Here is a 102810-nt window from a genome sequence, read left to right as displayed (position 1 = left end):
AAGAAAAAGAAAAAGAAAAAGAAAAAGAAAAAGAAAAAGAAAAAGAAGAAAAAGGCAAGGGTCTGAGTGGAAGAAACACAGCTTTTGGTTCATTCCCTGACTTTTTTTTTTCACTCCTTTCCTATATTTCAGCAAAGAAAAGGCTGGATTATATGTTTCTGGGTTGAAGCTCATTTTATGTGAGTGCTTGAAGGAATTCATGGAGGTGTGGAATCAGGAGCTCTGCTTCTTGCCTTACTCTAACCTTGGGAGCAGCAAGTGGAGGTGGTAGTGAAACGATGGGTGGTTGGTAGTGCACAGAGGAGGGGTTCTCACGTCTCTGTTGCATTTGGCCACAATATTAAGCAAGAGGGAGACAAAAAAAAAAAAAAGGAACAATGGGCTCAGATGTGGTCCACAATTGAAATGTTTTAGTGGAGAGGTGCAAGAGAGATTGAGGAGAACTTGGAGAGTAAGAGAGAAAAGGGTGCGTGTGACTGCCAGCCAGAGAGACTTACTAAAACTTGCTTTTGAAATATGGGTGTTCTCCTCACCATTAAATGGTAACCATAATAGCCGTAATCCTTGACTTTTTTTCTTTTTTTTGGTCTCAATAAGTAAAGGCATGGCCAGATGGTGCCCAATGGCCAGAAGGGGAGACAGATGGTGCTGTTGCAGTTTCATTTTATAGCACAGATGTAGCCAGAGATGTGTTCCAGCCTAGGACACAGCCCACAGAGAAGTGTCCATGGTCCCACTGGCCCACTGCCGAAATGAGAGGATTGGCCCTGGTTACCACCACCCAGCTCTGCCTCTCCCCTGGGAACTTTATTCCTGCTTTTTAAAATATGATTAAGAATTGCTGTTTCCTGTCTATCCTCCAACGTGGTTCCAGCTTGTTTCTCCAAGGTTTCCTGCAATTTCCCACTTACCCCAAGAATTCTCCCTCCTGTTACCCTGCATGGGGCACGTTTCCCAGCCACCTTCTTCCATACCATGCTACAGCTGTTCCTGAACTACAAACTACAAGTAGATTTAAACACCACAGGGATCAGCTTCTCTCTCCTTTTTTTCGTAACTAAGCAATTTCACTAGCTTTCATCCATTCTGGGTTTACACCACTACATCAGGATCAGCTTCTGGACGGACCAAAGGCACAGAAGATACCAGCTCCTCATCAGGTTTGCAAAAGGTTGCATTAGAAGTGCATTAAATGCATTAATGCAATTTCTTTTTGCCCTAGTGAGAGGAACAGGTGTCACAGAGCAGAATTTGGACCTTAGGACACCCATGGGCTGTGCTCTGCTCCTTCTCAGCTCCTTTTTGCAGTGTAGAAGGGTTCCGGTTCCTTGCACTCTACCAGCAAGTTGTGTGACCAAGCCCACGTTGTCTAATCACTAATTTCAGCAGCTGCAGGGAGCTCAGGGCTTTCAGCATCATCTTGAGATCTCTTTCCGCTACAGCTGTCCTTTGCATTCAGCACTGGGATGCTGCGAGTCTGTAGGGCTACAAATAATGTTCCCGTGCAGCTGAACGTTGGTGTCCCCTCTGCCTGTTTCTCTCCTGCAGGTCTCGGGGCGGAAATCGCAGCACCTCATTCCATTTTGTGTGACGCCGCTGTAAATCGAGGGGACCTCCTGGTGCTTCGGTGGAGCTACCTCACATTGACGTGGGTGTGATGAGGTGCTAAGGGGGTGCAAGAAAAGGGTGGAGTAAGGTACAGCTGGTGGGCTAGAGCTTGCGGTGAAGCACATGAGAAGTGGTTGTACTGAACCTTAGGGGCTAACACTCAATGAAAGCAACATGTGGTCGGAACGAGGCCATATCCTAATATTAATATGTTAACTCAGAATCTCAGCCTCCTGGATCCCCTGTTTGTAAGGTGCTTGGGGTGCAGGACTTTTTTCTTTGTTTTGCCTTTGTGCAGAAGCTGGCATTGAATATTGCTGGGCCCTGGCTGAAGTCCTCTGGCAATTCAGTGGTGATAAGTTGACACACACAGGCAGTAAAACACCAGTGGTGACTTGGGGAATCTGGGTCCTGTTGTCTACCCTGCTCTGGGCTTTTCTCATGAGGCAGGGATTTATTTAAAGAAGCTTAAGCACACAAAAAGGAACCAGCTAAAGCCATCCTCACCACTCACTGCCCCTTGTGGAGAAGACATTGAAGAATGGGGGATGAATGAAGGGTGCTCTGACAAAGGACAAGTTGTCTTATTTTAAAATAGAGGTCTAACATTTCCTGATCACCTCTGAAGGGGCTCAGCCCTCCCCTTTGACTAAAGGAAACTTAAGAAAATTAGCTCAGTAGTGGATTTTTATGCCGTGCCCCTATCAGCAAATTAGAGAGTCCCAAAGCACCAGTGCTGGAACATCACTATCCACTCTGTTAAATACTTCATGTAGACCATGGCATGTTTTTTGCTTGGCCAACCAGCACGGACCCAGGCAATTCCTGTGCATAATTTGGGAGTTAACACTGACTGGGGACATTCCCAAAAGGCAATATATGTGTATCACTCTGATATTGAGATTAATATTATAGTTATGGACAGATTGTGGCAGTTTGGCCAGGGAAAGGGCCTGCTAGCATTTAGAAAACTAATGGAGACATAATCCCAGGTGCCTAAATTTAGGTAGGATAAATAGCACCCTACTTTTTTTTTCTGTGATCCTATGGTTGATGCTCAGACTTCTCTTACCAGTTCCACCAAATGGGCATTCCCCAGTGATGCAAAGAGGGCTGTGCATAAATTAGAAGGTAGTGGTGGTGTCTGTGGCCTCCGGTTCCCCATATTACCAATACTGATGATAATAAAGAGCGGTGGTTAATTGTTTCTGTTCTTGACCCAAGCATGGTGCCTGGTTCAGTGCTAAATGCTGCAGCCCTGGGCTGTACAAGGCTGTATTGTACTGGGTTGTATTGCACTGTCCACCTTGAACAAAGGCTGACCTAAGCCTCTCTGACACTTGCATGTCACTGTGATGTTGATAACACACATTTATGGTCTCCTCCTCGTTGCTGAGAAATGTGTGTAAAGCTGCACCTTATTTGTTGCACGGGTTCCCCTGTAACATTGCACAATGATGTAGCCTCCACTTCTGTGTATGAACTGATATTTGTGAAAGGTTGGTGGGGTAGTCAGCCACTTTGCACGGCGATAATCCATTCCCATTCATCCTACAGGATCCTGAAGGATTTGCATGCCCAGATCGGCTGAGGTGTACATAGCTAACTCTTGGTCTCATTCCCCTAGCACCTTTCCTGTGATGTGATTCGTTCGTGGACATCAAGCTTGAAGAAAGTCTAGGAGATGTGCCTCCGGGTGAGACGAGTGGCATCAGGGTCCTACATCCCCCTGTAATTAAAATCATTCAGACATTTCCCACCAAAGAGCATCAAGGGAATGGTCTGCTTAATCACCATATCAGTTTATGGAAATCTTTTCTCAGTTCCCCACTGGGCTTAGCTGTGCTTTTGCCATGTCTTGCTGTGGATCTTCCTTACTAGCCTAACATTTTCGTGCCAATAACTTCATCTCCCAGGGCTCAGCCTATTACTACAGACATTTCTCCCAAAAGACACCACTCCCCAAGTCATTTGTGTCACCCTGGGGGAAACTAACAGCAGCATGTGTTCGCCAGCTCTTTAGGATTTTGCAGAAAATAACCGATGCTAAATAATTAAGCTTCCAGTTCTCTCAAGGGAGGAATTGTCATTTATGTTCTGCAGACAGGCCAGCTCAGTAAGGATAAGGGGCTTGGAAAAGGCTATGTAATGGTTTGGTGGCAAAAGCAAGACTGTAATTATTGAGTCCTAACTCACTCCTTTAATTAATTAACATCTGCCATTAACATAAATCAGACTTCAGGGGTAGGAAACAAATCCCATTTCCCATCAGCCTCCAAACTTACGTAACACTCACACCCGATTTTTAGAAATAATCTCTAATTTTGTAGGTGATATTCCATGGTTATCTGAAAGATACAGGCAAAATCAGCAATAAACAATTGAACAGTTGTTCTTTCAGTTTAGATTTTCATAACTTTTTCTTTGTCAAAAAGGTACCTTTCTGAAAAGAAAGTATTATCTCATGAAATCTTATTTGTGTGGAAAACATCTATGCTACAGTTTTGTTTTGTTTAATTGAAAATAGTAATCTGTTTAGTAATAGTAATCTATCAATCTTGCATTCTTATTGAAAAATCTCATACTTTTAGGCAATAAAAAAAAATGCACCTGATTATAGTTAATGTTAAAGCAGAGAGCTCTCTGTTTTCAGCCTATTTTTAAAATGTGGAATTAAAACGCTTAAATACAGTGAAGCAAAAGACATCTTTCAACTCTGAATATTGCAAAATGATAGTAAGGTGGAAATTTGTGAATTTCCTTACAAAGCTGGTTGTTGTTGCCTCCAGTTACCACCTTCCAGACTGGAAAGGGATTGTGTGAGGGAAACCCAATCTCAGCCCACCTCTGGTGCTGCGATAACATGTTTTGAATCACGGTTGGGCTTTACGGTTAGGAATATTATTATTTTTTAATTTCCTCTCACCACACCTCTCAAATATTTCCCATTCAGATAACATGTGGTAGGAACACTCTCCAATATTAGAAGATGATCCCACCAGAAACATTGGGTGGGGTATGATCATTTGATTTCAATCAGTTTGTGAGATAGCTGTCCCAGCAACATCTTTGTGTCCGTTGCCTTTAATAGAGTCTTCTTCCTAGGCCAATGACTGTCCACTTTTCAGACAGTAGAGATGAGGTGCAGCTCACCTACCTTTAGGTGTCTCCATTGAGACCAAATGCCATTCCCAAGCTTGGGGAGACAAATAACATACCTGATCTTTCCTTCCTCCCTCTCAAGAAGCCGCAATCCTTTAATCCTGTAGCACCTTTCAGTGCAGAAAGCATTCCCAGTTTACAGGCTGAGAAGCAACGATAAGAGAGATGCTATGATTTGCCCAGAATTCCGCATCACACAGATGTTGTGCTCAAAGGAGCTCACCTCAAAGCTCGTCCTGCAGACCAGGCACTGCTAACGAGGACATCTGTGTGTGTGCTGTGTCCATATCCTCAGAGGGAAGAAGTATTATAAGTGTCTGAATTGGATGAATATCACTGAAATTATCTGAGCTTCAGCCCTCTGGGGCTTCCTCCATACCCTCAGATGGGATTGAAACTGGTCAAAAGACTTTCATGTAATGGAGTAGGGAGCAATAGACTTGGGTAAACAGTGTGAATGCAAAAGTCATATTTCCATGATATTTATTGTTTTATCTCTTTTTAAAGGCTAAGAGTGTTTATGAATCCAGAAAAGTTAAGAGTTGGACATTTTATATTTCCTTTATGTTCTCTTTAAACTACTAAAACTAAATAGGCCTCCAAACTGATAGAAACTGATTATTAGTATGAAACCTAACCAAGAAAATCTTCACTGCAGCTAACAAAAAGAAATAAGTATCGTGCATGAAAAAACGAAATTTGATTTTCTATTTTCTATGAATGGTGTGTGGGAGCATGGGTATTGCTATGAAAAATACTATTTTTTGAAATATATGCATAGCTTCTTTAAACAAAAACAAACAATTTCACACTGGCAGATTAGTCATCACTTTTTCTTTTCCTTTATGTATGCAGGTCATTAAAGAGAAAAGTGAAAAAGTTGCGTAAATTGCCTTTTTTTTTAAAAAAAAAAAATTGTTTAGGAGAAAATAAGCTAAACCTAGGATTTTCTTCAAGTTCCTTCTATGTTTTTCCTCAGAAGGATGTTTTCTGCAAGGAAATCATCAATGGAAAATGTTTGACCAGCTGTACTCTTATCTTTAGATCTGGAAACACATGCAATACATGGAAATCCCCACCTCACTTGAAGTTTCAAGGGGGTGACTGGATTTTGTGCTCATACTTCTTTCAATATGAGTAAGTGTTTCAGCATTTGCTTTTGTTTGCTATCCATCCACTCCAGTCCAAAGAAAAATATATGAGAATTTCCCCCTTTTCCATTACAGCGCATGATCACTGTGCAGGGATCTGTGATGCCTGCGCCTGTTGGTTTTTTTTTTTTTTTTGCAGTCCCCTGAACAAGGCCCCCCTCTTGGCTCCCTCTTTCATCTTCAGGGAATTTTAATCTGGAAATTAGCTTCCAGCTTGCAGGAAATAGCAGAGACCTTCTGGATATATCTCGATATGGAATGGCCACCAGATCTCAGTCGTTTGCACTGTTGTTAACACAGCCCTCGGCTTGGCTTTGGCCTGAGCCCACTGGCACGGACCCAAATGGTCCCCAGCCTTGGGCCAGGAGTTAGCATGAGCCAAGAGCCATTCCTGGTAGGTTGTTTAGATGCAACCACTTCGCTATGGAGAGATTTTAGCTCTAGGAACTTGATAAATCAGGCCACTTGGCCACCAAGGCTGAGCATGGGCCTTGGTCCTGGTTAGTCTGCCTGTAAACAATTAGTTTGTTCATCACAGAGTGGTTTACGTTCCCCGAGATTAAAAACAAGTGCGTCTTTGTACTGGAGAGGAAAGTATCAGAAAGGCATTGTCCTTTGGGTGAATGTTGTCCCATCGAAATGCTTGCCCAACTGCTTTACTTGTCTAAATCCTCTAGGGAGAGGTAACTAGGTTATGCCGGAGGGTCCTTGAACAAGACCTGGTTTAACAGTTCCATGGAAACAGCAGCCTCCCATCCTCTCTCCAGCTCAGGTAGGAATTGCAGGAAATAAAATAATAATAATAAAGGAAAGGAGGAGGTTAAGTTACTTTTTCCAACTGAACATCAGCTCAGCCCATCAAGGTCCTGAGTAACCTGCTATAGCTGGCCCTGTTTTGAGCAGGGGAAGTACCAAAATAGTGTGTGTTGATAGCTGCAGGACTCTTACAGGCTCGTTTAGGTTTGCATTGTGCACCTTTGGGGACATAGCTAAAGTCCCTAAATTGGTATTTTTGCTGATTAGTCTCCCTCAGGAGTCCCTGAAAAGCTGGCCACTTCTGGAGAACTATTAAAATCTCAAAGCAGGAAGACCACCGTGGGAAGAGCCTCTTCACTGGGCTCAGGACCTCTGGAGCCATTATAATCTCTTTCCAGGTCTAATAATCTCCCAGGTCATCCAGGTCTTCTGGGATGAAATCTCAGCCTGCGAGCCAAAGCCGAGGCTGCTCAAACTGAGCATCTTGTGCAATCACTTACTCAACACACGCACTTCCAATTGCTCCACCTCCACCCGGTCTGGCTGTGCCATGGAAGAGCGGTGGCAGCAGAGCCACACCAGGCCTGGGGGTCTCTGTCCCATATCTGCTCCCCCTGGGAGGTGGCATAGATATTGAGGTTGAAAAGCACCATCAGCACATTGCTGCCCTGCTGGACACTGACACCTGAAAATGCACCAACTTGCTGCTTCTGCAGAAGATAGGGTGGAGAAGAACAACATCGGTAAAGTTTACAAAACATTGGAAAATCCAGGAAAGGAATTAAATAAAGAATTAAACCCCTGTGTACTCAGAGGATGGAGATGACTCTATTCCTCTAGCCACCATTTCACTGTCTGACCCTTCTACCTTGTCATTTTTCACCTATGAAACTGAGGTGGAGGATGAAATATAGCTGTTGATATACAATGAGACTTTCTGATGTACAGAAATCTTTTTTTCCATACAAAGCTATGGAGAATTTCCTCAATGTCTTTTTTTTTTTTTTTAATGTTTTTTTCACCAAGTTTTGACAGTGGAAATTAGTCTAAGGGTGGCTCTTCCAGTTCTTGATTAGTCTACCTCCTGCCTGTGTCCCATGAAGGGTCAGCTGTGCAAAATCCAGTTGTTCTTCCAGGAGAACAGTGCTCTCAGTAGGAGTGGATGTAGAAATCTGTAAGATCTGGCTTTTCTTCATACAGTCTGGACTCGATTCCCACTACAGGTTTCATTTCATACCACAGCCATGAAGTGTTGATAACACTTTGGAAAAAAAAAATCACATGCATAAATAAATAAATAAGTAAAAGAACACCCCCAAAAACAGACTTACACACACATACAGATGCTACAGACCTGCTTTGGCTTGCATTACAGGTTCTCAGCCCAGGAGCAAATCACTTGGGAAATTTAATTAAACTTTAATGAGGCACTTTGATTGTTGGGCCGTACGCCTAGTGAAATTAATGTACAATGAAGGGGAGTCTCGTCATGCTGCTGGCAATAGCTGGCAAGTTCAGGTAGAGCAGAGCATGTCATTCTAAATCACCTTTTGAACTCGGGAGAGCAGCAGGGAAGAACAACCAGGAAGCTCTGGTGGGTCATTTAGCTACAGAAGATCCTTTGCATATCAGTCCCATGCATTGAAGGAGCTCCCTCAGGGTGGCCTTCAGGGCTTTTGGGGAGGTTGGGGAAGGGAGGGCAGGCAGTGGTGGTGCTCTGGTGGTGGTGCTCTGGGTTGTGGGCTTCCTTCTCTTCCTTCCGTTTAGCAGGCAGCAGGCTGAGTCAGAGGGAGCTCTGACTTGGGGGATCCTGGGGGAGATGGGTGGTAAGCAGGCACCTCCATGGGTTCTCCACATGCTACTTCAATTCACAGCTACCCACCAGCCAGAGAAAGGCACTTTTTAGTTGCTAGTGGAGCTGTAGCTCCTGTTTCGAGTGAAGGGCCTATTCAAGCTCTGCCAGACACTGGGGGAAGGTTGGTTTGTAATGTAGTGCTTGAAGAGGGACATTTGATCTCATGAGAACTTTGCAGCCAGGCCCCACTTCCTTCTGCCTCAAAGCTAGGCCTCCATCTTCGAAAAGATCTATTATAGATCCTCTCCTGCCCCATATGGGATCACCAGATATTTCTTTTTTGGGCCCCTCGCTACACGAAGGACATGGAGGTGCTCGAGCGAGTCCAGAGAAGGGCTACGAAGCTGGTGAGGGGCCTGGAGAACAAGGCTTACAAGGAGCAGCTGAGGGAGCTGGGACTGTTCAGCCTGGAGAAGAGGAGGCTCAGGGGTGACCTTATTGCACTCTACAGGTACCTGAAGGGAGGCTGTAGCGAGGTGGGGGTTGGTCTGTTCTCCCACGTGCCTGGTGACAGGACGAGGGGGAATGGGCTAAAGTTGCGCCAGGGGAGGTTTAGGTTGGATATCAGGAAGAACTTCTTTACTGAACGGGTTGTTAGTCACTGGAATAGGCTGCCCAGGGAAGTGGTTGAGTCACCATCCCTGGAGGTCTTTAAAAGACGTTTAGATGTAGAGCTTAGGGATATGGTTTAGTGGAGGACTTGTTAGTGTTAGGTCAGAGGTTGGACTCGGTGATCTTGGAGGTCTCTTCCAACCTAGACTATTCTGTGATTCTGTGATTCTGTGATTCTTCTGACCAACGATTCTGTGATCACCCAACCTTGGCTTACGGGGTCTTGAAGGGTCTGGGACACTGTGTGCTCACAATTATTACACAAGACTCTTTGTGGAAAGAATCCCTTTTTGAAAGTGATAGCCCTCTGCAGGCATCCAGAAGGGTGGGTCCCACGTGCTGTGAGAGAAAAGAGTTGCAAGTTTTACAGAGGCAAATCACAGGATAGTGCAAGTTGGGAGTTACAACTTCTAATCTCCACGTTTCGTGCCCCCTGCTCACAGCAAGGCCAATTAGAGCAAGTTACTCAGGACCTTGATGAACTGAGCTTTGAATATCTCCAGGGACAGGAGATACCTTGGCTGCTCTGGGACCTTGTCCCCAGGGTTAATTACTTTCAGAATTTCTCTTGCTGCAACTTGTTTCCCTTATATTTTGTTCATTTTCTGACAATGTCTCACAGCCTCTCATTAGGTAGCTGGAAGCAGCAGTAAGATCTTCCCTGAGCCTTGTCTTCAGCCTGAGCAAACCCAGCTCTCAGCCTCTCTCTTCATACGTGTGCTTCTAGAGGATTACTAGGAAAGGGAATTCCCTGCTTGGACTTCATTCAGTTTGTAAGCAAGAAGCAACTTTAAAAGGTGAGGCCCCAACCTTCCTGCATTTCTGTTCTTTTTCTTTTTTCTTTTTTTTTTTCCCCCTGTATTTCATTTGGAGGCCCTTATGAAAGAGATAATCACCATCAAGGTAGGTAATATCCATGAGCTCTACCAAGCTGTTATCCACACTACCTGGAGCTGAGACTCCAGAAGAAGACACTAGCCTTGAAGCCACCTGTTTCAAGGCAGTTCTAGAGATCCCAGTCCAGAAATACAATCCTGTTCTGTGTCTGCTCAGAGGTGCTGATGGGAAAGACATTTTCAGCTCTGGGCCTCACTTCTAGGATCCATCACCAATGTAGGGAAGGGTAAAAATTAAGATGTCACCTTAATCAAGGTGACCAAACTGTAATGAATGCTCTGCAGCCCCAGCGTGTCTTTATGTGCATGTTATCATGGATAAATCCTCCGCAGTGCCAAGACAAGGTCTTCTACCTCCTCTGGTCCATGCAAACGAAGTGAAGCAGGGACGATGAAATGAACCGAGCACATCCCTAAAATTGGTGCTTGACTCAAAGCACAGCATAAGATCTTGAAATCTAACGGAGTGAGAAGAGAAAGTGATGTCTATACATGCCAAGTGATTGTGTACTGTGTTCTTGGAGGCCACCTAGCCAACAGCAGTGTTTCTTGGCCTTTCTGTAACACCATCCACCCACTGTCTTACTAAACCAAGCCATCAGAGCACTGGTGTGGTATGGCTGGAGGGATGAATCATTTTGTGTTCTACATCAGTCTTTCAGCAAGACCTGTCCTGCTCTTCTCAGCAGCTAGAGACAAGCCCAATTCTCTGTTCTCTGTCATACACCAGGACCCTGCTGTGCAGGGTGCTGGATGAACACAGAACCAAAAGTACATGCCCAACCTTAATTTCTCCACCTGGTTCCAGATTGCTCCACTGGATGGACCAGACATGTGCAGTGCAGGAAAAAGCTGCTTGTTGACTGGGAACGCAAGAAGGTATGAAGAGAATGAGGTAGGGGTGCTGGATAGGCATAGATGTCCTTCCTCAATGTTCAGATGGACACAGGTTGACCTGTGGAATCAGGTATGTCTCCACCTCGGCTGTTCGGACTGTCCATCAGGGCTGCTAGGGCACAGCAGGTCTTTTTTTCCAGATGCTCAGCTTGTGACCAGAGGCTACGGTGCAGATGGACTCACTTGGTGGTGCAGGTGAGGGCTGGGTGGCCCAGCAGAATTTTATCAGTGGTCATCCACCATCCCAAACTGAGGAGAAATTCCTTCCTATCTCCAACACCTTGCCTCTCTGGAGTCCAGGGAAAAGGCTGAGCTTGTAAAGAACCAGGATATTGGCAGGATAAGCATCAGGAAGACCCAAATCCTCTGCTTTTGCAACAGGGCACAAAGACTAAAGAGAAAATAATGCCCAGAGCTGGGTATTGGGTGGTGAGAGGATAAATCCATCACCCACTCATCACCAGGGGGCTGTGATCTAGGTTTGGCCATTAATTGATGCCTCTGTTGAGGTGTTCGAGCTGGGAGCACTGCTACCTTGCAGTCTCACAGTGGAGACAGCTGGGCATGCCTGCAAAGTAAATCCCACCTTAAATCACTGATCAGACTTGCCCAAATCTGTGCAATCACTGGGGAGGGACCTGGCAGGCTCAGGTAAATGTTAAACACTGAGCGGATGCCTCCAAATCTGCCTGAGAGCTGAAAAAGGCATGGGTCCAAGGGAAAAAAAAATAAGTTCACGTGTGATCCTGCAATGTGATCGTGCAGTTAGCGCTTCTCACTGCATGATCACATCACAGGGTCCCCTGGAACTCCGGGTCTCCTGCAACGCCTGGACCCTGGAGGGAGCCAAGAGTTTGCACAAACACGCTTGGGTGCAGCATTGGCTAATAGAGGAGATGTTACACACTTCTTCCATCGTGGCCTGCGTGGGGAAGGGAAGCAGGTACGTTTTCTAAGGTTGTGAAGAACCCAACAGACAAATCCACCCAAATCCCAGAGTGTAACATTACCCAAGGGCCTCAGTTTGTATCTATGCTCATAAATGAATAGGAGGGTTGGGATGAGGGGCATGCACCCTTCTGCAATGACCCTCTAATTAGCAGTTGCAGCATGCTCCTATTGTGTGATTTTGGCACACGTCAAGTAGCCCTGACACAACCAATGCCCAGGTGAGGTGAGCGAAAGCTGGGGGCCATTCTCAGCAGGCTGTTTGGGTGCTGTCATCATCCTTCAGAGGCTGAGAGAGTTCAGTGGGAAGGATGAGCTTGCTGGGCTGTCTGACCTGTTTATTTTCCTGCACAGCTTCATCCATCCAGGGCCATCAGGGCCTCTGGAGAGACCATGCCACCAGGGTCGAATCACAGAATCATTAAGGTTGGAAAAGACCTCCAGGATCACCTGGTCCAACCATCCCCCTACCACTAATGTCACCCGCTAAACCATGTCCCTAAGCACCACATCCAAGGTTGTCACCTCTCCTGAGCCAGCTCTGAAGGGAACTTGTGAGATGTTTGCTCTGCTGAAGCCTTCACCAGTTTGTGGTGGCAGCTGTGGAAAGGGAGGCCAGGAGATGCTGCCTTCCCCATGCCACGGTCAATCTGACCCTGATCATTTCATCTCCGCCTTGGGCCACTTAACCCTGTCCTGTCTCTTTTCTGCCAACAGTCCCTTCTGTAAGGTCTGTCATCCTGGCCCTGTCCAGCAGATCCTGGTGTCACTCCTGCCCTTTCCCAGCCTAGCACCCCCTCCAAAAGGTGCCTTCCACTATCCCACCCCTTTTCTCCTCCATCTTCTGGTTCCTCATCCAACATCCATCCTTCCAGCCGTGCTCTTTCCCTTCCCAGCCCTACCCCTCATTGCCAGACCATGGTTGCTCACACCCACCCCTTCCTTCGCTGCTTTCTCCAGCCTCTTTCACTATTTAATCCTGCTCCTTTCCCTGGCACCCGAGCTCCTCGTGTCCCATCACTCCCATACCCACCCAGCATCTCGTGGTGTCTCCTCCACCCAGTTTATCCCTGCATAATGAGAGTTTCAAGCTGTTGAAGCTCAGTAACACACAAGTCTCCCTCTGCAGCACCTGCCCACAACACTTGAGTGCATTCCTAAAGTGAATAATGACCAAATCAACTCTCAGCACTCTTGGGGTAGACTGGTACCCATAGAAGAAGATTGAAGCTCTTCAGGCTGGAAAAAAGGTGGCTAGAGGAGCGGGATATGATATATGGTAACAAAATCAAGTATGGCCCAGAGAAAGTTGATAGGGAATAACGCGACTGGGGAAATAAGGCTCCAAACGGGCCTGGCTTGATTAAAGCCAGCAGAAGGAGGTGGTTCTTCTCAAGGAGTGGGAATATGATGGGTACTAAAATTTTAAACCCACAAACAAGCAAATATATGGAGAAAAATCTCACTGAGGGCAAGACAGAACTCACAAAGCCCCAAGCTGCAGGTGGTCTGAAGTGGGAGAGTTGCTGGGGCAGATCATTCCACTTGCCTTGTTCTTACACGTGTCTTCAGACGTGAGATCCTTAACCCCATTGGAACCTAAATCTTGGGCTGCACCAGCCTTGGGTCTGGTTTATATTTATAATTATATCTATATATCATATCTTTGTAAATGAGAGGGGTAGAATTGGGAATCCGGACCTCTGGACCAGAACTGATGGCGCTCCTGGTTTCAGAAACAAATGAGACCTCAGATCTTTGCTGATCAGGGGGAGTTTGAGAGGTAACAACCTTTGTGGTGTCATCTGATGCCCAGGACAAGAAGTCTGTTCTCGACAGCAAAGCCTCAAATAGCTGGTGACGGTTCAGGGGTGCCTAGAAACTTGTTTTAAACAAGGTTTTTTTTTGTGTGCCCCCATGGATTTTGGCCAAGGGGCTAACAGGCGTCATGTAGACTTCATGTGACTCTTCACACACCAAAGAAGCAAATCCAGCTCTTCTCACACAAGCTTCAGAAAAGGAAAAAATAAAAATAAAAGGAAAAAAAAAAATGCTTCTCAAAGCTTGAAGATAAGGTAGCAGCAAGGGCAAGGGATTTTGGTGCTCAAGCAGCAGAACCCCAGGCTATGGGGGCAGACCCCAGGTCTCCCGGCCGGGCAGTGGGAGTGGGATCTGCCATCCCCTTGGTGCCTCCCAGGTCCCTGGGATGCCAGGAGAGAGCAGCAGGATCTGGATCATGACTCAGCCCCCACGTGAGCGGGTTTCCTTCCTGCACGGCCAGCCCCAGCTTCTGATGTTTTGTTCACTGAGAAGCTCTGGGGGCCAGGAGCTGCGAGCGGCGCGGGAGCTCGTGGAAATCAAAGGGAAAGAACAACATCTTGGGCTTGCTGGAGCCCTCCTCGCCGCCCCGCTGGGACGCGTGGGCTTCCCAAGCTGCGAGGAGGAGGAAGGGAAGGGCCGTCCCCTTCTCCGCTTTCTTCTCAGGGCATCCTCGGCGCCTCTCTCTGGTCACAGGGTGGGAAATGGGACCTCAGCAGTCCCTTGTGTATTGAAATGGGAGTAAATGGGTGGGGAGGCGCTTTGGTTCTCACAAACCATGCTGGACAGGAGACTGCCAGATTTTTATCTGTTATCACACTTTTTTCTCCATCGATGCCAAAGGCAAAACTCTCAATCAGAAGTGGCTCGTGCTAGCAAAAATAAATAAATAAATATATGATTGAATAATAATAATAATAATAATAAACAACCTACAGACTCTCTGGTATTGCCCAGATTCAACTGGCCCTGGGACCCCCGCCTGGGTTGGTCCCCCTGGTCTAAACCCTCCCTGGTGTTTCTGCTCCCCAGCCGTGGGGCAGGACTGGGATGACTTCACAGTGAATGGTTGTGGTTGGGAGCTGGGGATCTTTCCTCTCCTGGTTTCTCGACTACTGTAAGTCCAGTGCAGGTGTCTCTGTGTCCCAGCTTGTGCCCAGAGATGACCCTAAAAACATATAGGAAGTGCAGAGGTTTTGGCTTGGTGGTGCCAGCAGGGTTGTAGATCCTACAGCCCAAGCTGTATCTGAAAGAGGAGGATCTGGCCATTTTACTTATTTCTTGCAAAAAGATGGCAATCTGTTCCTGGGAAAAGATTCCTTTTTGTTCCATTCCCTCTGTACCCACTGCACAACTTCTCCCTCCCCCTTGATGAGCTGGGCCTTGCTGTGCTCACAGACCCATCTCTTCCACCTCCTGTTCGCCTTCCAGGTCTGGATGGCAGAGATGGACAGGAGCCAAGCCGGGGCCTTCAGCCCTGGAAACTGGTGCTGGTGGCCTCAGGTCCAGCCTAAAAAGGGGCTCTCCAAGACACTGGGCAAGCTGAGCACATCCCTGCTGGTTCTGGGTCTTCTCCAGATGGGCAACATAAGGACAGGGGAAGGAAGCACACTATGTTTGGCCAAGCAGGTTGATGTGGAAGCTCCTCTGGACTGATGCTGAGGAGGGCTGTGGTTGAACATTAATCTCTCAAGAGGTTGTGGAGCTTCCTTCTCAGAGATCTCCCAAAGCCACCTGGACGTGGCTGAACACCCTTCTCAGGGTGGCCCTGCTGGGGCAGAGGGGAGACCAAAGGGACCCAGAGGTCCCTTGCAACCCCACCACGCTGTCATTCTGTGGGTCGAGCTGGCACTGTCCAGCCCCAGACCAATCTCCCCAGCTCCCCCTGCCTCTGCCCTGGCAGCCGAGCCCTGATGGGTCTCACCAGCCCTCCTGCCCTTCTCCCCTGCGCCTTCGCCCCCTGTTTTCCCATTCCCGGTGTTTATCCTCCTGCACGTAGCCCTCGGGGAGCCGTCGGATTGCACGGAGGGAGAAGTTATTTTTCCTTGACATAAACAGCCAGGCCTTTCCTCGGCCCCTTCGCTTGAAACGTGGAGGTAGGACCTGGACTCATAACATCCGGCAGGAGGGGCTGGCCTTATCTGCCAGGAAACACTCAGCTCCGGATACATCCTCCCTGCTCCCGGCACCCGAAGCAGCTCCCATTGGCAGTGGAGGGCAGGAAACCACTCAGCAGCTTGTCTCATTCCCTCCTCTGGAGGAACGGGAGGGAGAGCCTGATCCTGCCCTCCCTACTCCAGGAGGAGCCGCGGCTCCCTGCGGGGTGCGGAGGCAGGGTAGGGGGCAAAGAGGTGGGGGGGTGAATGCAATTAGTCAGGAGCAGATGGAGGTTGATGGGGAAAAAGGGGAATTGGGGGGAGTGGGAGCTGTTGGGTGGTTGTGGGTGGCCTTAGTGAGGTCTCCCTCCCTGCCTCAGTTTCCCTCCCCAACTTCTTGCCCTCTGCTTTGAGGGCGATGGAAGGAAAAACAGCACCTTGCATCAAATTTGGTAGCAGCACCAGGAGCCCCCATGCGAGGCAGGGACCCCTTGAGCACAAAGACTTGGTCCGGTTCAGGCTCGTGGCATGAGGCATCTCGTGTCACAAGGCCAGGCAGAAAAAGGGTGGGAGGGAAGGAAGCCTTAGCTCCATTTTATGGACAGGGAAACTGAGTCACGGAGCCCTGTCACCAGGCCCTACCCCTGCCCTGTGTCACAGGGACCAGCCACCCGCGCCACGCAGCTTAAACAGACAAACCCTCTTCCAAAATTTTCCACCGTGAGAGGAGCCACCAGCACCTGCTCGAGGGGCACAAAGGACATCTCCCCGGCCCTGCCGTGACACACACCGCAGCTCCTGGCCAGCCCCGATCCGTGCTATCCGGGAAGGTGACTTCATCCCCCGACACACAGCCACCGAGGGTCAAGGGCTGGCTGGGGACAGGGGCTGGACTCGTGCTCTGGCCACTTCTTGGCAAGGAGAGGGCCTTGCCTTGGCCCAGCCTCGTCAGCCTTGAGCTGCAGCCTGGCCTGAGGTCATTTCATCCCTTCCTGCAGCTCTGATTTGATTTTTCCTGCTGCTTCCCAGCCTGGAGAAAGCGGGCCGCAAACCACAGGACTCTGGTGTGCACAGGGACGGAGTGTAAACGTGCCCAGGAGTGATGGAGAAGGAGCCCTGCTTGGCATGCAGACCCCCGCAGTGCCTCTAAACCACCACGGCCTTCACTCCTCTGCAGGAACATTCAATTTTGAGCCAAAAAAAAAAAAAAAAAAAAAAAAAAAAAAAAAAAAAGGTCCCTTTCCACCTTTCTGGCTGCTCTGCGTGCCTTGGAGAGTGTTTAATCCTGGTAAGGTGCTATGGGGTGGGAGCAAAACCCTATAGCATGGCATTCACCAGCCTGCCGGGGTAGGGGCTGCCAGCTCGGCTCCTGAATTTATTTCACCTCCTCTGGTGTGTGCCGGGAGGGGGACGGCGGCTGCTGCCGGTGCTGGGCGTGTGCCCGGATCCTGCTGGCGAGCCCCGGCTCCCAGGGAGCCGCACCTCGCCTTGGCTGCGCTTCCCAAAACCCTCAGGGGGCCCCCGGCTCCCGGCCCGGGCCTGCAGCTGCTCCTGACGTGCCGAGCGCGGGGTGACATGCTCCCAACGCTCCTCACGTGGCTTTGGGCTGGGCAAGCGGGGACAGGATCTGCTGGCAGGAGACAGCAGGCTGGGGTGCCCAGAGAAAGGCCTTTTCCCCGGGGAACCGCGCTCCGGCCGCCGCCGCTGCTAGCTCGGGGTATGAGCTTTGCTTCTGGCAAGGCCGAGTTTGTGAGAAGGGAGGAAGGGAGGAGGCTCGGGGGGGTTTTTTAGTCAGTCCCGTGGTTGTGTGGGGCATGGGGACAAGGAGCAGGAGCAGCCAATGTCCTAAAGAGAAGCTCCCATTTTACACCACGTCCCCGGCTGCCTCTGAAGAAAGGACCCTCTGCAAGCGCCCTGTGGTGGGTGCGCCCTCCTATGAGACCTCACACGGAAGGAAGCAGCCCCTGGGCTCACTGGTTGAAAGGCAGACCCAAGTTTGGCCATACTCTGCTATAAAACAGTTGTGAAGGTGATGCTGGGGGGCTGTGAGCACCCTTTGGCCCTGGGGCCCCACTTCTGCTCCTGGCATTGTCCTGCACCAGTCACTTAATGTCACAGGGAGAGGCCAAAAAGGCTCACGGGACCTGCAGTTCTCCCTCCTGTCCTATCTGGCTGATTCACAAAACACCCTGGAAGAGGGTTTTTCACCAGCAGCAAACTTAGTGACCTCGTGCCATGCCAGTGCAAGAGTCACCGCAGTCTGTGGTGCCACCAGGACCCCCCAGGTCATTCTTGTCATAGCAGGAGTTTGGATGCCCAAGCAATGGGCAAGGGAGGAGACAGGGTTATCTCCATGAGGACACGAGTTGGAACAAAGGAGGACCTAAGCATCAGTAGGTGATATTCAAAGCCCCTTCCTACCAAAACCAGAGGTTGGGGGGACCTCTGGAGACCCCTTCCAGCCAACTCTCATAGGCAGTCGTCACAACGGGCATTGGGAAACTCACTCCTCCACCACCAGTGCCACCACCAAAAAAAAAAAGCAGAGCCTCACCTAACCTCACCCTCTGTAGGACCCGGCGTTAAAAGGCTGTACCCACTCAAGCGGGGTCGAGGCATGGGGATGGCGTGCTGTCCCGCAGCCACGCCGCGAGAAGTGAAGGTACGCATGAGTCACACCTCAGGTTGGCTTGTTGGAAAACGATCCACTCCTTGTAAAGATAACCACAGATCTTTTTTATTAAAAAAAAAAAAAAAAATGGAAGTAGAAAAGTTTGGCTGAAAATACCAAAAACAACAACAACAAATTAAAATAATAGCACTCGCACAGGAAATGTTTCTCCTTTGAAAACTTTGTCAATAGCTACAGCAATTTAAATCATAAAACAATCATCGTATAAAAACATTTATTTAAATTAAATATTTTATGCAAACTCATATCTACACTCATTCAAAATGCATAGAGTCACACAAAAAAGATGGAATGTATTAGCTTAAAAACTTGTGAAGTTGTGTTTTTTAAGTATTATTTGCAATTATTATTAATACACGTTTGGGACTGAAACCAGAAAATCATAGCCACGCTACTAACTAATCATTACCAAGTGCCATACAGTAAACACTAAGATTAATCATGTCATATAACTGATTTAAAATAAAGCTTCATCTTTATGAAAAGAAAGAGAACTCGAGCAATACAAAATCCAAGGGGAGGAATAATGGAAGGAATAAATCAATGTACAGCTTTATTACAGGCAATAATACGCTGGAGTTAGAGGAGGCATTGGGCACTGCGGCTCGGAACATTAAGCGTTCGCCTTCAAAGGATGTTTGATAAAAACGTGTCTGCTACATCATCACCTCTTTGCCAAAGTGCTCATCCGAAGACGTTTTCCTGGCCCGGCGGGGAGCGGAGCCCCCGCTGCTCCCGTTTTGGGAGCGCTTTTGCCGGGAGGCCAAGGGGGAGCCGTGCGGGTGTTGGCACCGGCTGGATCCTGCCCCGCAATCCCGATCTCATACGTGGAGGTTGCGCCCTGAGCTGGCAGCATCCCCACTGCCCCATCCTCTGGGACGTCCCCAGGGGTGAAGACACCACTTGGGAAAAAGTGACGCATCTGGGGATGGGGATGGGGCAGGTTTAACCCTGCTGGTGCACCCGGGATGATTGGGGTGGCCACAGCACCACCAACATCGAGTGCGGGGACATGGGGCAGCACTGCTCACCTGGGCTCAAAGCCCAGGGCAGGCACACGGGGCACGGCACACACACAGATCCTGCGTCCATTTACCAAAATCTTCTTTTTTTTCCCCAGCCTTCCTTGCCTGCTCCCCTCTTCCAAGGGGTTTCGTCCATCGCGGGATACCACCACCCTCCCAACTCCAAAGCAGAGCTGAGGGTGCCCCAAAATGGGATGCAGCCTCCCCGTGCTCCCGGGAGCATCTCTGCTTCGGAAGAGGGGCTTTGGCAGCAGGAACTCCCCCTGGCCATTTCGGAGCAGGGCACCCAATGCTTTGCACCTGGTGGTGAGCTGACGACCGAAATCCTCTACCTAAGCCCCCGAGGAGACTCCACGGCCCTCGCGGTTCGGACTCGGACGCCCTGAGGGGAGGCGAGCGACGTCCCTGGGGGACCAACACCTCGTAATACTGTCGGGTCCTTCCTCGGCCAGTCCAGGTGGCCGTGGGTCTAGGAGACGCTGTAGTTGTTGTAGTAGGTGGCCGTGGCATCAGCAAGGACAGAGATGAGGCTGGTCTCCGCCGTGTGGGAGCCACCGGCCGCCGAGGCCGCCGGGACATGTCCGTTGGCCAAAGCCCCAGCATGGTGCTCGCCGTGACCAGGGGTGTTGAGATACTGGTCGAATTCGTTGCGGTCCATCTCCCCCAGGAGCTCGGCTTGGCTCAGCTGGTCCAAGGTGTCAAAGCCATGGTGGTCGGGCGGCGGGGAGAGCTGGCCCAGGTGGGCGTGGAGGCCGGGGGGCTGCAGCGGGGGGAAGGCGGCCGTGTAGTAGCTGCTAGGAGGAAGAGGAGGGCAGCCAGAGGCCGAGGGCATCATGCAGGTGGCCGGCTGCGGCATGGGGCTGAGCGGATGGTGGTTGCACGGGAGGGAGCTGCCCGCGTACTCCGTGGAGAAGGGGGCTCCGCCGGCGAGGTGGGAGCGGTGATGCTCGTCGGGGCACGGCGAGGAGAAGAAGCTCTGCTCGGGGTCTATGGCGTCCAACGGAGACATCTCGGGAGGGGTGGGCAGCCCGTAGGGGTACGTGTCCACGCTGGTGCCGCTGCTGCTGCCCGGGGGATCCCGGTAGCCCCGGATGGGTGGCAGCCCTGGGCGAGGGGGGTACTCACCCGGCCCCTCTTTCTCGCCCCCGGCCCGGCCGCAGGTCCGCTTCTCGGGCACGGCGTTTTGGTCCCGTGCCAGGCTGCCCAGCAAAAACCCGGGGTCCACCCGCTTGCAGATCCTCTTGACCTGCTTCTTCCGTCGGGGCCGGTACTTGTAGTTGGGGTAATCTTGCATGTGCTTGACCCGCAGCCGCTCGGCCTCCTCCACGTAGGGTCGCTTCTGCGAGAGGCTCAGCGCCTTCCAGGACTTGCCTGTAAACGGAGAACAAAAATCCCCTTAGCGCCCGTGGCCGCCGTCCTCGGGGCACCCGACCCAAGGGCGGGTCGGGGCTCCCATTTCCCGAGAAAATGGGGGACTCATCCTGCAAGCTCCACAGGAGGAGGAGACGGCAACGGGAGGGCTTTGAAGCCAGGTTGCCGCTTTTCTCCCCCCCATCCCGAGTCCCCAGACAGGGTCAGGCCGTGCTGAGGGTGTGCCGAGCCCCACAGCAAACAAACCAGGGCAGATAAACTCCCCCGGCACCAGGGTCGGATCCTGCAATGCCTCCCTGGGACGCAGAGCCCGGTGAAAAGGCGGCGAGGAAGCGCTGCCGAGCGGGGCCGTGGCCGTGCCCGGCTGGGCAGGGGGTCAGGACGCGGTGCCCCTGGATGTGTCCCTGTCCCGGTGGCCCCGGGCACGGTGACCTCTCCGCTCCCTGCTCGCGGCACTGCCACTCCAGAGCCGAGCAGAGCTGTCCCCAGCACAGGGAGCAGGGGGTCACGGACATCCCGCGGTGGGGACATCCCTTCCTCGGGGGTAGGGGGAGAAATTCGGATCCGCATCAGAGCGCTCGGTGCCTTCCCATCGCCAAAGCGAGAGCAGAACTGACAGCGGCAGGAGGAGATGCTGCCTGGAAAACCAGCGAGGAGAAAACCCCAAGCCACCAAAGAAAACACCGCAGAACTGCCCAGGGAAACACAAACTTTGGGTAAGAGGCTGGATGGCAGAGTGTGTTGCAATTCTTTTCTCAGGGCTGTCTGGGGCCGGGTTATTTCTATTCTTCGCCCTCGGTCTCGCACAAGAGATTTAGAAAAGGAGGAAACAGTGGATGGGGAGTGGGAAAAAAAGAAAAATATGCAAAATGGGCTGCGATCCCTGAAAAGACCCAGCAGAAAACACTCCCCTGGCGATGTCAGGGTGGCCAGCAAGTTTGGGGGACGAAGCGGGACAGGCCTGGAAAATCTGGGGGTCCCTCCGTGCACTGCGCCCAGGGCTCCCACACGCTGCCAGCCTGGGGGTGTCGCATCCCCAGGGGCAGCAGGGAGCACACCTGGGAGGCTTTGCACCCTAGGGTGCTGCACCCAGGAGGGCTTTGCACCCCATGGGGGGTTCAGGTGGGTGCCCACCCTTTGGGCACAGGACCCCGGGCAGGCTCTGCACCCCGTGCCCTGCAGGGTGCCCGCCTGGCACCCCCCCGGTGGGTGCCCACCCGAGCTTCCCCCCTCGCCCCCCGCACCCCGGGGCTCCTCACCGAGCATCTTGCTGAGCTCCGCGTTGTGCAGGTCGGGGTTTTGCACCGCCAGCCTCTTCCTCTCGTCCTTCGCCCACACCATGAAGGCGTTCATGGGGCGGCGGATGCGGCTCTCGGCGCTCTTCTCCCCCGGGGGGCAACGGCTCGGGGGCGGCCCCGCTTGCAGCCCCTCCGCAGCCTCCCCCTCCAGCCTCTCCGGCCAGGGGTAGGTGCTCAGCAGCGTAGCCATGGCCCGGCCCCCCCCCCGGCCTTCCCCAGCCTCCTTCTTCCTCCTCCTCCTCCTCCTCCACCAGATGCTCTCTCCGCGCTGCCCTCGGGGTCCCCGCGCAGTCCCAGCCTCCCGCCCGGCTTCCCCCCCGGTATTTATGAGCTCCTTGGAAAAAAAAAAAAAAAAAAAATTAAATAAATAATAAAATAAAACCCTCCTCCAATGACACCGAAGGGACTGGCTGCTGCTGCTCCTCCTTGTTTGCAAACTCCCGGCCGGGAGAAGAAAACTTCTCCCCACCCTCTGCCCTGCGCTCCAACCCCCCGGGGGGAGAGAGGAGAAGGGGGCAGAGCCCCCGAAGCCCCCTCCCCTCCCGCTTCCCCCTCCCCTTTTTGGTAACAGCTTTATTAATATTTATTTATTTGTATGGGGACGGATTGGAGCTGGCTTGCTGGAGGAGCGAGCGCAGCCGGAGGGGGAGCGGGGAAGGGCTCCTGGAAGTGGTCCTGTCCCCAGAACTCAAGGCTGGTGGATTCAAATTCATCCCTACACCCCCCAAAACAAATAAATAAATAAATCAAGGCTGGAGGGAGAGCAGGGCGAGGGGGGGGTGCGGGAACCGAGATTTCTTTTTCTTTTTCTTTTTCTTTTTTTTTTTTTTGGAGAGGGGAAAGGAAAAAGGAAAAGGAAAAAGGAAAAGAAAAAAGGAAAATAGCCCCAAAAGGAGGGTTCCCGCAGGGGTGCAAAAGTTGGGTTGAACCCCTCCAAGCCCCCTCCCCAGGTCTGGGCAAGCTGCAGGGCACCCGTTTGCAAGGGGAATTTGGGGCGTGGGTTCTGCCACGGCGTCCCCTTTTTCCACCCTGCCCCCCTGCTCCAAGCAGAACCCTGTGCCTTGGTGCTCCGTCCGGGTTTTCACCCGGTTACCCCAAAATCCCGGGTCAGAAAGGGAGGAAATGGGGATCTGGCGGGCGTGCGGTGGGTGCTTGGCCAGTATGGGGGGGTCCTGAGCTGGGGAGAGATTTGGGCACGGCCCCGAGGGGCTGCAGCATCCCCATCGGTCCCTACAGCTCATCCCTGGGACACGAGGAGGTGTAGGGCCACCACGATGCTTCGGGGCCTAATTCCTGCTGTGTTTTATGGAGCAAAGCCACCCCAGCCCGGCCAGGCTGGAAGCATCGCCATCACGATGACATTTGTCATATTTCCAAAGAACGAACCCTAAATCCTGGTTTGGTGCAGGAAAATCACCCTCCCCCCGGCTAGGACCAAGGATGTGCAGGGAGGGCAACGGGACCGAACGTCCCCAGCCCGATCCCCTTGCCCAGCTCAGCCCTGCGCCGCGCCCCGAGGAATATATTTAGCCGCTGGATTTCTTTATGATTCTGACCCCCTGACATGGGCTCTGCTTCCACTGATTGTGGATTTCCTCTCGGCGCTGCCAGCAAAAGCCAGGGGGCCAGCCTGCGAACGCGGCTCCTCGGTCTGCCCCCGTGCTTCTTGGGGGGAAAAAACCCAGCGTGGATCCGAGGCCGGGGTGTTTGTGCAGGTCGGCAGCGCTCGCCCACGTGCCTGGGTGTTCCTATTGCCTCTCGTCGGGTCGCAAGCGCCAGCTCTGCGGGGTCGGGATCCGCCTGGGTTTCCTGCTTGGAGCGGGATCGTGGAGGTGGGAGCAGCGGCCGCCCCGTCCGAGCTTTCCCCCCCCCCCCCCAGCCCGTACGAAAACCTCGCGGAAACAACACGGTTTTCCAAAGGAACTGATTAAATCTATTAAGCTATTTACAAGTGGGCTCGATCAGAGACGCGTTATCTGGGACTACAACAGGAAGGCAACTTCTCTTAAAATCTAAAAGGCGCAGGAGATTTCCTGACCTGGGGACAGATTTATAAACCCTTTGCACACACGCGCGCGTGGAGGCCGGCACACAGCGTCTTGCCTTTCATCTGCGCTCCGGGGCCACGCAGGATTTGGGGCCAGGCTGTGCCAGCCCCGCGGTGCACAGCGGGTTCAGAGAGCTGGGGTGAGGCAGGACAGCGGGTGCCAAGCCCTCCATCCTGCTCCCAGCAGCTCTCCTGGGAGCATTTTGCAGAGGGGAGTTGCTGCAGAGGTCGAAGACCTTCTTCCCTCCTCCCTCTTATTTTCCCCGTTGGGTTTTCCGCAGGGATCTGCAGCTCCCGGTGCCCAGGACAGCCGCAGGGCCGGGGCCCTGCTCCTCTCCCCAGCCTTGGAAGGAGGCAGAGCGCAGCCAAACCCTCCAACCTCCTGCAAAACCAAAGGCAGAAAATCCCTAATATCCTTTCTTTTTTTTTGAGGCTTCATCCTTTTTTTTTTCAGGCTTCCCTTTAGCAGGAGTCAAAGTGCGTGAAACCGAGTTGCAAGTGTTTGTTTTGAATATCCTACACCACCTGGTGTTATTTTTAAACCCCTGGGATGCGCGGGGCCCGGGGATAAATATTCTTATAAAAATACCACCTCTGCGCTCGAGGCCCTGGAGGCCAGGAGATTTTTTCGGAGCAGCGCTACGAAATATCCCTCGGGGGGTTGGAAGGAAAGGAAACTGACTCCTCTGGAGCCCGTTTCCACGGCCGTGCCTCCATCCCGCGCCGCGCGTCCAAGGGGCGTTTGGCAGGACTGGGAAGAAAGGAAAGGGCTGGGAGAGGACACGGCGCCGGGGGAGACCCGTGGCCACCTCCTGCCTCTGCCGTAGAGGCCCGGAGGCTCTGGGAGCGAGCAGCTCACCTGGATTCCCTGGTCCCGGCTGCTCCCCTGGCATCGTGGGGGCAGCATCGCCCGGTTTCCCCCAGGGATTGCAGGGACAAAGTCACGGCGTGTTTTGGAAACCCTGCTGTGGGGTCACGGGGCAAAGTTCTGCAAACTCCTTCCCGTCTGCATCTTCTCTCCCCTGCTGGAAGGAGACGGCACCTTCCTAGAGGCCCCCGCGCCACATTTTGGGTGCAAACAGTAATAAATATGTATTTTTTCCCCCTTTCTCCTTTGGCACCTGGCATTCTGATCGCATTAGTAAGATGGGTTTCTGTTCTGCACCCTCCTTAAAATGCTGGTTAAACCTGTCCCGTAGGGAGCTCGGCGTTACATAAAGGCAGCCGGGGCCATGTGAAAATGCCACCTTTCTAATTGCGACCGTATCAGGGTAATTAGCAGCAGGCTGGAAAGCTCACCTCTACTTTTTTTCTGCTTACCTTCCCGGTTCTGGCACAGCGCTTACCTGTATCTGGGGCACGGGAAGGAGCAGAGCTCTCGCAGGGCTTTGAGAGCAGGGAAATTACGGCTGAAAGCCACGAGCTAAAATAGAGCGAGCAGACAAAGGGTGGAAAGCAAGCTTTGTTCTCCCCATTTCACGGATGGGGAACGGTGGCTGCAACTCCCGTGGGGTCACACGGAAAACCCGTGCCCCAGCGTGGCTTTCGAAAACCCATCCCCGCTCCTTAAAAAACTCTCCCCTTTTCCCCAAGTGACCCCCTCGCCTCAGATTAAAACGTGGGACAAAGCGCAAATCCTAAATTAGTTCCGTATTTGCGTGGTCCTTAATTATTGATGGGACTCCCCTCTCCCAAGGGCAGCGTCTCGGGTTCCTGCACGGCTCCCGGCTGCTTTGCCCCAGGGACGGCTCCGGGCATCAGCTCTTTGCTGGGAGGCGAAGCCGGAGCTTTGCCCTCGTCCATCCCGCAGTGAAAAACGCAGAGAAAAACGCTCACGGCTTCAGCACGCTCGCGGGCACGGTGCTGAGTATTTCTGCTCCTGCTATTTTTAAAATCCAGCTTGAGCAGTTAGAAAAAGAAACGTGTTTTAGTTGGTGAAAAGGGACCAGCAGAATTTCTTTCTCGCGCCGTAAAAATTTATAAGAATGGATTAATTAATTAAAGGAAAAAAAAACAACTTTCGAGTGACTCAGAAGCAGAATTTAAGTTCTGACTTGCTGAGAAATTGAGTTTCAGTTTGGCATTGGAACAACTTTCCCACGGCAGCAACCACGAAGTTGCTTTTTTTCCCTCTTTTCAAGCCTTATTTACCAGTCTCCCATCACTAAAACTTTGCGTATAGAGGGAATTTTGCTTATCCCTGCACGGGACAGGTACGGAGACGCCTCCCTTGCTTGTTTTCCGAGTGCTTTGTGAGCTCTGACCCCTCCTTGGGGTTGCTCGGCCGATAGCACGGCAAGGATTGGATTTAGAGCAAACCACACGCTGCCAGGGGCAGGGAAGGAAAGAAGGCAGGGAAGAAACGAAGGCAGGGACCGCTCCAGATGCTTGCAATCCTCTCGCCGTTCGAGGACCCACCGCTGCAAGATCTTTTTTGGGCCGGGCGCGATGCTGCGCAGCCTTTCCCATAGACTTTGTGCGGTTTTCCTCTCTTCTTGCAGCTTCCTTCCTCCTCTCAGCGCTGGCAGGTTTGGAGATTTCGTGACGTAAATTGTGCCTTTTGAAGGTGGATGCTGTAAGAACTCCAGCCTTGTGTGTTTAAACAGGAGAAAATTGGTTAATTACAAGCGGTGCATTCTGCTAATTTGCTTTGCCAAGAGCTGATTATTTGAAAGAAGTCAGCACCAGAGCTTTTGCTTAAAGGAAAACTCCACGAATTTAACAAGATGCCGAGCTGGAGGGGTCCCCGAGTGCATTTCTTATATTATTATTATCAATATTTGTGATATTTATGTATCACAAAGAGGCTGCGTCTCGGATAGGCTCTAGCAGCTGAAATTCCTACAGACGTTAGGAGGTTCTGAGCTCTTCATCGTTGCCTTGAAACTTGTACTTAACAAAGGTGAGCATCTCTACGGCTGCTCCCAGACTTGCGACTGCAGATCATTTAGCTTGGGATGGCTTCCCACCAACAATTAATTTCAGGGCTCGAAGCGAAGAATTACACCGTACCTGCAAGGAGTGGAAGTAACTCCGGATAAACCATCACTTTCTTCTATGTCCCTGGCGAGCTGGGATTACCCAAACTGGAAACAATTCAGTAGCTATGCTGTAAGCAGGCCGGCGACTTTCATTTTGCTCAGTTTCTGGGTGATTTCCCTTGGAGGTACGCTAAATCTGTGCTGCAATACGTGGGTACGATGGACAAATACGCAACAAAAGACGCTGCTATTCAAAAGTATTATTTTCACGGAACTAAACCAAATGATCCCTCTGTGCTTACATTCTGCTCCTTTCACCATCCGAGTAATGCTGGAATTCTTCTGCTTTCTAAAAAGGCCTTCTTGCCAAACCCGAGCGGGGTTAAAACGGGACTCACAACCCGCTACAAACAAAAAAATAATAAGTTAATTGCTTCGAAATATGTTGCCGTGCCTGTCACCCACTTCACAAGGCAGTATCTGGTCAGAAGAGCTTCTAGTTGCAAACTACAGAGCTGGCCGATCACTACCATACAAAGAAGTGCAGCTGAATCATTTATTTTTGTCAAATCCTAGTGCATCACAAAACAGTCGCTTCCTACAACCCAAGTTCTGCCCGTGCCATTTCTCTCTGAGCTTGAGGGACATGAAATAAAATCCCCCATTCCCCAGGAAAAAGTGAAATTCCCACTTATTGTACAAATAGAGCATCTCCTATTCCGAGCTCGTATTTCAATCTGAGCCAGATTTAAATCTTACATCTACTGTGCTTATTACCAGTGGTAACACCACACGTTTAAAGATTTATTCCTTTTTCTTTTGTTGTGTGTTCTTGCTGTAACTAACACTGGAATCTGGCCAAACGCTTTCCATAAGATCCAGCGCGCAGAACCTCGTGTAAGATGAATACAGCGAACAAGCCCAGCTGTATTTGGCAAAGGAAACCCTGTTCCTTTACTCGCACCTTTTCAAGTTAAAATCCCCAGGAGATTGTAAAGTTCAGCTGCTTAACAGTTAAAAAATACAGCATGGGAAACATTCAGGGCCTCGACTGACAGATGAAAATTTAGGAAGCGGTAAGCAAGAAACTGGGAGAGCTGCTTTAAAACTTAGGATGCTTCGTAGTGGAACATGAAAATTAATTTGCTGTCTTCTCCCATTGAGAAGTTGTCTTTTCTTTATGTCAAGCGTGGAGTTTGCTCACAACTAGAGCAAGCTCGTGGTGTTTAAGTGATCCGTCGCCTAAGGAAGGCAGCTGGGAACAAGCCCAGCCACAGCAGCATCACCATGGCAAATATTTGCAAAGAGCTGGAAAGCAAATGCTCTAAGGGTTAAAGTGAAAACGACGCCAGTGGGAAGCACGGGAGAAAGGCATCTTGTTCTCCCCTGCCATAGTGTAGAAGTGCAGCGATTTTCCTGCAATGAATGGGTGCGTCCTCGGGGCAAGAAAGCCCTTAAGATAGATCTTAAGATATCCTGGCACTGCAAAGCAAGGCACCTTAGGAGGTGAGAAGTCCAGCTGAGCTGCAACTGAGACACCTGAAGCTGTGTGGGCTGTGGATTGTAGGCTAAACTTCTCCTGCTGGACAATGAAGGCAGCTTAAGGAATCTTTTCGTATTACATCTGCCTCTTGACAATGTTTTTCGAGCCATGTTCAGCAACTCGGCTGGGCTCAACCACAAACGTAGCCATTTATCCAGCAGAGCAGACCAATGGGATGGTTTAGATTTACTCTGATGAAACGCAGGCAGGCCCAAAAGACAGATGAGCAGCTAATGAATTTAAATTCTGCTCGGCTACCCTGGATGATGCCACGATAACTGGCTTTCAGGGCTGTGCCGTCAATTTGCTGTGGCCAAGGCAATATCAGGACCAGACACAAGGACAGGGAATGCTTCTTCCCATTTCACCACTTCGCTTCCAAGCTCACCCATCTCCTCCGACAGCTTTTTGCTGAGTGAGATGAAGGTGCCAAAACCCAGCCTGAGTTTAACCTCTCCTCCACAACGGCTTGTGGCGGTGCTGAGTCCCAGCGTTACTTATTTCCAGGTTTACAAGGAGAAACAGCCTCTGATTTGGTTACGAAGCGCAAGGTTTATGTGTGTAAATGGCAAAACTAATGCAGAGGAGTAGCTATGCTCTTAAAATCTATTTGGTCTCCCAGTTTCATAGAAAACCTTGCTTCTCCAGCTTTTTGAATGCTAGGTGCATCACCAACCGTACCATGAACGCTGCCTGGGTACCAAAGATTTAGCTATGGCTAAGAAAGGCACAGCTCCTACACCTCTGTTGCAAAGTTACAATTACTTGACCATAGTTAACTACTGGCCAGGGAACACGGAGTTATTTTATTTCATTCTTCAGTACTGACAATCAGGGGTCATCTTTTAATTAAAGACTAAGCATTCTGGGAAAAAACAAATGTTCATTTTATACGTAAATGGAGAGCAATGAAAAAATTACATACGACTTTGCAAAAAATCAATGAAAAGAAATACATACAGCTTTGCAAACCCCCTCCTGTTTCCAGAAGCAATCACAAGTGAAAACAATGGTGGCTTTAATAATAAAGGCAGCAATAGGATGACTTTTTTTGGTTTTCATCTCCCCGAACTGAGAAAACGCAGCCAGTGTGAACCAGCAGATAGCAATTTACTGGCTTTCACAGTCCTGACCACTGTGGTTAAAACCAGCCCTGATTCTGCTTGCTGTTATGGGTTGTGAGTGGAGTCACACCGGGGTGAACGTGGGCTGAAGGTGTAGGCTCCGCTGTGTTAAAGCACAGCTCCTGCACAGCCCCTAAGGTGAAGCGCAAGTAGATGTGCAAGCCTTGGCCCTGTAGCTGGATACCTTTTCAGCATGGCACCGAAGCTCGTGTTGGCCTGTCACCACGTTCTCAGCCCCCTTGTAAGAGCTCTATTTAAATACAATCTGTGGTTTCAGTTGGATGAGGAGCTCAAGTGTACTCAAGGCTGAATTACTGTCTGATGTTTGGCTGGCGTTTGCGTAGGCTTCTCATCCAATGTGACAAAGTTCAAACCACCTCAAAGTCCCAGCTTGACTCTTAAATGGTTAAAGCGACTTGCAGTGCTTCTTTTTCTTTCTCTGCGTTCCTTCAGTATCATCACCTGCCTCCTCTTTTTGCTTTTTGTGCTTCTTCTTATGGCGTTTCTTTTGCTTTGTCTCCGAGTCCTCTGTGCAGAGCTCTTCCCCATCAGATATTTCCGTGTAAACTTCTCCACTGCCCATATTTTCATCATTACTAACGCTTTCCTCTTCGTGCTCCTCTTTATGCTTCCTTTTCTTTTTCCCTGAGTGACATTCTTTTAAAGGAGCATCCAGTTCATTTCCATTCAAGCTACTCATCTTAGACTTTTTTGCTTTTGGTTTCTCACAATGTCCTGTACCCTCTGCCTCATCGCTCTTCTGCTGCTTCTTTTTCTTCTTGGCTTTGGTTTTCAATTCTTCTGAAAGCTCCAAGGCTTCTTCTGTGGCCGGGCAGCAATCATCTGACTTTGTTTCCGTTTCTTTCCGGGATCCCTTCAATTTTGCCATGCGCTTGGCAAAATATTCCTGCACAGTGAGACCGCTCTTCACTGTATTGGGACCGTCTGCAGGCTCAGACAGCCAGGGGTCTCTCTGCTTCTCCTCCTGAGACTCGGGATCGGTGGCGTCCTCCTGCAGCGGAACAAGGAGAAGCAGGAGAGTCAGAAATAATGGCTTTAAACAAAATTATTTCTCTGCTTTAAAAATTAACCATAAGAAGTACAGACTTCAGCAGAAGTGAGGCTGTCCTTAATGCAAAAGATCACATAGGTTTCGGGAGAGGAGGCGGCGGCACGGAAGGCAAAAAGAGAATCAAGTACAGTAACTTAGAGCAGGGACGGGGGACGATTCTCTGTTGGTTTGAGTTTCTCCCTGTTTACCTGCTCCTGTGCAACTCATGCAGATTATGTGTATTGCTATCGTCCTCGGCGTGTTACACTCACTTTGCAAAGGCACAAGTCTCTACAGGATATAAACCAACATGAAAAATAGCACGGTATGATCTATTAGCCTGTGGCAGAAAGGAAATCCCATGCCTGGAATACCTCTACAGCGAAGTGCAACAACTTGGGCTACACGGAGCAACCCAGCATTGAAGCATCCCTTCCACCTTATCTGATCTTTAGAAATGTTTGTTTCATTGCTGCTTTACTGTCATCGTGTCCTAGACGATGTGATTTGAACATGTTCCATTTGATCGCGCGTTATCAGATGGCAAAAACAACATCACAGGTTAGATCTTACAAGGCTTCTGCATACACAAACTAAAGAGCTGCCGAACTCCAGCTGCAGGTGAGTGTCTATAAAAAGAGCCGAGTGGCAGTAAATATAAAACAAAAGGCAAACTGCACTCCTTGAGCTGGATGTTATGCATGGCATGAAGAGGATGGACTCTGGAAAAGCAACAAATCCAACAAGATGAAAAAAAAAAAAATCATTTGCTAAATTATCCGTGACTTGCAAAATAAACATGCCCAAAGAGCAGCTGAAATTCGGACTTGTTTATGTGGATAGCGAAGCACTCGAAAATAACCCTTTGTGGCACATCCTTTGACTTGGCAGAAGTCACTAACGACTTCTGGAAACGTCCTAAATCTTATTTTATTTTGTTTTAAAGGCTGGTGCGAACTGTAGGAACCTAAGCACACCCCCTTAGATGGGAAAAGCTGAGCAGGTAGGAATCACGCAGAGTCCTTACCGACATCGGGTGCACGAGATGCTTCTGAAATAAGGTTATCGGCAGCTACTACGGGCAAACGAGGCACGTACGCCAGCTACGGGGCTGTTCTTCCATTCATAAACGCACACGGATAAGAGCACCCACTCTGCCCACGGATCTTGTACGTGGACAAGGTGCTCTTTAGGGCATCATTAAAGCTGCTAGCTGAAGCGGGATTCATTAGGGTTTGTAGGTTTCGCAGGTCTGACTCCTTATACAGCAGTAACCTTTCCTCACAGGAGCAGGAATGCAAAGCTTTGTGTCGTTAGCGATGCAGCACGAGTGGCGATTTCCTCATCCATGGGCTTTCAAACGAGCTAGCCCAGTGGAACGAAAGCAACGCTACACTTGAGATGCCAGCGATGTTTGTGGGGGCACTTAGCAAAATTAGGTACTTTTCTGGCAGGAATACCTTTGTGGCCTGCCTCGAGTAAGTTCAGGAAGTAACAGAAATTATGCGATTTCTGTCGAAGACGTCCTCAAAGAGACGGTTAACGTGGGGAAAAGGCACACCTACCCACACACGGCTACAGATCCAACGTACACTCAAAAGGGGAGCTGCAGCAGAAGTTTGACAAGACACAACCCTCAGAATAAATGGACTGAGCCATGTTTGCAGTCGCTTTCTTATGAAAAAGCTCCGCGTCCCAACTGGAGCAAGCGGCACTGGTGTGGATCAAAAAATAGATGCCCTGCTAAAGCAACGTTAGTTGAACGGGTCACTTTCTTTTCCTCCTGCCAGCAGGAGGATTTTGACACCTTGTATTGCAAAATGACAAACAGTCTCCCAGGTTTTCTGCCGCAGATGCCAGCCAGAACGGTTTCCCTCCCCACCCCAATATGTAAAACACACTCGCGACCAGAACACCAATTATCCTCTGGCCAACCAGGAAAGGATTTTCTCATTCCCTTGGTGACTCTGAGTCCTGACAACTTAATTACTGTAATTGAAGGCAAATATTACTTGAACTCTACACATTTCTTTTTATAAAATACATTAGGCATTAAAAAAATGTTCCTTTGGTTAAGCTGAGGAGTTCAGAAGGTATGCACGATCCCAGAAAATAAGAACCTTGCTCAGAAACTCCTTTATTGATAAGAATTTTAATAACCACGGGCCACTGAACACAGAACTAACAGGGCATGGAGACAAGCAAGGAGGTGCCAACTCCAGAAAACCTCTCGGTTTAGGAGAAGCTTATGTAAAGCCATAAATCACCTGCAAGGGCTGTTACATGCCAGCAGCGTTCCCCCTCCCGTGATGTACCTGTCCAAGTAGCCATGGGAACACCACTGAACTCTAAACATGTTTTTTTTTCTCTACCCTCTCAACAGGCGAGTTGCAGTTTATGCAGTTCCAAAAATAAGACACGCGTACGTAAGTGAGCCCCGTGTTTCCGCAACCTCCAAAAAGCAATGAATTATGCAGGACCAAAGACAAAGAACCATTCCTGCTCCGTTCCTGATGAGCAGGTAAAAGAGCAATCCTGCTCTACCTGGTGGGAGGCCAGAAGATCGGGCTTTGGAGGAGATGTCTTCGACCACATCGCGAGTTCCGAACGAAATCAGGCTGAGAAGATGAAGTTAAAAGAAGACTGGGGAATTCGAGTCTGTAGGGAACTGGTAGGATGGTCCCAAGCAGGAGAAAAGCACTGCTTAAAGCAGAGTTAAGTGTGGAGTGATTAAGAGGAAACAATAGGAAAATTCAAGGAGAGGCTGGGAAGTGCACAGGAAAAGATGAGGGTCAATTATAGCCAGAAGTCCCCAGTAAACATCATCTGTTTATGCGATCGCTTGAATGTATGGAAAAATAAAGCACTAAGTACTCACGGGTTGTTTTTTTTCTGTTCCTGTACGCTTTCTTCACTTTTACACACAATGCTGATTTAATCATTAAGTCAGCACACCGAACGTATAGAGTGAAATCCCGGTTCCCTTAATTCCTGCAGGATCAGGATTGCATCTCTGTGGCACTGTACTCTCAGAGCATCTTTCCCACCTAGCTACTGAAAAAATATGTGATTACGGCCTATGATATGCAAAAACAGATTCACATTCAAACATGAAGAAGGTTTGGCAACAGTAGAAGCCCAAAGTAGAACGGTATCTTGGCACCTCATGAAACGAATGAGTTCAAAACCCATACTGGAGATTTAAGACCTTAGGTTGAAGAATTAAACTCCAAAAATCAACGAACGCATCCGCACGTTACTCTAGGAGGAAAAGCAAGATGCAACAGATCAGCAAAAAGGAAGGGTGCTATACATAAGCAACAGAAGTAGGTTGTCGTGTGGATTAATTCAATCAAATTTCCTCCTCTTCACCGCAGTTGTTTCTTTCCTAGCACTTAAAGCTTAAAATAGAGGAATCAAAAAAAAAAAATCTACTATACAGTCTAATATCTGCCACGTATGAACTACAATTACTTAAGCCAAGTAATTTCACATTGCTTCCTCGTTTGCAAATGAGGGAGTACCACTTCACAAGTCATTTTGTTAGCACAAATTGACAAAATGACACGAAAGGAGAAGTACGGAAGAACGGAGCGTAGAGGCAGAATAAAGCTAAAATGTAATTTAAGCAGATTCTCACTTAAATTGCAGAAAATAGGCTCGATGAAGTAAGTACAGGCTAAACCTCTAGCCTGAGCTGCAAGGCAATCACACGACCATCCTTGGCTTTAAAATGCAAGCTCACCTTTGTGGAGTCGGAGTGAATCGCAGCGATGAGTTACTTGCTCATTAAGAAACCGTAACAACACGATTACTATAATCCAGCCCTATTCCTGCTGCTCCACTGTAGGAGCCCCGTGCAGGATACAAAACCTGACAGGAAGAGCTGAGGGCGTCCCTGTATCTTTCCAACGCAGGGCTAGAGAGCAGCAGAGCAGATTATTACCGAGGAATCACTCTGGAGTTCTGCAGACGTTAAGGATGACAGAGGCTCGCTGCAAGGAGCTGACAACAGTAAGTATAAGCATAAACATTTGGATTGGGATCAAACGGGCAAGAGAGTCAACGAAGATTCGTAGCATGATGAGTTTAAGCAGGATTAAACTAAATACATGCATAAGGAAGACCACGTACCATCGGTTCTCAAGTCAATTCTGGCGTAAGAATGGGCTCTGCCACTTTCAGTTCACCTGACTGAGCTCGGTACACTGCAGTCAGCATCTTACGAAGAGCTAACGACGACGTATTTCTAATATAAAAAGGGCTGCTGCCAAGAGAAAAGGGAGAATTTTCCCTGTGCCTGTGACGAAGAGGACGAGAGGCAGCAGGTGTAAACTGCCGACGTAAAACTTTGCCAGAAGGACAAATCCATCAGTGTCTACACGAAGCCCCAACCACTGGGAGTCTCAACCAATGCAACAAACCCCCTGCAACTGTCAGGAAAGCATTAGGTGGACAGGAAACTGGGGTGTCTGTACTCAAGAAGCATCTTACAGCCCTCTCATGTATTAAAAAGAAAGAAAAGAAAAGCAAAAGAGATGCAGTTTGACTTCCTGGTAATGAAAGATGGTTTTAGTGAAAGAGATAGCAAAAAAAAAAAAAAAGGAATATTAAATTCAGAAAGAAGAAATGTTAAAAATTCTGGTGCCCAATCAATTCCTTCTTTCGCTGACCCTGGTTTTCCAGTCACCAGGACACCTCCCACAGCCACACTGAGTTTTAATTGCACTACTTTTTATCCTGAGTGCCAAGAGAGAGCAAGGAATCCACCTGTAGGAAACAAAATGGAAATCCCAAATCTCTAACACCTAGCCAGGCTGCAGAGACCATGACAGCCACTTCTCAATGGACAAGAGCCAATTACTACCCATAAAAACTTTCCCGTTCAAGCCCATTAAAATAAATTCGGTGCTGGAATACGTTGAAAAACCCAACTGCAAGATCGCAGCTGATTTAACTACTGTACTACTCAAACCATCAGCCCTGCCTCTTACCCAGGAAGGACGAGGAGAGAGGCTGGGAAGTAACTAACGGAAAAGGGACAAGGAAAAAAAAAAAAAAAAAACTATTAAAAAAATCGGTTTTCCCTGGGGAATTACGAGGAACTGTGTTCGCTACACCTGCCTCCATCTGCAGCTACAAAGGAAAGAGCGGGCGGACTGCTTCGCTACGACTAAAAAAAGGCAAGGGATTTTATTGTAGTAAATCTCTGCTCCGAATGATTCGGGGTTATTCATAGAATCCTTGATTGGAAGTGACCTCTGGAGGTCCTTACCCAGCCTCCAGCGTGGAGCAGGACTACGGCCAGCACGAGATCAGGTCAGCTGGGTCTTTTCTGGCTGAGTCATGAAAACCTGCGAGGACAGAGGCTCCGCATCCTAGCGGGGACGTTTTACTACCATCTAACAGCAATCGTTACTTTCTGCCCTACAAATCCACAGGTGCTTGCTTTTCGAGTACATTTGCATCGTATCTGCTGACTCCATTTTTTTATTTTGGGTTTAAATTCAGCGGAAACGGCATCCAACTTCTCCCAGGCTGCCTTGTAATTCCCCTTTACATTTTTGCCAAAAGCTCATCCCGTATCTCAGCAAGTGGTCGATTTCGGCGTTCCCATTTATTTTTATAATTCACCCATTACTGTTGCTGGAGTAGAAAGCTGCTATCTCGCTCGCTGAATGCAGTCTCTAGGCATCCAAAATACCCTTTGCTTGCCACACAGCAGTCCTACTGCCGTACGACGCGCTGGATCCCAGCCTGTTTCCATCAATGAACCAGGAGCCGAGCAATAAGCTCCAACACTCGGCCGGGTTTTGCCTTCAGCCTGAAGACAGCAGCGTAGCAGGAAGCAACGGGGTTGCAAAAAGTGCAAGGGATTCGATTTTGGCCAGAGACTTGATTACAACGATAGCCATGGGGATTCATTGCAGCTGTCATTATCAGGTCCCGGTCAGTCCTACGGCACCAGCACTCGCAACACGGGCGGTCACACCACCTGTATTTCCAATGGCGGCTTGGGAACCCCGATACCGTGTTGCACAGAGCTCACAAACTTCCTCCTACTGTTCTCACACTTTTCAGGGGGGGGAAAAAAAAAAAGCACGTTTTAGCAAACAAATGCGGTGAGTAAAATCCTTGATCAGAAGGCAGCCCGTAACAGGCTACGGGAGAACAAGAGGTAACGCACGAGAGGTGTGGAAGACTGAAGGCACACAGGGAAAGAGTTAAAAGAAAAAAAAAAATCACACCGCAGAGAAGAAAAATCCTTTTTATATCTTGAAAGAGAGACACTTAGATATCCTTGTGACATCTCATTTCGCTCTAGCTACACTGCTGAGGCCAGCAAAACCTCTCTTCCTTTCCATTTCCTTGCAAATTACATCTGTGGGTTAGACTGAATGTAAACAAAACCAAAGGAAGAGATTTCCCTTAGGATCTCTCTACTGGCACGGTACAAAGATACAAACAGAGTGACTTCATCTTCCCAGAAGCATCTAAATCAATTCTAACCGTTCTGTTCTCACCTTGAATAACAGAGGAAGTATGGTCCGGCAAAGCGAGCACAGGACTGGGAAGGTCACGTTTCCCAAGTTCTCTTCCCAGCTACAAAACAGAGCTGGTGGGAAACCCCTGGAGAAGTTATTCTCCCCAGCTATGGCACAGGCTATCAAAAAAAAAGGGCAAAACATGCCTTATCAGCTCTACGAAACTTGCAGCAGAGCTACAAGTTTCGTTAAGTGTTTATAAAGTACTTTGAGATCCTTGAGAGAAGCATCCCAGATGTGCAAGGCACTACGCAAGCGCTGGAAGTGCTTTTCCACTCACCTGACGGTGTTTTGCAGCTGTGGCACTTAACAGGGAACAAACACAGCACAGTTTTTGTCTCTCCTGCAATATAACCACGTACAAGCAAATCACTGAGAGACTTTCAGATGTAGTATTTTAAAGGAGTGGGCAGCGTCACAACCGAAACAGGGCTGGGCTTTTCATCCCGTAGCCACACGCTAAAAGCCAATGCCTTCAGATGTCCAGGACAGTCATTCCAGTAGTGTAAGCAGTATCCAGGTAGCAGTGGTGTTGTAAAACACACTCAGAAATAACCAAAGCCTCCTTCACGTGGTCGTTTCACTTCTGTCACGTCATTCCCTAGGCAGTCTTCATTAGACCTTTGTAATATGTGGCACAGGCAGCTGCTGTTAATCCTTTCTGATCAGGACTCAAAGACCAGACTCTTCTTGATTATTGACCTGAGGATTCCTTCCTACCCCACACAGATACAGAAGGATAGGAACAGATCAGAGAAGTAACAAGTGGGCTTGGCCAGCCACATTGTGAATACAAACAAAGGTATTAGCAAGGAGTACGGAGATCTGAAATGCAGAGATAAGGCACTGAGTGAAAGGACACCACAAAAACCATTGGAGATGCCCAGAGAGAAAGCAGTCCTGGTAGCAGCTCTAAGAGAAAGCAAAACGAACATCACGGTTTGGCTTCTGGCAAAGGACACTCTGCATTCTGAAATCTGAAGGGAACACCTACCCGTGTAAAACCTCACTTTATCTCTTTTCTAATAATAAATGTAGGAAGTAATGTTTGTGTATAAATACTCTTTCTACAAGCATTCAAAACAGATGCAGCCTGAACAGCCAAACCTTCAATCCTTCCACCCTCCCATTAGAAAATGCTTCTCAAAAGGAACACGCTCTTAAAACTTTTCCGCTGCTTTGCTTTGAAAGGGTGATACGCTGGACAGCTGATCCCCAGATCAAAATCCAGCTTGCTCCGTGCAAGGGCACAGATATTTCCTGTTTTTCAGCACAAGCAGTGGCAGAGGAGCTGCTGAGAAATACCTCCTTGTGTCACTTTTAGTCACTTATTTGTTAAGCGTGCCTTCGTCAGGACCGGGTTCCTTTCCTTGAAGCAGGTGTGAAGTATTTGCAGCACAGGAAAATGAATCAGAACGTGACAATTTCGAGCAGCGCAGACCATAAATACCAGCAAAGAAGACAAACAGCAAGAATAAGAGCTCAAATCTGAAATACAACCCCACGGATGCGCACGTGCCTTTTTCTTCTCTCCCGTCTCTAAGGGTTTGAAGAAAAGAGTTTGTGTGAGGAATGGGTTTTGTTCTTCCAAGGAGTATCACTCGTGCTGTGTTGCTACAGTTCATACGGACCTTGTTCTTGCTTTCAAGGATTCACACGGTACAGCTCTGTGTTCCACCTCCTCAAGCCACATGCAATCTCCCTGAAGTCTTCTTCCATAAATTTTGGCATTTTTTCTTCACTGCTGCCTTTAGTTTTGGTGCTTCCTTGCGGATCGATTCCAGTTAGCACCCATCCTTCACCCCACACTGTAACCCAACTCATCCACAGCATCCTCCCTAAAGCTGCTCCCTCCTCAGACGCAGCCAGACGTGTTGGACTAACCCCACTGCCCGTGTCCTACCTTACCCTCTTGCTATCTGCTAGGTCTAACATCCTGCCCTTGTTCTGTCCATCATTTTACTGGAGGCTCTCCGGGGAAGCAATTAGCCCACATGTGAGCGCTGTGTAACCCAATTAACAAATAACAACTCCGGAGAAATGTAGGCCAAAAAAGCAAAGTTATCAGAGCAGCATTTCTGCCGAGACTTGTATTGTTCTGCAAGCGCCTGCAACGTTGGCTTCCAAGTTCCTGGAGGCACGCGTTATACCCCGAGCAGCAGAAAAGCAAAGGTGAAGAGAGTGCTTTAAAGAAGACGGATGGTGTTCCGAGTCTATTTGGATTTAGGGGCTTTGCTATTTTTACCAAATTTGCTAATATTACCATTAATAAGCATTTACACAGCAGATCACCACCAATAAGGTTTGGAATTGGAAGTGAAAAGCTTGTAATTTAGATCTGAATTGGCTTTGGCAACAGGAGTACCAAAGGAAGGAAGGACGGAATGACTGTACCCATGAGCAAGACGCAACACAGACTTCATGCGTGACATCATTCGGGGTGGAAAAAAAGCTCGAGGAGGCAAGGACAGAACCTTTGCTCTTGGGTGTTCATTCAAACGCTCCACAGCAGATCGTAGGGAATGGCAGCAGCTGGGGGGAAGCCCTCTTATTTCTCAAAGAAGCAAAATATTTCCGATGACCATACTCTGAAATGCTCATTTTGGTTCCAGCAATAGCTGAATTTCTTGAAATACCTCATTAAGATGGTCCCTACTGAGAGCAGGCCAGTGAACAGCCAGATAATTTCAGCCACAAAGCAGGTGGAAAACTTGTCACGAAGCAGTTGACGCTCCTTTACGGGTAATCCACGGGGACCGCAAGTGCCAGCAGGACCTGCCCAGCCTCGGAGCCTGAGCAAGATGGAGCACGTATGCTGTGACCTGTAACAAAGACAATGGCTTGTCGTGGTCAGTTTGTGAAATCTGCAGTTTTGGGCAGAACTCTGGCTCCATCAACCTACAGAACAACTCACGTTTTAACCTAGGTAAGCAAGCTGTTAAGGAGAGAACAGCTTAGATCAGCATGTACAGTACCTACATTACCACAGCCTACTGCAATGGCAAAGAAAATCCTCACTATCCAAGCAAAGAAGACAAGGACTGGGCTTCAAAACTGACAGACAGCCCTATGACGTTGAGATAATCTGCACCCTCATGGGCATGGTCTTAGCTTTTCTGCTGCAGGAGCTCATAGAGCTCAGATCTTCCAAGCTTTAGAGGTGCAAATATTTAGCTGGTTTTTGTTTCACATCTGTATCTATGCAGACTGCTCTTGGGTTTACATCACCTTCCTCCGCTGGGAGTAGAAAGCCTCACTGTCCACCTTCCAATCCTTCTTCAGACTTCGCTTCCTTTGGCTTGCTTTCTGTGGCTGACCTTTGTGCTTCAGCTCTGCTTTTCCTGCCTGCCTTCAGCTTCTGCACCTTGCGAGCCATAGCCTTCATTTCATTTCACACCCTTCTTTGCTGGTTCCCTTCATCCTCACCTTCTTTTTCCTTTCGGTGATCCTTCCTTCTAAAGCTCACGCAGGTCAAAATTATAAAGCCACACATCTTTCATTACGCTAAGTATTAGCTTCATGGTGCTGCATAAAGATTTAGTGGTAATGTTAAAAATGACAAAGAGAAAATCCCTGTGTCTGTAATTCCAAATAGATTTCCTCGGATTTTCTTATTAACACTTTATGTAATGCCCTAAGGGAAGCAAAGTGCTCTGCGGTTGCCCAGTGAACCACACAAAACACAGAACCTATGCCTCAAGGGACCTGCAGGTTAAAGCTCTGAGTGGGTACAAAACAATACAAATAATTATCAGGCAGGCGATCCCGCAGGGAGCGTGCATGTTCCAAGCTGGAACGTCTCCTGGCACGGGAGCTCTGAAAAAGGGAATGGGAATGGGATGCTTATCGCAGCTTAATAACACACTGCTCCAGGAATAAGCAGCAAAATGAAGAGATCTGGGAGGAAACATCCCATTAAAGGAGAAATCAATTTGCTTCCAGTGTCTCACTTGTTCCCAATATTCTGCTGCTGGTAAGAGAAGATATAAAGGCAAACAGCACAAGCCCCAACTCCAGTGCCTCAGCCACGTCCTAAGAAGCTGGTAAGAAGGATGTGGCATCGGTTGGGGTCTCAAATCCTTAATGGAAGACTTGGACTAACTCACCTGGATATCCTAAGAAAGCCCAGGAATTACTGTTTGCTTGATGTTGAGTATTGAAAGGGTGCAGAAAAAGGAGGAGAAAAGACCCCAGCGCTGAGTGGCCTAGCATTGAGCAAGAGCAGCAGCTTTACAAGATTTAATTTTCCCCAATTAGACTCTCTAACAATCCGCCCATAAAAGCTGCTTTCTGCTTTGGATTTACTTCCTTGCAGTCAATCATCCTCCTGCTCTCTCCTTTCATTACATGAGCCCTCTGCTAATCCCTTCTGCTACCTGCAGAAGCTGGGTGGTCCCCCCCATCCCGAGCAGAGCTCCACCAACAAGTCAGCCAGCCTGGAAGCTCAGCGGTGACTCAGCAATGCCAGCTCACTTTTCTTTCTTCCCTTCATTACCCGGCGCTTAACGCCGTAAGAAAAGCTGGGAGGCGGAGCCACCGAGGCTTTAAAGCCGTCGTTCCAAGCCCAGACGAAGGTCACGGCTGCCCCAGGATCCACGCCGCGTGGAATGCTCGCAGTTAACTCTCGGCGAAGCAACTTGGCTTCCTGTGGCTTTGTGTCTTGTGGCTGGATGGCCCCGTATCTAACGGAGCGCAAGTCGTGATCGAAGCCGTTCCTGTGGTTACGACACTCGTAACGGCTTCCCCTCCGCGTGGATTCTCTGATGTCTAATAATACAGCCGAGCCCAGCTGGGAAAACAATTTGCCTTTCCTCTTCACGCAACCATTTATTTTCACAAAGAGTAGGGACACAACATTTGGAAGGCCGCTGTCCCCACGGTTTCTCGAGCATATCTCATCTCCTTCGCGAGGACGTGACTTGTGCTAAAAGGTAGGTGTCGACTTAACGTGCGAGTGGGGCTGAAATGAGAACTAGGAAAACAACACCAACAGCAAAACCCACCAACGGAGACCATTTAAAAGTAAGTGGCTGATGTTGTGCTGAGGCAGATGAGAAGTGGTCAGTATTCTGCCACCCCTGCTGCAGAAGTAAGCACCTTCACAAAGGAGGCAACAATACACAAATAGGAGTGGTGAGGGTAAGATGCAGGTGGCAACCGTAACACGACCATTTTTGCAGCAATCAACACCTCTTGGAGGGAAAAAAAAATCCATGCGAAGTCATAGGTGGGAAGGAGCCAAGACATGGCTAAAAAGGAGCCACCGTTCAACTATTTTGCTGGATCCGAACATCGCAAAGGAACTGACATCCATGTTCCAACCTGTTATCAACCGCAGTGCGCTGTAGGGATTAACAGCTAACATCGCAGCACTCTCCCTCTTGAAATCCCGTGTCAGGCCAGGGTCTTCCAATTTCTCAGCTTTTATATCCACGCGCTTGCAACACCGGACCAACTTGGTTTGTTCCTAATGGAAGCGGTGATTCACTTCCTTTCCAGGAGCTACGCCGTAAAACGTTGACTAGAGCGCAAGCCGCCCCCCCAGATTTAAGGCTGAGAGAAAGAGAAAACAAAGTGAGGTGTAAAAGAAGATGGGAGTCGAGGGGAAAATCAACGCAGAGAATTCACCAGGAGGTAGAGGTTTTATCAAAGCGATTGGGTCATTAGGCAGCAAATTTGACTGTGCATTAACGCTGTACAGTAGTGGCTTTCGTTAGGGAGTTCTTCAGGGCAGACCCCTTTGTCTTCATACCTGTAAAACACCAATTCATATCTCGGGCAGACCACAAACAAAACAACATTAAAACAAAGCAGCGAAACAGAACCATTTACACCTGTTACACCTGGAGTCACTAGGACAGATTCAAGTCTCCGGAGAGAGACCATCTTCTCTCCTCTCATCCATATACTCGGCTCACATCTACAGTAGTTAAAAAGTACAAACTTTGATTTATACGCTTGCTTCGGTTCAGGAGGAGTTCACCATAGGATGCTGCCCTGGGAATCCTTGTTACACCTCTTGTGCCTGTGTCTGCAAACTGGTTTTAAACCAGTAATGGTGTCACTACAGCAGCAGAGCTCTCTGCATGCTGCAAAGCCCCCTCCAGACCCTTTTCAACGTTGCACAACCCAGCCCCATCGGACCTCTGCTTTTCCAACGTGACACTGAGGGTGCCTGCTGTGCATCCTCAGAAGGGATACGGGCATGTCTGGGAGATTAGAGACCGCTGGAATGGTACTGGAGGGCTATGTAGGAGGAGGGAGCCAGATCTGGCTCAGTCTTGGCTCAATCTTGTAGGACTGGAAAGGGTCCCTGGCACAAGCTATCTCCAGAAGTGTGCAAGGAGCTTGGCCTGGAGAGAAACAGCTTGTTCACACCAAAGCAGAGCTTGGGATGGAATTTGTGCATGTGGGTGACTGGTCAGCAGGACCTAGGAGGGCAGAGGAGGACCAAGTTATATTAGTAACCCAGTAACTCAACCGAAATTAAGACAAAACCACAGCGAGTTTTCCTTTTCCAACCTGCCCTACCCAATATGGCATCTTCCTGCACCCCGCACACCACTTTCTAAACCGGAAAAGTCTCTTAATATTGCTTCAGCTCCCTAAAATACGTTGAGGAAAGGCCAGACAGCAAAAATCTGCTGGTTTTGGGCCACGGCAGTGGTAAAAACGCCCCGCTATGGATTCAGTCTAAGCCTTCCCCTGGCCACATCGAACTTGTTCTGAGCAGAAAGCTGGTAATTTAGGCTCATGACTGAAAAAAAGCTGAAAGTTTGCCAGCCACATCTCTGTCTGGCATGCCAGAAGTTATAAAAACACTAAGTAAGACTACCAGGAGGAAGGTCTGATTTGGGGTTTATGAGAGAAACCTTCATGTAAAGGGGTGGAAGAAAACAGCAGACTTATCTCTTACGTTCTATCCCCCATGATAAAGAAATAAAGATCTTAAATAACAACGATAAAGATGCGGTTTAAGAGTTGGAAGCCTTCCTGTGTTTAGTCAAAGACACAGATTGTGCAGTCGGTGGGGTTTTCCTAAGACAGGCACGCATTTGTCATCCCTCCAGAACGGCACAAGCAGAGCTGATCCCACCTACAGAAGTGATGGATTTGATGAGTCCTTAAGGTCCCTTACAAGCTTAGCTCCTGTGAAAAGAAACCTAACACACAGAAAGCCAGAAGAGAGGAATTGATGACTGCATCCTACGAGTGAGTAACGGTTCCAGACCACCACGCATCTTCTCCTTCGAAGATGGTGGCCAACAGCCTGGAAACAGACCAGGGCGAGATTCAGGGATCTCACGAAAGAGTTAAAACGTTCAGGCAGGTAATATCCGCGCTCTGAAAGAATTTGGCCACCAGAGCTACTTCCCTGCAACAGTTACAAGCGGCTGCTGCCAATGCTAACATCAGAAGGCAGATACTGACAGGTTTTTTTTGCCCAGTCAGATGCCTCTCCTGACACTCATTTAGACAAGCCAGTACAAACACGCTGAAAAGGACATTTCCTATAGCAACGGCTTCTCAAGTAACTAAGGAATTTACCGACAGTCATGAAATCTCTGGCAGGCGGCTGGAAGACAGTGGGGTTAGCTTCCCAAATGTCCCGGGGCACGGAAAAGCTGATGCGACTCACGTAACAACGGTTCCTACGGTGCTGCTGAAGCCCGGGGTAGCTTGCGAGATGAATGACGGCCTCCCTGAGCCCTGCAACACGCAACAGGAGTTAGCGAAACCTGTACCGGTGGCCAAGCGATGTGGAGGAAGGGTGATAAATCACAGCTGCGAGTCAGGCTCCTCGTGAGAGGACATATTTCTGCTGAACCAACAGCTACTTGATTTTTTTGCTTCGGACCGGAGAGCCAAGGGCAGGTTTCCTTACACAAGGATTATGGACGAGTTACCAAAACTCGAAGCGAAAAAAAAAAAACAGCGTCCCTCCTACGGGAAAGCCTCAAAATGCTTTATCAGTGTTGGGTTTAAAGAGGACCAAACTGCCGTGGATGAGGGAAACTTGCACAGAAGTAACGAAGGTCCCAGCAGCGAAGGTCGGGTACAGTCACTGCCCAAATTTCTGGCTTGCATTTTCTGCCCCAGTTTACACCTCACCACCTAAGCGGACGCCGCGTAACTCTGTGCTAGAGCAGAAGGTGAAACTGATTCATGGAGAGGAAGCTGATCTAATTTTGCACAGTCCAGGGGAAGGGTGAGCTGTGCACAAGGTGCGGTACGCTCTCCCTTGCAGACGGAGCACTGGGTGTGGAGATCCCAGACCAGCTCGCGGTTTTCCTGTATGAAGGAAAGGGGATGTGGGTATAAGCCTGGAGCTGAGCCCGCAGAGCCAGCTGCTCCGCTTTTCACATCGGCCTCGGCACCCCCGATATCAAAACGGTCAGGATTGGCACCTTTGGTCCATCGCTAGTTCGAAGGCAGAAGGGAAAGCGTAGTCTCGACGAATTTAATCTGGTCTCAGATTTGCTGTGCTTCAGAAGACTTTGCAATCAGTTGTGCTTTTGTCTTTAAAGCAGAGCTGAAAATCATACGAATCCTGGAGAGCCGGTATCAATACAAGACAGATAAGTACATGGAAAGGTTCCAAGATGATTTTTTTTAAATACCAGGAGAGAAGGCCTGGACAGGTAGCTGACAGTCTGCTAGAGATGACAGATTAGCCTACTCTGCAGGGTACAATTTGCATCTGATTCATGGGGACTGGAAGAGAACTAGAAGGTTGAGATTTTAATGAGATTAATCATACTACTCTAGGGATCCCATTCATCCTGCCACTGAAGGGTCCTAGAGCCACTTTGTACTATCTGAACTGCATTTAGGAAGTTATCTGGGGTGTGCTGGGACAGAAACATGGATGATTGGAGGGAGGGAAGAGATAAAAGCTTGCTGGTTTTCCAATCAAGCCAGCCTGTATCAAAGTTATGTGACCACGAGCTGAGATTAAGGAATGCAGCAAACCTCAAATTCCAGCCTGAAGCTGAAAAGCTTTGAGATTTAATGCTCTCACATCTGCCAGGAGTGACTTTAAAAAAAAAAAATCAAAAATCAATCAATGCGGAGGAACCGTTCTGCATCCTGAAACAAAGGGAAAGGGTGAGATCATGCCTATTCCTTCAGCCTTGGTCAGGTCTCAGAGTTAACATATGAAACAGACGAGGAGCCCTGCTCTTAGCAAGGCCTGCCAGTGTCGGAGCAATAAATAAGCGTTCAAATAATAAGGCAGCACCCGTCGGCTGATGTGGCAGCGCGCTGCACTGCTGTCAGACCTGGGCAAACTGCAGGAGTCCCGTGGGTAATTGAAGACCTGGCGCCGCGCTTACCTGAAGGTAGACTTCAGAGCACAGCCACCGTGCTGGCTTGCCAGGCAGGCAGTTCATTAGCAAAGAAATACCGTGCGCTTCCAAACGTCTCTCTCACTGTGATCTTCTGTGTTGAACTTGGCATCATCACGGAGTGCCCGGACTGTTCTGTCAGCGGGGACACCAAGGCCCAGGGAGCAGCGAAGCGGTTTGCCCCCAAGTCGGAGAGCATCAATATTTGATGTAGGACTCCTGGGTTTTGTTCCTGGGTTTCCAGCCCCGGGTTTTGGCCACCGATATGTATTTCCCAGAAAAAGAGCTAAAAGCTGGGACTTCTTGTGCCTAGCTTCGTGGAGAAAATGAGGAACGAAACCTAACTACTAAGCCTAGCAGAAGGAAGCTGGTCTAACCCATTCCTAGCTGCGCGAGTGTTTTTCCATGCATCACTTACTCATCTAGGCACAGCACGGACCCTGGCTGAGATCCTGAGATCCACTCATGCCAAAGCTTGGGCAGTCCTGGTGGAAGGTTCTCTTTGCTCCAGTTCACATCCCCTTTTACTCGGACCCTTCATTTCTAGGTCAAATAAAGACAATACATAAAAGAAAACTTGTGATGTATAACCCCACTCTCTGCCCAAGTAACCCCTTCTTTGAGGACAATTTTTTGCCTGACCTTGGTTCCAAATTTGACAGCACAACCCTGGATTTTGTAACACCGGTAGAACAATCAGTGAAATGCATTTTTTTTTTTACTTATTTCACCTCCTGGTCTAAACAAACAATCAGGAGTCATGCTGAATTTATGCCCCTTGAAAAAAAAACACAAAACAGCACAATGTCTACAGAGTTGTCTATTGACCTAGCAGTTATCAGAATGTATTTTTTTTTTTTCTTTTCTGGCACAAAAGCAGCTTTCTAAACAGCCAGTGACCCACTTTCACCTAGCTGGCCTCTGAAGTTGAGAGAAGATTCATACGCTCTAGACGTTAGAGGCTCTGTTTGAAGTCACTGCTGTCAGGAGATGGTCAGTTTACGTCTCCTGTCCTAGGACAGGAAAAGGATGCACTCTCAGCTCCATGTGTTGCACTGAGATAAGCACAAAGATTTCTGGCCTATGCCCTTATCAGCTTTTCCTGCTACTCTCCAGAACAGACACCACCAAGACTGGCAGTAAAAATTAAACTTAAGGGGGAAAAAAAAAAAAAAAAAAAAAAAAGCCTCAAGTATTTCTCATAATCGCTTGTAATACAAAAGGTTGAAGTTTGGGGGAAAAAAATTCACGATAGGATTTTTGGGAGCACGAAAGACTACTTGTAATTTTCTGTATCCTCGATATAAACTGATCTCTTCCTTCGACACACCCCGGATGCCGTACGTTTTCAAACATCTCCGTGGTTAAATAGCAGTCTGTATTAAATTAAAGACAGAAATATTCCCCTCGCGAGCAAAACCAATTAGAAGGCAGAAGGACACGCATATGGAAATTACGGTGGTATATTAACATTCTTCTTCCACGGTTTCCTTTGCATTTCATTCCCTCTTCACTGCTCCTTCCTTCTCTTTATGTTTCTTCCGTCATTCCCCCCCCAAGATTCTTTGTGCACAGATGAGACAGGCTCCCAGGACCTCAGTTTATCTCCGATCTCTCCATCGCCTGCCCACATAAGATTTCATTTACGGGCGCCTCAGTCTCCACCCTGTATAAAACCGGAGTTACGCCTTGTTAAAACACTGCCATCCGCGAGCGAGAGGGACTCCACAGCACAGCAGCACGTCGATCTCATAAAAGGGACTTTACAAATTAACTTGTTTCCTTCTAATCTTGCAGAAGAAAACAGTTGGGGTTCCCAAATTCTCTTAGTAAATCCTCTTTGGAGACCACCTCGGTGGGCGAGCAGCACTGCCACGATCACACGCCCATGCATATACGTGGACGTTGTATTTTTGACATCTACTGGCACAGTTTGATCATCCAGGGACAGGCTTTAAGCTCTTCCCCAGCCCTCAATATGAATCAGTATTACAATATGACTGCTGGCCAGCTATTATTGCCCTTCTGAAGCACCAAAAGCCAATCCAGCCTTGCCCACAGTAAGAAATAAAGCTAGGAGGAGCATGTTCATTTCATAAGTGTAAACAATTTCCTCCAGGACAAGGTATTTTGGGTCAAGTTTAAAGGAACAGCCCAGTCTCATTTTGAAAAGCACATGAGATCTTCAGACAACAGCTTTCCAGGTGACTACAGACCTACCTACCGACTCAGAAAACCATCCTGAGATACAAAATGAACACCAGGTGCTGAAGCTACAATCCAAGTTTTGCTTCTCTAGTGTAAGCAGCACCTTCCTGCTAGATTAAAAATAAAGCTCCTAAAATTTAGGTTTAAAATTAAGATGCTCCTGATACATTTTACTCTTACACCTGACTTAATTTCCTTATTTAAGAGAACATAAGAAGAAGATTTCCCTACATCCGTGGAGTATCAAAACTTGGTTACTTTTATTGCTATTGAGTAAAATTTTCAGCAGGATGATGTAGATATTGTAACGTTTCTCTCAGTCACTTTAAATCCTCTATAATAATAAAAAAAAACTTAACTTGCTCTAATGCCCTGTAACAACACGAAAATACGGAAGTCTGTACATAAAAACAAAATAACTGTTTTATTAAAAGGTTTAGTGGAAAGAAAATCTTGCTTGATTTTTTTTTAGCACCTTCATTGCTGTAGTTCGCTTCGAGAAGGAGTAAGGGGACGTTCAGAGGAGGAACACGTCCCTACAATCAAATGTTAGGAACTTCATGAGCAAGGCACCTCACGTGCAGCCTTGTGTCCACAGACATGGAAGCTCAGAGGCTGAAATGATCACTGGGTGAGACAAGAAGTCCAGTTAACAGCATCAAAAATGTCAATTATCTCTTGAGAACCCAACTGGAACGAAACGATGATTTTAAGACCCTAATCACACGAATCAGCAGCATTATGTACAGCGCTCTGGATAATCCAGCGTGTGTATGTGCCTGTGTCCGGGTGTGTTTATCCTTAGATATCAGACAGAACAGGAAAGGAAGAGCTGAAACACTTGTCCAGAAAATGCTCAAAAAGAAAACACAGCCGGGCCAAATTTAGAAGCTTTACTTTGCTGTAATATCAAAGGCAGAATCGGCTGTGAAAGCAACCGGCTCTCAAGAATGGCAAAATAAACTCAGGCAAGTCTCGGGAGGAAAGCACTGATCAGAGACTGGATATTGTTGACTGCTGCTGTTTTGGTTAAGCGAGGTCCTTTTTGACGCTACTAAGATAGGCTTGTCAAAGAACAACAAAAACGGAAAGAGAAAATAAAGAAGAAAAGCCAGACCACGGCCATTTCGGGGGGAATCTGTTTGGCAAAGCCTGGCTTTGAGCTGGAGTCTGAAGAAACAAAACTCAGAATGAACTTAACAACCTTCCTAAAGTATCTTTTTTTTTTTCTTCCTCCTTTGGAAAAATAGTGTGGGGCCTTTTGCAGATTTCAATAATCTGATCGGCGACTTGGTTTTTGATCAAAGCAGAAGTCTAAACAGCCTGAAAAAGATTTTTTGATGAAAGAAGGAAAAAAAAAAAGGCATTTCGTGCTCAATTCAGAAGGAAGTTTCCCTCGCAGAAACAAGGCTGTTTGAATTTGTTCAAAAGCTTCCGTCAAATGAAATGAGCCAGAAGTCACACGTTTTAATTACTTCTGTCTTTAACAGGCATCATTTACATCAAGCTATAGCCACTACCTGCACACGATACTGATGTACCAAAATCGGTTTGAAACTGACTTTTTACATGGTGTAAATTAATTTCCTTACATTGTGCAGAAGAGGATTCACCTGAGAGCCCGAAAAACATCCAGATCTCTTCTCCTACAGCAACCGTAATCACAACCTTAAGCTCAGGAACAGCACTGAGATAGGAGCACAGCATCCACCCATCTCTGCCCCCCAAAAAAGAGAAGAAAATGCTGAACTTGGTCAGCATCCTGCCTTCAAATTGCTGTTACTTCACCTGGGGAAGTCTACCTTGAGGATTCAGTGAAAGCAATAAAGCATGTCAACACGATCTGTAGCATCCGATGGATGAAAACTGGCTGCAGAATTCACCCTCCCAGTGCCAACCTCCCGTTGTCTCGATATTCAGGAGCTGAAGTGATGTCAAGCAATTTCCTGGGCTCAAAGTAATGCCAGCAGACAGACACTCTGACGCCAAGAGAGGATGATGGCGAGATAGTGCGGCCCTCTCATTTTCATAAGAACTCGAGGGAACTGCTCCCGTATCTTCTGCAGAATTAATCAAGATAAGTTAATGTGTGATAACATGCAACTGAAGCGCTCTGAAAGGAAGAAAACCCGAGCGGCTTCTGGCTCTCCAGGATTAACCCGAGCAGCTCTCCAAGAAACACAAAGCTCTCCTCTCTGCCCTGATCCACCCCCAAAACTGAGTTCATTCTGTAGAGTTTGTGAAACGTTGAGGATGGAAACATAAGGATGGAAATGTAAGTCAAAGAAACCCAAGGTGATGGATTAACTTCTTTAATACAAAAGCACTGACACGACACTGATGCTGCTGCAGCCTAGCACAAAGGCTTTCACCTAACCTGTAAATACTTCTCCCTCTGTTATGCTTAAAATACCCCACGGTACTAATCCATAAATGGTTTTTGCACGCGCAAACAAGGACGTTTTGAGATGTTTCAGAGAGGTCTAAATTACATTTTGTGGCTACATTCCCACCGCGAGCCGTTTTACGTTAAAACCAAGAGCCAGGAACTGTGGGAACATCTGACTTCTGGGGAAGGTAAGAAACTGGAGAAGGGTTTTTTTTTGTCAAGAACGTCAGTTGCTAGCACGTAAACTGGAGTTATCAGGAGACGACCACCTCTGAGTGCAGACATGTTCTCCCTAAAACCCAAGCTGTTCCTTCCCGACAGCCTTCCCTTTTGTATAATATTCTTTTTCCATCTTCTAAACGCTCTTTTAATAAAAACAGAATGAAAACTCAACTTCTACCTCCTGCGTAACCAAGAAGTTAGTGCTCTAGCTTGTAAGACTCCGGAGGGGGGGCTATGGGATTGCAAAACCCCCATACCCAATCCGTTCACACTCAGCTGATGGGGACAAGTCACTGCAGGCAGGCAGAGCCAGGCGAGAACCAATTCCCCCCGGCAGTCAGTACCTAATTAAAAAGCTAACTGAAAAGAGTAAAAGGAGGGTTTTGTACGATCATCTGGTTTTGCTTACTTCAATATAAACTACTTCGGTACCTCTCTCGTAAGCCTGCAGGATGTTTCCCTCTGAGGGGCTGCGGTCCTTTGATTAAGAGCCGGAGAAGCACGGCTTTCCCCAGCGTAACACAGCAATTAACACAGTTCTCAACCAGCTATCAGCGTCTAAAGACTCCCGCGTCTGTGCAGCTTTATTCATCGCAAATGAGGCGCTCTGCAGATTCAAGAAGTCTTCTAGCCACATGACAGCAACTAACACACCGGGAATCACATGCTAGCAAGGAAATATCTGCAGCAAGCGCTTTGAAGTGTTCACAGGGAATTCCCAATGAGCGCAATGAATTAGATCTAATTAATAAACCATGCTAGCAAGACACGGACTGTCGGTGTATTCGTGCTCACCATCACTTCTAGGCACACACAGGCACCAACGTGGCGATAGGCAAGCACCAGGCAGGTGCACGTTACACACAAGGGCATCACTTATAAAGAGTGAGATGGCCAAGGCGTCTAAAAATATCGCCTAGTATTTTTACAGAAAACTCGATCTGAATGGAAAGCTTTCGTGCTCCCTTTTCTCACCTGCACCATTCACAAGGTGACATAGATAAGAAGCATCCCCGATGGCATGGATTAATAGAGGAACTTCAGAGGATGAGTTTCTACCCAGGTATTTATATCATCTCCCACTGCGAGTGAGCTGACAAGAAGCTGTAACCCAAAAAAAGAATGCATCAAAAATGAAATTGTATAGAAAAAAATCCAAATTTGTCTGTTTGCTACGGACAAATTTTGACAGACGTGCTGGCTATGGAAGAGCTGTCTAAACAAAAGGTGATGTGACCAGCACGTTGTCCTCTCTCACAAAACAATAACTTCTCAGGGTGCAGTGATGAACAGGACCACCAGAAATAATGCGTATTTCTGTCCAGGAATATACAAAAGGATGAAAAATATTCGTATGCATAACTCATTAAACTCTAAACAGTCACAGAAGTCTACGGGAGCTGCCGAGATTACTACAATCCAGATCCACAAGGATATTTAGGTGTCTAACTTTCAGCACCTTTGTGCTTTTGCATACCGATACCATTTGAGCTGCACAATTGTGTGTTATGCTTTGAAGAGGACCTCCCCTCATGCAGCGAGTAGGGCAGACCTCTCCAGAGATGAGTCAGAGGTTTTGCACTCCAGGAGGCAGCGTTCTGCAGGACCCCACCTCGCCTAGTGCAAAACACACGGAGCCAAACAGACAAGAGTTTTGTGGTTAAATAAAATGAGAAATTCAACATTACTTTGGCCTTGGCCGTAGAGCACACTGAGATGAAGTCAAACCCTTCATTTCTGTTTCTCTTTTTTTAAGTGCCTGTCAAAAACCACAATCTGAAAAACACTCAGAGCTTTTCTTTCGTCAAGAGCAGCAGCGCTGTGAATACACGCAGCTTTGCCGTGTGGAGCAACACAGACAAAAAAAAGAAGCCGAGGTTCCAGGTGTCTCAAGCTGCACACCTAAGACCAGTAGACATCCGGACTGCTTCAGACGAAATGGGGCACCCAAATTCTGATACGTGGGAATTTCCTAAAACGAGCCAAGGCTTTGCATGCTACTGTGCTTCCAGCTTCACAGCATGGACAACCGGAGGCCAGTGACTAGGTCAGAACCCCGTTTTTTATTCGTTGTTTGTTTTTTTTCTAAGTTTACCAATGATAAATACACTTTTTGAGCTTAATTGCCCGTCAAAAGGCTGGGATTATACTCTCTCCATCTCACAGCAACATTATGAGGACTGGGACAACTGAGGGTGAAATTCTCCGTGGTCAGACTCCTTCAGATCATCCCTTATCTTCAGGATATAGCAAACTATCTTCTAAAATTAGCTCCTGTCTTCCCCAGACCATAGAAGACATGCTGAGAAGAAAGGATTTAGAGGCTACAGTAGCAAACAATGTAGAAATCTAGCATAAATATTCATAATTGTCTTCTGAGCAGTGTTTGAATAGTATGTAGTAAATAAAGGCCCAGGCCACACCCTCAGTGAAAACAAAATACTGAATAGCTGTTCATTATCGGAGTGCTATTTCCAGCGAAATGAACAGTACATAATTATGTAAATAACAATTATGATTGTCTAAATAATCTCAGTGCAGAACTGGAAGGAGTCAAGTTGCGTGATCAATCTCAGATTCAGCGTTTTGTACTTTATCAGCACTTACACTACTATTCAAACCAGGTCCAGCATGATACATTCTGTACTGAGAACGGATATAATATCAGAAAAAGGACGAAATAAACATGAAAATCGTGACCGTGTATTACATAAAGGTCTCTAGGAGACCCACTCCAAGCCACTTCAACCCACACAGGCCACGGGCACAGCCAGCTCGTGTCCACGCTCCGCAGCCAGCCCGTACTCCTTCTGCAATGACACGCGCTCCCAACTTTCTGTCGGTACAGGTATGAAACGTGTTCGACATCCTGAACGTTCCTCGTGGGATATCCACACGTGGATGTAGTGAAAAAGCAGATGTAGTGACAAGACAACCTGATGAAACGTGTGAGCTTTTTAAAGACATCAGAGAATCTTAAAAAAAAAAAAAAAAAGAGCGACATCCTATTCCCAGCAAATAATTTTAGAATTCACTGCTTACCAGACCAGGAAGTAATCATGAGTAGAATTGAAACTCCAACGTATACTTTATTAAAAGCTAACTCAAATGTTTGACTCTCTTTGCTGTAAAGCTTACTTGCCAAACACAGAAGCGAGGTGTGCTCTGTTAATACTAAGACAAACAATGTGGATTGCACTAAAATTTAGGAAGTCGCCATATATAAGTTAAAGCAGTATTGGTTTCTACAAGTAAATATTCCACATCATTTGCCTTATGAATGGATTCTCTTTGATGAATGCCCCTTCATGATGCTTCTGAAGAAAACGAAGTTTTTAATTGTACCACTTCCAGCTCAGAATGGACAAAACTCCACGTCTCTTTAAATAAAGCCAGCTATTCCTCTAGGCGATGACATTACCTCTGAACCATCCCAGCCGGGTGCTGAAATCAACGTTGCAGGGCTTGCAAAACAGAAAGCCGCTTCCCACTCAGACGGTTAAAACCTGCCCGTAGCCTGGAGTTCCTGTTGGACTCCTCAGAGAGGACTGGATGCTCCAGCAGTTTTGGCAACGCGCTTCCCCATTTTGACTGGGTTAGCGGAACGAGGTTAGCCCACATTCCTGCTAGCCACCTTGGGCCGTGCTGATCTTGCGTAAGCTCACGTACAAGGGCAGCAGTGTATATCCACGGCTGAAGGCAGCCCACCATGGAAAAGCACCTGCAGTGGAGGGAGCAGCTCAGAGAACAAACCAGCAAAGACTGGCAGCCCACTGATGAGAGAGCTCAAGGTCGCTGGCTTGATATTCAGCTCGCCTTAGCCCCTGAAATATTTTAAGGATGATTTCCATTCGTGACAGCTAGTTTCTGCTGCATCAGAGAAACTCCCGGCTGCTAGAAGGAAGCTCGTGTGTGCCACGAGGTCTTTGCTGCAGTAAGGTTCTGGTGTTGGAATCTGTCCATCCAGCAAAACTCAACCGGCTACAACTGTAAGGAAACTATTTGCACCTTTTTCAAACAGCTCAGTAGTTTGTTTGCACATCGCCAGATAAAACAGGTAAAGCAGAAGAATAAGTTATCTGTCTTCATTTAAAGAGAAACAAAAATTAAAACTGTATGAAAATGCTTTAAAAGGGTTAAGAAATGGTTTTAAACAACAACTAGGGGAAGTTCTGCAAGTTTCAGAAGTTGATCTGCCCTCCAACTGGAGAACAGGTGCCTGGGAGGTATGAAACCTAGCACTGTCTTGAACAGAAAGTTAACTACTATACTAGGATAAAATATAACAAACCCTACTAACGCTTTCGAACAGGGAGCAGCATGGCTTTGTGCTTCTCTACTGTGAGAGACGATCAAGCATGCTGGCTCCTTTCTTGCTGGATATAGGGTAGGGGTCGAGTATACAGCTCTATACATCACAAACCTTTCTCTCTAGCAATTTTCAGAAATAATAGGGGGGAGAAACTTTGATTCCAATTAAAGCTTTCAAAAAAAGTCTTTCAAAACGTTTTTCTTGGTGTACAAGCCACAGTCTGGTGTTAAGGGCTCTGCATCAGTTTCACATTAACGTTCTCTCAAAAACTTGCTGCTCAGGACAGCCTCGGGAAGCCCAGGTCATTAAAAACAGCACGCCTCCGATTCTGTGAGCGGAGATGAGCAGCAAACACATTAGAGGGATATTCAAGAGTTAACAGGTAGTGCTCTATGCATCACAGCTTCACTGTTTCAGCAAATCTCCAGCAACACCTAATTAACAAATCTCTGATGAGCTGTTTCTTCGAGAGCTCAACCTCGGTGCTCCGTGCAGATCCAGTTTTAACGTGCCAGCCCTGCAGCTCCGACAATCCCTGCTGTCCCTCGGTGAGGGAATACCACGGTTCTTCTGGCCAGCTCTAAGTGCTCATTCACGGCCCCCCCCCCGCCCAAAGAAAATGTTTATTTACTAAACTTGGGAGCATTTGGTACAAAGCAAAAAGCAGCAAGCTACATCAAAGCCTCCCTATTATCACTCCCTAGTGAACTGTGAAAATATAAATTCAAAGCTGACAAGCTAGTTAGATTTTTAACTAAAATCCTGAGCGCAATTAACTTGAACCGTGCCACTCTGCTACTGTACTTCTGGCACCAACTTTGAGAAGTGGCCCAAATTCTTCTGAGGAACAGAAAGACCATTTATCTACCACATTTATTCAGGGCAAACCTCCCTCGTGTCAGGCAGGGAATGTAGCGTTGCTGATGGTGACTGGCAGTGATAAAGGAGGCGGTGTAATTTTCAAACGCGTAGCGTGCCCCGCTTTCCCAAATGTTATAGGAAAGTCAATAATATGCCCTCCTAAATAACGAGCGGGTACCAATTCTGAGACAGACACAGTGGGAAAAGGTGCCTATAAATTTCTGGGCGTATAAAGCTACTGCTTTGAGAAGTCTCCCTGCTCGGATCGCTGACATAAATGCATTTTTATTGTAAAAGTTGGTTAAGGAAAGTGACTTAGAAAGGGAAAGAAAGATCATCTGTGTACAGCAATGCTATGTCACTGTATGTAAACGAATGGCATTTATTTACAGAACAATTTGTATTCACGTGCTCCCTCCCAAGGTTCCTCGAAGTCCTATCCACGTTCTGCACACTGATCCGTTTTGGCAGTACCAAAAATCTGTAAGATAGAGACTGGCACCACCGTAATGCATTACCTAAGCATACGTCCAGAAATGAAAACAGAAAATATCCCGTATGCATTTGCAATATATATATATAAAGCAAGAGCCGTACCCAGAGCACACTCTGTTCAAAATATTTATCCTTCACGGAGGCCAAAATCATCATATTCAATGGAGAGAGGTGACCCTCAAACGCACAGGTCAGACCGTGAGTGGGTTAAATGACCCTTCGCCGGCGCTCTTCTCTTCCCCTGCTTCTTAGATGCTACATCACCAAGTTTAACCTCTCAGCTAGGATTAATCTCCCTCTACTTTAGGCCTCCAGCTTAACTCCGAAACAATTGGAGAACATTGTCTTGACTCCATCATTATCGGCAAATCTCCACAGCAACAAGATAACCTGAAGGACACAAGGAAGCTAAGTGGATACCTCTTGTATGACACCCTGAAGATGATTGTGTGTCAAGACCCTTAAGTGTTATTAAACGCCACGGCTCTCCCTTGAGAGCCATCTCATGCTTTCTTTCAAGGACTTCAGAGCCACGAAGACCGAATTCTTCCACCAGCCTGACAATACAGGTTCCAGAGAAACCGGTTACTAATTAGGACAAAAGAGTTTTGCAGCTGCAGTTCAAAACTCTGAGCCATAAAAAAGGAAAGCTTCTTGAAAAACTAGGTACAAGAAGTACTTTTGAGATGTCACAGCAGAGTCCTAACACTTCGCTGCCTGACATCGGCTCTAGATATTTTTTACCAAGCTTCCAACCCTGCAAGCTCCCGTGGAATACTACTGGTTTCCATCCTTTCGGCCATCCTTCCCTTACACGCTTCCACACAAATTTTCACCTTTTTCAGGTGAAAGGCCTTGTCCCACAGCAGCCGCCTGGCTCAGTGCTAGTCCAAGAGCTTTCAGTGAACGCCGGCAAACCTTGCTGCAACAGGCGAAGATGTCAGCAGATCCAACCGCCTGCATGTCTCTTTGCTGAAGGTTACTGTCATCCCCACACAGCAAAAGCAGCACCAGAGAACATCTGCCTGCGAATTAGTCACTCTAGAGCAAAGCCACCACGCCGACACGTTAAGCCACGAAGTCATGCCGTATAACTCGAATGGCGGAGGCACATGCACGCGATTTTCCTTCAGCTGACTCTGCAGCAGGGAATATCACTGAGAACAGAAATCTCGTACAACCCCGCAGATCTACCTAAGCCCTTCTGTCCTCAGGTAGAGAATGTGTTGTTCTAATTCTGACAAGGAAAGGAAGACGCTTCAAAATTAAGCGAACTTTAAATCTAGATTGTGATTTGAGCAATATCTGCATCAGCCCTGCGAGGCTTCTGTGCTGTATGCTTTAGTGCTAAGCGTGTCGAGGTGACAGACTTCTGAGGTACAAACGACCTCTGGGACCAGCCAGGCTCTACAAACCTTGTTGTGAGTTCTGCCATCCAGGTACGGCTCCGATGGTTAAAGCAGAGGGGGCAGCAGCAGCAGCACCACCACGCTGGAAGAGTCCCAGAAAGCAAGCACAAGCCAGGACCGGGCACGAAGCCCTTTATTGTTATCAGTGTTTTTGTAAAGTCAGTTGCCAGGAGTGACAAACCTCTGTTTTCTAGTGGCAAGTGTTAAAAATCAGAACACCCAGACTCCTGTTGCTAAAGAGCAGGGGCTATGCCGATGGGCGTCTCTTGGAGACACCCATTTCCCTACGACAACGGAGGAAAAAGGAACAGGCCATATTTTGTGCCGTTGGATGCGATCCATCGCAGTTGCTACACACAGCATTCCTTTGCCATTTGGTAACCGAGAAACACAAGGCTTATTAAAAAAAAGAAGAGAAAAAAACACCCCGCAGTGCTCTGGTTGGCGAGCGCTGGTCAGAGGAGGTCTGCTGTAATGAATGGATGTCAGGGAATCAGCAGCCCAAATGATGCATTAAGTACTAGCTGTCAAAACAAGGGCTGCTACTTCACTTTACCAGAAGCAACCATTTATACAAACACTCCGGCAGGTAGATACTTCTTCACTTCGTGCTTGACCCCAGCTTTCCGAGATCCACAGCCCTGCAGGGTTACATACCCTCGCCCTCAGATCTCAGCAACTTGGTGGCTCCGGAGCACGCTCTCCCCTCCCATCCTGATTTTATGTAAACAGCCTTCTATTTGCAAGGATTTCAGAAAAGCTGGAGACAGTCACGCTTCAGGAATCTCTGAAAGTTTAATTAAGTTACAGGGTCCTAAAACCACAGTATCGCTTTTCTAGGTGTTCTGGCTGTAGAGTTCAAAAGGTGAATAGGTAAAGCACATGCAGTACGCTTCCAACAGCTCTGCTAGCTCTCCAGAAATAGCCAGCAGGAAAAAAAGAGCATGCACGATGCACTTTCCACTTAAACATTCTCACTTTTATCTGAATATTTCAATGTGTTTTGTAAAAAACTACATACTTAAGACGAATTGGACTAATACCACCTACGTGGTGCGTGTGAATCATCCCTGGATTTTAGGGATTTGAAACTGGGATGCACAGAAGTGACTTGACTCCAGGCTGTGTAGCGTGTCAGTGGTGAAAGCAAACCAAAGAGCCCTGATACGAGCTCGCTGTGCCTCACCTGAGTCACATTCCTGGGATCCACTGCGGGGTGATGTCCTCTACAGACAAATCACGCACTCCAATCCGTCTTGGCATAAAAAATGCCAAGGGGCTAGGAGAGAGGAGTTTAAAAGCAGCAACTAATAGAAGGCTTAACAAGGCATGAGTTAAAACGGGGACACCTTGCCTTCCAACTTGTTCGTGTGCAAGTTACAACAAAAAGCTTCCTCTTCCAGCCACTTGCTGACGTCTGAGATTACACAATTTTCTCTCATCACCTCAAAGGTTGGCCCAGCATTCTCCCTGCTTTTAAGATGAAATGTAAATGAATGTCGAAGCTTTCAGCATCAGCACAGTCACAGATAGAAAGGGGCTGAAATCAGGTCACTGACCAACACCAAATCGCTCCCCGCTGGAAGTTCATTTTCCAGTTCAGGAGGACAAACGTTTTTAGGTAGAAACAAACCTGAGGACTGCATAACCTGACCCACTGTGTGTTTCATTATATCGCCGCCCCAGATTCAGCACCAGAAGGTTTATATAAGGAGACTACTACGGTGGTCTTCATGGAACAATTTGAGATTTGAACTGAACCGTTACTGGACAGATCGGGAACATACTTAGCAAACTCTGTAACCCTCTGGACTAAATGTGTTGTTTACTACGGACCCAGTTCCAGGATGAGCTGAGCCAGGCAAGTACATAAAGATTTGAAACCCTCAGATGGTTTCAGAATTGTTGAAGAAATAGCTTTCGCTTGAATGTGACAAGCGGCGGCAGACAGACTTAACAGCCTCTGATATGCCAGACATCAAAACAGAATTCAGGAAGTTGTCTTTGCTGCTTTCAGTGACACGTTTCATATCAAATTTCGTTTCAATGTTAGTAGTTGCAGAGAAATTCTACACCTAACGTTATCCAGGACTTTGTAGTTATTTCGATGAGAAACAGGTAAAGCTAGGGAGTGTTCCAGACACCTTGGTGAGTTTGGTACAGACTACGGTGCCTTTCTGAACGTCATGAAGAGTTAAAGGAGTAGAGGGGAGGAACAACAAAAACTCCTCCTTAATTAAGTGGTGGCATCGCCATCCCTGGAGGTATTTATGTGGAGATGGCACTATGGGACATGGTTTAGTGATGTGACTTAGCAGGTCAGGTTGATGGTTGGTCTTGATCATCTTGAAGGTCTTCTTATGTATCTCTTATGGCCCCTCCAGTATCCCTGGTCTAATTGTACCTGGTCTTGAGCTTAAAGCTCAGTGTAAGGGCTACCAAACAAGGTGTTTGTGCTTACATTCGCCTCATTTGAGAGCTCCTCACCAAAAATAGCCTTGGTGAACCTGCATCCTGAGGCACACGAGGATTTTCTACCAGCAGGTTAAAGCTTATCTACGCAGAACTTTCTGGAGGTCCACCGCAGACTGTGCAGCAAGCTTCCACAGAAACTGATTATCATAGCCAGCATCTTCCATCTGCTCCAAAGCCAGAGCACACTTCAACTTGTCTTCACTAATACCCACTGGGTTCACATTACTGAGAGTCTGCCAAATCAAAATACTTGAGTGCACAACCAATTTCCCCCAGGGAGAGACAGAACAAACCAGGCACAACAGACAGATGTCAGATCACCTAATCCAGTGCAGGGAAGAAGAGTTCAGACACTGTCACGTGCACAACGACTTCAGAATCTGTACAGTCGAGAACTCAAACGCTTCCCAGCTGAGCAAAACTCAGGTTTGCTTCAACTCCTCTCATTTTTTCTGCTTACTTCAGCTTGCTTCCTTGTTCTCTCCTCTTAACAAGATCTGATTTAGCAGTCAAAGTTGGACAACGTTCATCCTTACATGCTTCCTAGGAAGCATTCTGTAACAAAACACAGCAAGCCATCATCCTCAAGACAGTGGTAACCAACATTTTAAAGACGATGTTAAAGTAAACAGAACGTGGATGGTATCTAGTAACCCAGTGCACGATCTCTAATCATACTCCTACTCTTTTTTTTAACTGGGGGCTACATGCAGCCCTTAGCAGATGGTCAAATGAGTGCCATTAGCCCGCAGGTCACATTTGCATTTATATACGGCATCCACAGAATTATTCAAAAGGGCATTGATGATAGCTTGAAGAGTAAGGCCGTAGATGTAGGGAAAAGACACAGACAAGGGATTTCTTCACCTCGTCGTATCTTTGACAAAACTCAAGCCCAAATTAGGTTCAAATTGCCAAACTTTTAAAATATGTCAGGTGGCTGAAAGGAGGTCTAAAACGAGGGAGTATCTCATACACTCTTAAATATACCCTGATGGGAAAGTTAAATATCAAGACATACTCTAACCGTAGATATTTATCCTGACTGGAAAGCAAAAAAAAAAAAGCAAATGTTCACAGCTGAAGATGGAATAATTCATTAGGGAAGTCAAAATACTGGATTGGAAGTGGAAAAGCTTGTTTCTTTGATTTTATGCACATTCTCAAGTCAAATCATTTATTTGGCTCCAGCTTCTGCTTTACTCGATCCACCTAAACCACCTCGCAGTTCCACAATCAGTTTGATGACCCTAAGTCAGAAGATACCCTTGCAGAAAGGTTAGACGCTCTTTACAACTAAAATTAGCAGCAATAAGACCACGCTGTGAACATCCAACCCTTCTGTACGCCGTTTGAGTGGATCCGGCCACCTTCCTGGAGGATAATAAAATATATTCCCTGACTTCTGAGAGAGAATTCACACTGCTGTTTTCTTCTCATTTCCACAGTAGCGTTATTCCTATAAGAGACCAAACCCCAAACGCCACTGCAAGACCATCACCTTGGCTCTCTGCCACACCAGCAGAAGGAAGGAGCAGCCAGCACACTCTTGCACGAGTACACGAGGGAAAGCTGGGCAGGTAGCAGCCTGTGAGATCAACTCGCTGTCAAGAACTTGCCCACCTGGCTTTAAAATCAACAGGAAGCCACCTGCTTAGTTCATGGTTCCATATACAAATCCTGTTGCGATAGGATCAAAAAAAGTGTACTTTTTCTTGTTTTGAACTATTGCACTGGAATTTTATTTATTTAAAGAAAACGCTTTGATCAGACAAATATTTTTAAAAGGAAAAACAAAACAAAGTCATCCTATAAAAGCGGAGGCCCATGACAAGGACTGTTGGGAAGGAAGGGATTACTCATGGTGAAAATAAAGGTAACTTCACTCTCCACGTATCCTTAGGTAGCAGTGCACTCCTTTCTCACAATATACACACTGGTTAAAAAAAAAATAAGCACAATTGGGATTTGTTCTGTGCACCCAGTTGAGCAGCTAGACCTTTTCTAACATTTTTATACTTCCTTTTACAGTTACACTGCTTTAACACCACTTACACACCCCATGCATAAGAGTGGCTCCAGTTCTGTTTTCTGCTATTTCAGTCGAAGCTGGATTCTTCTGCTCTTCCACCCCCTCAAAATAACTCAGTGAAGAATGCCACCAGGGAACCACTTCCAGAATAAAATGCTGTATGGTATACAGAAGACTAAATTCAGCATATAGATGGTGAAAGCCTGTACTGTCTGTCTGTTACCAGCAGACTTCTCCATGAATTTCCCCTGTTATTTCCCCAGACCTGCTTACGGATGTGAGCTTGGTTCACGTAGTGCCTGAGGACTTGGTATCGCCCACTGAACACTCTCTGTATATTTAAATGACAAAAAGCTATCAGCCATGATGAAAGATCTACTTAATTCCAATGCAAAAGCCATAACGATGATTTTTTTCTTCTTTAAACCTGAGGGGGAATTTTTATTGTTGTTGTTTTGGGTGTTGGGGCTTTTTTGTGCTGTTTTTTCTTTCTTTTATTTTATTTTTTAAATTATTCACAGAAACAGAACTACATTTTTAACACAAGTTCTGTTTGGGCTTTTCTTCTTGAAAACGTTCACTACCTAAAAACTCCCACAATGCAAAAAGCAAGGGCAGCAAAAATACACTTCCAAAAATGCAGTGCAGCTTTCACACAAACTGTAGTTAAAAAATGACTAAGTTTTCTTGATATATGAATTTGTGGGTAAACCATTTATCAATGACCTGTTTACCTGTGCAGCAGAGTCCCTCAAGCCGAGGGCCATGTCATTCCCCTTTGACTGATTAATTAGCCAATCAAGGGATATTTTTCACTGTGAGGCATGATGGTTTATTCCAGCTAATGCATGGTCTCTAATGGTAGCACATTAAAGCCAACTCGGCTGTTTAAGCCTATCGAAGTGACCAAAAGGGAAGGAAAGAAGATAAATCAAAAGAGCTCCCCCCACTTTTGCTTCAGTTCCTAACAACCCCCCCAAGGAACTAACGCTAGAGGCAAGGCTCTTCTCCAATGAAGAGGGAAGAAAAAGCATCATTTCTTCCAGGCCAGGAGATGTCTCTTCCTCTCCATTTCTTTGCTGATATTTAAACTATAATTTATCCTCAGCTGATTAACAAGGTGCTTATAGGCAAACATCAGTATTTTGTTCTTGTGTGTTGTTTTTTTTTTGAAAACACTACTCTGACACCACGCTGAGGAAAGTAATTTTTACCAGTGCTCCTGGAACAATCTCATCTGCATGGAGAAGTATAAAAAGTATCATAGAATCACAGAATGGTTTGGACTGGAAGGGACCTTAAAGATGTTTGAACCCCCTGCCATGGGCACAACCCCTGCCGCCAGCCCATGTTGCCCCCAGCCCCATCCAGCCTGGCCTTGGGCACTGCCAGGGATGGGGCACCCACAGCTCCTTGGGGCAGCCTGCACCAGGGCCTCCCCGCCCTCATACTGAACAATTTCTCCCTAATGTCTGATCTTACCCTCTCCTCTTTGATTTTAAAGCCGCACCCTTGTCCTGTCCCTCCCCCTACAGAGTCCCTCCCCAGCTCTCCTGCAGCCCCTCAGGCCCAGGCAGGCCGCTGGGAGGTCTCCCCGGAGCCTTCTCCTCCCCAGGCCCAACACCCCCAGCTCCCTCAGCCTGGCTCCAGAGCAGAGGGGCTCCAGCCTCTGCTCATCCTCGGGGCCTCCTCTGGGCCCGCTCCAGCAGCTCCACGTCCTCCTGGTGCTGGGCCCAGGGCTGAACACAATTCTCCAGCCAATATGGCCCAAATTAACATCTTGAGCCTAATTCAATGTTGTTTTGAGTCATTATGTCTAGCATTACCAGTTACCAACCCAGAGCAACAGTTTTCTAGACCTCCTTTACGCTACACTGTGCTGCCAGATGAAGATTTGCTCTATCTGTACCACCTGAGTATACTGAGGATATATTTAGCTCTTCAGCTGTATTGCCATGCTGTCCTCCATCTGAGTCTACACCACTAAGCTGTACTGCTTGTGCCTCAAGCATGGGCAAAGGCCTTCTACAATGGTAATTTTAATAAATTTTATTCAAGTGGTCAGAAACAAAGAAGAAGCAGGTGAACACACAAACCTAATGGTATTGATTCTCTAATATTTATGCTGCAGAACACACTGAGCTCTCCCCGAAGTCAATGGGAAGTAACCCACTGTAAGCTGACTCTTACCATTTCCTAGATCATGTGCTTAAAAAACAGTAATGAGTAAGCCAAACTGGTCAAAGTAGCACTGAGCTAGAGGCTCACAAACGTTTTCTCATCAGAAGCAGGCTGCTGGGGATACCAAATACATAAAAGCACCATCAGGTTGCGCAGACTTCACCACCAGGTCACCAATTTCTTCTCATAAACCATCATTAAAAGAAAACCTTCGAAAGAACCGGATAGGTCAAGAGGGTTGGGCTGTGACCATATGCTTACAAGAATATAGCTTTTTCACTGAAACAGAATATATTCAGCACATAACTTTTTAGGAGCACCTCACTATTAGATGCCTTCTTTGATCAGTACAGAAAGAGCTGCGCATCTTCATCATCTTTAGAGCAAGCAAACGCTTCTGTTTAGGCTCTTGTGCCTCATCACTACAAAGGGAGCCTGGAGAAGATGCCCAGATCTTCTGGAAAGTTAGGTAACAAAGGGTGGGGTTTAGCCCCTATGTCTTTCTTTCCCTTCATTCCTGATAAAGTATTATTTTTTACTCTTTCTAATGCCAACAAAACACATTACATCTGTGCTGAAATGGTGAGGTCACATATAGGAATAAGCACCATGAAGTTCTAACTTTTAATCCCAAATCTGGCAAACTCTGTAGCCTGTTGATAACGGCACCTAGGCACAAGACGCGAAGTACCTCTAAAATACTATTATTTTTTCTGCTAACACTTGTGTAATCAAAATAAAGGAAAGATGTGAAAGTATCTTAGTGTATTCCTACTGTCTTTCTCTGGAGCCCACTGACAGCAACTACATTTTTACTGTGGTTTCTTAAGGAAGTGAAGTTTCCACATTTGTTCTGCCCAGATACTTGTGTACATCATGTGCTCCTGTCTCTCCAGCAACTTTTCAATCCAACCCAACAGAAGCTCAGAGATTTCGAAGACATTAAGACTCTAAAATATTTAATGAAAACAGGACAGAGAAGGCGAACAGATCAGCATGCACACGGACAGGGCTTTCAGCATGAGCTCATCTCCTTCAGACCACAGAATCCAAGCACAACACAACCACAGGAAATCAAGCTTCAATACTGGAGCTGCTCAAAGACGTTGTTGGGAGATGTTTTACTTAAAATCAATTCACCTTTCCCCATTCCAATGGGTCTAGAAGTGTTAAACTCATTTTTTTTTTCTTGGCATCACTTACTAAGGAGCTGGGATTTCCCTTAGGGGACTCTTCCACTGCCCCGCTGACATCACTATGAGGAAGCCTGCAGAAGAGTAAGCTTGTGTCTTCCTTTTTCTAATTGAAGGTTTTTCACCCCCACCACCATTCTTGGCTTTTGCCTACCCTGATTACTATCCCTTCCCTTCCTCTGTTCCTCCCTCCCCTGCCCCCTAGATATTTATAGGCAGAGGGGTCATCTTTTTCTGCCTCTTTACTAAGATGAACGTATCCAGTTCCTCCACTCTCTCCTTCTAGGACATGCCCTCTAACCCTGTCGCCCATTTTACTAAATCCTTTTGGACTCTCTCCAGGTTTTTGATGTCCTCTTTCTGTTCTGCTTCTGAGTCCTAAATACCTCATGCTAGCAGAAGTCTCCAAAGCAGAACAGTGAAAAGTCTAAGTTAATTTTTAACTAACTTTTCTGCTGTTTTTTGTTCCCCTTAACTGCTAAATAGAGGCTTTTGTTGCAAGTAAGAAAACACAAGAAACTAAAGTCACTTGCCTACAAGTCAGTTGTCAAACCCAAAAAATAGTATCTCAAGTGGTATTTTGCAGAGAAAGTTGAGGTGTAGGGAATTGTATCAGCTTACCCATAGCTTCAGTGAGCCAGTGACAGAGCCAGACTTTAATGGATTTTCAGTTATGTCCCTTAAGATTAGCCAACAAGTTTTTCTGATAAGTGCTGGGAAATGTAAGTCAGTTGAGGAAGTTCTGCAAAATGTGTCAGAAGACAATTTCCTGATTTAAAAAAAAAAAAAGTGAAAAAGCAACAGGGCGGATAGTTACATTTCTAATGACTAACAAGGAAGAAATCACCATGAACTCAAGACTTTCAGGCTACTTGGATTAGGCAGTTTAAGGGAACTTACGCAGGTTTACATCCAAGTTACAAAAATTTGGAGGAAGCAGATTACTCATCAAACAGCCTGAGACGTGGAAGTGAGATGGATGCAAAACATTCAGTTTTGTATGCATCTTAAACAGAGTTATTACAAATTGCGCCAGCAAATCAGAACTACTCCCCCAGCCCCCAAAGCGAAATCAGTGCCAGAATCATGTTGTTCAGCAACCAAGCTGGGACTGTCTGTAACTCATTCCCAAATCCTCAGGCTCGCTCAGGAGTATTTTCTCCAGTGATAAGGCTTCATCAGGAAACACAGCTGGATGGAGGAAGGAAATTCTGAGAAGCAAAAAAAAATAGTGGGGGTTCCAGGAAGTTCAACCAGATAGGAACTAATGGAATTTGTTTTTCTGTCTCCCCAGCTCCCAGTGTTCCTAAGCAAGTGAGAAAATTAGAGGGAAAGTGGGGGGCAAAAAAAAAAAAAAAGAGGTCTGGCAGATCTTACCCTGCAAAACAGGTCCTCATCGCACGTCTCCAGAGAGCATCATAATTACAATTCAATATTTTCGATCACTTACTCTCCCTGGGAAAAACTGCAGACGTTTCCAATTTAATTCCACTCTGAAGCCCAGCCATTGTTTTCTTCCCTCCGTTTTTTATTTTTATTAAAAAAAAGTCCCTGTGTAGTTTATTAAGGAGTTTTTAGTTGGACACATGATTTATCAACATTTTTTTTTAAACTGTCTTTATGTTTAACATTTTGGAGAATTACAGGTTGCAAGTGCCTGAGATTAGCAACACATCCCAACACCATCAAAACCACAGAACCAGTATCCTGGTTTTATCCCTTCTAGAGAAGCTCCTTTCAACCCTTAGGGGCAAACAGCATTTCCTTCCATATCCGTGGCAATTCCACTCTTTTGCAATCTTTACAATCCTCTAGCCAACTCCCCTGTTACTTTGATAATGCAGATAACCCAAATTTCAACATCCCCACTTGCTGCAGCAGTGTCAGCGTGACACAGGAGAGATCCATTAGCCAGATCGACTCACAGGCTACTGAGACAGTTACAAAGCGAGTCCGAAGATGAGCCGTCCAGTTACACTACCACAGATCAAACTAGCACAAAACGTCTTCTGCCAAAGACTTGCAGGCCAAGATCATAAAATGACTGCTAGCAAGCATACTAGAAAAGACTGAACATGACCAATTGGAACAGCATCTCTTTGAGATTGATTTGCCGAGAAACCTTTTATCACAGCAGCAGTTCAGGGGGGATGTATTATTGACCAGCGCTTCAGAAGAGCCAGGATTATTTTGGGGGGGGTCAGAGTCCTGAGCATATCACTGAGCCTTGAGTCCTTGCACTGGATTCCTCTTGGCTGTAAGCACAGACGGAGTTTCCTGGGTTCCTCCCACCCCCTTTTCCCATTTTTAAGGAACAAATTGGTGTAACACCGGCCAGCCAACCAGCCAGACCTGGTACCACAGTGCTGATGATTATCAGTGTAATACCGCTGCCAGGATCTACAGCACTGTAGGCCACTGGTAGATACAGAAATGCACTGGGTACAACACCTCTTCGGAATAAGAGAAACTCTGCGACTCTTACAGATGAAAAGCTTTGTGATGATGCCATCAAACAATGGCATACATCCTGAAACCTTTCCATAACTTTCAGCGTCCCTAATGCCTACAGATCTGCAAATGCTCACCCAGCTGAATCCGCTCATAGTATAAGAATTTCATTTTTCCAAGATGTTCCCATCTCTCACCCCTCAACTGATGCAGGTTTGAATCGGAGGTTTTAAGGGAGGGAGATGGTCAAAACCTAGTTCAAAAAAGTCTCAAGTAACTTGTTGAAGCTGACCCCACAACTCTGATCTAGAGACCTCCAGAGGTCCGCTCCAAGTTCAGTAACTCTGTGATTCTGTGAAAAGCAACTCCTGCATTCCGTGACTTTACACCAAAGATGGTCCTGAGCCTGGACCAAAACAGCTGGAAGTTAGGGAACCAGAACTATGCTGAATGTCTGTCAGAAGGTCAGGAGTAGAATGACAGCTCTGTTGAAAGCTGAGGACAAGTCATTCATTCCAGATCAAATTTGGAAAGAATGCTTTTCTAACTGGATCTCTGAGAAAAAAAAATCTAATACCTCAGAAAAAGCCTTAAAGATAGGTCTTTAAGCTACAGGACCGATTTCTGTATATCATCTCAGTTGCAAATGCAACTCAGAACATGCGATTTGATTTATTTGGGGGTTGAAGTTAGATGATCTTTAAGGTCCTTTTCCTACCTGAGCCATTCTATTATTGACAATAGCAGCAGTTCTAGCACCTAGGTAGGTATGGAAGCTGTCCTTACCTACTCTGAACAAGAACTGCAGTGTACAGGTGTTATTAGTGGCTGCAGGAGCTGCAGTTAAAAGGAATCAGGGCCTACCACAGCCTGAAGGCACACCCCAGGGCTCTGATGGACAGCAGGGTTCTTTCTACGTCATCTCTACGCGGAGCAGACAGGAACAACTTGCTTCCAGAAGAATGACAGCACTTCCCTGCTGCTGTAGCACTCTCCCTGCCACGTTCGGGCAATGCCCAGAGCCTAGAGATTCAAAAACAGAAAGCAAACACACAAAGGGAACGGTACTGCAAATCCTCATGTGGCAGTTCCATTTATGCCACCTTAACGACCAGCTCTGGAACATGATGCAAAGGGTAGAGAGAGTTCATGGGTGCAACGAAATGAAATTGTTCAGAGCTGGAGTGCCTGAGCAATGCATTTTTTGTTCTGTGCAAACTCCACAATCTCTGACCCATGAAGGAGGAAAAAAAAAAAAAAAAAGACAGTTGTGCTGCCTCTGGCTTTCTCCCCCTGTGGCTGCTTAGCAGCAGACAGTAGCCAGAAGACAACAATGCAGCTCCAAATTATATTACCTCCTGCCTATATCTGCATGTGGAAATCTGGCCCATGAACAGGGAACAGTCTGTAGCTTTTTGCCAGAACCTTGAACTAGCTTAGTGTTCAGCAAGGGTAAAGAGGAAACATGCACAACAGCAGCCATCAGCCAGCCACTGCACTGGTTGAGGAATGAGCACAAACTGACGTACCCTTCACAAGCAGCCACAAGCACGTATGATGTCCAGTGCCTCTCAAAAGAGGGAATGTTCTGTAGGATAAAGCCCCAGAAGAAACAGCAGCATCACTTTCCAAACTTATTTTAATTTCCAAAGATATGGAAAGTGCAGAGAAAACAAGACCAACTACTCAGAAAAACCCACAGGTGGGTAACATCTACTGCTTTAGTCACAGCACCGTCTCCTGAGGATTTGCGCCAAACCCCAGCTTTTGTTTTATTGACCTGACTGCAATGGATCTATGGCATATTTACCTGAACAGTAGTGGTGTTAATCAATGGGTTCTGATGGTGCACGTTTACCTCCAGCATCTGAGATCTCCACCAATTGAGATCTCTAACCTGAAGTCCTGAAATGCTTCTATCAAGAGAGTAGTTCAGTTCAGATTGGTTCTATTGTTGCTGGCTGCCTCTTCCCAAGCTCTCACTTTTCAAACCAAGCCACAGGACTCATAACAAAGGTTCACACTGTTATCCACGGTGGCAGACAAGACAGGACAGTTCTTGCTTTGCTTATGTCTCTTCCAGCTTCCTCATTTAATTAGCTGTGACGGTATTTTTGTAGTTTATGGAGTACCCACAAAACATTTTTTCTGACCAGCAACTCTAAAACCTACAGCACATTTTCTGAAATCAGAACACTACACAGGATAACAGCAAGACCAAATCCTTCAAATATATCCAAGACACCCACCCAAATATTTTGTATTTCATACTAGGAGGTCTTTCCAGTGAAGAATGAGGATTCTTCACTGGAAATCACAATTTCTTCTTCACAACGCCCCTTGTCACTCCGCCTACACTTTACACAACTACAAACATTTTTGCTGCTGCCCAGGATCTCTTAGCGCACTGGTCCCCCATTCCTCTTCTTCCACATTTCACAGTGGCTAACAGTGAAGTTACAAAACAATTTTCAAGAGCACTGCACAACAAGCAAGGTGCCAAATACATACAGGGTATTTCAGAAACTTCCATTCAAATTTTTCAGGTCCCATCTTTCCCTTTAGCTGCAAGAGGCTTCAGAGACCTCTGAATCAACAGTGCCATCCGTGCAGCATGTTTATTTGTGTTTGTCCAGATGTTATCTTTTCCAAAGAATGCTTCTGGATACATTAGTCATGTCCCAGTGTAAGCATGTTTCTCATATACTGATATAGCTGGTCTGTTCTCCGCAAAATGGAAAATGCTAATAAATAGTACAGAAAATGCTAGTAGAAACATTGATCTCATTACACAAAGATTGGGAAAGTCTGCTCGCTATTTGTCGTTGCTCGAAGATGAGCAAACCTTTGCAGCTGCTCATCCTTTCCCAGTTCTCGTGAAAATAAAGCAGCTTGCTGAGATTGCCCGGTTACTGCTGAATGTCAAGTTTTACTTCAGATGTTTACAGAACTTTCAGATGAAGGCAAGTTCATCTACTTTGCAACGTGTAAGTAGTGTAACGTCGAAGTAATGAGGATTCCTAAGCAATTCCAAAGGAGTTACATCACAGCGGTTCATACAGATGTTAAATACACTCTAACAGTTCAGAGAACAGCACTCTACCTGCAACCTCTACGTAAAAATAGGCAGAAGACCCCTTGCTTTTGACAAACATGGTAATCTAATTAGCAGCAAGACATTTAAATAGGCCTTTATCATAAGCAAAAACAAGCAAGGAAATGAAAGAATGGTGAAGCCTCGTTTACCTGCATCTTCGTAGCCTTCTGTCGCTTCCCAAATATGCAGGACAGATCATCTTCACTGCGCGAAGAGAGATCCTTACCTGGAAGGAGTAAGGAGAGGAAAATAAAACACAAGCTTCACATTTCGTGATAAACCGTAACCCACAGAGATGGAGAAGTTATTTTTGGAGGCGCACAAATCAGGAGCAGTATGTTACAGACCCTACATCAACGCTGCCCACAGCTACTGCATACAGTAGGAAATGTGTGGGTGGGGGAAGGCTGGTGAGGAGGCAACCGTAGCCTACGTCCCTGTACGTCCACATGGCAACAACTTGTTCCCCCCCATCTGACACTGTAATTCGCATAGCAAGACGAGGGAAACAGCCCGTTCTACTTACTTGAAAGGGGAAGAAGAGGTGTATCCTCCTGCAGACAAGAAAAGTTCAAAGAGAACATGCACATCTTGGGACTCTCATGAGAGTTCTCCATCTCTGACAGAGTTAGGGACTTAGATCTCCTCCATATAGTAGAAACAATCTTTACTCAGTGGGTGCTTTTCTTTGACTCATGAAACTGCTTGTGAAAAGCAAAGCCTCTGCAACACACTGGATTATCCCAACATAAAAACAATTCCAAGGGCAAAGCAAAGAGTTTCAGTAGGACCTCAGTAAAGAGGAAAGAAAGGATGTGATGTGATACTCTGAGATGCCAGCAAACATTTGGCCGAGCTCAGAAGCCTTTATATTCAGTTGTCCACTGCTTGTCTCGAGAGAATTCTTCAAGAAAAAGTTAGAAGAAGCTGAAGAAACAAAAATTAGTCCAGACAGGCCAACTGACAGCACCCCAGGAGGCTGCTTGGCTCTTAGCTTACTGCGCTTGATAGTCAGACTCCAAAGTCACTGACCTCAAAACAAAATCTGACTATTCCACCTCATTCTTTTTCTCAGGATCTTTTAACTGCCTGCAGAGTGTAAGGAGACGCGTCACCACAGAGCATTTTACATCACTGTCAATCTCATACTGATAGAAATTTCCCAGATTCAAGTGTGATGGCCAAGACCATGAGCGGTGCCTGTGTTCCTCCAGCAGTGAGGCTACAAAACAGCCTCAGGAACGGAAGCTGTGTTTTGTACCGTTGCTGCTCCCTTCTCCCGCTTTTGTGTGAGCTTGTCTTGTTTAGTCTGAAAGGAAGCAGGATCGGACTTCAACAACAAGGGCCACAACAACATTAGCCTTTTTCAAATAACTTCTCTTTCCCCGAAAAGGAGGAATTTCCCTGGTTTAGACCGCAGAGGGTACAGTCCAAGAGGGGCCTACCTTAGAAAAGCACTGCAGCCAAACAAATAAAGGATATTGCTAACACAAAAGCTTCGCTCTGTATTTTAAGTGCTCAGAAGATGCTTTACCCCCTCCATATTTAGTAAAAAATAAATAAAAACAAAAATAAATCCTCTTTGCTACTACCTCAAGTAGGCCATGGTCTCTGTACTTGAAGTCCTGAACCACTTTAATTGTTTAATGTCATTAAGTGGCAGGGTCATGTTAACACACTTGACTTCTAGGTCGAGTTACTTCATCAAAAGACCCAACCCCCAATATCAGAATTTGGCCTCCCTTCAGAAGCCAATTACCTCTGTTTTCGCAGAAGCATTTGTTATCCAACAACATTACACCGAGCTTGAAGTTTAATAAATTAACCAGCAGTGGAAACTGATCCCATCCCTCTACTCAACCACATTCACACCCGCCATGTGCACAGGGTTGCGTGAAAAGGGAGCACTACCAAGACAGAAACAGAGCAAGGGATTAACAATGGCCTAGAGCAGAAAGCAGGTTTGGCTGAAACAATGCCACCACTCCAGCTGAAAAAGAAGTTACCCAACCCCACAAGTCCTTATAGATTTTCTGGCCACCCATCGCTGTCCGAATTGACCCAATAAAGCATCCAGGAGATGTAAGAGGGCTTTCCTCTTCCTGCATCATTTAATCTCATTGCTTATCTTATCCACGTGATCCCTTGGCAGGGTTACTGGAGATTGCAGAGGATAGCACAGTACAGATAACGGAGTTACTTGGCCATCACCTTTGCCTCCCTCTCTAGCTCTTTTCCCACTCACATCGATGAGAATATTCCTTGTTCTTTAGTCAGCTGATGGTTCCTGCAGACAGGAATTGATTTATTCAATGATAACAGCCCAAAGCCGTCTCGAGTTGTCCAAAATAATGAGAAATAGTGTATTATAGCTTTAAGCAGGTTGCTACAAAGGGTATTTCTAAACCAAGACTGTACTTGTCATATATAGACGACAGAAAGTAACAGATCACCTTGACATATGCTTTACTAATCTTGGCTAGAGCTTATGAACCAGAAACAATTCCTCTTACCTTTTGCAAACTTCATATAATGGACACGTTTCTTGGAGGATTTGGATTTTTCCTCAAGACTAAACGTCGTCTTCTGATTAGTCACTGAGGACTCTAAAAAATAAAAATACAGGTTCCAACCCTGTCAGAGAAACACTAACAACCAAATTCAAACACTGTATTTAACTTTCTCTTTCAAAACCAAGTTGTAACAGCATAGCACTGAAGGAAGCGTGGCAACTTTCCTCTGAGACATGTTACAGCATGATTCTTTTTTGCCACATCCCCTTCCCATTTCCAATCTAGTGTAATTTAAAAAAGGCAGATGCAAGCACTGCAGGTCAAAGGCAAAGTCTAATTTAACCTGGACGGACAGAAAGGGAGAGAAGAAAAAGATAACACAACAGACAGGTTTTCCAACTCTAACACTACTTGAAGTGCCTCCACCTGTGCACAGTGGTATCTCTGTGTAAGGGAATTAAACAGGCAGACCTTTTTCCTCCCTGAGGCCAGCTAGAGGTGCCACATCTGTATTATTTAGTTCTTCTACCTTTCAGTTGAAGGGCTGCTTCTTAGCTACCCGCTGGGAATGGTCTCTGGAGTTGGCTAAGTCCCACTTGCATTCAGGAGTTGTTTGAGAGGCTGTTAGCTTGTGCAGGTCAGAAGCACGTGAGGGATTATCTATCTATTTAACAGTAAAGACAACAAGTTTTTGTGCTATGGCAGGTTCCTTTACTGGTACAGACACACTCTTTGCATCCACAGAACCTGCTAATTTACAATACATTCTTGGAAGGAAGTAACCTGCAGTCCTGAAATAACTACTTTACGGTCCTGTCCCAAAGAGAAGTAGGCACGACAGGATTCTGTGCTGCATAACTACAGAAAAGGCTACGTAGGGTGAAATGTTTCTTTCTTTTTCCTGCCAGCAGCAACTGGGATAGGTAGGGAAATCAACCCATACCCTGCAGGCCAAGTTGAGTCACCTTTTTCATTCAATCCCACCCTGAAAGCTGTGCAGACCAGGTTTTTCTGACATTGGTATTACAGCACTTCATGAGTAGTGCCACCTGATGATAGTCATTGATCTAAAAAAAAAAAGAGATCTACAGCCTGCAGTGGGAGAGTTTACTACCAGAAAGCAGCCTCAGATCTACTCTTGATATTGCATGTAAAACTTAGATGAGAAAAGGACTAGAAAATCCAGTTTTAGACAAGATTTTGCAGTGAACTTGAAAATCCTCAGTAGAAGGGCTTATGGGGAAAGCAAGCATGACAATTAAAATACCCTGACCACAGCTGCAGCACTCTGAGCCTGCTCTCTTATCCACTTGTGCTGAATTTTACACAGGAAAGGATCTCTACAAGGCTTCCTCCTGCACTTCAGTCTTACAGCGAAAGGGGCAGCAGCACCGCCTTGTGTCTACAAGAAGGAACTTCACTGAGCTTAGAAACGTGCTGGCAGTGGCAACATAGAAGTTGGAACATCTGTCTGTCTTTTGCTGTGCTTTTTAAAGCAATTTAGTCATAAATAAGTTGGGGAATTTCTAGAGCAGATCTTATGCAGATAAATATTCCAAAGCACGTGACAGGCACAGCCAGTGTGTTTTACCCCGTTTTACAGAGGAAAGGGACACAGTCCTCATCACTCAGCATCCCAGCAAAAAAGCCAAGAATCGAAACTTCTCACCAGGTGCTCAGCTAGAAAAATACAAGAAAGCTAAATCTATCTAGATGAAGGGTATTTGAATGTTGGCATACAAACCGACACAGGGCCCTTCCTTCCCAATCTCTAATTGCAATCCAGCTCTGGCAACTACACCAGTTATTTAAGAACAATGAAGGTTTTCAGCTGACTTTTAATGCAATTTGAAACTGGATGATGGCCAACAAAGTAACATTTGATCCTGCAGCACAGCTGCAAGCAGAATTATCTGGATGAGTTTTGCCAGCTTAAACAATTGCCAAAGAAACAAGTTTCAGAGCAATGCTTACAGTCTGCAAATCACCCAACGTGATTCCGACCGGGACTTTTCAACTTGCATCCGAATTTGTGCTCAGTGACTGAAATCTCTTGTCCAAGCTGCCAAAAAGACCAAGGAAAGATAACTGAGTAAACCAGGGAGAAATATGGTTTTATGGGACGCTTTGTATCCGTAGAGATGACCTACAGGATAGAGTACAGCTTTAGGAACAAGACAGCCTTGCTCAATGAACCTGCCTCTGTGCTGACTCATCGTGTCCTTGGGCAAATCATTTCAGCTCTCCGCTCATCAGTTCGCAGGTTTCCCACCAGTTACACCTAAATCTCCTTATGGCTCAAGTTGGAACTTGGGTAGGATTTAGATATAAAGGTAGACAGGAATTTTTGGAATTTCCCTTCACTACGCTATTCTACCTCTTGAGCACTTCCACTACAGCAGCTAGCACTGTGCAGCCTCAGACCACGATTATGTCTCCAATGCACCACAGTAACTTACACAGAAATTAAAATAACTGTTTTTAAAGCACTGGGTTCAAAATTTTAATCGCAGTTATTTAGGATTAGAAAACAAGTTTGAGACTTCATTTTAACTGATCTTCCTCCTCCTCCTTCTACCTTTCCTCTTCCTGATGATCCTGTGCGCATAAGTGTTAAGAACAAATTAAGTAAGAGTGGCTAAATTCATTATGCTGGCAATTCCGACACCAGCAGCATATGGACAAGTTGTTGTGCCCAAACAGAAGCCCTTGGTTTAACAACACTCCACAGGGTTGTTTAGACGTACGATGAGAGTTTGAGATGTATCAGTCCAAAGGAGAGATGGTAAGCCAGCCGAAATTCCTTCTGTAAGCTCACACCTGCCAGCCTAAAAAAAGCTTTTCAAAAAAATGCACAAAGCTTCTCAAAACCAATAAACTTTATAAATAGCCCCTTCGGGGGAGCTGTGTAGTTACCCCACTTGTGTGCTCTATGTCAGGTCTACAAAAATCACATTATCCTACACTCAGAACAGAGATGCATAAGTCTGAGTCAAAAGCCAAGGAGCAGCTCTTTGAGGACAGGAAAAGTTGGTATTTAAGAAACCGCCAGAGCATGGAAACCAGATGTGATAAGGAATAGGAAGCCAAACGCACTGCAGTGGCGGATGCCTGTGTTCTGAGCTTTCATACTGGCTCTGGATACTTTAAAAAGAAACAAGCACGGCTGTTGTACATCCCAGCAAAAGGTCTCCCGTGTCTTGGATGAAACTCCCAAGTTCAAAATTTAGAAGTCTGGTTTCTCCAGTAAAAAGCCTTTAATAGAGGTTAAACTGATCCACTGAGATCTACTCATCCAGGCAAAATTAAGCATGGTCATGGAGGGCAACACGCCCTTCAGCTCTCAGCGATTTTGGGGGAGAAAAAGGGGGAGCTGCTGACCTCAGCAAGGATACACTACTAGCAGCCCAGAGGATTGGGCCTCAACTAGCCTTGTAAGACAGAGTATGGAAACTCTGCTAAGCTTCCAGCATCTGATTGAGCAATGCATGAACCTACCTGTTTCACCCTGTCCGTGGCAATCGTTCAGTTCAGCCAGAAGCTGGTTGAAGTCATCCTGATGAGCAATCCAGTTGTCCTGTAAATATCACCCACGTGAATACGAGGCAACAGTTTTCAGACCTAACAGAGGCTTTGCTAAAACAGGTTTTAAACTCTGCTCTCCAAGAAGCGACTTAATTGCATATACTCAATCCTTCTTGGTGGGAGGGACCAAGAAAGCTCCACAGGTGGCAATACTAACAACAGCATACTACAATCCAAAGTGCAGAACCGATAAGGGTTGTGTTTGTGAGCCTTTAAAGATTACTGAGCTTCCGTTGGCTCTGCACATCCCAGTCTGCATAAGACGTTTTCAAAAGTAGGCAGAAAATACTAGTGTGATTTTCCAGCAATGAAGGTATTTAAGTTGTTGATTCTGGGAGAAATATCTTTAGAAGCACATTCAGCTCTCCCTGTGTACCCAAACTCCAGTGAGGAAGGTGACTGCATCAGGAAGATGGAAAGAAAGCATAAAGCTAAGCTGGGTAGAAGACAGAGAATAAGCAAATATTTCACTGATTCAGAAGCAAAAACTCTCTGAACAGCCTAACAATTCACTGTAACCTTTCCAAGCAAGTACTTACTCCCAGAATACCCAGAGGGTAACTACGCTCCAGCTCAACAGTCTCTGCAGGGATATTCACAAAGGTACATGCTACCACCAGGTGTGATAACAGATTTCAGTAAGGCCCCATTATAAAAGCCGACAAGGGAGCCACATCTCCTTACCTGGGTCTAGCACTCACCTCGTGATTGATGGATGCTCCTAACCCCAGCATGTTGTTTTTCACATGAACCTTGATGTGTTCTGTATTTCCTTGCTCCTGAGCACCAAGACCCTAATGAGGATTTAAGGGTAAAAAAAATGTAAGGGCTTTCCAGCAGTGACAAAGCAACCTGAGCCGTTGTACTGGAAGACGTTTTGCAATGAAATACAGCAAGAAACCACAAGTTACTATTTGCTAGCCTGCAACTGAATTCATTCACAGGCATTAGCACACACGAGATATTAAGTATTTTTAATTTACTACTTAAGCCTCCAGCAAAATACCACAAACACTAAAATAACAACAACATTAAATAGTCGGGTGATTAATCTGAAAGCCACCTGACATTCCTAGGCAAGTCCAAAGTGTTTACAATTTTCAAACAAGACACTACATAGGAAGAACATGCCTCTTATCAAAACCACCTCCCTCGTGGCAAAGGCAGCTGCAAAAATGCCGAGAGAGATGCCCCACAGAGCTTACAAAGCAGAACAGATTTATATTAGGGGGAGGGGGGGAGAGGAGGTGGAAGGATCAGACTGGAGCTAGCAGGTCATTAAGAACTTTTTCCATCTCATTCACACTCATGATCTGGTGAAAATACCAGGGCAAACATATGTTGGGTTTGTCTAGCCTAAGAAAACAGAAGCATTCAAATCCAGGAAGACATCTTTAAGCCCAGTGTTATCTTGATTGCACAACCAGGGAAAAAAGAAACGTTTGGAATTGAGTGTTATTCCTGAGATCTACCTGCTTTTCTGCCCCTACCCTGTCACCAGTAACAAATCACCATAATAAATGTGTATAAATAAATATAAATATAATAAATATGTATGTGTGTCTCATGGAGTAGTAGAAAGAGGCCCCACAGACAGAGCCTGTGCATATCCAGTACGTGAGGAAATGACCGTCCTTGAACACAGCTGCTCCTATCGCAGACCCAGTAGGGATTTTTGGTCAGTGGGGTGGCAAATTTACCCTGAAACTTGTGCTAACCAAGAAGTCTGGAAACAAGCAGGACATCCTGCCATGACCTAGTTCCTGCACAACTGATATCGGGACTAGTGTAAGCAGCTTAATTTCAGAGCACAGATGGGCTGCTGCCCATTAACTTGACCAAGCTATGCTTGCATGTGTCAGAGTTTGTGGCAGAACAGGGAGATAAATCCCTCTAGTACAGCTCTAAGTGTTGTAGAGAAAGATCTAGTAACAAAGAAAGGAAACTTACTGTGAAGACGACGAGAGGGAACCCTCAGAAAAAATTAAAGCACCACGAGGGCCTTCCTTCCACACCCTCACACAAAGGGTTGGTAACAGCAAAGCATTATCTACGTTCAGAGGAGCTGGCAGCCTGAAATACGATCAGCGCTTTTTCTGCTCTGCTTTACGTACCTATTTTCAGTCTCACAAAACAGCCGTGTATACAACTTCACATAGCAAGACGGTACCCAGCCCCACACTTTGAACAGTTTGGTCTAAAGCCCAGCGAAACCAATCCCAGGTCTTTGACTTCAGCAGCCTTTCCATCAGGGATCGCTGCTTATCGTCGGTGAAATTAAAGACAGAAGCCAGATTTCTACGTGCTAATCAATCCAAGGGTAGGCTTATTTATCACACCAAGTTGTGATCCATTCACAGAATTAAGAACAGCCCTAATTTTGTTAATTTAAAAGGAAACGGAGGAGATCTAGGAGAAAAACTAAATATATATCACCAGGCAGGGTGGGTTGCGTGTGCTTGTTTCACTAACCATGCTGATGTGCAGGCCCAAATCTCAGCTCCTTTGTGGAAGTTTGCTTTCAGTTGGCAGCAGAAGTGTCTGCAGCTGTCTGCACTGACCTAGAAATTATTCATAGCACCAGCAACCTGTCACCCCACTGCACAGGTACGTGCTGGCGTTGGGGAGGAATGCAACTCCCATAATGCTGCATTTTGGCCATTCGGGGAACAGATCAGAAGTAACCTTTAAAAACGGGTGAAAGATTAAACTCCAGGTCTTGCAGTTTCTTTCAACAGCACAAACAGCCAGGTTGAGAACCGAGTGCATGAAAGCAACTTAAAGCCTTCTGTAAATGTCACCTGATTTAATGATCCAGCTCCTGCCCTGACTTGTGAACACTACCTCGTCAAAGAGGGTAGAAAAACTAGAGAGGAACAAGAGAGGAACAAGCTGGAAAGTAAATTATTAAGAAATTATAGAAGTCTAACATTGCTCAAATTCTCTGTAGGCTTTGCAAACTTAAAGGAATAAATCAAACAATGAGAACATGGCTGTTTTAAATGCTGCGACCAAGAATCCCCCAGCAGTCTTCCAACCACATCTCTAACCCCCCTTTTTGTTTTTGGTGAAAGCATTTTTAGTTCAGGAAGAACTGAGACACCACCCTTCATCTAGACAACTCTCCTTTAGGCCATACCTTTCCTTTGGACCAGCCCATCTTTTCCAGCATCTTCTGTCCAAATTTAGTTTCATCTTTACTCCAGGCACTGTTTCGTGGATCCACAGACCACTTCTGCTTTCTACGGGCTAGAGAAGAAAGGAAAAAAATCAGACAGGCTCTATTTACACTCCCACAGTATTCCAAGTATCTAATCAAGTCAAGAAAAGCCCCTCATTCCAGAAAAACACACCCAGATCAATCACATTTGCGGGGCTTAATCCTATTAAATGTGATATTGGAATAAAAAAATCCTATGAAAACTTTTAGGACAAAGAATGCCAAAGGAAAACAGCCATGGAAGTTGTCATCCCTAAGGATGGGCTGCAATCCAGGGAAGCTGTTCAGGATCACCATTTAAGTGCACAGGCTTAAATTCCATCTTTATTCCAACTTTTTTTTTTTACATCTGGCTTCAACATAAAGTGTATGGGGGATGAGATTTTAGTGCTGGAAGCCAGCACTGGACAAATGGCCACTGGCCACGCTTCCTCTTACCCAGTAGTTTGAAGGTTTGCTTTCTTAATGAAAACCAAGTCAAAAATCAAACGTAAGTGACCAGAGGAACTGAACCGCACAACACAAACCAGAGGGATTTCAGCTCTTGGATCTGCCGCAAAGTGGCTTGTTTGGAAAAAGTCACCGGATGTGACTGCAGGTGTCAGAGATCCAAGGGAGACCCGGGGCTCTTTTGTCCTACGTAAACCATGACAGAAACCGCAGTCCCCCAGGCCCACATGCGTGAGTTTGTCTCCATCAGCAGGAACAGCTTCTTTGAAACCGAGGAAGAAAAGTTAGCGCCGTTACCCAGCCCCTTTAAGCGCGCACCTAAACACACGCAGGAAGAGAACCTAAATAAACAAGACAAAGAATGGGAGGCAGGAAGATTACAGACTTCATTAACCACCATGGGAAACAGCGGATCAAAACTGACCGGTTAACCCAAGGCCACAGAAAGTCAGCGAGGAGCCAAGTCCACCGAGGCGCTTTCATAATCAGGAAGTCATCTCTCCCGAAAACGCAACGCTTCGGATTTGGGCCAGAGGGAGAGAATATTACGGGCACGTTCAGTCCATTTTCTGCCCGGTCTTGGTTCTTTTTTAAAGAATTGACGCCGTCAGAGCACAAGATGATGGTTGTTTTTTGTTTGAATGGGCTTCTGAGCCTTTGAAGCTCAAAAGAAGTGCTGCAGCTCCACAAAAAAACTAACATAAAAATTCATAAAAGCCCAAACAGTCCATAAAAAGAGGTTTTATGGTACGTTAAATGGTTTAGTGCTGTAAGAGGAATCCGAAAGAACTCGTTTAGTTCACTTCTCTACACAAAACTAACCACCTCTTTCCACCAGGCAGAAATATTCCCTACAAGCCCTGTTTGTGCTGCTACCAGAAGCTGGGAAAACGCTAGCATGGACTGTGATTTTATACAGGCGCCAGCAAATTCCGGTTCCCTCCTGAATTCCCTAGGGATTTGGGACAGTTAGCATGCTTTGCCATGTTCCTTCACCCAAGATGCACAGGACCTTTAAGGACTCAAGCTTCCAGGAGTTTATAGAGATGAATGACTTCTAAATTAAGGCATCAAGCTGGCAGCAAAAACCAAGTCCTTCAAAAGCTGGGAAAGTTGCTGCTGTCTTCCATAGCTGGCAGTGAAACATTAAGGACAGAGAGCGCAACATAAAGGCCACTAAAAGAAGCAGTTGAGAAGAGAAAATAATGCCGCCAATGCCTTTTTTTTTTTAGATCTAGCTCTAACAGTATGCTGCTATATATTTTCAGCATGCTCACCTTCTGTTACACTGTCCGTAGTTTCCCAGGTGATGGCTTTGCAAATCCCAAGAAATGAAATTCATCGCAACTCTTGTGGCTGTAAAGCCACCGTGTGTATTTAAGGATTTGTCTAGACGGCAGAGGTAATCCATGTCAAACGAACGTGGGAGTTTAAGTTAACTTCCAAAGCGAATTGTTTGATGTAGTCCAACTAATCCACTTTAAAAGCTGATGCCTAGTAACTCTCCCAAGTACCTCCCTGTGCAGAAGCCCTCAGATGTTTTACTCCCAGGAGGACCCCGCTAACAAAACCCAAGGGCACCTCCTATGGAGATTGCTCAAGTTGAAACGTTACGAGGCCTTCCTTTTCCCAGCAGCTTGACCCCAAGTATTTCAAATCTCTTAATTAATTAATTACTCCTCACACTTGTGCCAGGTTAACACGCTCCTTTTCATATAGGGGAAGCTAACCGTAGGGAAGTAAAGGAAGATGCTTCCACCTCTCAGGAAGTATTTCAGAAAACCAAGAACAACTTCACGCCACACAGCAGCCATTCAATCACATCAGAAGTGTCTGTTCACCAGTTTTGAAAGAGCAAGGAAGGAATCAACCTGGTATCTTCCAGCTCAAATAAAAAATAAAGCTCAGAAGGCAACACTGATGTCCTGGGCTGCTCTCATAAGGAGAAACTAACGCAAGTCTGGGTGAGCAGCACCATCCAGTGGAGAAATGGGACATTTCTTTAGATGCTTCAGATACCCCGCTCTGTGGGAAGAGATCAGCTCCTAAACCCTTCAACCAGGGCTATCGCGATGCCCTAAGCCTTAACCATCACTTCTGAACGTCCCCACCTAAGCCACTGCTGTGTGCCCCCAGATGGTGTTAACACAGGAAATAACAAACAGGTAAAATTTTCTCCAATGAGCTGGAAAAAAAGATACCGCCCGCAGAAGGGATTTTATTTTGAATCCAAGCCACAAAACTCAGCAGCAGGTACTTGTGATTTTCCAAACCTGCAGCACTAAGAGAGACAATCACAGTTTATTAAAAGTCCCAGTCAAAAGTAAGTGGAAAACCAAAAGTTAACTTGTCTGCCACTTGGGCAACGGCTACATTTTTTGAGTTCAAACTACTCAATAACAGAACAGTCGAGTCTATCCATTCCTGGTGTGGCTCACAGCATCCCAGAGGCTACACAGACCTCTCAAAATCGCCTCCTTCAACCCCCCGCTCAAGCAGGCTGCCTCAGACAGCATCCAGGTGGGGTTTCAATACCTCTTGCGTTCAAACTTCTCAGTGTTTGCCCACCTGGGAATTCCCGGTGTTTCAGTTTGTGCCCACCGCTCCTGGTCCTGCCACTGGTACCACCAAGAAGTTATTTCAAGGCCCTGTGATGCATTCCTTTCCCAGCTGTAGTAAAACCAATTAACTCGACTCTCTTTTAGGATGAAAATTAACAACAATGGCCGAGCTTGATCCAGCACTGGAAACAAAACTCGCATCTCTGTAACACAGCGTTGTAACTGTAACTTCAGCTGAAGGTGAGGAACAAAAACAACCCTGCAAAGGTGGAGTCTCAGCAAACAGATTTATTTTTTTTTTTTTTGGAGCAACTGATTTCATATTTCCATTATATTACTGAAATGGGAGCGTCCCAGTAAAATTCTGAAAAATGGGACCAACAAAGCTTACATCTAAAGTAATCTGAAAATTACCTATGTAAGCACAGCTTCATTTCCATCAATTCACACCTGTATTTTCCAGTGGGAAACAGATTCTTTTAAATTAGGCACTGTACTGAAATCCATCTTTCCCACAGCTGAGCAAGTTTATTAGACCTCGTGCTCTTATATTAAGGGTGTCCTGACACCACGAAGCTTACTTGAGCCACATAAGGACATTAACAACCATCATACGTGAACCCTGTCCCATAAAAATCTGCAGCTGGAAGTTTATTCTTTTAATTTGCATACAGTTTCAATTTGCTAGAAAAGACTACTTTGCAGAGATGCACCTTGAACTCAGAAGTGAGGAGAGCAACAAGTAGCAGTTTCTGGGAAAAAAAAAAATCATTCACACTTTGGCCAGTCCCAGGAGCGTCGTTTCTTGCACTGATAAGCTTTACCCAAAGAAGAGTTAGCAATTGGGTTATTCTTGGGAGACTTTTAATGATTTTTTTTTTTTAGAAATTCTTTCAGTTTTCTTGGGGCTGCTCGGCCTGGAGCAGAGGAGGCTCCGGGGGAGCTCCCCCATGGCCGTCAGTACCCGCAGGGAGGTGCAGAGAGGCCGGAGCCGGGCTCTGCTCAGCGGTGCCCAGGGCCAGGCCCAGAGGCCCCGGGCCCAGCCTGGAGCCCCGGCGGCTCCCCCTGCCCCTCAGGCAGCACTGCTGGGCTGGGCGGGTGCCTGAACACTGGCACAGGCTGCCCCGAGAGGGGCCGGGGGCTGCTCCTGGGAGAGCTCCCTGAGCCCTGGGCCGTGGGGCTGGGCACCCTGCTGGGGGAGGGCTCAAGTTTTCAAATGCCTTTGAGATAAGGGTGAAGATATTTCTGATAGCAATATAAGAAAAATGTTAAAAACATATAGCAAATATATAATAAAATGGAAAGTCTTCAGAAACACTTCATTTAGCAAGACCCTTCTGTAAAAAGACAACTGCTTGCCCTACCCCTGAATGTCTTCTTAGTCTTCCTCTTTCTTCCCCCGAATTTTCTCTTTTTTCCCTCTTTCTCCCCCAGAGCTTTCTTACTTTTTCCGTTCTTCCTCTGAACTTTCTCCCACTCTTTCCTCCCAAGCTCTCCCTCAGCTCCCCAGCCTCTCCTCTCCCCACACGCTTCCCCCAGCCCTTCTCACCCCTCTCCCCGCCCCAATTTCACCCCCGCAGCTCCCAGCAAACCTCCCCGGGGCTGGAAGCCCCTCAGCAGCCGAGCCCCGGCCCCGCCGCTCCCCGAGGAGCTACCACTGAGGGGAACCCAAACCCAGACAACCCCCAGAGCCCGGCAAAGGGGCACACCGATGCCTTAGGAGCCGGTAGGGCCGCACTAGCGGCCACCTCCCGCCCTATAAGGGGACAACGCCGCCCCTTCAGCCCCCCGGAGCCGCACTCACGCTCTGCCAGCATCGCCATCTTGGGGTCCTTCCTCCCGCTCCCGCCGCGGGGCCTTCCGAGCTCACGGGCAGCGAGCGGGGCGCCCTGAGGGAACGCCTGATGAAAAAGCTGAAATTGAGGCGAACCCAGCTGTTTTCTCACAATAAATTTAATTTTTAAACCCGCTGAAATACTTTAAAGATATTAAGTTAATTTATGAGCTCTCTACGGACTATTTTTCCATGGTTTATTGTGGGTATCGGGCAGGCGTTTGTAGAGACAGCCGCAAAATTCGCAGGGAGGGGAGGGGGCAGCAGCGGTGGCTGCCGCCTCAGGGAGCACCTCAGGGAGCCCCTCAGGGGGCGCCGCCGCCATTTTGTGCCCCCCCTCACCCGGCTGCGCCGGGCTTGTGACGGGCTCTGTAGGGGCTGTGAGGAGCGAGGCGTGGGGCTGTCCCCGCGGTGAATAAACGGCTCCAAACCTTCCAGTGCTGTGTCCGTGCCTGTGTCTGTGTTGTGGGTGGGGAGAGGGGTGAAGTGGTGGTGTCACCGGCCCTGGGGGTGTTCAAGGAGAGGTTGGACGTGGTGCTTGGGGACGTGGTTAGTGGGTGACATCGGTGGTAGGGGGGTGGTTGGGCCAGGTGGTCTTGGAGGGCTTTTCCAGTCTTAATGATTCTATGAATCTATGAAATTGCTCTGTTACTGCCGTGCTCCCCCAGAGGCTTGCCAAGGGGGCACTGTCTACCCAGTCAGTCCTGGAAGCATCAAGAGAAAAAGCCCAGCATCTTCATATGGGCGAAGTCTTGCGTTAATACAGAATCCCAGAATGGCCGAGCTTGGAAGAGACCTCTGAAGATCATCTGGTCCAACCCCCCTGTCCAGCAGGTTCACCCCAAACACATTGCACAGGATGGCATCCCGGCAGGTTTTGAGTATCTCCAGAGAAAGAGATTTCACAGCTTCTCTGGGCAGCCTGTCCCAGTGCTCTGTCACCCTCACAGTAAAGAAGTGCCCCTTCATATTCAGGCAGAACCTCCCGTGTTTCAGTTAGTGCCCATTGCTTCTCATCCTCTCACTGGGCACAACTGAAAGACCGGTTCCATCCTCTTGACACCCTTCCCTCAGATATTTATACAAAATGATGAGGTTCAATACAGGTCAGCTGAGTTTGCACTTTTTATTCAAGGAATTGTAGATCTGGAAGGGATCTTGAGATGCCTTGCGCACCCTTCTCTGCCCGTCTGCTTGCAATAAACCTGAACTTGATGTGGGTGTGTCACAAACAGCTCTTGGTGCACCTAAATGTACCCGACAGTAGTGACTTGATGCCTCCTCTGGCAAGCTACACATTTATTCTCCTTTTCTAAATATCCTACAATATTTAAAGACACCGTGATTAACCCGAATCTTCTGAGCTATAATATAAGCTCAGTGCTGCTCGTCTTTCCCTAAATGTGGAAAACAAACAAACAAACAAAACAACAAAAACAACAAACTCTCCAACAAACTAGTATTTGAAGACTGAGAACTTACCTTGCTTAGCTTTGCTTGCTGAACCAAATCACCCCTATTTAGCAATCTTTTCCTGCAGGTCATGTTTTAGTCCTCTGGCCATTCGTGTTTTCTGTTTTTTAGCCACTTTTTGGATGTTTCTTGTCTTATTTGAAGCATAGCAGCCAAAAGAAGGACATGTGAAGCTACTGAATTCTTCAGAGCACTTAGCTGAAACTGTAGGCTGCTTCCTCTTTCTTTGGCTACATTTTGTACTGTTTTTTTCCCCCCTCCAATCTCTGTATCCCTTTCAGGGCTGTGCAACATTAGGGGCTATATTCTGTGTCCATGCAGTGGATTAATCCTGTATTTTACCCTCACTGCATCAATTCTTAAGACTGTGTTTCCATTTTGTTGTGCTGTTCTGAATTGTAGGCCTATGCTTGAGTGTCTCCGTTATCTCTTTCTCAGCTTGGAGTTACCTGCAAGTGTCATAAATGTACTCTGTAATTTAATCAGGTCATTAACGAGAGTATTGAGTCCTACCAGGCTCAATAGTCCTAGCAGACTGCCCACAACTCTCTTTCTTCATCCATCCTTCCCTTTGGATGATGACTGGATCACAGCTCCCCTAGTTCAGCTTTTCAAACTGCTTTGCTTCTATGCTTTTTCATTTAGACTGCATTGCCCTCTTTGCTTATGAGAACATTGTGCAAGACAGTTTCTGAAGACTTTATAAACAAAATAGATACGATAACAGTGTATTTTCCTCTATTTGTTAAACCCATTCTTCTGTCAGTCAGCAGTCAGGATGATATGATGGAGCTTGTTCTTAGCAAATCTATAAATTTACAGAGAGCTTTTTGATTCACCCCCCCCCCCCCCCCCCCCAATAGTTTGTATTCAGTTTCTATTAAATTAATTGCTCTGACTGCCCCAGTTCCTCCTTTAAAATAGGGCATTAAGTTAGTCCTTTCATAGTCTTCTAGGCCTATACCTAACCTTCAGAAATTCTCACACCACATGCTCTCACCAGACTATTTTTGCCATTTCTCTAAGTAATTTCCAGTCATGCTCATCAGGCTTGACTGACGGGAAAACAAATATTTTCCAGTCCTTCATTACCTGGGACAGAGATCTTTTGCATCTCATGTAAATTAAGTTAGCCACTTGATTGCATCTAATCCATTTAGTGAGACTGAGTGAAGAATCACCCTCATTTCCTCTTTGCTGTGCAGTGGATCAGCCTTGCTTTTGGTCTTTCTCTTATGCCCGCTGCATTAAAATTATGCAGCTGCTGGTTATATCTCATTCAGTGCCTTGACTTTTCTCATTTTGTCTCTTATTGCTCCCATATATATATACTTTTGGTAAGTTGGCCTTAGATCTTGTATCCTGGCTTACAGGTGGGTGTTATGTACTGACGAGCTTCTTAGTGTTAGCTTAAGGAATAACTCTTTTTAATTCATAAACCAGGCTCCTGAGAGTCTGGCTGGTCATTTTGAGTTTGCTGAGTTCTACTTGAAATCTGTTAATCGTATTTGGCTCCTCTACTCTCCTGCCTTAGGAAGAACCAACATTTGCACCTGGAAATAACCAGGTTTGTAGCAGCTGTCATGGTTTGGCCTGAAATAGTTAATTTTCTTCATAGACGTTTGTATGGTGCTGTGTTTTGGATTTTTGATGAAAACAGTGGTGATTACACACTGATGAGCTTATTTGTTGCAGAGCAGTGCTTACAAAGAGCCAAAGACTGTTCAGCTCCTCGTTCTGCCTTGCCTGCGAAGAGGCTGGGGATACACCAGGAGCTGGGAAGGGACACAGCCAGGACGAGTGACCCAAACTGACCAAAGGGATGTCCCATCCCATATGGCATCATGCTCTGCAATAAAAGCTGGTGTAAAGGAGGAGGATGGGGGGACGTTTGGAGTGATGGTGTTTGTCTTCTCAAGAAACCATTACAATATGAGATGAGCCCTCCCCCTGAACATCTGCCCACAGATTGGAAGTAGTGAATGGATTCCTTGTTTTGCTTTGTTTGTGCATGTGCCTTTTGCTTTACCTGGTAAACTGTCCATATCACAACCCATGAGTTCTCATGCTTTTATCTTTCCGATTCTCTCCCCAAGCCCACCTGAGGTGAGTGAGTGGCTGTGTGGTACTTTGCTGCCTGCCAGATTAAACCACAGCAGCTTTCAAGACTTTTTTCCACTTAAAAATTTCTACTAGGAGGAAATCCTTGGATATCAGAATCCTTGATATCAGAAATCCTTGGATATCAGAATCCTTGGATATCAGAATCAATCATGGAGACATTTTTTTTTTTTCTGTTTTCTTTTTCCCCCCTGACCTAACAGAATTCACAGACGCCAGAGATCTGCTTGGACGGTCTAGGACAAGATCCACCTCACCTCCCTTAACCACATATTTACACAAAAGGGACATTTGTAAGTCCATGGGCCCTGACGGGATGCACCCATGAGTGCTGAGGGAGCTGGCAGGTGTGACAGCAAGGCCAGCCACTCTATAATCTTTGCTCCACTGTGGCGATGGGGAGACATGCCCAAAGGAGGAAAGCAAATGTCACTCCTGCCTTCAAGAAGGGCAAAAAGTAGGACCTGGGGAACTACAGGCCAGTCAGCCTCACCTCAGTCCCTCAGAAGGTGCTGGAATGTCTCATCCTGGAAACCATTTCCAGGCTCATGAAGAAGAAAATCATCAGGAGTAGTCAGCATGGATTCAATAAAGGGAAGTCATGGAAGTCATGGGAAATGACAACAATTCTGTAATGAAATCCCCAGCCTGATGGGTGAGGAGGGGAGCAGTGGGGGTCCTGGGGAGCACCAAGGTGAATGTGAGCCAGTGATGGGACCTTGGGCAAAAAAAGGGCTGTGTTAGGCAAAGCATCGCCAGCAGGTCAAGGGAGGGGATCCTGCCCCTCTGGTCAGTGCTGGTGAGGCTGCACCCGGAGTGCTGGGAACAGTTCTGGGCCCCCAGCACCAAGAGACCTGGGCCCAGCGGGGAGAGCCCAGCCCTGGACCCCAGGGTGCTGCTGGGCCTGGAGCCCCCGTGCTGTGAGGAGAGGCTGCGAGAGCTGGGGCTGCTCGGCCTGGAGCAGAGGAGGCTCCGGGGGAGCTCCCCCATGGCCGTCAGTACCCGCAGGGAGGTGCAGAGAGGCCGGAGCCGGGCTCTGCTCAGCACTGCCCAGGGCCAGGCCCAGAGGCCCCGGGCCCAGCCTGGAGCCCCGGCGGCTCCCCCTGCCCCTCAGGCAGCACTGCTGGGCTGGGCGGGTGCCTGAACACTGGAAGAAGTTTCCCAGACAGGCTGTGAAGTCTCTTCCTTGGAGGTTTTCAGAAGCCGCCTGGTAATCTGGGTGGCCTTGTTTGAGCACGGAGGTGGACCAGGTGACTTCCAGAGGTCCTTTCCAACCGTAACTATGCTGTGATTCTGTGTGATTATGTACAAAGCAGGCTTGCAACCTGACTTCCTGGTGCCCATCTGTCCTCTAACACAGAGGGAATTTAGATACCCAGCTGATTTTCTGGGAAGCACAAGCTGAATCCCACCAACACTGCTCTTTTCCTAATTTGTTGTCACCACCACTTAGGATTCTGCTAGTTCTCAAAAGTTATCTGCCATCTAGTTTCTGCCTTCCAGTGCTCCCAGGTCACCCCCAGGATCCTTCACATTCATCACTGCTCAGGTACTTTCACCAGTGGCCACTCTTCAATTATCATCTGGATCTGAAGCGGGTGATGTATCCTCACCTCCATCATCCTTCTACCTGATTTTCCTGAACAAAGTATTCCTCTTCACAGTAATAGCCACTTCTATGGATTATGCCTCCTGTTAAATCAATTAAATTGTGGTGTCGCCCACGCATTTAGTGATCAAACCAAACATCTACCTGCACAAGCTGTTTCACAACAGCCAAATTGTGCTGCTTCCATTTTCCAGTCTGAAGAGATGTAAGTCTCCTAGCTTTGAGAACTATTATACCGGTGAACTGGTGTAATATTTGATTGCTCCAGTAGATCGCAGCATTACACACATCTGAGTGAGCTTTGCAGTGCTCTGAAGGCATCACAGTGGAAGACTGGAATTAATTCCTGTCAAAGGATGCCTTGAGGTTGACGTTTGTTGCTTGTTTGTTTTTAAAACAATATTTAACTGCATCAGAGCACTGCTACTTCCAGAACTGCTTGTTTATTCTCCTGCTCGCAAAGAATCACAGCTCAACAGATGAATGAGACCATACCTGCTTCGGGTATTGCTGCCTGTATTTAAATTACAGTAGGCTCAAGGTCAACGTCCAAATTGTTCTGCACAGATGTAGACAAAGGTATCACGAATTAGTAGCTTAAGGTTCTGATTCTAAAAACATTTAAGCAGAAGAAAATGCACAGGGGCAGTGGAATTAGGCAGTACACACCAAAGGGGAAGATCTTATTCAGAGGCAATTATTGTATTTCACTGTATTACTGTATTAACTGAGTGAAAGCTGACCTCACAGAAGAGGAAAATATATGTAAGTATATATGTTTTCTTCCAAGAGGAAGAACAGCTGGTACCAGTGATTATAGCCCTCTGTAATATATAAATATCCTGAAATTCTATTTTCAGTGTGCATGGAGTGTTTGAAGTGTAGCTCTTCTCTGAAAAAGCAATAAATATGCCTGGCGGGCATTACGTTCACAGCTCTCCAGTGATTCCTCCCAAGGGTCTGACTTGAAAAGAGGTGTTTCCCAACAGCCAGCCCTGCAAAGATCATTTTGGGCTCAGAGATTTGAGCAGGATATTTTCCCCCTGGCACATCCTTATTGATCGCACGGTGGCTGCAACCTGCACTGTGCTGTCAGCATCAGCTCCCAAGTCCCCACGGGCTTCGGGGAGTTCCTTTGATGCCACTCTCAGGTTGAAGTGTCTGGGTCTTAGGGAGAGATCCAGCTGGGATGAACAAAGCCAACAATACAGAGAAAATTGAATGAGTAGGTAAATGGAGGCAGGTTGCAAGCACATCTGAGCCTGGTTCATGCCTTGCTGGTCCCGTTCCATCTAGAAGAGACCCTTGGAAGGAAGGAGGGGGGACATTCCCCAGCTAACGAGCAGCTCCATGCCTCAAAGAAGGGCAGCCACGATCACCCTGATGCCACAGAGCTCTACTACAGTGTATGGCTACCTGAGGACACCAGGGTGGGGTCCACGAACATGTTATAACCCCGCTGGAGTCCGTGTGGGGGGAACAGGCACATGCAGGTGGGGTTCGGGTCCCCTAACGCGAGATGCCTGCAAAAAATATCTAGACCTGAATGTATTGTTGCGTGTTCAAATGGAGAAGAACCAGCACAAGTCAAAACATCCTCTTTTTTTACACCCTATTCAAATGCCCCATCAAAAAGTGAGATGTGAGGTGGGAGAGGAGAGACAGACAGGAAAAGAAAAAAGAAAAAAGAAAAAAGAAAAAAAAGGAAGAAAAAAGAGAGAAGTGGCAAAAAAAAGGGGGGGGGGGGGGGAAGAAAAAGCAAATAAAGAAATAGGATGTGAATCCTGGCTGTGCAACAGGTCATTTGTGAGGCAAATCAGCCTCTGTTGTGTGATAAGGGCCTGAGGGCAGGCTGGAAATGCTTATTGAGCGAGTCCTGGGAGAGGTGTGATGGAAGCACTGGGGACAAGGACTGCCTGGAGACCTTAAAACGAAAAGACAGGTTTGATTTAGGACAATGATTGGAGCGAACACGCGGATTAGAGGTGAGCTCTGGTAGGAAGCTGTATTAGCAGGCTGGAGAAGCCGCCCAGCGAGCGCCAGGCAGGGAGCAAGAGATTAACAACGTCTGACCCGTGGAGCAGAAGATGTCAGAGCGAGTGCCTGCAGCCAGGAGATGAGGGGTTCAAAGAGCAGCCACTGGGGCAGGCGAGGAGCAGGAACAGGCTCCGGGCGAGGGGGTGATGCTGCTGGAAACGCCGCCAGCGAAGAGCTCAGCAGCGGCGTGCAGTGCTGGCAAGGGAGCACTGGAGGGAGCGTGGGCAAAGGAGGCAGCAGGCAGAAATCCAGATATTTTCCTTTCGATTCCATGAGCTCAGCGTGGTTTTATAATTATTGCCGTTGCTGTTATTTCATCTAGCTGGACTGTATGGGATAAGAGACTGAACTCTTATTGTAGGCAGTCTGTTACTCAAAGAAAGGAGGGTAGGGAGCAAATGTAAGAGCAGCAATGACAATAAACCCCTAAGAAGCATTGTCAGCAGACCAAGGGATCTGTATCTTCCTTGTTTTAGTCTTCCTCCAAATCCTGAGCAAATATTCAGTTCAATTTTACAATACAGATTCAAGGATAGGGAGTGAGGGTGGATATGTCCACGTGGAAGCTTGTAACTTGGGTACAGCTCAGCCTGGAAATTTTGAGACATGCCATGAAACAGCCTTTGAATCACTAATCCTTACAGTGGGAGAAGGAGGACAGTGGTGGAGCCAGGGAACGGTGGATGAGTTACCTCGACTCCACCCCCTGGGAAAACACTGCAGCTCTTACACAAACAGTTCAATATTTGGCCACTGGAGGACAACGGAGTGACGAAGAACCACCTACACGGCTTGCTGGGAACAATTCTCAACAAACCAACCTCGCATTTGTTTCTGAACCAGGAATCAGGCCTTCATGACTAAGGTAGCAAGGCTTTTCACCTACCCAAGAGCCACAGATGCATGGCGCACCCCTCAGCACTGAGGGCATGGGGAATTTGGGGAGTCATCCACAGAGGGAAGGTGAGTGGAGCTCCCCATTGCTCCCTGGCCCCATGGTGGAATGGGTCTGGGCTGAAGCTCCAGACACGTGGCAGGGTCCCAAGGTGATGTGGAGGTGTCAGATCCTGGCAGGCGACCTCCTCCCACAGCCAAGGACTTGGATAACCCAGCAGCCTCCGCATCAGACCCAGCTTGCAGTCGATCACGCAACAAAAATCCCATATGGGATTTGCTTTTGGCCTTTCTGCAGACTATCTGCAACTCAAAGAACCCCAGGTTGGGTACTTCTATGGAAACAAATAAATAAAAAGGTCTTAAAAATCCCACGTGCATACGTACGTTCCAGACAACATCCCCATAGCACGGGAGCACAACGTGTCTAGTCAGATCTTTGTGAGCAACCTGGTGAGGGACAGACCATCTGCTGATGTACCATGCACAGAAGGGCTGCACACAGCGTGGAAGGCAGGATCAAAATTCAACCGATCGCTTTGGAGTGGAGGAAGAGCCTGAAAAAGATGAGATAGAAAGCAGGAGGATACGGCTGAAGCCTGGGAAGTATCACAGGCACAGAGACATTGGGAGGGAGGAGGGAGTAGGGCTAACGGGTAATTAATGAAATGAGGAGCTGCAGTGAAATGCTGGTTCTTGGTTCTTTCTGGACCATGTTGTCTGTGACGAAAGGGGATGATTGCTCTTTGTCTTAGGGATGGAGAAGCCATAGCGGCAGCACCGTGCCCGTACCTGGCCACAGTAAATTAGGGATGAACTAGAGGTGGGGCACGAGGTGGTTAAAAAAGGGAGCCTGAGGCAGAGCTCGGAGGAACTGGGCTTGTTTGGTCTAGAAATGAAATGCATGCAGGAGCTCCAGTGCAGGCTGCTGGGGGTAACTGGTTTCCTTGGCCACTGCCGTCTGGATAAGCAGAAATCAAGATAATTTAGCACGTTGCAGAGCGTGCTGGGTACCAGAACCCCTGGTAAGGCTAAGGGGTGGTGGGGTTGTCTTTTTGATGCTCTGATGTGTCTGTCACAGAGGGACTGTTCGACCCAGCACAGAATGGGGACAGGAGCTGGGTGACTTCCCATAGTCTCCCCCAGTTCAGCCACATCTCCATGTCTATCGCTTAGTGAATTCATTTAGGAAGCTCCCTCAGAGCCCATCTTTCCTCAGGTCTGATACAGTGTCTTAGCCACAAAACCAACCCTAGGCTATTTACTCTTCCGCGAAGTGTGGTTTCCTCTGCAAATTAAAGCGTCCCATTTAAAACACTCACTTGCTTTGCTCAAAGTGAGATTGGAAAGGAAAAACTAAAAGGATTTCCCACGTGATGCTCATTCAGATTGCAACAGGAGCTCCTTTCCACCATCCTTGTGGTCGCTGTGCTCATTTTCTGAGAAGCAGCAAATTCCATAATTTCATTTGCACAAGACGTTTGCTGCCGGCCACGTTCAAGTGTTACTTGCCATGCACATGAGATAAGAAGCAAATAATATTTTTATAGACATGAGAATTACTCCTTTGGTCAGGAAGGGAGAGAAGGACTGGGTGAGGAGCACAGGAGCAGTGCCAATGTGTTCAGCACGATATATTCAAAATACTCAAAATGGAACTGCTGAAATAAAAAGATAAATATCTCCTGCCCCGGATATCGAATACTTTTAGGCTCACAAATGGTTCCAAGGAAAGTTCATCGCTTTCCATGAGGAGGAGAAAATGCCAGACCCAGCAGAGCATGTCTGAGATATTATTCATGAGGAATTGTATGCCAAAACCTAGTCAAAATCCAGTAGCAGAAAACAGGGGTCAGCAGTGGGGGAAAAGAAAAGGAAAAAAAAAAAAAAAAAAGGACACGAAAAACAAATAGATCTTCAATAGTTTTTAACTGGTTTAATGTCCCTAGTTTACAGCACCATTTCATTCATTAGCCCTGGCTGGCTGTGACGCTCTCCTGGCAGGGCCGAGGTTACTTCTGAAGATTTCAGGGCCAACACTGCTCGCAGTCTCAGCAGGGGTCAGCTTTGCAAACACAGCAAATTAGATTTAGGGCTTTTGAACAGAAATAAAGAGGGAAACCCACGAGGACATCGCTCGCTTTTCAAAGCGTAGCTGTGCTGTCGAGACTGACCCACTACTGTCATTTCGGGGCTGTTTGAGTAACCGCTGGAAACGAAAAGAGCACTAAATATAGCCAGCACAGGATCATTAGCTCTTTAATTGCACATTGGTTTTCCTTTCTCTCATTTACACATTCCGCTTTGTCCTGTGATCTCAGCAGTGACATTGACTGGGGTTATCAGGAGCTGCCCAGGGCTGGGGGACAGCCATGGGTCCCACACGTCTTCATGTCCTTCTCTTTTTATGAAGACTGGGAGTATGGGGTCCAATAATACAACAGAGACAACAGCGAGGAAAACAAAATATGGGGAGAACAGGGTGGGAAGTAGCAGCATCTGGAGTGCTCTGAGCTTGTCCTGGTCCACAAAATCCAGGGGCACCCCCTGCAGCCACGAATCCAGCTAGGCAGATATTCACACAGCCCACGTTACAGCAGCGTCCATGCTTTTAGGGATGGCTGGAGGTTGAAAATCTATTCAGCAGCTGTGGCTGAGTTCACAGCATATCCAAGGAAATAGGTCTGGAAGAAAGGTTTCTGCACAGAGGTGACCCTCTGGGCTGGGCAAGGCATGCAGATGCATGCAGGATGTTTCCTGCTGCAGCATTCAGACCTAGTAACTGCACCGATCCTCCTCCAACCTGGGCTCAGGTCTGGAAAGCTGCCCCGGGCAGCTCCTGGCAGTCCCCAGTCAACGGGACTGTAGGAACAGGAAAAGCTCTTCAAATCCTTCCTCCTTTCCTAAGGTGGAGGCAGTCTTTCTTCTCCCTGTCCTGATCTGCTTGGGCTATGAGGTTTTGGGGACAGGGATTTTGCTTCCCCGTGCAGAATCTCACTCACTGTGGCCTCGCCTGTTCTTCCAAGGGCAGAAAGGTGCTTCTAGAGGCAGGGAGGTGGATGCAGAGCAGAAAGCGCCTGTCCTCAACTGGTTTGCAGAGAAGCGTGAATTAGTGGGCTCAGATAGGCTGGGTAAGAATAAAGGAAGCTATCTGCAGCGAGTGCCCATGCTCACCTGATTTTCTTCCAGATGCCTTCCAGTAACTCTCTTCTCTCATCTCCCTTAGAGATGACTTAGAGGTTACATAGCTCCCCACTCTCTTCTACTTCATTCTCCACTCAGCGTCTCCCAGATCTTCCCTCCAAGCCAGGTTTGGCAGTCACACAATTCAGGTCCTGCCCAGAGCATCTGGGAAGCGCAAGGATGTTTGGTTTGAGCTGATGTGTGCATGAGACACCTGCTATGCATTCTCTCATATGCAGCGAACTGCTGGAGCTTTGCAGCTGTGTCAGGCTAGTATCAAAATTAGTGGGTTTTTGTTTGGTTTTGTTTGTTTGTCTGTTTTTACAAGGAAGGTGATATCTCCTGGAGAAGGTCACCAAGATTTTGGGACTTCCCTCTACAAGAAATCCACTTTCCCCAGCACCTCCTGGGGTCAAGATACTGGCAGCAGAAGCGGTACCACACAGCATTCTTGTTTTTCATGGCCCAGGAATGTCTGATGAGGAACCCTCCTACAATTTGTTTGTACCAAGCACTCATTCTGCTTTGACATACAAGGGCAGAGAAATTGCAGCTTCATACATTCCTCTACAAACTGATGGATCGAGGGGTCGTTTATCATTAAGTGGGCTAACCAAGTGTTTGTGTTCATCAGGAGAGGGACTTAACACAGAAAATGGGAGAGGAGAAGCCAACAAACAGCTCATTAGCAGCTTAGTAGGGGTGTCCCTCCACAAGTGCGGTGGGTCCGTGCACCTTTCCAGGCAGGGGCATGGAGGTGCAGGAGGTGACAAAGGAGGGGGCTGAAGAAAATCAAGAACAGGAGCTGAATGTGGTGGAGGAGACAGTCAATCCTTACTGATTGTGTGAGTGGGGGTGAGCAGCCCCTGTGTGAATTGGTTCAGTGGGGAGGGTCCTTATGGGGACTGCACCATTGCTTGAGGACACAAAAGTTTAGGTTTGACATGAGGAGACGTTTCTTCTCAGAAAGAGCAGTGAGGCACTGGGATGGGTTGCTGGGGGTGTTCAAAGAGAGGTTGGACGTGGTGCTTGGGGACATGGTTCAGTGGTAGGGGGATTGGTGGTAGGGGGATGGTTGGACCAGATGATCTTGGAGGGCTTTTCCAACCCTAATGATTCTGTGATTCCCAGCAGCGGTGCACGCAGGATACATGGCATGGTGGTGCCACCCCCATCTGGGGGCTCCGTGGGGAGGTCACATCACCCAGGGCCAGCAGGAGATAAATATATTTACAGCTGCTTGCTAGTTTATGCTAAGTCTGGACCCTTCTTGCCCGGACCAGGTCCACTACCTGCTCAGACTACCGCATCCCATGGTTTGATGCAGCACCCATTGGGTTTCCCGGAGTACCCCGCTAAAGGCACGCTCTGGTTTAAAAGAAACTCAGGATTCCCAGGGTCTGAGGTGTTGCTTTTGGTTTCAAAGGCTCTGTGTCCAGCAGCGTGGAGTAGAAAGGAAAGAATAATGACACGGCACACCGCAGACATGTTATTAAAATGAACTGTTTATATTATCTCAGTTGAGTCAATACATTATAATGTATTAAAATGGAAAGGTACAAAATTGAAATAAATACTTTCTGATTCATGTATAAATCTTTTGTCAAGATGACATTTTGTGTTTTTTTTGTGTGTTTTTTTTTTTTTTTTTTCATCATCAGTACATGTTTCAATAAAACATTTAAAATGACATTTAAAGTATTTAAAATATGGTTCATGGAAGAAAAGGTTGAAATCAAACAACTTTTGGCTTGTTTTGGCATGAGATCTTGACACAATCTGGGTTCCCCAAAACCACGTAAATGGTGGTAAAATATAAATGCTCAAACTTATTTAAAAAAATAAACAGGCTTTACAAAACCCTCTGATCCTTGACTTAGCCACTTTTCTGTATAGTCTGCACTTACGATATATACATTCATTATTGTCCAAGGGAAGACAGCCACTGACTTTCATTTAAAGAGCTTGGTGGAGAGGCCTAACAAACATTATGCAGCCGACTACAATTAACACGGTTTAAAAAATTCCTGACAGTGCAAAAAACAGCTCAGAAACCAAAGCGTACGCATGGGACAGGGGAAGAGGCAAGTGCACGAGTCCAGATCTGAAGCAAAGCTCGAGGCATTTTGGCCAGGTCTACAAAAGGACATTTGCTGGGATAATCCGTCTGGCCGGTTACCCCAGCAAAGGTCTGCACCTAACGCAGAACTGCGGATCAGCATGTTTGCTGACTCAGGTTGTGATTTCGGGCTCCCCTTCATCTCCCGGGGGTGTTTGTGTGCCCGGGAAGGTTGCGGCTTGGCGCTCGGGGGCCTCCTGCAGGGATTGCTTTGGCAAAGCCCAGTGGTGCGAGCCTGGCCCATGAGAGGGGTGATGGCTCGGCGTGAAATTGCAGGGTGGGAAGGGAGGAGAGGGAGCGTGAATGTGGGCTCGGGACCTTGGAGAAGAGGCAGTGGGAAATTCACTCCCAGGCAGTGTTTTTTATCAGGATCACGGGGCAGGCTTGTTCGTGTGCTTTAGTTTCAATCAGTGTGCTTATTTCTTCTTTGTTGCCATAGCGTGTGCGGTTATGGTCCCTCTAACCTCTACCGTGTGCTTATCATCCATCCTGGGGCAATGGGCAGGCTGCTGTTCGGGGCAGGACATGGGAGCGTGGATGACGGTGCCTTTCCCCAAATCTCAGCATTCCAGCAACTTCTCAAATATCACCCAAAAGGGGAAAAGAAGCAGGGTTACATGAAAAATAAAATTACGAGAATCTCCCTGCCAACCTATAGGTAAAACTTCTCGAAGCCTGGTACAGCTTGTGCAGGGTGTAATGCTGCCAGCAACTCAACTGCATCAACCAGCGACAGGTGTATGCAGAAATCCATGTCTTTGTTCTGTTGTTTTTAAGGCAATAGAAGACTCTATAAGGAAGAAAAAACCCACCCTGGCTTGGTTGAAGGGCAGGGGGGATCTGAGATGGGGCTCCCTCTGATGGTTTTCCTTGGTGCTCCGTGGGCTCATTGGGACTTACTCCTCCTGTGTTCCTGGTTGTTCCCACCCAGGGCAGGAGGAACTCACGGCACAAACTCTTTGTGATGCTTTGAACTTTGCTGCAGAAGCCAACCCCATTTGAAAGAGGACCCTGTAAGGTTTATCATATATATGGATAGAGGAGGCAAGGGATGGGAATTGGTTTTTTCATCCTTCCCAAAAAGCCAGCATGTCACTGTTAAACTTCTTGGAAAATGCAAGGGAGTTTCCTGTTTGAAAAATAACACAGCCATGGGGAAATGAAGGATGTGATTGGAGGCTCTTGGGCATCTGTAACATTGAGGATACAATCAAAGACCAAAACAACCTCCCTCCAAGATGACCAAACTCTTTTTGTTGGCATATGCATTGTTCGGCATAGTTTTGTTTTATGTTTGTTGATAACCTTGCTGTTTCCATGTTGTTTGGGGAAGAATTCATAAACATTCTTACAGGGTGGACCAGCTCTTTCCTACCCAGCTCCCCTGTGCAGAAAACTTGATTCACCTCAGCCAAAGCTTTCCCCTTCCTTATTTTAGTTTGCAATGCAGTTTTTGAAGGGAAAGGAAGCAGTTCTCTGAGTGCTGGTGCCTAGAGAGGGGGACCCACTCTAAGATGCTCCAAGGAAGTCCTTGTACCTGTGTTGGTGAAAGGAGGTAATTCATCCTGCTGTTTTCCCTTAATCAAGCTCACGTGGAGCCTTTAGTGGGCTCCTTTTCCGTCTCTGGGAGGATAATGTGCACTTTTTTTTTTTTTTTCTTTTTTCTGTTTTTCTTTTTTTTAATCAGCTTTCCAAATGCCATCTCAAGGAGGTTTCCTCAGATTCCTGACTTTCTTGAAGGAAGCAGCAGAAATTCTTGCACTTGGGCAGAATGGGTTTCATTTTCTTAGCCATTCATTCTGATTAAGACAAAACTTGGCATGGAAGAGGATCCTTTGCTGACTATGGGGTAAACTAAAAAGATGACGCTTTCCTCTCCTCCACTGCCAGTTGCTTGGGATCCATGTCATAAATTGTTCCTACTAGAGCCCAAATCCATTGACTGAAGTGTATATGGTCATGGACAGGCTGTGCATCAAGGAGCTCAACTCCTAGCAAAGAAAATAAATTATTTTTAAAAATATTATTTTCTGCACATCCTTTCTAACAGCAACCAGCAAACATTTCCTTGGGCATTTCCATGGTGCTGTAGGACAGCCTGGGCCACGTCACAGAAAGTGTTGGCATCTACTAGGCAGCCCAAATGTGCACCTGCGGGGTTATTAGTGTCTCCATTGAGGTTCTGCAATCCAGGGGTTGGGTGTTTGTAGTGGCAAAGAGGTGAATTACATGGCTGTTGGAAGCTTGGGACAGTAGGACAATAAAACCTCCAATCTTTTGACCTCTTTCAGAGCAGATATGCACATCACAATATCGCACTGATCTCCTCCTTGTGCCGTGTCCAGCCTCCAGGGAGTCTCAATGACCCAAATCTTGACACTGGCTAAAAGCAATGAGTAAAACTTGTATCGTGGTTTACTCCTGCCAATGCTGATGTTTCAAGAAAAAACTTGGTCAGGGAATGGCGATGAGATAATGCATGAACGGGGTCATTTCTACCCCACCCTCCAGCCAAGGATCTCAGTAACAGAGCCTCACAACACCCCTGTGAGGTAGATATTATTATACCTGGGTGGGTAAACTGAGGCACACATAGAAGAAGTAGAGAGCAAGTGAATGGAAAAGCTAAGATGAAGATCCTGGGATCCTTGATGCCAGTCTTGCTCTGAGCAGCATTTCCCCTCTGAAAAAGAAGACGCGGCTTCTGCTGGAAGGTGAGAGAGACAGACCAAGGAGCTCCTGGGACATCCATGCAGAGAGAATAAATGCACATGTTCCTGGCTTATATCCAGGGTTTGACTTGTTAAAGGTCAAAAGAGGACACTGGGCATGACAGTAAGGCAAGAGAGAATCAGGAAGAGGTTGGAAACCAAGTCAGATAACAGGAACACAAGCACAACCAAATGAGGGCTCCAAAGAGGCACCACAAGAACATCCTTAACTCAACTTGGAAACGATGATGGAAAGACCATTGCTGATGGGATTTGCTTTTGCAGATCCAGTAGCTTCCAGTAAACCTACCGCCTCCTCAGCTCACAAGAAAAACAGAAAAAAGGAGAAGGA

General features: G+C 47.0%; 2 protein-coding genes across 3 annotated transcripts; both read right to left on the bottom strand.

The window, feature by feature from the left end:
- Window positions 1-18522: 18522 nt before the first annotated feature.
- On the bottom strand, window positions 18523-22512 carry SOX7 (SRY-box transcription factor 7). The gene is made up of 2 exons (XM_035321422.1): window positions 22147-22512; window positions 18523-20887 (listed from the first exon to the last, which is right to left on the bottom strand). The coding sequence occupies exons 1-2, from the start codon at window positions 22373-22375 to the stop codon at window positions 19986-19988; spliced, it is 1131 nt and encodes a 376-aa protein (XP_035177313.1). The 5' UTR covers window positions 22376-22512; the 3' UTR covers window positions 18523-19985.
- Window positions 22513-29539: 7027 nt separating this feature from the next.
- On the bottom strand, window positions 29540-86375 carry PINX1 (PIN2 (TERF1) interacting telomerase inhibitor 1). 2 transcript variants are annotated; one of them, XM_035321424.1, is made up of 7 exons: window positions 86282-86375; window positions 81386-81495; window positions 78948-79040; window positions 78160-78238; window positions 74662-74754; window positions 72298-72374; window positions 29540-30892 (listed from the first exon to the last, which is right to left on the bottom strand). In XM_035321424.1, exons 1-7 carry the CDS (start codon window positions 86298-86300, stop codon window positions 30287-30289), a joined length of 1077 nt encoding a protein of 358 aa, XP_035177315.1. In that variant the 5' UTR covers window positions 86301-86375; the 3' UTR covers window positions 29540-30286. The 2 variants fall into 2 exon arrangements, with proteins under 2 accessions (XP_035177315.1, XP_035177316.1); XM_035321425.1 differs by lacking the exon at window positions 86282-86375 and adding an exon at window positions 82341-82567.
- Between the last annotated feature and the right edge of the window lie 16435 nt (window positions 86376-102810).

The sequence above is a fragment of the Oxyura jamaicensis genome, chromosome 3 (genome assembly GCF_011077185.1).
Source record: "Oxyura jamaicensis isolate SHBP4307 breed ruddy duck chromosome 3, BPBGC_Ojam_1.0, whole genome shotgun sequence".
In the NCBI taxonomy this organism is placed as follows: Eukaryota; Metazoa; Chordata; class Aves; order Anseriformes; family Anatidae; genus Oxyura; species Oxyura jamaicensis.
The sequence above is the reverse complement of the archived record's forward strand: the minus strand, read 5'-3'. Positions and strand labels throughout refer to the sequence as shown.

Bases quoted from the DNA above. Each gene is read 5' to 3' on its own strand.
- SOX7 (XM_035321422.1), bottom strand. From the start codon at position 22,375: ATGGCTACGCTGCTGAGCACCTACCCCTGGCCGGAGAGGCTGGAGGGG. The intron at 20,888-22,146 runs GTGAGGAGCCCC...CTCCGTTTACAG, and splicing joins GGAGCTCAGCAAGATGCTCG to GCAAGTCCTGGAAGGCGCTG.
- PINX1 (XM_035321424.1), bottom strand. The intron at 79,041-81,385 runs GTATGGCCTAAA...AATCCTCATTAG, and splicing joins TGGGCTGGTCCAAAGGAAAG to GGTCTTGGTGCTCAGGAGCA. The intron at 30,893-72,297 runs GTAAACGAGGCT...GTTCCGCTGCAG, and splicing joins AGAAGGCTACGAAGATGCAG to GAGGACGCCACCGATCCCGA.